General features: G+C 37.0%; 2 protein-coding genes across 6 annotated transcripts; one reads left to right on the top strand and one right to left on the bottom strand.

The window, feature by feature from the left end:
- Positions 1–16,882: 16,882 nt before the first annotated feature.
- Msh6 (mutS homolog 6) lies at positions 16,883–36,928 on the top strand. 3 transcript variants are annotated; one of them, XM_013358255.4, is made up of 10 exons: positions 16,883–17,311; positions 25,637–25,836; positions 28,992–29,161; positions 30,739–33,280; positions 34,417–34,685; positions 35,457–35,574; positions 35,821–35,910; positions 36,181–36,335; positions 36,442–36,641; positions 36,765–36,928. In XM_013358255.4, the coding sequence occupies exons 1-10, from the start codon at positions 17,076–17,078 to the stop codon at positions 36,844–36,846; spliced, it is 4,062 nt and encodes a 1,353-aa protein (XP_013213709.1). In that variant the 5' UTR covers positions 16,883–17,075; the 3' UTR covers positions 36,847–36,928. The 3 variants fall into 3 exon arrangements, with proteins under 3 accessions (XP_013213709.1, XP_077885367.1, XP_005324537.1); XM_078029241.1 differs by having other exon boundaries at positions 16,883–17,327; XM_005324480.5 differs by having other exon boundaries at positions 16,883–17,338.
- On the bottom strand, positions 36,895–124,016 carry Fbxo11 (F-box protein 11). Of its 3 annotated transcripts, none has more exons than XM_078029243.1 (23): positions 122,979–124,016; positions 59,673–59,800; positions 59,454–59,535; positions 58,431–58,572; positions 55,198–55,327; positions 54,116–54,199; positions 53,905–54,037; positions 52,667–52,773; positions 52,468–52,579; positions 52,278–52,384; positions 52,055–52,192; positions 46,647–46,864; positions 45,620–45,705; positions 44,551–44,645; positions 43,389–43,511; positions 43,216–43,301; positions 42,021–42,097; positions 41,790–41,933; positions 40,039–40,149; positions 39,244–39,351; positions 38,873–38,981; positions 38,315–38,413; positions 36,895–38,234 (listed from the first exon to the last, which is right to left on the bottom strand). In XM_078029243.1, the coding sequence occupies exons 1-23, from the start codon at positions 123,205–123,207 to the stop codon at positions 38,105–38,107; spliced, it is 2,778 nt and encodes a 925-aa protein (XP_077885369.1). In that variant the 5' UTR covers positions 123,208–124,016; the 3' UTR covers positions 36,895–38,104. The 3 variants fall into 3 exon arrangements, with proteins under 3 accessions (XP_077885369.1, XP_077885368.1, XP_005324541.1); XM_078029242.1 differs by having other exon boundaries at positions 58,431–58,575; positions 122,979–124,015; XM_005324484.4 differs by lacking the exon at positions 122,979–124,016 and adding an exon at positions 122,584–122,714 and having other exon boundaries at positions 58,431–58,575.
- Between the last annotated feature and the right edge of the window lie 1,042 nt (positions 124,017–125,058).

Genomic DNA, 125,058 nt, shown 5'->3' with positions numbered 1-125,058 from the left:
TGAATGCTCACAATAGTTGAAAAGTTCCCTGATAATTTTGGAATATAGAGTGCCATTAAGTGGCCATTTAGAGTCGTTATCCAAAGGATTTTGAGGCCAGATCTGATTGAACAAGTGGATAAGTTTTGAGGGGTTTAGGTCCAGGGTGAGAGACAGAGTCCCATTAGATTAGCCAGGAGGCAGCCTAGGGGACTATGGGAGGGAATGGATAAGGAGATGTAGGAGATGAGTGTAGAGGTGGGGTGTGTAAGGTCCTTGCTTAGCATCTGAAGTGACAGCTGCCAGTTTCCCACCAGAGGACCTTTCCAGTGGAAGGCTCACCACTCCCTTATACCAACCTCACCTTTAAACCACATTAGGATCTGATCCCTGAGCTGGGCCCATAAAAGCCCCCAAATCCAAGCCTGTTCTGCCTCTCTCTCCTATAGAGAGCTGTGCCTTTATTTGTCAGCTCTGACAAATAAACGCTCTTGTGTATCTCTGCCTGGTCTCTGTCTTTCATTTCTCGCTTTCTCACTTTCCTTTCAGGGTATCCCCCAGTCTCTAGTATCACCCAGTGGCCATAGAGGCCAGAGGATGGTTATGCTCATGGGATTTGTCACCCTGCTAGATAAGCATCGGGGGAGGAGCCTGTAAAGGCACTTGGGTTCCCAGGGCTCCATAGGGGTGGAAGCCATAGAGATTAACCCAAGACCAAGGTCTCACCAGGAACAACTCCCAATCATCCTCGGTGGTTTTTCTCAAAACCCAGGACCCAAACAAAAGACCACCTATAGACCCAGTTGACAGTAGGGTTCATTCGTAGCTATGAAAACTGTGGCTGGGGATGCCCGACAACACAGTAACCCTGGGAGTGCTAGACGACCAATGGTCACTCCCTGGGACCCATAGGTCATTTAGGTCAACAAAAGATAGGGGTCTTACCTGAAATGTACTGTGGTGGGTGCAGAGAGGGCAATCGACAGAATGGAGGGCCTGGTTCCATGATGGAATTTGGATTGGGGCCCTGGGGATGCTCAGTGACCCTTAAAGAGGGGAATGAGCACACTGGGGAACCTGATCCCGGGTTTCGGCACCAATGAAAGGAAATTGAGGAACCAGAAGATGGGCAAGCAAGAAACAAAAGACTGAGACCAGGCAGAGATACACACGAAAATTCATTTGTCACAGCTGACACATAAAGGCCATCTCTTCATAGATGGAGAGAGGCAAAACAGGCTTGGGGTTTGGGACTTTTATGGGGCAGGCTCAGGGAGCTGGTCGGGTCCTAATGCAGGCAATTAAGGATGGAGTTGGTTTGAGGGAGTAGTGACCCTTTCTCAGAAAGGTCCTTGGGCAGGAAAGTGAAATTTTTCTTAAGATGGCCATTCAAATGCTAAGCAAGGACCTTACAATATCCCCTGCTGGAAGCCCAAGAATGGACAGATCTCACTTAGGCCACCTGCCCTCTTTTTTTTTTTTTTTTTTTTAACTCCTGACCTGATGGAATCCCACTGCAACCACACAGAGAAGCTTTGAAAGGGAAAGAGAAGCCAGGGAGAGAATGGAGAGCAGTGAGAGAGACTTAGCTCCATTCTTTTGCCCTCTTGTTAGGGGCAGTGTGGTAGGAAGAATTCTAAAATATCCCACATTTTGTGTCTTCTCTTCAATAGGTAGAACCTGTCAAGGCGAGAGATTATCCCTCCTCCTGTACTCCTGTAATTTGGTGTGTAACAGGAGTTCATTTGATGCTTTGACTATATCCCTTTGTAAAGGTAAAATTTCTAAGCTGATTCTGAACTGCAAAGCTTGAGTTAAAGTGTAAAAGACCGGGCATTGTAAAGTTTCCAAGCTGCAGGGCCTGAGTTAAAAAGTGAAAGACTAGGTATTGTTAAAATTCCTCTGCTACCCCCAGAACCTGTAATCCCTGTAGCTGTAAGGACAATACTGGAACTGCCCAGTAAATATTTCCACTGTTTCCACTGGTTGTTTAATAACCTGGGATTCTGTGTAGTATGTCACATAGTCCTTTAGGCCCTAAAACCAATCAGTTTGAATGTGTACCCTGTTTAGAAGTGATCAATCACCCCTGCCCAGATTGTTCCCACCAATGAACGTACTAATCATGTCTCAGAGTTGTTGTTCAATTTTCCTGCGCCTCATGATGATTTGTTCTGACATATGCAAAGCACCCCCCACCCTCTCCAAAAAGTGTACTTAAGCTCTGCTTGACCTTTGCTCTGGGCTCTGGGCTGCTCTATCTTCCTGAGTGAGCCTGGAACCTCAGCATGCTGAATCAATAAATCCCCTTTGCCAATTGCATGAAGCCAGTCTCTTGTGTGGTCTCTTCCTCCGACGCTTCGCCAGACCCTTACACCTTGTTACTTTGAAAATTACATGTTTTTTTTCTTTTTTCCCAAACTTCTTCTCCCTGACCTTTTCCTTCCTGATCTCCTTCCAGATCTCTCTTCTTATCTCATTTTCTCTAAATCACCTCTTTAAAAACTCCCCATTCCTGCTGATGGCCAGAATGGCAGCCTTTAGGACAGGAGTTCTCTGTGTTTCTCCTTTGCTAGCAAAGCAATACACATTCTTTTACTCAAAACTATCCTCATCATTGGATTGGCATCGGGGACAAGGACAGAGCTTTTGGCAACATGTGAGTTGACTTTTTTTTTTTTTTTACTTTTGACTGAGGATTGAACCAAGGGGCACCTTATCACTGAACAACATCCCCAGCACTTTTTAATTTTTATTCTGAAACAGAGTCCCACTACGTTGCCCAGGTTAACCTTGAATTTGTGATTTTCCCTGACTTATCCTCCCAAGTCCCTGGGATTACAGGCATGCACTACTGTGCCTGGCCAGAAATACTATTGTCTAGGATCAAATTTTAGAGAAAGTTTACTGTTAATATCAGCCTGAATGGAACATCTAGTAACAGAGGTTTACCTTATTCTTTGAATACAAATAGCCCTTGAAGAATGGAAAATAAGTCCAAGGATATTTCCCCTAAGCTTCGTCATTTAAAATCCCAGGCCTCAACCAGAGCAAGGAACACAAAAGGCACCTGACTAGTGGCCACCCTCCTCCCCCTACTCTAATGGGTCAGCTGACCCAAATACCATAAGCCCCAGGAAATTCCCTGTTCACATTCCTGTCCCACCCTAGTGGATCCACAGGACCCCAATACAATGAACTCTCAAAACTACTCTCCTGTCCCACCCTAAACAAAGCCTATATAACCCAGTACCTGGGATTGAACTTGGGGTTACTCAGCCACTGAGACACATCTACAGCCCTATTTTGTATTTTATTTAGAGTCAAGGTCTCTCTGTCGTTGCTGAGGCTGGCTTTGAACTCAAAATCCTCCTGCCTCAACCTCCCAAGCTGCTGGGATTACAGGTTTGTGCCACCACTCTCAGTTGTCTCCACAGTTTTGATGTTCTGATCAGCAAAGATTTGGCAGTCTGCAGGATCTTTAATACAGATTCAGCTTCTTTAGAGAACTTCAGTTAACATACATATAAATTAAAAGGAAAAAATTGGGCCCACACCTGCTGAGGGCCATTGCCAAGTAGGTATGACGCATCTAAATCCTTGCCAGCATACCCCATGTTAAATGGACTTGCCTTGGAAATCCGCTGTGACCTTGCATGTGTGTTTGAGAAAGGTGACCCTGCTCAATGACCAGGGTGGATCCAGGATTAGGGTGTATCCTGCAGGTTTGAGGAAGTATCCCAGTCCTTGGGTTTAGGGCGTGCCTGGTTTAAGACAATAGGAGTTTTAGGGAAGTTGGAGGTTGAAGATTATTGCTGCTGGGAGTAGGGCGTGTCTGCTGCCTGAGTTCCCGCTGAGTTCTCGTGGAGAGAAAGTATTTAGGATGTGAATTGTGCGGGAGATTTTAGATTGCCCCTGAACCTGTGTGGAGGCGGTGTGAGTTCGGGAATAAAGAATTGCTGTTTGAATCTACAAGTGTGTGGTGACTCGTGATTCTGTGCCAAGCCGAGACCTTGGCATTTGGTGGTCTGTACGCGGAACGTCTGAAACTTGGAGGTGAGTAAATTGCTCGCCCCTGAGGGAAGGTGAGAGAATGGGTGACCATTTCAAAAAACAATGTGTTCTTGTTTTGACTTATTTCGTTTTTGTTTCAAGTTGCCTGTCCCTAGAAATTTCTCAGGCAAACTGGGGAAAAATGGTTGGCTCAAGGTTTGAAGTTTGTTAGTCCCGAGAAAGAGAAAATTGATACAGCGAATTTTTATTCAGTTTTTGTTTCATTCAGTTGCGGTTTTGTTTTGTGTTATCTTATTGGGTTGCGTTATCTTTATAGAAGATTAGAAATTAGTAAAAAAGAAACCGAAAAGGTGTTAAGTAAATTGTTAGAGATTCAGACCATGGAGAAAGACATTTTAGATCAAGCAAAAGAGAAGGTCTCTCGAGCTAGTCAGAGAGAGGAAGAAAATTTAAAGGAAAAAGGGTTATTAGGAAAAAGGCCACAACAAGAGGCTGTTACTAACTCCGTTTTATTACCAGAGGGCGTAATTCAACCAACAGCCCCACCGATGGAGACAGCTGAGTGGCCCTCAAACCCCGTAGTTGATAAGTAGGATCCTGAGACAGGACCTCAAAGATTAGCATGCCCTGTATTTGAACAGGTAGGAGGGCAGCGAATTCACCATGCTTTAGAATTTAAAACAGTGAAGCAGTTAAAGGAGACTGTAACAACCTATGGTCCTCAAGCCCCCTTCACGGTAAGCATGGTCGAGTCCATTACTAACTTGGACATGACGCCAGCAGATTGGGCTAGCATGTGTAAATCTGTGCTAAATGGAGGACAATATTTGTTATGGAAGGTTTCCAATGAGGAATTTTGCATGGAGACAGCTAGGTGAAATGCAGCAGCCGGTTACCTCAAAGAAATCTAGATGTGTTGTTAGGAAAGGGATCTTATGAGGGTCAGCGGCAACAAATGGAATATGATCCTGCTGTATATGCAAAGATTGCTGCAGACGCAGTTAGGGCATGGAAGACTTTACAAGGAGATGGAGATTTACAAGGTCAGCTATCTAAGGTAACACAGAGACCTAATGAACCTTACGCTGACTTTTTAGATAGGCTTATTCAAACGGCTGCCAAAATTTTTGGTGACACAGAGCAAGCAATGCCATTAATAAAACAACTGGCTTATGACCAAGCAAATCGTTGCTGCAGAGAGGTTATTAGACCATGGAGACATGAAGATTTAAACACATATATTAAATTATGTAGAGATGTTAATGAACAAGGGCAAGTCTAGGCAGCTGCAGTACAACAGGCTTTAGATGCCAGGCCAGAAACATGCTATAATTGTGAACAAACAGGACATTTTAAAAGGAGTTGCCCCATAGAGGAGGGTTTAACAAAACTAGAAATCAAAGGAATAGAATACCGAGTATTTGCCCACGATGCCGTAGAGGGAGACATTGGGCTAATGAATGCCGTTCTCAAACCACCATAGAAGGTACTCCCTTATCAAAAAACGGACAAGGATCAGGTATTTACCCACGATATCGTGGAGAAAGGCATCAGGCTTCATTGCCAAAAAACGGACTGGGGGGCCCAAGGCTCCGGGGCCCACAACCACAAATATACGGTGCAGTGGAGGAACCCAGCAATACCATCAGGGTGGTGCCCAGGACACATTGTCCATTAAATCCCTCATCAGACAAACCTGAGGGAGCGCAGGGTTGGACATCTGCGCCTCTGCCAGAGCAGTATTAACTCCAGAGATGGGAGTTCAAATCATTCCTACAGGAGTAAAAGGACCTCTTCCCCAAGGAACAGTAGGCTTATTATTGGGACGTAGTTCATCTACATTAAAAGGACTTATGATAAGTCCTGGGGTAATTGATCCCGATTATGTAGGTGAAATAAAAATTATAGCTAGTTCTCCAGGAGGTATATCAGTAATTTCACCTGGAGATAGAATAGCACAGTTGTTAATAATACCCAGCCTACATAATAAGTTCTCTAGTTGTAATGTAGAAAGAGGTTCCAGGGGATTAGGCTCCACAGGTGTAGATTGGGCTATGTTGTCTTTAAATTTAGATTCTCGCCCAATGCTAAAACTAAATATTCAGGGTCATGAGTTTAATGGACTGCTGGACACAGGTGATGATCTTAGCATCATATCTCTTCAAGAATGGCCAAAACATTGGCCATTGCAACAAGCCACTCAAATGCTTCGAGGCCTAGGAGTGGCGACTAATCCCCATAGAAGTGCTATGGTATTAGATTGGAAGGATCCTGAAGGATGTGAAGGAACTATACAGCCATATGTTTTGGATCACCTTCCTATTAATTTATGGGGATGAGATGTCCTAGATCAACTAGGTTTGATGTTAACAAATAACATCAATCCTAATGCGCCCACTACTAGGGCTAGACAAGGTATCAGGAAAGAAAAAAGATTAGGAAAACAAGAACAAGGTATAGCAGCGCCAATTCAAATAGATCAAGGAACAGACAGACATGGGTTGGATTTTCAGAAAGGGCCACTGAGACAATCAAAATTACTTGGAAATCAGAAAGACCAGTGTGGGTTTCTCAGTGGCCCCTGACTAAAGAAAAGATAAAAGTAGCCCATGATCTAGTCAAACAACAGTTAGCGGAAGGACATTTACAACCTTCCGTATCTCCCCATAATACTCCCATTTTTGTCATCAAAAAGAAATCCGGTAAATGGAGATTATTGCAAGATTTAAGAGCCATTAATAATGAGATAGTTATTATGGGACCTGCTCAATCAGGGATTCCTCAATTGTCTGCTTTACCAAAAACGTGGCATGTTTTAGCTATAGACATTAAAGATTGCTTTTTTTCGATTCCAATTCATCCCGAGGATAGTCCACGTTTTGCATTTATTATCCCTGCATTAAATCATAAAGGTCCTGATGAGAGATATGAATGGAAAGTACTCCCTCAAGGAATGGCTAACAGTCCAACTATGTGTCAAATATATGTTAATAAAGCAATCCAGCCACTTAGAAATCAAAATCCTGAACTAAAAATATTTCACTATATGGATGATGTATTATTAGCACATAAAGATAAAAACACATTGCTGGAATGTTATGCCACACTTACAAACTTGTTAAAAAATTATAATCTAGGGATAGGAATAGACAAAGTACAATTAAATTTTCCAATTAATTATTTAGGAGTTCTATTATCCTCAACCATGGTCCGTCCACCTAAAATTCAAATATGAGTAGATCAACTCAAATCACTTAATGACTTTCAAAAGTTGTTGGGAGATATAAATTGGATAAGGCCTTATCTAGGCATACCAACAGGAGAGTTGGGACCTTTATTTGATATTCTAAAAGGTCCATCAGATCCAAATTCACCCCGAATGTTAACTCCTAAAGCTAGAAAGGCATTAAAAATTATTGAAACATATATGGAAAATATGCATCTCGATAAAATTGATATAAGTTTGCCTTTATTATTTATTGTACTACCAACAAAAAATATTCCTACAGGAGTATTTTGGCAAGAAGGTCCATTATTGTGGATACATTTATCTTATTCCCCTAATACTATTCTTACTAGGTATCCTGAGGCTGTAGGACAATTAATACTCAAAGGAATAAGAGCAGCAAAGGGAGTGTTTGGAATTTCTCCCAATAAAATTATTACTCCATATACTATGGAGCAAATTGATGAGTTAGCTAATGAGTTAAATACTTGGGCAATAATCATGTGTAAATCGAATGTTTCATTTGATAATCATTTACCATCTAATCCTTTGTTGTCTTTTTGGTCTAAGCATCCTGTTTTTTAGTTTTTTTAGTTTTTCCTAAAATGACAAGAAAAACACCTATCATGAATGCTCCAAATATATTCACTGATGGGTCTAATAATGGTACAGCAGCAGTAGTTACCCCTGATCAAACTTTTACATTCTTAGTACCCAAACAATCAGCTCAAAAGGTAGAGCTTAATGCAGTTTTACAAGACTTTTTGATGTTCAAAGATTCTGTATTTAATTTATTTTCTGATAGTCAGTATATAGTTAATGCTATAATATCCCTTGAAGATGCTGGTAGGATTTCCCCTTCCTCTACTCTACTGTTTTCTCTTTGTTTTCCACTATACAAAGTCTAATCTGGGATAGAAAAGATCCATTCTTTATAGGACATATTAGGGCACATACAGGATTGCCTGGAGCCCTTAGTTTGGGCAATGATTTAGCAGATAAAACTACACATGACGTACATATTTTCTCTACACTAGAAGAAGCTACAAATTTTCATAAAAGGTTTCATGTTAATGCTAATACTTTACAAAAGCGTTTTAAAATAACTAAGGAACAAGTCAGGCATATAATAAAACAATGTCAAAATTGTGTGACCTTTTTACCACAAGTTAATCTTGGAGTCAATCCTAGAGGACTGATACTTAACCATATTTGGCAGATGGACATCACACACTTGCCAGAATTTGGAAAATTAAAATATTTACATGTTACAGTTGATACTTCTTCCGGATTTTTGATGGGCTCCCTTCATGCCGGAGAAAAAACTAAAGATGTTATAGCTCATTGCTTACAAAATTTTGCCACTGTGGGTGTTCCTAAACAGTTAAAAACTGATAATGGTCCTGGTTACACTTCTAACTCTTTTAAACAATTTTGCTCATCATTTGGTATTACTCATATAACAGGAATCCCATACAATCCACAGGGACAAGGCATAGTTGAAAGAGCTCATCAAACTATTAAAATGTACTTATTAATGCAAAAAGAGGGAATTGGAAAGGGGTATATATCCTCCAAAGATAAACTTAAAATAACCCTTTTTACTCTTAAACTTTCTAAATTTGGATTCATCAGGACTTAGTGCTGCGGAAAGACATATGTATCCAAAAAATGTACATAAGCCTAAGGTACTTTGGAAAGATATTCTAACAGGACAATGGAAAGGTCCTGATCCAGTTATTGTCTGGAGTCGGGGTTCCATTTGTGTGTTCCCACATGGAGAACAGCAGCCTATTTGGATTCCAGAGAGGTTAACCAAAAAAATTTCTACAGAAAAAGAAGATGATTTGACTGAAATCCATAACAGCTGATATCCAGAGCTCCAGCTTGGCTATTCTTACATCTGCGACAGTGATTAACCACGGTGCTTTTTTTCAATATCTATTTTATTATTGCATTTTTCCCACATCATAAAGTTCTATTTTATTTTTTGAGCTCATACAAACCTAGGTTAATGTTTTTCTGATCAGTTTTATTTTTTGACTGTGTTTTATTTTTTGACTGTGGAGTTTTTAAACATTGCAATGGAGATTTTACCTAGGTAAAGCTACAAGGCCGTTATTATTGTCTTATGTGTTGTATGTTATGTGTGCACTGTTTTGTGTTGTATGTCTGTATGTGTGTATGTCCATATTTCATATATGAGGAGCGCTCATGAAAAAATGGATCCGAATTTTTTTTTATTCACGTGATTTAAGTGGTTTAATTTAAATTAGGTAAACAGCTGTTAATGATTGTTTTCAAAGGTGGTTAACAGATCTGTTTGCTTACTAATTTAAATTAGGTAAACAGCTGTTAAGGATTGTTTTTAAAGGTGATTAACAGATCTGTTTGTTTACTTTCACCTTTCCTTTTCATTACATTTAATAATTCTGTTCAGGATAATGTCTCTTTAGCATCATTGCCAGAATTCCCATCTCCATCCCAGTGCCGGTGAAGACTAAGAAAACCAAACTACAGCTTCTATGATAGCTATCACAGTAAACTATATAAACTGATGCATCAATGAATATAACTCAACAAGTAATGCTCAATCAAGGACTTGATTTACTTTGGGCGGAAATGGACATATTGATAGACTCCTCCGATTTGAACTGCTTGCAGAACTTGCCTGGACTATATATCAGTTGCATGCATTGTGAACTATCGTCTGGTGCAGCGAATTGTGGTACTGCTGGCATATCCTTGCTGATGGTGTCACCAGTGATGCAATTTCCTTGCCAGCGCACCCCATGTTAATTGTGGTAATGCTGGCATCGTTGCTGATGGTGTCACCAGTGACGCAATTTTTCCAAAGGAGCTGTCAATTGGCTTGGTGTCGTGGCATTTCTGTATCCTCCTCCCTTCTACTAGTGATGGTCTAAAATTTGGGGGCCAACAGAGGTGAGGCAAAGAACCTCACCCCCCCACTGGCACCAAGGCTAAATTTGGGGGCCAACAGAGGTGAGGCAAGAACCTCACCCCCCCCACTGGTGCATAGGCCTATCCACAAGCATGGCTGAATGCTGGACCGGTAGTCAGCGACGGGTTGATCTGGTTGCAGTGGATTCAACCTAAGACAGGAAACTAGTGCCTAAAGGTCAGTTCTCCCATGACGGGTAAGAACCATATGTTGAATTGGACAACCTACCAGACACAGTCCTAAGCCACATTGCTTGTTGTTTAATTAATCAGAAGGGAGGAGATGCTGAGGGCCATTGCCAAGTAGGTATGACGCATCTAAATCCTTGCCAGCATACCCCATGTTAAATGGACTTGCCTTGGAAATCCGCTGTGACCTTGCATGTGTGTTTGAGAAAGGTGACCCTGCTCAATGACCAGGGTGGATCCAGGATTAGGGTGTATCCTGCAGGTTTGAGGAAGTATCCCAGTCCTTGGGTTTAGGGCGTGCCTGGTTTAAGACAATAGGAGTTTTAGGGAAGTTGGAGGTTGAAGATTATTGCTGCTGGGAGTAGGGCGTGCCTGCTGAGTTCTCGTGGAGAGAAAGTATTTAGGATGTGAATTGTGCGGGAGATTTTAGATTGCCCCTGAACCTGTGTGGAGGCGGTGTGAGTTCGGGAATAAAGAATTGCTGTTTGAATCTACAAGTGTGTGGTGACTCGTGATTCTGTGCCAAGCCGAGACCTTGGCACACACCTATAGTCCCAGCACTTAGGAGGTAAAGGTAGGAGTAGCTGAGGAGCTTGAGACCACCCTGGGCAACATAGCAAGACCCTTCCTCAAAACAAAAGAGCAAAAACCCAAATTCCTTTATTCCATTCTTTTTCAAAAAATTTCATTCTTTCAAAATTTTTATTTTGTGGTACTAGGGAGTTCTTATGGCCTCAATTCCAGAAGTTTCTAAAATCTAGTCAGATATTGGAAGCTTTTAAAAGGTTTAATTCTGTATCTGTTGAATCTCAAATGTCATTCTATTTAAAATAACCTTTATACCAGCATTGGTGGATATGTGATTTATTGTGTGGAGAGCAGGTTGTACCCTGCTCTAACTCCATGATGAACAGAATAGTAATTTTAAATATTTTAACATGTCTAACCCCAAGTTACTTCATAAAGCAGTGTTTGCCTTTTTTTTTTTCTGTTCTCCCAGTACTTGGGACCAAACCCAGGGTTGCTCTACTCACTGAGCAACACCTCCAGCTCTTTAAAAAAAAATTTTTTTTGAGACAGTTTTTATAAGTTGCTGAGGCTGGCCTTGAACTTGTGATTTTCCTGTCTTAGCCTTTCATGAATTTATTGTTATTCAATAAACTTTTTTTTTAAGCACCAGGGATTGAACCCAAGAGCCCTTATCCATTGAGCCACATCCCCAATCCTTTTTAAAAATATTTTATTTAGAGAGAGCGTCTCACTAAGTTGCTTAGGGCCTTGCTAAATTGCTGAGGCTGGCTTTGAATTCTAGGTCCTCCTGCCTCAGCCTCCCAAGATAGCTGGGATTATAGGCATGTACCACTGTGCCCAGCTTATTATTCAATAAATTCTGACATTGTGGTAAGACATAAATGTGTTTGGTCTATGTTAATGGCATAGCTTGCACATGACCTACTGGCTTAGGTCTAATTCTTGGAGAAGTTTGTGGGAAGCATCTAAATCCTCCAACTTCCAAAATTTGACCCAATGTATTATCTTCCAAGATATTATTAAATAATAATTGAGAAGTAAAATTGCCCAAATTTGGTGAGCTGGGTTCAGAGCTCAGGTCTCCATTCACACTTAAATACAGGCTCTTGCCGGGTTTCTGTTCTCGAGACTAAAAGGCTCAGGGGTCACTCTAGTTAAACTGGGCTAACTGGGCTGCACAAAATAACCACACAAGAGACACAAATACCTTTTTCTTTGGGGTTGCTGTGCCGGCTCCTCTGACCTTATGGGTCCGCAGAAAGAGAGAGAGCTGACCCCTTTTATTGAGGAGAAGCTATTCAAATGAGACAAGGGGTCAGGTTTCAGGGGCTGAGTCTATCTTCATGATGGCCACTGTCAGCAGGCTGACTAACACCTGGGTAGGCCACACCCAAGGGCACAGTAAGAGGAGGGGACACACACAAGGCACTTCCATGGAAGATTCTATCCTAAACAGGGCAAGGGGTTATATTACAAAGGAACAGGTGAGCATAGCTTCACCCATGGAGCTGTAGCAAGACACACCCATTTCTGTGACTGAGCGCCTCAGCACCCAGCTGGGGAGTGTAACTCAGTCACCCATAAGGTTGGCCTCCCACAGGCTCTGAAATGGTCCTACAATCAGCTCGTCCCCTCTAAGCCTATAGTCCTCTATTAACACAAAAGAAATAATATTCTGGGCTGGGGTTGTGGTTTAGTGGTAGAGAACTCACCTAGCATGTGCAAGGCCCTGGGTTTGATCCTCAGCACCACATAAAAATAAATAAATAAAATAAAGGTATTGTGTCCAACTACAATTAAAAAATAAATAAAAAATAAAAAATGAAATAATATTCTAAGTTGAACCAAAAGTGATTAAAATGTTGTGCTTTATAAAAAATATCAAGTTTTGGTGGCTATGTTGACACATGCTTATAATCCCAATTACTTAGGAAGCTGAGGCAGGAGTGTCATGGGGATCTGCCTCAGAAAACACTCTAAGTCTGAATTTAAACTAGAGAGCTTTATTTATCTGGTCAGGGACTGTACCCCACCCATAGAGACTGAGGCTCTGTGGGAGAACAGCAATTTCCTGGCTGTGTCTTGGGAATTTAAGGATGAAAACCATAGCTCAGGGGCTTTTCTCAGCGTCATGCAAGCAAGCAAGTTACAGAAGCTTAAAAAAAGCAGTTAGCTTACAATTTAGTTAACCGCATCTGGGGTCTGAGCAAGTGTTAGACAACCGGATCCTGAGTTTCAGCTGAGTGGGGGTGATAATCTATTTCAAAGTCATGTAGACCCATAAATGTACTCAAACCCAGGATACAGCTCATCACGACCACCACCATATCTTGAGGTGGGTACATTCTGTGAGGTACAAAATTCAGAAAAACAATTTTTATAAAAAGTTTTTGTTTCTGTTTTGCAGAAATGGGTCATGCAGTTCCCTCTTTCACAGAAGCAGTCACAGAAAAACTAAGATGGAGTCTAGAACAACTAAGAGAAAGTCCCTATGGCCACACTTTTTGGTTCGTATAGCCACAGTGACTCTATTCTCACCACTCCAGTACTAATAACTTATTTGGTGCTTGCAGTTATCTCGTTTACTTATTTTATTACTGATATCTATAAGCCTTATCTACATGATCAAGCTACTACAATTGTTCACAATTATATTGATTTAACCTTGTCTAAATCTATATTAGCTTATCAGCCTTTATTTATCTATAACTATACTGGCATATTGACATCACCTTTCACTGTTCCATACCTTTTTCCTGTGACTTAAGTCCTATGTCTTACAGTTACATGATTTTATTACTATTACTTAGGCTTACTCCTGATGAATTTATCTATGAACTTATGTCTTACTATTGCTTATCTATGTTATCTTACCTTATTCCTATAATCTATAACCTATGTCTATGACTTATTGATTATATTGATCAGTTCAAACCACAACAGGAGGATCACAAGTTGGAGGCCAACATCAGCAATTTAGCAAGATCCTGTCTAGGAAAAAAAGAGAGAGAAAGAGAGAGAGAGAGAGAGAGAGAGAGAGAGAGAGAGAGAGAGAGAGAGAGAGAGCGCCAAATCAAGAGAAAGAGAGATAAAGGGCTGGGATGTAGCTCAGTGCAAGAGTGCTTGCCCAGCATGTGTGATGCCTAGGATTTAATCCTCAGCATGGAGAAGAAAAAAAAAAAATCCCCTCCTTTGTCTTGGACAAATTATTTGACCTATCTACTCATGCCTAAGTTCCTTTATACATAAAATACAACTATTATATGTAGGTCAGCAATCTCTTAAGTGCTATTCTAAAATCCAACAGTTCTTTTTTTTTTTTTTTTGTAGTTGTTTTTCATTTTTATTGACCCAGTTGTGTTTTACCACTGAGCCTTATCCCAGCTCTTTTTACTTTGAGACTATTTATTTTGATTTCTTAGGGTCTAGCTAAGTTGCTGAGGCTGATGAACTTGTGATCCTGATCCTCCTGTCTCAGCTTCCTGAGTTGCTGGGATTAGGTCAGTCCACCACATCTGGCTACCATCTTTTTTTCTTGAATTTGAATAGAAACCTTCCTACTGTTCTAAAATCTGAAAAATCCTGCTAAGACACACCTCGATAAAAGGGCTCAGAAGTATCTACCTCATGGGTTGAGAGGACGAAATTAGTTATTAGATTAAAATTCTTGACTCTGTGATAGACAAAGGAAAGCTTTGTTTAAGGAAGTTTTTAACATGAACATGTAAAGGGCCTATCAGCGTTCATTGAGCATTTACCAAGCGCCTAACGTGTGCAAAGCCTTGAGAATACGAGCAGAAGCTGGATGAAACCTTGACTAAATTCTGTCCTCCCCCCAAACCCAGTTGCTTGGTGGAAGTATTCTCTGGCAGGAATCCGAGTTCTCTTCAAAGAAGAGAATGGTACCTCAACTCGATTTGGGTGGGTTCTTGACTTTTCCCATAGAAAAGAATTCCAGGACACAGAAAATGCAAGGAAGCAAATATTTATTTAAATAATGGTACATATACCCCAAAGGCGGAGTGTGGGCACTCCTCACTTCTCTGAGTGACTGGGTTAGGCTCTGATTATATATGAGTTTCCTGGGACTGCTGTGGTGTGAACTAATCAATAAAATCAATAAGAGTGTAAGTTATAGGTTATAGATTAGTAAAAAATACAGACTGTAGATATAAAATTTTGATAAGTGAGATAAGAAAATTATAAAGCAAGAACTGTTATAGGCAGGCCTAAGACTCCATTTTGCTGCCTTCTATGAAAACGGTTATAAGAGCTGTTTCTGAGAAACTAAAATGAAAGTTTTCTGCTAAATTCAAAGGATATATTGTCTTCTGTACTTTGTACTCCATAAAATGTACTCAACCCAGGATATGGTGGTCTAATAATTTGAAGTAGATTCTCACCCCTGCTAACTACTTGCTCTAACCCAAGATACAATTGTCTAAAACCTATTTAAACTCAAGATGTGGTTGTCTTGAGTAGCTCTGCTAATTGCTGTTTTAGCTTCTATGATTGGCTTACTTATGTGAGGCTAAGGAAAGTCCCTGAGCTGTGGTTTCTGTCCTTAAGACCCAGGCCAAGAAATTGCTCTTCTCCCACAGAGTTTCAGTCTCTATAGGAAAGTGTCTCTGGCCAGGTAATAAAGCTCTTTAATTTGTTTCAAATTCAGCCTTCGTGTGTTTTCTGAGCCATCTCCTCACAACAGGAAGAAATGTGCAGGTTTTCAGGGAAGCTTCTTTGAAAAATCAAATCCCATGATAATTACTTGATATTTGTGTTCAGACTGCTTTTTGATTATGCAGTCTAGTCATAAGTCATTTGTGGGCACATTGTATTGTCTTTAAATTTGGTGATGTTTAAATTGTTTGGGGGGCTGGGGTTGTAGCACTGTGTTACAGCACCTGCTTGGCATGCGTGAGGCCTTGGGTTCAATTCTCAGCACCAAATACGACCATTCTAGCTGATATGTTACAAACACAGGCTGGAGGTTTTGTTCATAAAACTAAAGGCACAAGCATGACTGGTTATTCCCAAAGATCCTGACTTCCATCCATTTCCATCTTTATTTCTCCTCTTCCTGACAGTGATGAACCGGGCCTAAATCCATTTTAAGATTGGGAACCATCTCATCATAGTCATAAAAAGTTAATTTCTATTTTACTATAAACTACTGAGACTTCTAAACTTGTTTAGAATTCCTGCCCATGTCTGGCTTTCCCTGACCAGATAACAACCCTCTCTAAAACCTTACTGGCATCTCATAAATCCTGGCTCCCCCACAACCCCTTCACCAGATAACAACCCTCTCTGAAACCTCAGCAGCACCTCATAAATTCTAATGTTGGGATCTGAATTTACTCCCTACCTTGAAATACCATGCAATGTAGATCATTAGCCTACTATCTGCCTTTGTATTATGCTTATCAAAATCCTGTTAACTGTAGGTTCTCAAGACACCCCCCTTTGCAACTTTTTGTGCTATAAAACCGTTTTCCTGGAGAGCTGGGGGGCTGGTCTCCAGCCCATATTAGGAGAGAGAGCTTCTGATCAGCTTTCTTTGTGTTCACAAATGCAAGCTTGCTTTAATTTGATCTAAAATTGGAGCCGGTCTTTTCTTTGCGTCAGGGTTCAACAGACAGCCCGCCTAATCTTAGTCCCACCGGCAGGTTTTCTTGCTAGCTAGCGCCGGAAGGCGGTTCGCTCCAGCGCCCCTTCCTGCCGCCTGGCTTAGCTTTGAGTCCCAAGCCGATCAGGCAACCCTGGTGCACGCTACTGCACCGACCGAGCTCGCCCATTTCCGTTCCAGAAAAAGATGTCTCTCGGAAAGCGCCATCCCACAGCGACAGCTGACTTTGGGCCGGAGAGATCCAGTCTGCGCCAGCCCCGAGGCGCGTGGGCGGGGCTAGCAGGGACCCCCTGCTCACGTCAGAGCCCGCGCTCCTCTGCGGGGCGTGCCTCTCCCTCCCCGTCTCGCGTTGCCGCGCGCCCGGGGGCGGCTCCTGGCGCTCACGCCTTCCGCGCACGCCGGCGCGCCTGCCGATTGGCCCCCCGGGCCAGGGTCCCTGAGGCTGAACGCGCCTCCCCCCGAGATTTCCCGCCAGCCGGAGCCGCGCGGTGGATGCGGAGTCTTTAAGCGATCCGCCCGTAGAACGGTTGGGCCTCGCCTACCGTCGCTATGTCGCGACAAAGCACCTTATACAGCTTCTTCCCCAAGTCTCCAGCGTTGAATAATGCCAACAAGGCTTCTACCAGGGCCTCACGCGAAAGCGGCGGTGCTGCTGCGGCGGCTACCCGGGCCTCCCCTTCCCCTGGCGGGGATGTGGCCCGGAGCGAGGCTGGGCCTGGGCACAGGCCCTTGGGGTCCTCCGCGTCGCCTCCTGAGGCGAAGAACCTCAACGGAAGGCTGCGGAGGTCGGCAGCACCCGCAGTCCCGGCCAGGTAGCGGGGCGGAGGTGGGGCCCTGAGCTCTTGGGAGGCTGGTCGCTGGGGCTCGGGGGTAGGGCGGCTGTGTGGCCTGGTCCGGGACTCGGAGGAGCTGGGCCTACGGAATCTAGAATTCAGGGGTTGCGTTTGTAGCACTTAGGGAGGGTGTAGTTTGTAAACAGCACAGGAGGAGATAAGTCTGCAGGAGGAAAGGTTGGTGGGGAGGCGCGCAGAGTTAAGACTTTGGAGGAAGACTTTGGACCCTTTTCACTAGGCTGGGGGCCGGGGGAGGAAGAGCAGCTGCACGAAGCTCGGGGTTGGGACGAGATGTGGTAGATGGGAGGACGGGGGTGGGGCCGGAGGAGAAAGGCGCTTTGCTCGCCTGGTGCGCGGCGCGGGGGAGGGGAGGAGGGATGCCTGCCAGGAGGTCGGACGCCCGCAGCTGTGAGGCTAGGGCTGCAAAGTATGTAGCGCGAGAAGTTTTCTAGTTCAGAGCGGGAACAGAGACTTGGCGATCCTGGAGATGGTCGAAGTACACCGTTAGGTGTAGATAAGAGCCCCCAACACCTAGACGCCCTAGGGTCTGCTGGCCCTCAGCCGGGAGAGGCGGGGAGTGAGGGGTGGAAGCTGGCTGAGCGCCGGGGGCGTGTCCTGCAGCCCGAGGGGCCTGATTGGGTAGAGTGAGGTTGGGAGGGCGGGGCAGGGTGTGAAGCGCTTCCAGGGCTGGGATCCCGCAGGGTCCTCTCGTAGGTGGACAGCTTATGCACAGACACAAATAAAAATGGCAAGAAGCTGTTCTGGAGCACGTGGAAGTTCGTGTCGAGTGAAAAAGATGTTACTTTAAAAAATAATTAGTTTTGAAGCCCGATTCCATGGGAGGGTAGAGCACCTAATTTCGGAGTTGATGGTGGGCCTTGCTTGGCAAGAATGTGTGGACGCGGCTGTGGGGGAGTCCGCCCGGAGGTGGCCTCTTTGCTTTCTGGGTAGTTCGGTGCTGTACCAGTGCTTGGCTGGTCCTTTATTGGGACGGCGGGCGACATTTTGAAAAGCTCGCTTTTGCTGTATTACAGAGATTGTTAGCCACAAAGTGTAATGGTAGACGCTTGAACGGATGAAGAAATGAAGGCTTAGAAACAATTGAGGATCAGAGAGCTAGTTAGTGGTTCTGCGTATTGATTTCAAATGTTCTGTTTAAGGTGTCCTACAGGAATTCTCAGGTTTTTCAAAGTCTAATACAGCAATATTCTTTTGTGTGGTGGTGGGAGTCGATTCCAGGGCCTCAGTTACCCTCTTTATTTTCGGTACTGGGGATTAAACCCAGGGGCGCTTTACAGCTGAGCTTCATTCCGGTCCTGTTTTAATTAAAAAAAATTTTTTTTTTTGAGACAGAATCTCGCCAATTTGCTGAGGCTGGCCTCCTGCTCTTGCCTCTGAGTCGCCAGGATTACAGGCGTGACCACCAAAAAAAAAGTTTACCCTTTTATTCATTTTTTTAAATATTTGAGCTCTTTAATTTTTATTTATGTATTTGCGGTGCTGGGGCTTGAACTTGGGGTCTTATGCATGCTAGGCAAGCGCTTAAGTGCTCTACCACTTGATCTACAATACCAGCCCAGGATTATCCTCCTAAGTGACCCTTTCCAGCTGTTTAAATATAAGTTGTGGACTGGGGTGTAGGTCAGTGGTAGAGCACTTGCCTAGAGTGCAAGACCTTTGGTGTCATCCCCAGCACCTCAAAAGCAAACCAACCTTATAGTTTGTTAGTAGAATCTACTTGTGGGAAACAGTATCATCCACCATGGCTCTTCATGGGAAAAATGCATGATGTGTTGATTATTCGAGCATGAGTTGATTCCTCTGGCATCCAAACTAAAAGATTACATTTATTGGTTTGTGATTTTTTTTGTGTGTGTGTGCGCCTGCGCTAGGGATTGAACCCACGGGTGCTTGAGCAGTATCCCCAGCCTTTTTAAAAAATTTTGAGACAGGGTCTAGCTTAGTTGCTTAGGGCCATACTAAGTCGCTGAGACTGGCTTTGAACTGCTTCAGCCTTCAGCCTTCCAAGTCACCAGGATTTCAGGCATGCATATCTGCGCTTGGTCATTTATTGTAAATTGTAAATTATTGTAAATTTTACTTTATATACGTGTTGCACAGAATTTATTTATTTTTTGAGGTCTACATTCAAGATTGTATATACTTGATCTCCCATGCTGGAGACAGACTCCAGGAGATGGGTATTTAAAGATTTGCCCTTTATTTCAACAATTATTCATGTACCTACTCTGCCAAGCAAAATATTAGGCATTGTGGATCCTGTATGAAACGGTGAACAGAACAGCGAAGAAACTGACCTGGAACTCAAACAGAGCTCTGTAAAATGAAACCAGAAGGGCAAACAGGGCCAGCCAGATTATGTCTTGGACCAGATGGGAATCTGGCTGTGAAAGAAAACCTTCAAATTATGGGTGGAATGAAGGAAGGAGAACAGAGCTTGGAGAAGATATCAGGGGTCCAATCAATAGGCTGATGAGGTCTGCAAAGACATTTCTATTTGTTCTGAGACTTAGTTGAAAGCTTTAAAATGTTGGGCATCTTTTAATGTTTGTCAAAGTCTTTTTCCATTCTTCCCTCTACCACCTTATCAGTTATGTGTTATGCAGATATCTTCCATCCTGAATGGTCCCTTTAATTTGTGGCATCTTTTGGTGAACTGAAATTGTGGAATATAACGTTGAGTCTTTCCCAGTCTATTTTGTATTTTATTTAGAGACAGGGTCTCACTGAGTTGCTTAGTACCTTGCCTTTGCTGAGGCTGGCTTTGAATTCACTATTCTCCTGTCTCAACCTCCTGAGCCCCTGGGATTATAGGCGTGTGTCACCTGTGCCCATCTGGGCCTGTTTCTTAATACTTTGTTTTTCTGTAGTTTAGCAAGGTCATAATAGCAATATGCAAGCCTTCTGACCCCTTAAATCTGGCTTCTGAGCAAATCTTAGCTAGTTTATTTCTCAGGATCTCAATTCAGTGACAACTATTATGGCTGATGAATGCAAAAAAATCTTTTTTGGAGGGTGGGGTACTGCCACTTGAACCCAGAGGCACTTTACCCACTGAACCATATCCCTAGCCCTTTTAATTCTGAGACAGTCTCACTGAGTTGCTTAGGGCCTCCCGAGTTGCTGAGGCTGGCCTTGAACTTGAGATTTTCCTGTCTCAGCCTCCTGTGTTCTTGGGGTTACAGGTGGATGCCACTGTGCCTGGCACACACAAAAAATCTTTTTGTATGCCTCTGTTCCCATCATAGATCAGATGGGGTATGTCAGAACTGACAAATCTTTTTATTTTAAAGAGTTTTTACAGTAAACTGTCTGTACCAGTTGTAGGTATTTTTCCTGAGAATTTACATAGTTAAAATATTTATAGCAATATATTCCAAATAATATCACACTTATTATATAATGAGAGTAAACTTTAAACCTTTTACAGAAATATTTGGATTTGGACTCAAGATTTAGCAACTTTTTAAAAATTGATTTTAATTATTTTATCTGAAAGTTTACTTGGGCTGGGGATTATAGCTCAGTTGGTTGAGTGCTTGCCTTGTATGAACAAGGCCCTGGGTTTGATCCCCAGCACCACACACACACAAAAAAAAAAAAAAGAAAGAAAGAAAAAAAAAATGAAAGCTTACTCTTTTGGGGGACATGGCATTTTACTTATTTAAGATTGGTTTGGATATATGAAAGCTTTTTTTTGTTGTTGTTATTTGTGTGTGTGTGTGTGTGTGTGTGTGTGTGTGTGTTTACCAGGAGTTGGACCCAGGGGCTCTTAACCACTGAGCTACATCCCCAGCCCTTTTAAAATATTTTATTTAGAGACAGGATCTCACAGAGTTGCTTGGGCCCTTGCTATGTTGCTGGGGCTGGCTGCAAACTATCCTCCTGTCTCAGCCTCCCAAGCCACTAGGATCACAGTGTACACCATCATGCTGGAATATGAAAGCTTAAAAGCTTTTAAAAAATTTTTTTGAGCTGTTAGCTTTTCCCCTTTCCTATCTTTAAAATCCCACGCATACCAAAAACTTTTTAAGATAAATATGACTCTAAAAAAACACTTGTAAAATCACAATGTAATCCTATTTATGTCATAAGATAATTTTAATGTTTTGCATTTCATCTTGGGCTTCGGGATGAATCAAGGTATTTTATAATTACTTGGGGGTTGTGAGTTGACTTTGGCTTTGATATTTTCCACTTGTTTACTTTGCATAGGACTAAGAAGATCCATATTAATACATTCTAGTTAAATGAAAAGAGAAAGATATTAGGATTGGCTGAAAAGGTAGACAGATATTAAACTACAGTAAAATTAACAGAAAACTGATAAAGAGAAAGTTTTAAGAGAGCCAGTTTTATAGTTCTCTGACTTGATAAGATTGTTTGGGCTCTTACAAGTGAGTATATATAGCAGATTTCACTTCCTAGCAAATGCCAACTCTGATCCTATTTTATATTATATTTACATATATCCGTATGCAGTGTTGATAGAAAAATCCAAATATTAGTGGGGAAGCACACACCTGTAATCCCAGCAGCTCAGGAGACTTAGTCAGGAGGCATACCACCCCCACACCCCCACCCCAGAAAGAAGAAAAATCCCAATACTTGCAAATATTAAAATATGTTCCATTTATTTTGGCCTTTTGAAAATCGCACAATAGAGGCTGGGGATGTTGCTGAGGGATAGAGTGTTTGCCTACTATGCTCAAGGCCCTGGGCTTGATCCCCAGCAGAATATACACAGGTATGCACACAGATACATACACACATGTTGATTAAAGAAAAATTTTGAGACATGTTTGAATCTTTAGTTTTATTAAGTTGCTTGATTTCTCTTTTTGGCTTATAACCCACTGTTTCCTAGGCTGGTTTTTTTTTTTTTTTTTGGTACTGGGGCTTCATTAAGTTCCTGAACCTCTGGAGCTGTGGAATTACAGGTGTGTGCCACTTTGCCTGGCCTGAGTCAACTCTTTCGGGAGGTACCGGGAATTAAACTCAGGGGCACTCGGCCCCTTAGCCACATCTCCAGCCCTATTTTGTATTTTATTTAGAGATGGTGTTTCACCAAGTTGCTTTAGTTCCTGGCTTTTGCTAAGGCTGGCTTCGAACTCTTGCTCTTCCTACCTCAGCCTTCTGGGCTGTTGGGATTATAAGTGTGTGCCACTGTGTCAAGCTCTCAGTCACTCTTTTTTATTTTTTAGTCTTGGGTGGACACAATATCTTCATTTTATTTTTATGTGGTGCTGAAGATCCAACTCAGTACTTGTGCATGCTAGGCAAACGTTCTATCTCTGAGCCACAACCCCAGCCCTGAGTCACTCTTAATTGAGGATACAAAGGAATTTTATGAGGAAGGTTTGTCAATCTCACATTTTTGCTCAGGTCATTTAATTTTTTTCAGAAGCTGCTGTGACAATCTTTTTTGCCTTTCATAATAGGCAAAATAGAATTTAAATAGAATTTCACCAGGTTTAGGGCAAACTTGAAGTAAACCAAGATGTACATTCTTGCCAGGTCTGGTGGTCCTATCTCAAAATAAAATAAAAAAGGCTAGGGATGTAGTTCACTGGTAGGGTACATGTGGGTTCAGTCCTCAGTACTGCAAAGAAAAGTATGGTTTTTTGGGGGGGGAGCATGGTAGTCTCAACTCTGGAACTGAGGCTGAGGTGGGAGGCCGATGAGCTGGGAAGGACTTCTAGCCACTAGCCAGGGCAACACAGCAACAACCAAAAATGCAGTTCTTTTATGGTGCTGGGGATCAAACCCAGGGCTCTGTGCTTATCTACCACTGAGGTATCCAGCCCTAAGAAGTGCATTTTTGTCAATCTCTGATGCATTAACTCCATTTCTAACCCTGTAGATATGTGCAAAATGAAATAGCTACTGTCCAGTTGGGTCCCTCTTTGGTCCTTAGTTTACATAAGTAAGTTCAGACAGGGAGGAGGGAGAGAAAGGCTCGTACACATAATCATTTTCAGTTTTAGGGACCAAGAACACTTTGTAAACCTCAGTCCATATTTGGTCTCAGTGCCTAACTCTTAGGTATTTTAAAATTTCAACACACCAAGGGGAGAACTGCCTCCTCCTGGCCTGTGATCAGGTTAAAGCTGCACTGTATACACACCAAAACCTTACTGTAGTTTCCATTTCTAAAGGAATTTAGTTGCCATTAAGTTATGCAGACAGGCTTGAACTAATGACTGTATTTTTTTTTTTTTTTTGCAGGATTGGGGGTACCAGGGATTGAACTTGGGGGCACTCAACCACTTAGCCACATCCCCAGCCCCATTTTGTATTTTATTTTGAGACAAGGTCTTCCTGAGTTGCTTAGGGCCTTGCTAAATTGTTGAGGCTGGCTTTGAACTCATGATCCTCCTGCCTTAGCCTCTTTAGCCCCTAGGATTACAGGCGTGCTTCACTGCTCCCAGCTCCAGTGACTAAACCCTTCCTTCCTTCAGAAAAATATGGCTTCATCAATACACGTTTGAAGCCTGAAATATGCTTCATGTGTTCATTGCCATTTATTTGCTCTGTCTGGCTAATGTTTCAGAAGTTAACTGGCAGGCTTCAGATTCTTTAGCAGTAGAATAAAGTGGTATAGCTTAGGGAAAAAAATTATTTTATAAAACTGCACAAAGAAGCTTGGGAACATAGTATTCCATGTGGCGATAGTAGGTTTTGTTTTTGTTTTCCTTGTTAACTGATATGTTAGGAGGAAACAGAGCTATCGTAGAGTTTTGAATTGTGAAGGCAAAGCTTTCTGTTGAAGATACCCTAAGTGTTGAGACCGGCAATATTCATAAACTTGCACAGGCTCCTGAGAAGGATATAAGCTGAAATCATATATCTGGTCTTATGTCTCTTCTAATTATTCTAGCCTGAAGTTTTCTGTTTCTGTATTTATGTGGCCCCTCCCCCCTTTTTTTCTACTTTGTTTTCTTTGAACTGGGAATTGAGTCCAGAGCTTGGAATGTACTTTCACTGAGTTATACATAATCCCAGCCCTACACTCAAATTTTTGGAGAAATAAATATTGTTTTCATATTTGGGTCTAAATCATGTTGTGTCAACTGTCTGCTTTTCAGAAGTGTGAAAAATTTTGTTTGTAATGTGCTTATTTTAATTTCATAGTTCTTCAATAAAGACCTCCAAGCAGGTCCAGAAAATCTTGATGTTTAATACACTTAGTGATTATCAGCTGTTTGTGGCCTTTCCATTACTGTGGGTCTCTTTTATAAAGTTTCTTACCTAGATTCTTTGCTTTTTTCCTGTTCCTTCCTCTCAAAGAAGAGCCTTCATGGCTAAATCATTGTCATGCCTTACTTACCCCCACCAGCCATCCTGGGGATTGAACCCAGGGCCTCAAACATGATAGGCAAGTGCTCTATCACTGAGGTATATTCCGAACCCACTTCCCCTTTTTTAATTTTGAGACAGGTCTCACCATGTTGTCTGGATTGACCTCTGAACCTCAGCCTCTGATGTAGCTAGGATTATAGGTGTATGCATTATGTCTGGCTGTAAGTTGGCTGTTATGAAGAATGTATGTTTTCTAATTTTGTAGGCTTATATACTCACTGTTTTTGGCACATTGGGCATTTATTGACTTCAGTTTTTCCATAGAACTAGGAGATAGAGGATGGTAGAATGCTAGGTAGCTTCTGGAGTGTTTGGAATACATAGGTGCTTAACTGGAAACAGATTCTAAGCAAAGTCTAATGTTACATAATTAATTAGCTAAAGGTATGTTTTATATTAATGAAGTCTGTCTTTATCCTGCCAATATCATTTTATCAGAACTCTTCTGTAGTTTGCTTTTTTCAGCCAGAGATTGAACACAGGGGTGCATAACCATTGAGAAACATATTCAGATATTTATTTATTTAGTGACAAGATCTCGCTAAGTTGCTGAAGCTGGTTTTGAACTTGTGATCCTCCTGCCTTAGCCTTATTGAGCTGCTGGGATTTTAGGCTTGCACCACTGGGCCTGGCTCTTTCATGGTTTTTGAACTTTGATTCTGAGAAATGGTTTTTCACTTTAATACCAGAATTTTTTGTGTTTGTGTTTGCCTAGAGTTTTGAAACTTTGATTCTGAGAAGTAGTTTCTTACTTCAATACCAGAATTTTTTGTATTTGTCTGTCTTAAAACTTAAAAAAAGCATCATATTAGTTTATTTTACTTTTTATTTGTAGGTAATTGCCTTTGAAGTAATTCAATATTAACTAACTCATGTATTTTCTTTTGGCAACAGTTCTTGTGACTTCTCACCAGGTGATTTGGTTTGGGCCAAGATGGAGGGTTATCCCTGGTGGCCTTGCCTGGTTTACAACCACCCCTTTGATGGAACATTCATCCGCGAGAAAGGGAAATCAGTCCGTGTTCATGTACAGTTTTTTGATGATAGCCCAACAAGGGGCTGGGTTAGCAAAAGGCTATTAAAGCCATATACAGGTAAGAGTCATTGTGGGGATGTGTGCGTGCACATGAGAGAGTTTGTGTTTAGCCAAGATTTTGTTTTGTTTTGACAGTATTTGGGATTAAACCCTGGGTTTTATGCATGCCAGGCAAGCACTCTATCACGGCCTATATTTTTATTTTATTTTGAGACAGGGTATCACTAACTTGCTTTGGCTGGTTTTGAATTTGTAATCCTCCTGCCTCAGCCTCCTAAGTCGCTGGGATTATAGAATGTGCCATCACACCTGGTTTGGGATTTTTATTTCTGTACTTGGATGAGTTACAGCAGTTAAAAGCTTTTAAAGGGAAAATAATCTCATTGAAATTAGTAACCAAAATAGGAAATTCAAACACGAGAAAGGTAAGCTGCACCATCTTGAAGGAACCTATTAAAACAGATAATGTGAACAGGATGTAAGGCATAGATCAGTGACATTTTTTATGACAGAGATGCACACTAGCCTTCAAAATTGTCACCCACGAGCACATCTAGAACCATAACTTTTTCCCAAGGCCAAGCTTTATCGCACGTAAGCAGTCCTGCATAGTTAGCCTTACTTGGTGTACCCTTGGTATATACTGTGCATACAAAATATGATTTCAGAATATTGCCCACTATACAGTAGGGCATGAACAAATCCTTGTCTTTGATCTTCAGACAATTTAATATGTTGTTTAGCTCCATTCTGTAGAATCAGAATGAGGGTAGATTTCCCAGAGATACCTAGGAAACAAAACCTTTGTTCATGTGCTCATCCTACAGAAGGTGGAGGAGACTGAAGATAGCTAAAGATATATACAGAATGGGTGGAGAATAAGGAAATTTTGATTCTTTCTGTCTTCTCTAATTTGTTCTATAAACTTGGCCAGCTGACCAAAGTAAATTATTTCCTGATACTTTACTCATAATTAAATGAGGTTTCTTTAGGAATAGTTTTGAGCTTTTAAAAAAGCCTGTGCTGAATGACTTAAAGAGAGATCAAGAAAATGTTAATATTTATGTTGTCATTATTTTATAAAATTATTCCTGTACATAGTGTTCTTTGCCCTGTGTGTGATGCATGTGATATGTTGTGGCTTGCATGTGATATGTTAGGGATTGAACCCAATATTTTATGTATGGAAGGCAAGCACAGTACCACTGAGTATACCACCAGCCCTGCTCTTTGCCTTTTAAAATTCTCAATTGCTGAGCTGGGGATGTAGCTTGGTTTACCTAGCATGCACAAGGTTCCAGGTCCAAAACCCTAACCCTAGTTTTTTAAAAAAAGATAGCATTGTTTCAGTACATGCATATTAATCACTTGAGAGGCATGGGTGAAAAATAGTTTGCCTTTTTTTGTTGAATTTTTGTCTTAGATTTGTAGAAATTGTATCAAGTGTTCTCTGGAACAATTTTATCTCTAGATAGGTTGGGGGGACTGGAGGGGGTGGTACATGGAGTGCAGCTGCATTAAGCATTTTGGGAAAAGTTAAGATTCACTATCCAGTTTATCTTGCTCATACCTTTAGTGCACCTCTTCTGAAAATTGGGGAAATGAGCTGGGCACAGTAGTGCATGCCTATCATTCCAGCAATTCTAGAGGCTGAGGGAGGAGGACCACAAGTTTGTGGCAAGCCTCAGCAAATTTTGCTATCTCAAAATAAGAAGGGCTAGGGATATAGCTTAGTGGTAAAGTGCCCCTGGGTTCAATTCCTAGTACCAAATAGAAAAAAAAGAGGGCTGGAATTGTGACTCAATGGTATAGCGCTTGCCTAGCATGAGGGTTTGATTCTTGGCATAACATACAAATCAATAAAATTAAAAACTCATCAGCAACTAATAAAAATGAAAAAGGGAGAGAGAGAGATGGAAAATTATAGCTTTAATTTGTTGTAGGTAACACGTAAAAGTTGTTTTGTTCTGTTGAAATACTATGTTTTGGATATGTTTGATTCAGACATTTGAGTTTTTTTTTTTTTTCTTCCCAATAATGATTATAAGAACAGAGACATTTCCATTTCTAGCTGTGTCCCTTGGGAAAGAAATATAATATTATATTTGTGATCCTCTGTACCTAACCTTTTGCTGAGTGGATAGAAGTGTCATTTAATATTACAATGAAACTGGTTTTTGGTGGCACTAGGGATTGAACTCTGGGCCTCATATAAGGCTAGACAAGTGTTCTACCACTGAACCACACCCCAAGCCCTGTGAAATGAATTTTACATGAGAGAAAAACAATTCCTGTTTAGGTGCTGTTTTGGCCACGTGGAAAGATTTTACATTAAAACAGATTTTTTTGGGAGTACCAAGGATTGAACTCAGGGGCATGGGATAAAGTTATCCCAGCCCCCTTTTAAAATTTTTTTTTAGAGACAGGGTCTCACTAAGTTGCTGAGGCTGGCTTTGAACTTGTGGTTTTTGTGCCCGAGTCTCCCGAGCCACTGGAATTAATGCTAAAATATAACTTTGAAAGGTGCATTTTGATATTCTTGTGGGGGAAAATTTTTTTAAATATATTCATAGTGTGAACCGGATTACAGTCCCAAAATGGTAGGCCCTTTACAGTTAATTTGATTATTCATTTATTTTATTTAAATATGTGGGATCTGACTATCTCTGGCTCTCAGACCACATGTACAGGTCTTGCTTTACATAAAGAGGTGTCCCATGCCTATTTAGGGCCTTGGTCTGGTCTTAAAAACATTAGAAGATTGACTTTTAAATGAAAGGTCCTTAGTAACTCAACAGGGTGACTTTAAGGAGGTAAAGTTTGGGATTTCAATTTCATTGGTAGTTTTCTCCTGAAAATTTTCTTCCTGTGAATAATGGGACATTAAAAATTATACTGGATTGTTACCATTCTTTTTTTCTTTTTTAATAGTACTTGGGATTGAACCCAGGGTCTTGTGTATGCTAAGGCAAATGCTTAATCACTAAATCACATCTCAGCCCTTCTTTTGAGACATGGTCTTGCTAATTATACATTTTCCCTGCTGGCCCAGAACTACAGGCCAATTAACTAGGATTAGGGGAGCACGCCACCACACCTAGCTGATTGTTGTCATTCTTGTTCATTTGGGCAAATGTTGTAATTGAGCCAACTGTCCAGTAAATTCTTATTTATAAATACATTTCTTTCTTTTTTTTAATAAATCCATTTTAGGTTCAAAATCAAAGGAGGCCCAGAAGGGAGGCCATTTTTACAGTTCAAAGCCTGAAATACTTAGAGCAATGCAACGTGCAGATGAAGCCTTAAATAAAGACAAGGCTGAGAGGCTTGAATTGGCAGTTTGTGATGAGCCCTCAGAGCCAGAAGAGGAGGAAGAGATGGAGGTAGGATATTACATTTAATTGTTATTTCTGTTAAAAGGGTGATGGGGAAAATGGTAGGGGGAGGGATATATTAATGTGTGATAATTCCTTCTTTGGTACTGGGGATTGATGAACCCAGGGGCCCTTTACCACTGAGCTATCTCTTGGCCTTTTTTTTTTTTTTTTTTTTTTTTTACTTTGAAACAGTTTTGCCAAGTTGCTGAGGCTGGCCTTGAATTTGCCATCCTCTTTCCTCAGCCTCCTAGTTGCTGGGATTATAGGCATGTGATATCATACCCAGTATAGAAGTTACACACATGCATATGCGTGCAGTGTGCACACATAAATACACACATTTCTGTACTTTCTTGGAAAGTTAGATTTTTTAGAATTTCAACTACTAGTGTCCTTTTTTAAAGTCTGCTAGCAGGACAAGGCATATGTTATAAGAGGTAGTATGTTTTGTTAAGTAGAAAGGAACAGTAAGGACATGTTCATAAAATTGGTCATGGAGTCTAGTAGGCTTCTATATGAGGGTGTAGTCATGCCATGGTAATTAAAATTCTCTAGATTTATGCTTTTAGTTCTAATACTTTTTTTGGGGTGGGTACTTTACCACTGAAGTCACATCCCCAACCATGTTTATTTTTTGAGACAGAGTCTCACTAAGTTGCTTAGGGCCTCACTAAGTTTCGGAGGTTGGTTGCAAACTTGAGATCCTCCAGCTTTATTTTATTATTATCATTATTATTTGTATCTTGCATTGGTAAAAGTAGATTTCAAATAACCTTGGAATACAACATTTGTTTCAACTGAATTAAAACTGTTAAAAGAAATGAACAAAGAGAGCAAAAAAAAAAAAAACAAGATCAACATTCCATAGGAAATTAATGAGCTGCATCTCAAAGGAGATTCTAAGTTCAATTTTGTTCTGTTCCTTTTTCTTGTAGTTGAGAAAGGGAATAAGCAAGTTTACATAGTATTTTAATTTTAAGATTGAGCTTAAGGATTACAACATTAATTAGGTTTAGAAATGGATAGTAATTAGAACAGTTAACCCTAATACTACTCTATATATATATAGTGTAAGAGATCTATGGTAGGACAGTGTGCCATGACCAAGTTGATATAGCTGGTTTGTGGAAGAGCAAGCATTAGAACCAGTATAGATTACTAATTGTTTCCTAGCTAGAGAATGCATAAAGTGGTTTTATAAAATGTCTATTTATTAGGAGGAGAGGTGATCCTGAAATAAAGCTGTCAGATAAGAGGAAATTAAAATTATTTTTACAGTCTTGACTATTAATAAGGATATAACTTACTAGTCTGTGGTACATGTTCATGCTAAAGCTTAATTTTTGTTGTATAGGATAGAACTTTCATGACAGCAATCAATCCTGTAGTGTGACACTTGTTTTAATGTTAGGTAAAACTGACATCGATATTCCTTGAGGAAGAAAACAGCTTCTCATTTCTAGAGGTGTATAAAAGTTGCAGCATAATGAGAGATTTCAATGGAACTCAGGCCTTATGTATGCACTCTCCTACTGAGCTACATCCCAGTTCTTTGTTTTTAAATACCTTTCCTTGTTTTGCAGGTAGGTGCAACTTATGCATCAGATAAGAGTGAAGAAGATAATGAAATTGAGAGTGAAGAGGAAGTGAAGCCTAAGATGGAAGGATCTAGGCGAAGTAGCCGTCAAGTAAAAAAAAGGAGGGTCATATCAGACTCTGAGAGTGACATTGGTGGCTCTGATGTGGAATTCAAACCAGATGCTAAGGAGGAAGGAAGCAGTGATGAAATAAGCAGTGGAGTGGGGGATAGCGAGAGTGAAGGCCTGGACAGCCCTGTCAAAGTTGCTCCAAAACGTAAGAGAATGGTGACAGGAAGTAGTGCTTTTAAAAGGAAAAGTTCAAGAAAAGAAATGCCCTCAACCACCAAAAGAGCAGCTGGCATTTTATCAGAAACCAAAAATACTTTGAGTGCTTTCTCTGCTCCTCAAAATTCTGATTCTCAAGCCCATGTTAGTGGAGGGGGTGATAATAGTAGTCGCCCCACTACCTGGTATCATGAAACTTTAGAATGGCTTAAGAAGGAAAAGAGAAGAGATGAGCATAGGAGGCGGCCTGATCACCCCGATTTTGATGCATCCACACTCTATGTGCCCGAAGATTTCCTTAATTCCTGTACTCCTGGTATGAGGAAGTGGTGGCAGATTAAGTCTCAGAACTTTGATCTTGTTATCTTTTATAAGGTGGGGAAGTTTTACGAACTGTATCACATGGATGCTCTTATTGGAGTCAATGAATTGGGACTGGTATTCATGAAAGGCAACTGGGCCCATTCTGGTTTTCCTGAAATTGCATTTGGCCGGTACTCAGATTCCCTGGTACAGAAGGGCTATAAAGTAGCACGGGTGGAACAGACTGAAACTCCTGAGATGATGGAGGCACGATGCCGAAAGATGGCACATATATCTAAGCATGATAGAGTGGTGAAGAGAGAAATTTGTAGGATCATTACTAAGGGTACACAGACCTATAGTGTGCTGGAAGGTGATCCCTCTGAGAACTACAGTAAATATCTTCTTAGCCTCAAAGAAAAAGAGGAAGATTCTTCTGGCCACACTCGCATGTATGGTGTGTGCTTTGTTGATACTTCCCTGGGAAAGTTTTTCATAGGTCAGTTTTCAGATGATCGTCATTGTTCCAGATTTAGGACTCTAGTAGCACACTATCCTCCAGTACAAGTCTTGTTTGAAAAAGGAAATCTCTCAGTGGAGACGAAGACAATTCTAAAGAGTTCATTATCCTCCTCTCTTCAGGAAGGTCTGACACCAGGGTCCCAATTTTGGGATGCAGCTAAAACTTTGAGAACTCTCCTTGAAGAGGGCTATTTTACTGAAAAACTAAATGAGGACAGTGGGGTGATGTTGCCCCAGGTACTTAAAGATATGACCTCAGAGTCTGATTCCATTGGGCTGACACCAGGAGAAAAAAGTGAATTGGCCCTCTCTGCTCTAGGTGGTTGTGTCTTCTACCTCAAAAAATGCCTTATTGATCAGGAGCTTTTATCCATGGCTAATTTCGAAGAATATATTCCCTTGGATTCTGACATGGTCAATACAAGATCTGGTGCTAAATTTACTAAAGCTAATCAACGAATGGTGCTAGATGCAGTGACGTTAAACAACTTGGAGATTTTTGTAAATGGGACAAATGGTTCTACTGAAGGGACCCTGCTAGAAAGAATTGATACTTGCCATACTATTTTTGGTAAACGGCTTCTAAAACAGTGGCTTTGTGCTCCGCTGTGTAGCCCTTTTGCTATCAATGACCGTCTAAATGCCATAGAAGACCTCATCGTCGTGCCTGACAAAATCTCTGAAGTTACAGAGCTTCTAAAGAAGCTGCCAGATCTTGAGAGGCTACTGAGTAAAATTCATAATGTTGGTTCTCCCCTAAAGAGCCAGAACCACCCTGATAGCAGGGCTATAATGTATGAAGAAACTACATATAGCAAAAAAAAGATCATTGATTTTCTTTCTGCACTTGAAGGATTCAAAGTAATGTGTAAAATTATAGGAATTATGGAAGAAGTTGTTGATGATTTTAAGTCCAAAATCCTTAAGCAGGTCGTTACTCTACAGACAAAAAATCCTGAAGGCTGCTTCCCTGATTTGACTTCAGAACTGAATCGATGGGATACAGCCTTTGACCACGAAAAAGCTCGAAAGACTGGACTGATTACTCCCAAAGCAGGATTTGACTCTGATTATGACCAAGCGCTTGCCGACATACGAGAAAATGAGCAGAGCCTCTTAGAATACTTAGAGAAACAGCGCAATCGAATAGGCTGTAGGACCATAGTATATTGGGGGATTGGTAGGAACCGTTACCAGTTGGAAATTCCAGAGAATTTTACCACCCATAATTTGCCAGAAGAATATGAGCTGAAATCTACCAAGAAGGGCTGTAAACGATACTGGACCAAAACTATTGAGAAGAAGTTGGCCAATCTGATAAATGCTGAAGAACGCAGAGATATATCGTTGAAGGACTGCATGCGGCGACTGTTCTATAATTTTGATAAAAATTACAAGGACTGGCAGTCTGCTGTAGAGTGCATTGCAGTATTGGGTAAGACTTTGAATAAGTTTGTTGCTCAGACTTGGTTAGTAATGCTGTGTCCTAGTTGTGTATCCCACAGTCTAATTAACAAGGTATGTATGTATCCACATGCGTATTTTTGCCTCACTAGGCAACGTGACAAGGTTGCCCACAGCGATTTAACCCAAAGCTTCCCCTTTTCTCTTTAACCAATTACCTTGCTTTCTTTACTGCATTTTTATGAGTTCTGGGGATGACCAGAGCCTTATATATGCATTCTACCCAGATTTTTAAAAGCCGTGTTTTGGGTGGGCGTGGTGGTACCTGCTTGCTGTAATCCCGTGTGACTCTGTGAAGCTGAGGCAGGATGATTTCAAGTTTAAGACCAGCCTCAGCAATTTAGTGGAACCCTGTCTCAAAAAATAAAAAAATTAATTAGAACGGTGCAGGATGGTAAAGGACTCCTGGGTTCAATCCCCAGTACAAAAAAAAGCCCTGATTTGTGTACTTTCATGAGCAATGAATGTGTCTAGAGATTTTTTTTCCTCATATTTTAGGTTTATAGTTTTCTTTTTTAAAAAAATTTGCTTAAAAACAGCAACCATAGTTTTCCCAGATTGTGTGTGTGTTATGTACGTATGATGTATGTATGTATGTATGTATGGGGTGGGGTGGAAAGCTCCATCCCAGGACCTTAAGCATGCACTCTGTTACTGAACTACATCCCACACAACACACAAAACTGTTGTATCCAATGGTACAGAATAAGTAGCATCCTTCTGTTGTAGTATACTGCACTTGGTAATCAGGTAATTTAAAAATCGTTAGTACAGGTGTTTAAAATTGGTCAATTGATCTAGCTACCAAGATTGAATATCTAATATACCAACTTTCAGAACATTGTGCTTCCCCAAAAAATGTTAGCCCCAGGATTACATCGCCTCTTCACAGTCTTCTGGTATAGATGTTAGAGCTTAACTCTCTTGAAGGGAAAAATTAGAAATATTCATTAAAGTGTTATAAAACATTACCATTTCCACTCAGTGAAATGCATTTCTGATGACTTTTCAAAGAAGCTGGGTTTGTGCTATCCAGTGGAGGTCTGAGTTTACCTGTCAAGATCTTCACTCCCCCTAAATGAAGTCTCACTTTTATTTCTTTGACAGATGTCTTAATATGTCTGGCTAACTATAGTCAAGGTGGTGATGGTCCTATGTGTCGCCCAGTGATTCTGTTACCAGGAGAAGACACTCTCCCTTTCTTAGAGCTTAAAGGTTCACGACATCCCTGCATTACGAAGACTTTTTTTGGAGATGATTTTATTCCTAATGACATTCTAATAGGCTGTGAGGAAGAAGAGAAAGAAAATGGCAAAGCTTATTGTGTGCTTGTTACTGGACCGAATATGGGGGGCAAGTCTACACTCATAAGACAGGTAACTTATTCTTATATATCAGAAAGTGCCTGGGGTTGTAACTCAGTTGTGTGTTTCCTGGGTTCAACCTTAAGCACCAAATAAGACCGAGGTAGGTTTCAGGTCATGAGGCTCTTTGACTTGGTTGAATAGGATTATGAACGCTTGAAATACTGCAGGTTACATTCCTCTATTTGTTCTTGGTGCTGGTGATTGAACCCAAGGTCTTGTACACACTTAAGTGCATGCATTGCCAGTGCCCACCTTTTGGTAGGAATCCTTGTAAAAGACCCATGACTACTGGGAACTGCTTTTTAGGGAAGGCATGATGGCCTTTTTGATTCTCTAGATGTCAGGGGTTGGCCAGCAACCAAGCATTGTTTTTACATTTTAAAAGGTTGTAAAGGAAAAATAGTTTGCTGACTGTCAGAGGCTTAACAGTATGTAGTTTTCAGCTTTTTGAAAAAAATCCTGAGAACCCCAAAAAATGGCTACAGAAAATATAGGGGTTGCATTTGACTGAAGGAGATTCTTTTGATCCAGGATTGGTTCAGCTGGTTCAGCATCAGTGGTCTTGAGGAGCTCCTAGAAGGTTGGGATTCACTAGTGTAGTGGGATTAGTATGTAGGCCAGAGGTCCTCAGCATGTTGACACTCCCTAATCCTCAATTATCATAAATGGAGGTATTATAGGATTGTGAAGCTAGACTCAGATTCTTAATAAAGGTAATGTATAGGTTCTTGTTAATATTAATTATTGAAACTTCAACACCTTTACCTTCCATGTTCACAGGCTGGCCTGTTAGCTGTAATGGCCCAGATGGGTTGTTATGTACCTGCTGAAGTTTGTAGGCTCACACCAGTTGACAGAGTGTTTACTAGACTTGGTGCCTCAGATAGAATAATGTCAGGTGAGTTGGTTCCCTTTAGCCCCCACAAGCTTTAAAAGAAATGTTTTTCTTTTTTGTGTTATACAAAGCAGATTGCTTCAGACATTAACATTACTTAGGTTCTAAGGATTTCATAGTTTCTTAGGATGTAATCTTTTAAATCATTAAATAGCTTGTGGTAGGTTTGGATACGCTATACAGAGTGAATCTGCTATTAATAAGATTCTTAAAATAATTATCCCTTTGTGATACGATTCTTTTTTCTAGGTGAAAGTACATTTTTTGTTGAATTAAGTGAAACTGCCAGCATACTTACACATGCAACAGCCCATTCCCTTGTGCTTATGGATGAATTAGGTAAGATGTAAAAAAAAGAAGTTTGCATTCAAAATAACTACTTCTCTAGATTATATGAAGGACATCCCTTACATTGCAAGAGATTTTTGATTCCCTGTTAATAAAGGCTTTAGATTTCTCAGCTTTATTAAAATTATGAGAATACTTTTCACTAATAGGAAGTACTCTTAAATTCTATTCCCCAAGGGCTGTTCTTACTGGGCCTCTCCCCTGTAGTATTCCTTTGTAATTAAAAAGGCAGTTTATAACATGTAGTTTATATCTTCACAGGAAGAGGTACTGCAACATTTGATGGGACAGCAATAGCAAATGCAGTTGTTAAAGAACTTGCTGAGACGATAAAGTGTCGTACATTGTTTTCTACCCACTATCATTCATTGGTAGAAGAATATTCTAAAAATGTTGCTGTGCGCCTAGGACATATGGTATGTGCAAACTGTTTTATTAAAAAATTATTCACTTTTTTGAGGATATCAACTGACATTTCAATTGCTAACACATAACATAGCTGATAAAATATTTTTCTTTAAGGCATGCATGGTAGAAAATGAGTGTGAAGACCCAAGCCAGGAGACTATTACCTTCCTCTATAAATTCATTAAGGGAGCTTGTCCTAAGAGCTATGGCTTTAATGCAGCAAGGCTTGCTAATCTTCCAGAGGAAGTCATTCAAAAGGGACATAGAAAAGCAAGAGAATTTGAGAGGATGAATCAGTCACTACGACTATTTCGGTAATTATATTTAGATCCACAACTAGCCTTTTCTTTTAAAAATGGTAAAGAGGGAGGGATGATGCACTGTGACAAAGTAAAAAAAAAACAAAAACAAAAAACCTCTCTTATTTTTATTTTAAGGGAAGTTTGCCTGGCTAGTGAAAGGTCGACTCTAGATGCTGAAGCTGTCCATAAGTTGCTGAGTTTGATTAAAGAGTTATAGACTACATTGGAAGCTTTGACTTGACAAAGGTGGTAAATTCAGACAACATTATGATCTAATAAACTTTATTTTTTAAAAATGACCATTTTTCCATTTTCTTTCTAGGAAATTAAACCCTTTTAATTCTTACCTACCTTCTACATAATGGTTATTGAATACTCCACAATATATTAAGTCTAGATGTTATGGTACATGCATACACTTTCAGGCTGTTTATACCCACTGTCACCAATACACATAAATGGGGGAGGGGGAGCTATGAAACTGTATAGGGCTGTATATATATATATACTGGTCTCAGCTTAATGCAGGAAATTGTTTTAATTTCCAGCAGTTTTGTCTAAACTGTTCAAAAAAAAACTATGAACAGAGTTCAAATACAGGACTGTTTTGAAGAGACTTTCTAAAGTGTACTTTAAAACATAGTAGTTTTTACCTTTCACAAAACTGAGTTACAAGAATACTTTTTGTTTTACAGTGCATCCCTTCCTAGGAAGTCTCAATAAAACACTCACTTTTTCTAGGGGTGATTTTGAATGCTGCACAGGGAAGGGAAGGAAATAATAGTCTTAACTTTTCTTAAAGGATACCAGAAACATTGCTGGATATAATTTAAGATTAGTGTTTTCTCTTTCATAGAAAGAACGTACATACTGGGACATGAGTACAGTTTACAGCAAGTCTAGGTGTGCTAACAAAACAGGGCACATTCAAGTACAATAAGATTTTGCTTGAAATTAAAAACAAACTACATGAGATTAAAGCATTAAAATCATATTTCTCAATCTGAATACATGTTAAAAAAAATCAAAAGAAACGCAGAAGTGCTAGCTCACATTTTTACCATATTACAAAAGCAATTGGTACCCATGTCCATAAAGGCAGCAACAAAGCTGCTTGTCTATTGAAGATTACTACTGCAAATTGGACTGCATTCAATGCTAGTTGTAAAAACACCAGCTTTTCAGAAGTTGGTATCTGTACAAAATTGCAGCTTATTTTCTTCACTTCTGTCCCTTCAAAAGTCTTTTACACAGTAATGCTAAAACACCCAGCTTTGAGATCCTGAGTCAATATATTGCCACTTTCTTTTTGGTAGCTTGAGCTTCATAGTGTCAACTGACCTTGTGTATCCATTTTTAATACAGTCTCTTCCTGTAGCATGGGCAAATATTTTAAATCTTCTTCCAAAACAAAACAAAAAAAGTTTTTAAGTTATGGTGTTAGAATGGCAGGACTTTTTCTTTAGGGAAGGAATTCAGTTGTGCTGCAATGTATTAGATTCTATAGGTGGAGCAGAGTCATATAATGTATCTGTATCGTGTGTAGGTTCACCAGCTAATGTACAAGGATTAGACAGTGTTCCAGCACCACAGTCACAGAAAAACCTAAAGCAAAATGAAAACCCAAAAATTAGGAAAGTGAGGGTAAAATAATCGGGTAACATAGCAATAAGTGTGCTACGTACCTATCATGTCTAATAAACTCTACATCATGTCCCTGATGGCACTTCTTAATGCAGTTCACACATATGGCATTTCGATCTGTGGTGTTACAAGTGTGACATCTAAAAAGCAAAACCTTACGTTATTCTTCTTGAACATGGCATTAATACAAAACATTGCATGTGCGGGGTGGGGTGTCACCATTCATCTTTGGATTGATTCTAAGAGGGCCAAATCAAGATTTTATGGTTATAAGTCAGACTGAAGTTTTATTTTTTTTAAACTTCAGTGGAATTGGTGATTCTAAAACAAGTCTTTCTGGGCTGAATCAATTTTGGGAAAAGGTACTTCAACTTGTTACTGGGATCTATCACTTAATGATATTTTAAAGAAAAATGCTATAATACTGCATTTTTCCTGTTATAGTCTTTGATTATAGAATTCAATGTGGACAACAAAAGCTTTTTTAAGTTATATCCTCTTTCCATTGGCAAGTAGCCAAAAATGCTAGGCACTGCCAATTTTGAAATGGAAATTGCTATCTTCCCTTTTTCTGATTCACAAATAACTTAGAAATATACCTGTAGAAATCATGCATGGGATAGCTGGTATAACTTGATATTTTATATAAACACTGGCCTCTACTAACAGCCTTTTCTATGGCGTCTTGATTGTTCATTATTTTGTTATCTGTAATAAAAGAAAAAAGGAGTAAAAAATCTAGAGGATTAAGATGATTTTAAACAAAGCTAGCCATGATGTAATTAGAAATCTGCTTATAAATGGATTTTCCATGTGTAAGATATTCCAACCCAGGAATAAAGAACTATTTTGTTTCAAATTGTTCTCTTTTAAATTTTTGCTAAATTGGGAGAGTGACAAAAGAAAGTTAAATAAAGGCTTCTGATCATCTTTATATGGCATATCATAGGCATAATAGACTCCAACATACCTTTCATTGTCACATTTACACCAGATGCTAAAAATAAGCCTCCAAATCGGTTGTTAAAAATCTGATTGCCTTCTAATGTTGCAGTTGCATGGTTTGTAATTTCAATACCTAAAGTAAAATTTATAAACAAGTGGATACATAATCACTTTTTTCGTCTAAAGGATAAAATGCAAACATTTTAACTTGAATCACTGACAGTAACATTCACTTTACTGCTGACAGTCAACTAACTATCCAGCATTTGTTTGTGTGTGGTAGAGGGGGAACTGAACCTCAGGCCTTGCACATGCTAGGTGAGTGCTCTGAGCTACATCCTCCAAAAGAGCACTCTCAAACTTAATTAAACTGCTAGGAGGGAATAGGGCCCATAAGTGTGTTTAGGTAGGTAGTTTACATATTGAAGAGAAAATAGCTACATGGTTATTTTAAATAATTAAAGTAACTTTCACTGGCAACTTGTAGGTCTACTCCAAGCATATTTCATATATATTTTTAAGAGTGTTTGATGTGAGAGACCTTAAATTTTTGTATTCCTAATAACAGTATGCGCCATTATTAGGAATACAAAATAATAATAGTCTATTATGAAATTAATATTTCATTATTACTATGCAACAGTGAGTGCATAGAGTTGAAGAATTCAGAACTTGGACTAGATTCCTAAGTTATTCACAAGCATTCAGGTACTTGAGTGCATACATTGCACATTATTTGATAATAACAGAACATACCAAAAAAATTTAAGACACTATATAATTATAAAGAAGCTACAGGTTAACAAAAGAGAATACAAACCTGCAGCAAATCCATCAAATATTCTGTTTTTCCTTAAGACTGGATGACTATTAGTGCTGATGAGAACACCTGCTTGAGCATTCCTGAAAATATCATTTTCTTCAAGGAGACCTATAATAAAATATTTCCTCAGATTAAGGCTAATGCATATAACATTTTAACTAGCCTCTCTGGTGGTATTTAGGGTTTCTTTTTTTCAGTCAAAATATTTTTTGTAACTCAGGTATGTAAGGTAAAACTTAAACCAAAATTTGCTTAAAATAACATGTAATGTCAGAACTTTCAGTTTTGACAATAGGGGTTATACTTAAGTTTATTCACTACTTCATCCCCAGTGTCTGGTATGTAAGTTGATTTCCAGTACTGCTGAATAAATTAATTTGAAATATTTCTAGAAACTGTGCTGTTTTTATATTTTAATTATCAAGACCTCACTTCTGTTCTTTATTACTATATTCATCCCCTGGTGAGTTTCCTTTAATTCTATTGTCATCTGTTGCAGTTTGCAGTCACTCTTATAGCTCTTCCAACTTATAAAACTACCTATCAGTTTAGTTCAGGTTCTCATTATTTCTTGCCTAGGATATTCTAATTCTCTGCTTCTAATCTTGCATATTTGTGTTACGGCCTTCTCAAGTACTATTACTAAGATGAAGTCCAAACTTCACATAGAAAACCTCTCATGATGTGGGCTTTGTCTCTTCAGCCTCAACTTTGAGTACCTCTAGATTTAACTAAACCATTTGTTTCCTTTAGACTTTGTTTACAATGTGCCACTCTAATTTTTATGGATGCTGTTGTCCTCTCTGTGGTCACCATTTCTATCACAGTGGTTGGTACAGAAATGTTCAATCATTATTTGCAGAAAAAGTGCAATAATTACACTGGAATGACCAACCCTGTCTGCCCCCTCCCCCCTCCCCAATTTCCTGAGACAGCTCAAGTGATTTTACTATACAAAGATTTTCTCAACACCTTGCAACCAACCAACCTTTCTGCATTTTGTGTCCTCACTATAATCTCGTAAAGAAAGACTCCTATTAAAGATATGTCACTTTATTTAACTATTGGATTTGAAAGTCCATGAGAATTTACGTCAACGGGATCATCACTGCTTGCCTATACCAAATTTTGGTCACTTAAGTCTTGGTATGTTTGCCTATTCTTCCATAAAAAATAATGTACATTTTTGAGTTACTGACATTTCAGTAACAGCAATAGATTTGCATTCAGCATTCTCCAATGTCCAAGAAGAGCGTGTATTTGCAAGGGGCAGGCATTGCGGAACTTCTGCTTCAATGCAAAGTGAGCCAAACTTTCTGGATATCAAATCAGACATGCTTTCACTTTGTTAATTTCATTCTCCAAATAAAAGTTATAAAAGCAATACCTATGTAGACATTTTCATATCAATTTTCCTCACACCTATTGCTGTAACTTTACTATATCATTCACTATTCTGAATAATAAAAGATTCAGACTGATATCAAATTTGTCTATTTAAAAAAAGTCTTCCTGACAACTGGCAGAGTTAAGGTGGATACAAAATAAAGTACTGTAAAGATTTATCTCCTTTAACTCTAGGCTCTATCTGAATCATCTCAATCTGGTATTGATGAGGATAAAGACTTAATCATTCAATTATATTAGCTGGATTCAATTATATTAGTTGGCAATGTCACTGATCATTACAGATATGGAAGAATAAGGGAAAACTGGGTTTTTCACTAGTGCAAAATTAACAATAATACCTCGACCCCCATTAAATATACAGATGCCACCATCTCTTCCATCATGGATTTTATTTCTTCTTAGTGTAGGGTTACTATCTGTCTTAATCCAGACTCCAGCCATTGCATTGTCAAATATTTCATTGTCTTCTATACAGCCTAGACCTATAAATGCAAAAATTTAGGTATATTATTTAGAAGGTATACCTGAAGTCTGTTAATATAAAAAGATGATGGATGGGTCAAACATACCAGAATTATAAACTAGAATTCCACCATTCTGTCCTCCCCAAATTTTGTTACGTCTAATTTTGGGGTTGCTTCCAGTCCTATGGATAAGATAGAAATACCATCATCAGTTGCTGCTACTCCTATATGCCATGTTACACGAGGTATCACTGGAGAAAGTCACACATTAATCGGGTACGAATAGCCCGGGGGGTGGGCGGGGTGCATGCCTAAAATCCCAGCAGTTCAGGAGGCTGAAGCAGGAGACGTGAAGTTCAATGCTGTAGCAACTCAGTGAGACCCTGTTTCTAATAACTTCTAAGAAAGGGCTGGCGATGTGGCTCAGTGGTTAAGCACCAGTTGTTTCAATCCTTGGTATCAAAATAAATAAATATGCACTGGAGTTCTTGAAGATCCTCAGAGAAGTCTATCAGTAAAGAAAATGGTTAATTTAATTTGCTTATCCCGTTACAACACTTTGCTAATAGATTATATCACTACGGAGCCTTCAAATATGTAAAATACACTGAGAGGGTTATATTAAATGACTTTTTCAATTTTGTTATTGTATTCTCCCCTCAGATAAAATGAAGGGTCAAATTATGTGAACATTAAGAGTTCCAGAAACATACAAGAGGGATATAAAAAACTTTATTATTTTGTTGGAATTGGGGATTGAACCCAGAGATGCTTTACCACCAAACTGTCTCTAGCCCCTTTCATTTTATATTGAGCCTCAATCTTGCTAAGTTGCTTAATTAGCCTCAAGCCTCCTGAGTAGCTGGAATTACAGGTGTGAACAACTGTTCCTGGCTATAAAACAATTTTACATAAATAGTATAAAAACAATTCCCATTATACTGAGTACCAACAACATGCTATTTGGGGCGCAATATATAGTAGCTGATGTGATTCACAATGGATGGCACAACAGTGGAAAAGTTCTTACTACATATGTCACTGGTTCATGTCATCACCTAGACTAACTACATTCTGGTAATTCAAATTGAAAGTGTGTGTGTGTGTGTGTGTGTGTGTGTGTGTGTGTGAGAGAGAGAGAGAGAGAGAGAGAGAGAGAGAGAGAGAATGTGTGTATTACAAATAATATAGGGATATACACTTAGGTGAAAAGATGGGACACTAAACAAGAAATTCCTTCTACATAGTCCACTTACTCCCAACTTTCTCTCAAAAGAAAGCCAAATGTAAAAACATTTACCTTATTTGAACCCCTGAATACATATGATTATAGATATCATTGTCCTCTAGCACTCCATGTCCATTGTCGTAAAAATAAACACCAACCTAAAATTAAAAATATAATATATTTTTTTTCAAGTTACAAGGGTTACAAATCAACATTTCTCACCCAAGAGTCTAAGCTCATCCTACCTGCTTGCCACTGTGTATCCGATTTCTTCTCAATACTGGAGTGCTGCCAGTTGTCACCCAGACTCCAGCCAGAGTATTACTATAAACTTCATTTTCTTCTATTACACCTTGTCCTTTTTCATGCTAAATAAAAGTCACACCGGTTACAATATACATCTCTTATATAAGCAAGTAGTAGTATATAATACAGTTTTTACTTAAAGACAGATAGGAATAAAATTTCAATTTTTGTTTTTACAGTGGGATAATGGCTTTTTTTTTTTTTTTCCTTTTTGATGCTGGGAATTGAACCCAGGGCCTCATGCATACCAAAAATGCACTCTACCACTAAGCGACTATTCCATCTTCAAAACAGTCTTTTGATGTAGCTTCTACCTGAGTTTTAAGCTTTCAAGATTTTTATATTATTATGTGTTTTTATACCTTTAAAATCTATCACAGCAAGAGTGGAAACATTCAATTTTCTTTAGCAAAAGAACTTATTTCATTCTGACATTTGTAACCAACTAGACCTTTCATTTTAGTATTTAGTTATTCCAAACTTCTACCAGTGAAATCACTTCAAAATAAGGTCTTTATATTATCTAAATTTGAGAAATGAGCCTAGAATCATAAATAAAAATTAAAAGTCATACCTGGTCTATCAAAAACCTTTATGATGTTGCCTGTATTACTTGAATTAGTTAACAGTTTCAGATAATCATAATGATGGAAGAAATGCAACTGATACACAGCTTTCAAATTTTTGAAAGATAATTATGTTTCAAAAGATTCAAATTCAAATTAAAAATTGTTTTTTTCATAATATATTCAATTCTAAATGCTTTTGTAGAATTTCAGAGACTCACAAAATAACACTACCAAAATTCCAATGTAACCAATCTTAAAGATTGCCAATCAGTGGTGAAGAGTTTAGTACACACTGCCAATAATTAACACTAAAAAAAAAAGCCCAAATTTAGCTTATTAAATTTTATAGAACTCTACATATAGTATAAAATAAGTCATTCATATACTGACAGTTTTATATCCTGCCTAAATACTAAAGAGTTAGAAATTCATACTTCAAATATTAAATAGCTACATGTAGCCTTCACTTCCCCCTTTTTTTTGTCCCATGATTTTTGTGCAAGCGTTTATGTAACGGTATTTGTTAACTTACCACATAAATTCCACCATGTTGGCCATCGTGAATTTTATTATGTCGAACAATTGGACAACTGTTTGTCCTAATCTGAATTCCTGCTAATGCATTGCCTATTTAAAAATAAAGGTTACAATGTCAATATTCAAGAGCCTAGTGGGATACATTAAGTGTTTTATGAAAGGTAGTAGCAAATGCTTTTTTTTTCTTCTCCTTTTTGGTACAAGGAATTGAATCCAGGAACATTTAATCACTGAGCTACATTCCCAGTCCTTTTTATTTTTTTACTGAGACAGGGTCTCACTAAGTTGTTAGGGCATTGTTAAATTGCTGAGAATTTGTGATCCTCCTGCCTCAGCCTCCCAAAATCGCTGGGATTACAGGCATGTGCCTCTGCACCTGGCCAAAAATTCTTATATTAGAATTTTAGTGGGCATTAGAAGAAAAACTAAGGGAACTATAGTGTAAACACAAATAAGGATTGCAGACAGTATAGTACAGTGGTTAGAGCCAGGCTGCCAAGCATAGGAAGTAATACAATTCCTGAGATTCTATGTGACATTAGGAAAATTATTTAACTTCTTTGTGCATCTGTGTCCTGATCAGTAAGTGGGGATATTTAATAATATCTACCTCACAGGGTTGATGTGAATATTGTTGACTTTATTCAGGTAAGGTCCTCAAAACAGTTATCCAGGTAAGTTACCAGAACAGAAAGCCTAGAAACATGAATGAAGCTTCTAAAGCTATAATGAGGAATATTTTCCTTCTCTACATAGTTGAAAGTGTATTAAACTACCACAGAATTAATTTATTGTTAAGTAATGGAGTGAATCCAAGGAAACCATAGATAATTCTTGAGACTAGGGCTTATTTATATTTCACCCAGCTATCTGCATAGTGCATAGTATATAGTAGATACCCAGGGAATATTTGTTAAATAAGTAGGTACTGCAGAATAATCTTTACTGGGAATTTAAAGAAACTAGATCAGTTCTCCACTCACATGATTTCAAAATAGCCTATTTTGCTAATATCAAGAAGACAGGCTATTCTATAAGTTTTCTAAAACAAACCATATGCTTACCATAAATGTCATTTCCTTCAATAAGGCCTCGTCCATCACCAAAGATGTAAACTCCTCCTTGATTTCCATTAAATATAGAATTTCCCCTATAATTATGTAAACAATAATAGTACCTATTTTAACAAAGCTTGTTTTATGCAACTATTAAGACTACTTATAGTTATGTGATAAATTATTTAACTTCTATGGACTCTGTTTACTTGCAAAGTTGAGACACTAGATGATTTCTAAATTCTTTTAGTTCTATCTAATCCTAAGACTTGGGAAATGTCACCTATTATTTGAGACAAAAATAGCATTCATTTTTTTTTTTTTTTGCAGTGCTAGGGATCAAACCAAGAACATTGCACATGCTAGGCATAGGCAAGTGCTGTTAGATAACACTAAGCTACAGCCCGACACCAAATAGCATTCTTAAAAATTCCCCTCAAAAAATTCAATTTCTTTTAGCTGATCTACAAACATTTGTGTAAGAGGACACAACATCCATTTTCCTACAGCAAGTGGAAAAGAAAATTTGATAATTAAAAAAATAATCCATGCTCTCTGTTTTACCCAGTCTTGGACAATGGCTAGATTTATTTTAAGACTAGATTTATTTCACTTCTTATTGTGACTTTAAGGGGTACGAACTATAAGGGAAAGTAGCAGTCTACAGTTTTGACTTTTTGATATTCCTAGTTTCTCTGTCCAAGAATATTTCAGATAAATAGTTTCTTAAATTACTCTAACTTTTGACTTTTAGAGAAAGACAAAAGTAATTTAGATTCCAAGAGAAGGTCTCAGCTCTACTTAGTCATCAATAATGTGGTTTGATGAATTTTAAATAAAAATTGCAGCATTTGCAATTGTTTATAAAATAATTTTGTGTATGGCATAAGTCACTAATAAAAGTAAACAGAAGACAGAAAACCAAATGATAAATAACTATTCTCAATTGGATGCAAATACTTTAAGAGTCAAACTTTTCTTATATGACAAACCCTGAAGCTAAATGTAATTTCTGTTCATAATTATAGGTAAATACCTTATTGTTGGGTCACTATTTGAGGTAATCCATACACCTGCAAAGTTGTTTGCATAGATTTTATTCTCTATAAATTGTCCTCTTCCTTTTTCATGGACATATATTCCTCCAGTCTGCCCATGGTGAATTTCACATCGAACCACTGTGGGGTTAGCATAGGCTTTTACTTCAAAGCCTGCTATCCTGTTTCTGTGTATGTTGCAACTTTCAAAGTAACCCTGAAAAAATCAGAAATTAAATCTGATGGTAAATGCTATTTTCCAAAAAGAAATAAAACTTTAAAAACTTCTGAATGCACACCTCAAAATAAAGCATTAAAATGTTCCATATAAGGATGAAAAATAAACACTAACCTTCAAATGATAAATATGAAAAGAAACAGATTTAAATGTTTTAGTAAAACAACTATGAACTTCTACTTATTATAAATGCATTCAAAGACAGGAAAAAAAACAAGGAAAGATCTATTATAAAGTGCAATTAAATACCATTATCTAATACATATATGTATGAGAGAGAGAGACAAAGAGTGTGTTTGTTTGTGTGCGTGTGCGTCCTTCAACAAAAGGCTGAAGACATAAAGAAAATAAACTTTGGTTGCCTTAAAAGTGTTGGGTAGGGATGTAGCTCAGTGGCAGAATCCCTGCCTAGCATGACAAGGCTGGGTTGCACACACATACACCCATACCCACATCCACAATAAACTCCCAACAAATCAACTTCTAGAAGTTGACCTGAAGCCAGGTACAGTGGTATACACCTGTAGTCCCAACCTCCAACTACTCAGAAGGCTGAGAGGTATGAGGATTGCCTGAGTCCAGGAGTTTGAAGCTAGCCTAGGCAACAGCAAGACCCAAAGGAAAGAGAGGAGTGGGTGAAGGGTGACCTAAAAACATATTCAGAATATGTTTAATTGAAATATTCAATTAAAAAAAAAAGTTTTCCTAAAGCTGTGTGCAATGGCACATGCCTGTAACCCCAGCAGCCTGGGAGGCTGAGGCAAGAGGATTACAAGTTCAAAGCCAGCTCAGCAATAGCAAGGTGCTAAGTAACTCAGTGAGACCCTGTTTCTAAATAAAATACTAAATAGGGCTGGGGATGTGGCTCAGTAGTCAAGTATTGCGGAGTTTAATCCCTGGTAATCCTCCTTGCACGGCCCCCAAAAAAGTTCTCCTAATATGCATGAGGCTCTGGATTCAATTCCCAACACCACAAAAAATCATACTAGGGGCTGGGGTTGTGGCTCAGTGGTACAGTGCCTGCCTAGCATGTGTGAGGCACTTGGTTTGATTCTCAGAACTACATATATAAAAAAATAAAGTTCATTGACAACTACAAAAAATTTTTAAAAAAGAAAATCATACTAACTCAATAATAGGGAACTGGCTGCATTTTCCTTTCAAATATTTTAAGGCAATTTATTCATTTTGTTAAAGAGGGATCTCCAATGTAAAATGCTCCAGTAATAAGAATTATAAGTTACAATTATAAGAACACTGCCTTGTAATGCAAATCACAAAAGCTCCAAGGTGTGTGTGTATATAATATATGTATTTTTTAAAGTGAAATAATCTTTATTATATACCACAAAATAAAAAGGTCTTTATGAGTTTCACAAAACACAGCCAAGCATAGTGGTGTAGTATACATGTAATTCCAGCTACTTAGGAGGCTAATGCAGGAAGATAACAAGACCAGCCTCAGCAACTTAGTGAGACCCTGTCTCAAAATAAAAAGGACTGGGGATGTGGCTCATTGGTTAAGTGCTCCTGAGGTGTATCTGAAGGGCAGGATACATGGCATGTGCAAGGCCTTAATTCCGAGCATAACAAACAAACCAAAATAAAATATATAAACAACAAAGATAACAGGGTATAAAAACTTAATTCAATCATAGTGTTTAGAAATGGAGCACTCATGATTGAATACTTGTGGCTTTATAAAAGAGAGAACAAAGGGGACACATCCATGGTGTCAATTTATTTCCATGTGATGCCTTGGGCCAATTTTATGATTTGGTGGAAAAGGAAGTTGTCATTATAATTTAGCTGCTCAACCCTGGACCAGAAATCTATCCCTAAGTCAAAATATACCTCCTGTCTTTATAACTTATACAGTCTGCAATAATGGGTTATTAGCAAGAGAAAACCGACTAATACAGATGGCAATGAAAGAGGCCACAGGAAAGGAAGGTAATTCCTCCGCCACAGTAATATTTTCATAGAAATAACTTTAGGCAGAAAAGGCAAATCTAAAGAAAGGAAACTAACATGCAATTTTTCTCATCTAAAACTTTATTTCTGGTAGCTGAGGGTGCAGCTTAAGGGCACTTGTTTACCAAGTGCAAGACCCTGAGTTTGACCTCCAACATCACAAAAATAACAAATAAATAAAAAAGAACCAAATTAAAAAAAAATAAGTTTAAATTCATCATCTAAGGAAGACTATCCAAAGTCAGATGAAGTGAAAGAAGAACAGAGAGAACAGGCAGATCTCAACACAAAGAACACAGAAAATGTATTACTAGTCATATGAAAAATTCAGAAATTTAGAACACTTCAAATATTTTATAGCAATCTGAAACTGTTATGATATTTTAATCATTTTACAAAAGTAACACTACAATGGACTAAATATTAAACAAACATAAGTGGGTAACTGAATATTGCAAAGAAAATTTGATTATACCAAGCAATTATTCCTAATTACTTTTTCTGATATTGTGTTATATGAAATCTCCTCCCTTTATTTAAAGGTGCTAGGTATTGAACCTCGGAACCTCACACATGCTGTCATGTGCTTTATTACTGGGCTATAACCCTCCTAGAACTTCCCCTTTTACTGGTACTGGGAATTGAATCCAGAGGCACTTGATCACTGAGCTGCATTTCCAGTCTTTTTTGTTTTTTATTTTGGGACAGGGTTTAGCTAAGGAGGGTATTGCTAAATTTCTGAGGCTGGCCTTGAACTTGTGACTTTCCTGCCTCAGCTTCCCAAAGTTTCTGGAATTATATAGGCTCATGTGCCACTGCACCTGGCTTAGAATTATTATTTTTTTGTACTGAGGTTTGACCCCAGGGGTGCTTTACCATTGAGCTACATCCTCAGCTCTTTTTCTTTTAAAATTTTATTATTATTACCGAGACAGGATCTCACTAAGTTGCTGAAGGTGGTCTCCAATTTGCAAAAACTCCTACATCCAGAGTGCTAGGATTAGAGGCATGCATCACTGTGCCTAGCTAAAACTGTCATTTTTTACAAGAAACATGCTAAAATATTTAGTGATGACATGATGCTATATTTGATTGAAAATAATGTAAACTATAAGGAAGGGAATAAAAAGTGAATGGGGAGGTAGAGATGTAACAAAATTGGCCATGAGTATTGATGAATACATGGAGATATATTATACCATTTCTCTACTACTTTTTTTTTTTTTTTTTTTTTTTTTTTTACCATGGATTGAACCCAGGGGCACTTAACCACTGAGCCACATCCCCATCCTTTTAAATATTTTATTTATAGGGAGGATTGCACTAAGTTGCTGAGGCTGGCTTTGAACTTGTGATCCTCCTGCCTTAGCCTCCTGGGCTGTTGGGATTATAAGTGTATGCCATCGTGCCTGGCTCATTCTCTCTTCTTCTGTGTATATTAGAAAGATTTCATTTAAATTTTTTTTTTTAAAATTAAAAGACAAACCCCACAGAAACAAAACAGACACTAGAACTATGGAAATGAAACAAAAGAATTAGATACAAGGAAATCACATAATACTGAAAGGAAAAGAACACAGGAATACAAAAAATACAAAGAGAGCCAACTTTCTAAAAAAAAGCACACATGGAACAGAAAAATCACAAAACAACAAACCAACATATGAATACTGAGAAAAGTAAATCACTCCCAGAAAGAAAAGAAATAAAACAAAACCAAACCCAAGGTAATCTCAGAGTTCTAAAAAACACTCAATGCTACAACAGAAAAATGTTAACAGAATTCAGAAGGAAAGAAGGTATAATCTAACTCAATTAAGTAACAGGCATTCTCAAGTGGCAAGAATTCAAGCTACAATGCCCACAACACTCCTAATACACATTTTTTTAGTGGTGCATTATAGCTGTACATAATGGTAGGATCTGTTGTTACATATTAGAATATGCACACAACATAACTATATAATTTGGCCCATATCCTCTTTAAAAAACAATCAAAAAAGTTATGATGATAATACCCAGTCACACACCAAAAGAATCAAAAATTTTAAAATTCAGGTGGTTGGGGCTAAGGTTGTGGCTCAGTGGTAGATTGCTCACTTAGCATGCATGAGGCACTGGGATCGATCCTTAGCACCACTTAAAAATAAAGATACTATGTCCACCTAAAGCTAAAAATAAATATTTTAAAAAAAATTCAGGTGGGTTGGTGATATAGCTTAGAATCAGGGTGCTTGCCTCACTGAGTTCAATTCCCAGCACTGACAAAAAAATCAAAACATTAATGGACAAAATGTGAAAAAAGAACTGCTGAATAAATGTAAAGTAAATAGAAACCAATAACTGTAGGAAAGTAAATGTTTTACACCTTCACAAAAGAAAAATAATAATATAAATGATGAAATGAAGCTAGGTTGAAATATAAAGTATATCTATTTTCTTGTCTCAAAATACAGAGTAAAAAAGGACTGAGATATAGCTCAGTGGTAGGAACATCGTTCAGTTCAATCTATAGGAACATAAAGAAAAAAACCTCTTGCCTGTTAAAAAATTTAAGCAAGATGAGGTGGGTCATGCCTGAAATTTCAGCAACTTGGGGAGACTGAGGCAGGAGGATCCAAGTTCCAGGCCAGCCACAGCACATTAGAAGGCCCTAAACAACTTCATGAGACCATTGTGTCAACACAAAAAATAAAAAAAGCCCTGGGTACGAGTGGTTAAGTGCCCTGGGGTTCAAACCCCAGTACCTTCCACCCCACCCCAAAAAAATAAGAGGCATAAAATAGAAATCAAACTAACAAGACCTTTAATTCTAAAAGTGTACCCTCTATAGACAACCTGTGTTCAACTTACTCATGGTGCTTTTTAGAAATGCATCTCTTTGGCCTCAACCTTGAAAATTTGACTTATTATACCTGGGGTAGAAATGGGAATTTTCATTAAAAAATAAAGATTCTGGGTGATTTTTATGTACAATTACATTTGAGAATCAACACTATTAGATTAGACTCTCCTTAAAGATCATATCAATTCCATAAGGACTCTTCTCATCACTATGCTTATCTGGATGTAATGTCTGACATTATAGAATAAATATTACATGTTGATTTTAAATATAATGCTGAATTGCTTCAATTCAGACAGTCTGATGGTGAAAAATAATGTTGAAACTTATTTAAGAATAAATGGTCTTACCATGCCATGATCAAATGTGAACACACCAACGTCACGTCCATGATGAATATGATTCCGCCTAATAATTGGGTTTCCATGATTTTTAACCCAAATTCCAGCTAAAGCATTATTGGAAATTTCATTATCTTCATATATTCCCTATAACATTTAATCAGAAACAAACTTTAGGATAGCTTTAAAGAAATTAAGAAAGAAAGAAAAAAAAAACAAAACTTAAAAATACCTGTGCATGATCTGTTATATAAAGTCCAACATTTTCACAGTCACTGATGTTACAGTGCTTGATAGTGGGACATGCTCCTTGACCACTAACACATACTGCAGAACCAACTATAAGAAAAAAGTGTTTATTAAAAGTAACCTGGGCAACACAGTGATTCAATTTTACTGTAAAAGATAAAGGAAACACTAACCTGTACATGTACTTCGGATGATACAGTGATCAATAATAGGGCTACAATTTACTGTAATTTCTAAGCAGTGGTGTGCATTGTGGTGCTGAGCAGATTTGTCATCAGGATTAAACTGGAAATGTAGAAATTTCATTTGAAATAAACCACCACTGCTTTAATGATTTCAACATTTATTTTTTAAATCTTAAAAATTTCTTACCCTTATTGTCATATATCCAACATAAGCATCTTCAGAACCTTCCATAAAAACAAAGGTTGAATCTCTAGTGTTTTCAATAATAACTTTGTCTGCTACTTTCCCAGGTGCTGTGGAGAAGATATTTTAAGGCATATTACTTTATTCCATTCCAACTAGGTACTTTTATGGAGAGGGGACTTCTTTAAAAATCACCAGTATTGGGGCTGAGGTTGTGGCTCAGCGGTGGAATGCTTGCCTAGCGCTTGAGGGGCCTGGGTTCAATCCTCAGCACCACATAAAAATAAATAAAGGTATTGTGTCCAACTACAACTAAAAAAATAAATAAATATTTTTTAAAAACACCAGTATTAAGCAGTAGGACTAATACTTTATTAGGTAACTATCAGCCTTTATGATATTTAAAGAAGATATTATTTTACCATTATCCTCAAATCCATGTATAGTAAGTAATACACTAGGAAAAACCAGCTCAGGCAGAGAAGAGACAAAGAGAAGAGACCTCTTTAAATTTGTTGCAACAGTACCCTCAACTTGGAAAGTAATAAAATCAGCATGCAAAAGTCTTCTATATTCTACCCCAGTTTTTAAAATTATTTTTAAATTTTTTGGTGCTAGGGATTGAAACCCAGAGGCTCACATGCTAGGTAAGTGCTCTACACTGAGCTACACACCCAGCCCTTTCTTCCTCTATAATGGAGAAAGGGGAGGGAAGCAGAAAGGCAGTAAATGCAAATTCCATTAGCAAATAATAATTGCTTGCCATCTTAAATTGATCTATGTACTGTATTCCCAAAAACTCAGAGACAACACAATCCTTCCAATCACTCATCAGTGTTCAACAAATATTTCACTGTATTTATTCTTACAAATTTGACCATAATGTATCTTTGAAACAGTATACGATGTATTTTAAAATTACATTTTAATTCCTTTAAAATACAGCATTAAAAACATTAATGTCTTTATTTTTATTTTTGTATTTTTTCCTCCATCTTTATTTTTAAAATAAATATAGAGCTAACAAACTTTTTTCTTTCTTTAATGAGGAAAGGCACCTGGAAAAAGGACTGACATCAAGAAATACATACATTTATAATTTGTGAACTCTCATATTTTCATTTTCTCCACAAAGTATGAGATATCTTCATTCCTATTCTCTCCTACTATTAAGGTATTAAACAAAGCTCAACCAGCTTTTAAGTTACTATCAATTCTAATAACAATGTATTTCAAAATACCTGCACCAATCATGGTGATTGGAGATTCAATATATATCCATTCATCAGTATATATTCCAGAATGAACAAAGATAAGTCCATCAAAATGAGCTTCTTGTACCCCACCAAGGGCATCTTCAATAGTATCATAATACTAAAAAAAGGATAAAAGTGTCAGTACAGAACTGAAAGATTATTATTTTAAATTCATAAAAAAACAAATCAAACATACCAACATATTTTCTCTTCCTTTATATCTTGCAGGGTTACTGTAGAAATGTTCAGCAAATCCTGGCTTTACATGTGCACCTTTATACTGAAACGTCAAAAACAAAGCAAAACCAAATATTGACTACTAATATAAATATTATATTCTAAATGTACCACAGTATGACTCCCCCGCCAAGGGGATTGAATCCAAGGCCTTGTGCTTACAAGGCAAGTACTCTACCAACTGAGCTATATATAGCCACTGCCTCACAGTATAACTTTTAAATATAAAAAATCCAGCTACTCAAACTAATTTTCTGTCATATAGTACAAAATAAAATCTATGATAAGTTATGACTCAGTAATATCTAGTAAGAAAGGCAAAGTTTTTCAATCTCACCACTACTATTATTTGGGGCCAAATGATTCTTTGTTGTGGAGGCTGTCTTATTCATTGGCAGATATTTAGAAGCATCATTGGTCTCTACCCAATTTGATACCTCTAGCACCATCTTCTTTCAATTTCTCAAGTATAAAGACATTGCCAAATGTTTCCTGGCCTCTGAGAGACCAAATCACTTCCAACTAAAAGCCATTATAAAGGACCATAATAAGTTTGTGTGTACAGCTGTGATCCCAACATTTCAGGAAGTTGAGGCAGGAGATCTATTGTTTGAAGCCAGCCTCAGCAACTTAGATCCTGTCTCAAAAAACTAAAATAAATGAAAAGGATAGGGATATAACTCAGCAGCAGAACACCCATGGATTCAATGCCTAGTGCCAAAAAGGGGATTAGGGGGACCACATAAAGTGGAATAAACTAAATGTGGAAGTTTAAAATGGCTACTGAAAACTATTTAAATATGAGTTCAAACACACCACCTGAAATCATTAAGTGTTCTCTCACTATTGATGCTTATTACCACTAGATAAATTATTAATAAACATGTCAGTAGAAGAAAGAATTGTTAAATATTTTGATGGTTGATAAAAGATCAGTGGCTGATCTTCAAAACCTATTCTTGACTTTAAATTTATTTTTTAAAGAAACTTTTATTTACATATGCATAATGTAAATTAATATTTTTTGCTTATATTTCATACCAACTGCTGGAAACTCTCTTTCCAAGGATTTGGATGCTCATACTCTTCCGGATTAATCTGGTAGAATTTACCAGGTTCAGGATGCATCATAGGACGGGTATATTCAAATACTTCCATGTATAATCGTTTCCTAAAGGGAATTAAAGATCTCATTATAAAATATCCTTTAGAGTAAATAAAACTTTAAACAAATACCTGAGGCCTCAAAAACTAGGTCTCAACTTCCTTAATATTAAATACTCCTGTGGCACAAGAATTGAAATCAAGAATCAATAAATGTGATGGACTCAAACTAAAAAGTTTCTTCTCAGCAAAAGAAACAATCTGTGAGGTGAACAGAGAGCCTATATCTTAGGAGCAAATTTTTACCCCTCACATATCAGATAGAGCACTCTCACTAGGGTATATAAAGAACTCAAAAACTAGACACCAAAAAAACAAATAAGCCAATCAATAAATGGGCCAAGGACCTGAAGAGATCCTTCTCAGAAGATGATGTACAATCGATCAACAAATACATGTTCATCATCACTAGTAATTAGAGAAAGGCAAATCAAAACCACTCTAAGATTTCATCTCACTCCAGTCAGAATGTCAACTATTATGCATACAAACAATATGTGTTGGCGAGGATGTGGGGGAAATGGTATACTCATACACTGCTGGTGGGACTGCAAACTGGTGCAGCCAATATGGAAAATAGTATGGAGATTTTTGGAAAATTGAGAATGGAACCACCATTTGACTCAGCTATCCCTTTCCTCGGTCTATACCCAAAGGACTTAAAAACAATACTACAGGGACACAGCCACATCAATGTTTATAGCTGCACAATTCACAATAGCTAAACTGTGGAGCCAACCTTGATGCCCTTCAATAGATGAATGGATAAAAAAAAAAAAGTGGCATATATACACAATGGAATATTACTCAGCAATAAAAGAGAATAAAATCATGGCATTTGCAGGTAAATGAATGGAGTTAGCCAATCCCAAAAAACCAGATGCCGAATGTTTTCTTTGATATAAGGAGGCTTATTCATAGTGGGATAAGGAGAAGGAGCATGGGAGGAATAGACAAACTCTAGATAGGGCAAAGGGGTTGGAGGGGAAGGAAGTGGGTATGTGGTAATTAATGATGATGGAATGTGATGATCATTATTATCCAAAGTACAGGTATGAAGACACAAATTGGTGTTAATATTCTATGTATACAACCAGAGATAAGAAAAATTGTGCTTTATGTATGTAATAAGGATTATAATGCATTCCGCTGTCTCATATAAATAAAAAAATGAAAATAACAGACAAAAATTAATGTAAAAATACAGAATTTTATTTCACTTTTTTGAGCCAGGGTCTCACTTTCGTTGTTAAGGTTGGTATCCAACAATCCTACCACCTTAAGCCTCTCCAGCGGCTAGCACTGTTAACCATGTGCCACCACACAAGGCAACATATAGAATTTTAAATGTGAAAATAGTTTTTGGCTAGAACAATATAACTATATATGAAAATTAGCCTACCTAAAGAAACGAACCATCAATTTCTTTAAAAATTGTTCACTGGGGAGGGGAAGGGGGGAATAGGCCACACCTACTATAAATGCTTCATGCCACTTTATTTTAAAAGACAACTTTCAATAAAACACTTAATTCTGCCTGTATCTTCAGTCTATTTACATCCTATTAAGTACCATAAGATCTTAGAACTGAAGTAATAACTTTTAATTTCTTATACAATGCAAAGTGCTTTTTCTTCTACTTTTCATTTTCAATTTTCATTTCTAATGTAAATACACCTTTACAATAAGGCACAGCTTAGTATATTCTCCTCCAATATTTTTATCTACAGATATTTTATTTATTACAGTTGTAATTAAACAGAATATTATATATTCTGTTCTTTTCACTTATTATATAACATAGCATTTTTTCCCATTTTATTAAAAACTTATATAGTGGGCTGGGGTTGTGGCTCAGTGGTAGAGCGCTTGCCTAGCATGTGTGAGGCTCTGGGTTCGATCCTCAGTACCACATAAAAATAAACAAATAAAAATAAAGGCTGTCCACATATAAAAGCTGCTCTACAAAGATCCTGTTCCAGCAAATAAGAGAAGATTTTTAGTACCACAACAACTCCAAAAACAAATTTAAAAAAATAAATAAAATAAACTTATGTAGGGCTGGGTATAGTTCAGGGGTAGAGTGCTTGCCATAAACCATGCCCCACACTTCCCAAAAGCAGAAAACAATTTTTTGTAAAGATCACAATTAGGCCGGGCTCAGGGGCACATGCCTGTAATCCCAGCAGCTCAGGAGGCTGAGGAAGGAGGATTATGAGTTCAAAGCCAGCCTCAGCAAATTTGCAAGGCCCTAAGCAACTCAGTGAGATCCTGTCTCTAAATAAAATATAAAAAAGGGCTCGGGATGGGGTTGTGGCTTAGTGTTAGAGCGCTCTCTTAGCACGTGCGAAGCGCTGTGTTTGATCCTCAGCACCACATAAAAATAAATAAATAAAATAAAGGTATTGTGTCCAACTACAAATAAAAAAGAAAAAATATTTTTTTTTTAAAAAAAGGGCTGGGGATGTGCCTCAATGGTTGAGTACTTTGGATTCATTGCCAATACCAAAAATAAATAAATAAATAAATAAATAAAACAATTAGCAGATATATCTCAACCCCCCAATTAGAAGTCATATAGTTTTCTTAGTTCATTCTCCCATTGCTGGACATTTATATTATCTCTAATTTTTCCTTATTATTATCTATGCTGTTATAAAAAATTTAATGAAATACTTCATAAATATAAAAATTGTCAGAATAATTTCTGAGGAATGAACAAAAGGGAATGAACATTTTAAGTTTCATGGAAAAAATATTGTTTCAAAATTGATTGTCAAAATACACACTTTCATTAAACTATCAGATTTAACTCTCATTAACTATTTTAAATTATACTTAGCTGTGTTTCTACAAAGCAATTAAATGAAAAACACTTCCCTTGATCTTTCAATTGCTATTACTTGAAAAACAGCAGAGAAAGTATTTCATTTACTGTATCTTAAATACTGCTTGGATTGACAATCCACATTTATGATAAACAGGTAACTTGGACTTCATAATTCTGTTCTGACTACTTAATTGTAATTACCAACTCATACTTTCCTACTATGTTTAGCATTTGAAGCAGCAAATAATACATCAAGATAAAGAATAGGTTTTCCACTTACCACAAAATTGGATCATTAGCAAGTTCACTGAAGCGTTTACATACACAAGCTGCTCTACAAAGATCCTGTTCCAGCAAATAAGAGAAGATTTTTAGTACTACTTCATCTGGCAGTTTCTCCTGAAGATACTGTTCAGCAGGTGCTGCTAAAAAAAAAAAAAAAAAAAAAAAGAATAAACAATATAAAACAATCTATCATACTAACAATGCCTTTCTCATTAAAGAATACAATTTTCATTTTATAGAATGAATAACTTGCTTTTGCTAATGGTCATTTTACTTCAGAGATAAGACATTTATCTCTACTTATCTTGACTTAACAAGTATTCGTTTAAGTATATTTAATGTGCCATTTAAGAAATCACTTAGAATAAATATATAAAGAATTTTTTTTTTCCCCTGGAGGACGCAACATCTTTGTTTGTATGTGGTGTTGAGGATCGAACCCTGGCTGCACGCATGCCAGGTGAGGGCACTACAGCTTGAGCCACATCCCCAGCCCCTATGAAGAATTTTTAAGAAGAATAAAAGCTCAAGATATAGAGGTAAGCATTCAAATGTTATTTAATACTCTAAAATGTAATAACAAATATATATTTCCAATTTTTGGAATGAAGCAAAAAAAAAAAATTTTTTTTGTTTTGTTTTTTGTTACCAGGAATTGAACCCAGGGGTGCTTGACCACTGAACCCCAGCCCCACCCAACTTTTTAAAATATTTATTTTTTAGTTGCAGGTGGACACAACACCTTTATTTTATTTTTATGTGGTGCTGCGGATCAAACCCAGTGCCTCATGTATGCCAGGCACTCTACTTCTGAGCTATAACCCCAGCCCCCCCCCTTTTTTTTATATTTTGAGACAGAGTCTTGCTAAATTGCTGAGGCTGGCTTTGAACTTGTGATCCTCCTGTTTCAGCCTTCTGAGTCACTGAGATGATAGGTGTGCACGGCTTTGCCTGGCTTGAAGCAAAAAGGTTTTAAAAATTATTTTACCCTATGCCTTAGTATCCCCGTGGGAAATACCTGATAGATCTTGTGACTTTCCAGATACTCTTGCACGTTTTGCTCGATGACCAAAGTTTTCTGTAGCTGAAGTTGAGGCACCCTTCAAAATAAATAAATAAAATAAAATAAAGTAATGTTTCTACCATACATATTTATTACTTCTAAAACAGATAACATTCCCTTTGTTTCCTAAAAAGTATTTCATTACAGAAACGAAAGAAATTATAATTAACATACCTCCATACTGCTCTTTGTAGGACACGCTGTTCTTTTCGGCAAAAGAGTTTTTCTACGAAGTTGGTATGGGCTATTCTGTGCACCAGGACCTGATTCTTCTGCAACCATATCTGCAGGTACATCATCATCTGTTATAAACAAAAGCAATAAGAAAAATAACCACTTAAAAAATGTCTATAGATGCAGTAAATTTTTTAAGATTTCAAATTTGGAGGGACAGAGGAAGAGATACAAATTTTACATAAAATTCCAGCCAACTAGATAACAATCCAAAGGAGAAATTAAAGTTCTATAAAACTCAGGACATTAAAAACGAAAACAAATACAGGACAAGGATATCTGCTTGATTAAAGGAGAGAGAAGGGAACTGGTATTACATGGTTAGAGCCTAAATGGGGAGGTGAGGTAAGGTGGACAGATTGGCAAAGGGCACCATAATCAAAGCAGAGTGAAGAAAGTATCAATGAGGAGGGTCAGTTCAGTCTCTAGTTTCTGATGCTAGTAGGGTAAAAAGGATGTCAACACAGAGCATAGTCTGGTATGTGGGCTGGAACTTAAGAGGGGTAGGAAATAAGTCTGCATGGGGGAGGAGGAGTGGCCTGGAATGGGGAGTCAGAGAAGACAGAGGAGGGAATTACACAGGAGAGGGGGTAGCAGAGGTGTATGATGTATCAAATAAGTCAATAGGATAATGGAAGCCAGATAACCTCACTGTCAGAGAAGATAGTTGTAAATATAAAAAGCAAGCAAGAATAAACCCTTTGAATAAGAAATTTCAAGTGTGAACTTATGGTTTCCAAGCACAATCACATAGATGTAAATGTTCCTAGCTCTATTCACTAAAAGAGCATGAGAGCACTGATCTTCCAAAAGCAATGAGCATAACTAACAACTGAATCTTGGCTTCTGAATATTATTTTCTCTAAAAGGAATAAAGACTCCTTGGAAAAATGGCTGATTTCAGAGTTGGGCAGAAATGGACAAAATGAGTCTGGAATATCTGTGGCAAAAAAACTAAAATGTGCTCAAAAAATGATAAGGACATGTTAAAAGGTCATAAAAGCCAACCTGAAAAGGCTCCACTTGGCAAAAGTATGTTGAAGGGTAAAGATTAATAATAAAAGTAAAAGGATAACCCACAGAATGGATATCAACTCACAAACCTGTATTGACAAAAATAAATATGCTAGAAGTCTGAGAATGCATAAGATAAAACTACATTCCCACAAAATACTTAAGTAGAAAGGGGAAAAATAATAATTCCATAATAGTGATGTCAACCAGACAATGTTTTAATCAAGTGCTCAGTAAACATCAACAGGACAAACTGGAAAAAAAAAATCATAACACTTCTATGATGTTTCTAACAAAGATCATAACCTGAGCTGAATTATAAGGAAACATCGAATAAAGTTGTTTTAATGTGTTCTATAACACAAATGATCTACAGTTGTCAAACTGTCAAAGTCATGAAAATCAGGAAAAGTTTGAGAAACTGCTCCAGATTAAAGGCTGTTTGGAATTGAAGATTGAAGAGATAAAGCAGATTTAAGACTGAAAAGTCTTAAATCTATTGCATCAATTAGTGAACCTAAAGTCTAAAGTTTAGAAGCTAGTAATGAATCAATTTTTACATACTGATTTTAATAGTTCTATGTGGTAGTTTGAGAGAATATCCTTGTTGTAGAAAATATACACTAAAGCACTGGAATGTGACAGGGAAATATGTCGACAAGTCTTAAATGGCTCCAAAGTAAAAACTGTTGTACCTCTAACTCTTCTTCTCTAAATTCGATTTTTCTTAAAGCCTAGCCAATTTCAGTAACATAGAAAATTTAACTTCTAGAAAATAAATAACACAAATGTAATCAAAAGAAGAAACATGATTAGGAATAAATATGTGCACCCATAATCACCAAAGGATAATTTCTTTGTATCTACTGCTCACAAATCAATATGGAAAAGATTTAAGAATTCAATATAAAATTGAGCCAATTAAGGAAACACAAAGACTACAACAAGGTTTGTTTTCTTTTTTTTTTTGAATCCAGCATACGAGTATTATCAGAGGATAATAAGGAATTTTTTAAAAGTAGTTTTTCATTGCTTTTTGAGGATAATTTGGCAATAACTATTACTTAGCCATTCCATTTCTGGGAACTGATCCTGCAGCTATCCTTCCATGTGTTGGCAAAGTAGTACATATCAAGATATACACTGCAGTACTGTTTACAATACTGCAGGGTAACAATCAAAATGCTCATAAGTGTAATCACTGCGGCTCAGGAGGCTGAGGCAGGAGGAAGGGGACCGCAAATCAAGTCAAAATGGCGCCTGGCAGTTTGCCAGGAGGAGTGGTTTGTGAAGCAACGCCACCAGAGCCATTAAGATGGTGGGGACTCCTTACTGGCTGACTGCTGTATCTAGATGATGCTAATGGAGTCAAGCTGTGTGTAATCAGTTAGGTATATACACCTCTGCTGTCCTGCAAAAAGAGGCTCCTGCTACCTTGGGTGCCCTTTACCTTTAGTTCCCGCTGAGTTCCCTCGCAATAAAGGAGTTCCCACTTAACCTTCAAGTTGCTTGTCACCTCCTGGTTATTTTGCCCAGGCGGACTGCGACAGAAGCCAACTTCAATGCCAGCCTCAGCAACTGTGAGGTGCTAAGCAACTCAGTGAGACCCTGTCTCTAAATAAAATACAAAATAGGGCTGAAGATGTGGCTTAGTGACCAAATGCTCCTGACTGCAATCCCTGGAACTCCCCACTCAAAAAAAATTAAAATGTTCATCAGCCAGGATCTGTTAAATAAGCTCTTGTATAGCTATATAAGAGACCATTATGTGGCTATATAAAATAAAGCAGTTCTATATAGTTTAATGTGGAATTACCTTAAATATATACTGAGTATAAAAACCAGGGTTGAGGTTTAGCTCAATGGTAGAGCACTTGCTTAAGTGAGGCACTGGGATCAATTCTCAACATGGGAAAAAGTTACATATATGGAACATGTTTAGTATAAAAGCTACATATACACACGCACACAGGCACACACATACAAATATAAACACCACAGGACAGGGATCTAACATGAAGAGATTCCTGTTGGCCAAAGAAAATAAGGAACGATGGGACAATTTGAACATCAGTAAGGATAACTGGAATGAATAGAAAGAAATGTAATCATGGGTTTATGAAGATACTTATAAAGAAAAAAATGGCTTACTTTGAAAGATGTAGTAAAAACCCCCATCATTTCCCAAACTGGTAAAAAATGAAAAATAAACATTTATTTTTAGTTTTCTTGCTGTACTAAGGATTAAATCCTGGGACAGACAAGAGGTCTATCACTAAACCATATTCCTAAACCTTTTTTTTTTTTTGTACTAGAGAGTGAATATTCTGATTCTTAACACTGAGCTACAACCCTAGGCCTTTTTACTTTGAGACAGGGCCTAAATTGCTGAGTCTAACCTCAAACTTGCAACCCCCCTTTAAACCTCCAGAGTCACTAAGATTCCAGGAACACATCACAGTACTCAACTTCCCCAGACCTTTTAAAAATTTTGTCTTGAGATAGGTTCTTGCTAAACTTCCCAGGCTGACCTGGAATATGTGATTCTTCTACCTCAGCTCCCAGCGTAGCTAGGAAAGCAGGCATGCACCACAGTATGCCTAGCTATATATTCTTCCATATATAAACTGAACCAGCAGATAACCACACATTAGAGAAGGGAAAGATTCTCTATAGAGGATAACATTTTAACAATACGTGAATAAGAAATAATAAAAATGGAGAATCATTACTTTCTGAATCTGCAGTGAACTGATTTAACTACTGAATATCAATAGTCACATCACTAAAAGGAAAAAAAAAAAACAAGGCTTTATAATTCTTGATGAAACAAGAGCCCATAATCTACAAAGTCTTATCAAAAACACTAAGTCTGAACCAATGTGATTCTGCAATCTGTATTTGAGGTAAAAATGGGAGTTCATAACCCACTTGAATCTAATGTATGAAGTATGATATGTCAAGAGCTTTGTAATGCATTTGGTGTCCTGTAAGCCTCTTGTATTTGATAGTCCAATTCATTCTTCATGTTTGGGAAATTTTTGGATATTATTTCATTGAAGAGATTGTGCATTCAAAAAAAAAAAAAGAGCTTTGTAATGTTTTGAACAACCAATAAAAAAACAAAACAAAAAACACTAAGTCTGAATCTGATCAAACTTATAATAGAGATTCCACAGGTCAAACTGTAGTGGGGGTGGATGGGGAGTAGGGAAAAAACAAAAGAGAACATATACTGTCATATTATTTTTAAAAAGGCAGAAAATGATTATCATGAAATTGCCTTTTAGGAGATCAAAGATTGCAGATTAGAGAAAGGCTGAGCTAAGCCAGTGGCAGAAGTGGTGCCAGTTCACTGCAGAATGAAGGTGAGATACAAACACAGAGAGAGAAACAGCAGGCTAATATGGCATGGGAAAACCTATAGAACAGAAAAAGCAGTCTAAACTTAGCTGAATCAGAGGCTGTATAGTGAGATGGTATTTGAAAAGTGCTCCAATTTCTCAACTAGCAAGTAAAGAGCTGAGGCTGGGAACCATCTTGAAGAGGCCAGGTTGAACCTGCAGCTACAGGAGCCCAGGAGATCATACAAAATACTGCCATCCTGTCTCAGCAAGTACATACCATCAGGCCTAGGATGTGCTTAGTGGAATGTGATTGAAAATTCAGGTTTAGGGCTAGCAAGAGGAATGCGGTTTGTTTTCCCTTTGAGCCTAACAGCTCACAAGATCATCTGAAGGAGGTCTATAAATTGCATAGGTGGGTGCAACTGCACTCTGGAACTGAGCCTGGGAAGGCCAAGTTATGAGTGGTGCAGTGTGCAAGACCTGTGCAAGGTTGGTTATTCTGCCCTACAAGTAGAATTCTTAGAAGGACACGAACATCCAGATGCCCAGCAGAGCCTGGCATTTGCCTGGCCCTAGGATATGTTAATCTAATCTCTCCAAAGCAGATACCACAGGATAAGGTTCAGATTAGAGCTAAACCCTAGCTAGCTGCTGGAACTTCCCATTTAGAACTCTGCATCTGCCCCACCCTGGGAGTGCACTGATCTAGTATGTCCCAACAAACTCAAACTTTCCAGTCCACCCTACATTTTAATGGTGAGAAGGGAAGCTGAGAACTATTTCAGCCAGCTTTGTTCCAGGCCACTCTGGATGACAGCTAGGTGCCAACATAAAAAGAGAAAGGGCTTGGGCTGGGCTTGTGGCTCAGCGGTAAATCACTCGCAAGACCCTGGGTTTGATCCTCAGCACCACAAAAATAAAATAAAAATATTGTGTCCATCTACAAGGAGGGAGGGAGGGAGGGAGGGAGGGAGGGAGGGAGGGAGAGAGAGAGAGAGAGAGAGAGAGAGAGAGAGAGAGAGAGAGAGAGAGAGAGAGAGAGATCTTGAGCGCTTAACAATCCCCAACTCTTTCTAAGAGGTACATAGCACAAGAAGAAATGGAAAGAAAGGCAGTCTGGCATAGGCAGTAGACATTCATCCTTGTTGAGTTTTGACCAACTCAGCAAAGACAATCCTTTGTTTCTCTTTAATAATTTCCTTCCTTCTCTTGGTTTGTGGATACATGTACATTATACATACACACACACATATCTCTCCCCTGCCCCCCATACTGAGGATTGAACCCAGAGGTGCTCAACCATTGAGGCATATGCTCAGCTCTATTTTGTATTTTATTTAGAGACAGGGTCTCACTAAGTTGCTTAGCAGCCTGCTTTTGCTGAGGCTGGCTTTGAACTCGAGATCCTCCTGTCTCAGGTTCTTTGGAGCTGCTGGGATTACAGGCATGTGCCACTTGTGCCCAGCTGAGGCTGGCTTTAAAGTCACACCATCTTCCTGTCTCAGCCTCCAGAGCTGCTGAGATTACAGATGGGCGCCACCATGCCCAGCCTCTTTTCTTTTCAGCAACCATTTGTTAATTCATTTTGTCTTCAGGGTTAGGGATTTTTCTTGTTTTGGTTTGATAGTATTTTGTTTCTCATTACTCTTTCCTTTTTTCTTCCTCTAGTAGCCAAATTCTCTTCTGTTTATTTTTTTCTTCCTTCTTACAGCTGCTATCACGTGCTCGCTCTCTTCTGCTTTGTTTCTTCACGTTCCAGATATTCTGATTTTTTTTTCCTGCTTTCCTACCTCATTTTCTTTTAACTGTATTTTTACCACCTTTCAGTACTGTTTGGTTTATATAATTCTTGTCCCCACCATTCAAATTGTTGCATTTATTAGTATTGTGGGATATGGTTGATATCTACTGTTTAAGGCTAGATCTAGCTCATGGCTAGTTACTGTTACTGACCCTGCCATTTCTGTACTGTGGTAACTGGTGTTGTAGTTGTCATAGTAGATACCATGCATTTATTTTAATGCTGTATACTGTTTGCTGCTATTGTTTGTTCCTCCCTTTTCTGAGAGATGCTGGAAATCTACAGGATAGTAGTGTCTATTGTTGAGCTACACCCACAATCCAGCCAAGAGATGGACACCTTGCTTCATACACAAATTAATCCTACTCAAATTTTTTTGTTTGTTTTAATATTTTTTTAGTTGTCGATGGAGCTTTAATTAATTAATTTATATGTGGTGCTGAGAATCAAACCCAGTGCCTTACACATGCCAGGTGAGCGCTCTACCATTGAGCCACAACCCCAGCCCCTCCTGCTCAAATTTTAACAATACTTTCACATTTAAACAGGGGAGAAAAAAATCCCAAACCGATGACCAGGCCCCAAGGAGAACAATTAGGTGAGGCCTTCAAGTCCCACTCACAAACATCTGTTCCTATAGCAAAACACCAGAAAGGTTCCAAGATGGAGGCTGAAAGGAATCCACAGTGGTGAAGGAGCTAAGAATGAATCAAATCAACAGCTCTGCACACTGAAAAGCATTTGAGGTTGAAACTAACCCTTGGATTATCCTGAGCCTATGTGTCGGAACTAAAATATACAGACAGAAGAGGTCTTATAACAAAAGAGACAACTGCTCACCAGAGGATCTCCTCATAAAAGAGAAATCCATCAACAAATCTATGATATGCAAATTTAAGACCCCTGAAAACATTAAGAAAACAGGCATATACACCCCCCCCCCATTTATAATTACTCAACAAAGGAACCCACAGATATTGAAGGGGATAAAATTCCAGAGGAAGACCATGAATTAAGAGAGCTGAGTGCAGTGGCACACAACTGTAATCCAGCAACTTGGGAGGCTGAGGCAAGAGAGTCTAGTTTGAAGCTAGCCTCAATTACTCAGTGAGATCATATGCAATTTTGTGAGGCCCCCATCTCAAAAATAAAATATAAGAAGAGACGGAGTTGTAGCTCAGTGATAAAGTGCCCCTGGGCTCAATTCCTGGAAACCCCCTTCCACTACCAACAAAAAAAGAAAGAGTAAACATAGGAGGTAAAAGACCATTTCAAAAAAAAAGAGATTCTGAAAACAAGCCAATCAGAACTCCTGGAAATAAAAGACACAATAAAGTAAATGAGAAATTCCCTTGAAAATATTACCAACAGATTAAACAAAAAATAGGACTTTGATCTCAAAGACAGGGTATATGAACCTGAATACTCAGTAAGTTGCAAAGAAAAAATAAAAAACATGATCACAATATACAAGATCTCTGAGCAAGGAACTGGCACATACCTATAATCCCAGCAGCTCAGGAGGCTGGGGCAGGAGGATCATAGGTTCACAGCCAGCCTCAGCATATTAGTGAGACTATAAGCAACCTAATGAGATCCTGTCTCAAAATACAAAGTAAAAAGGGTATGTGGCTCAGTGGTTAATTGCCCTTGAATTCAAGATTCAATAACAAAAAACAGAACAAAACAAAAAAACAACCCAACTCTGGACAACATTAAAAGACTAAATTAAAGAGTTATTGGGATTGAAGAGGGAATGGATGTTACAGGCTAATGATATTAAGAACCTTTTCAGTTCTTTCCAAACCTTAGAAATGAAACGGACATCCACACACAGAATGCATACACAGTCCTAATTAGACAAGATCAAAAAAGAACCTCTCCAAGATACATCATAATCAAAGAGTAAGGATAGAATATTAAGATGCAAGAGAAAAACATCAAGTCACATTTATAGGTAAATCAATAAGGATTACTTCTGACTTATTAGTAAGACTCTCAAAATCCAAGGGGACATAGAATGAGACAACCTAAACTCTGAAAGAAAATAATTGCTAACCAAGATTGCTATATCCAGCAAGGTATCATTCAGAATCAAAGAAGAAATAAAATATTTTCAAGATAAGGATAAACTAAAAGAATTCATGACAACTAAGTCATCACTACAGAAAATACTAAAAGAAAAAAAATTGTGGCTGAGATTGTGGCTTATAGTGAGCAGTAGAGTGCTCGCCTAGCATGTGGGAGGCCCTGGGTTCAATACTCAGCATCACATAAAAATAAATAAAGATGTTGTGTTGAGTTACAACCAAAAAATAAATATTAAAAAAAAATTTTAAAAAAGGATGGAAGATATTCCATGCATATGAAGTTCAAAAGTAAGCAGGAGTAGTTATTCTCATATCTAACAAAGCAGGCACCAAGCAGAAATTAATCAGAAGACAAGGAAGATCACTATATACTGGTAAAAGGAACAATTCAATAAGAAGATACTACCCCAAATGTCTATACACCTAATTATGTAAAATAAACACTTCTTAATAAAATCTCAGACCCAAGGGGTGTGAGGGGAGGGGTAGGGCTGTAGGGATGGGAAGGACCACAGAATGAGACAAACATTATTTCTCTATATACATGTATGACTACACTACTAGAGTGACTCTGCACCATATACAGCCAGAAGAAGTTCTGCTCCATTTGTGTACAATATGTCAAAATGCATTCTACTGTCATATAATTAGAACAAATAAAAAATTATATATTAAAAAGTTTCAGACACCAATCCAATAATACTGCATGATTTCAATATACCCTCTCACCAACAGACACATTTTCCAGACATAAAATCAACAGACGCTTCTGACTTAATATTATAAATCAAATGAACCTTACAGACATTTTTAGAACACTTCCATCTAACAACAGTGGAATTCAATTCCTTCTCAGCAGTTTATGAAACCTTCCTCTAAAATAGACCACATTTTATATCACAAAGCAAGTTTTGGCAAGTACAAAAAAAGAAAAAAAATCTATATAGCCACTTGCATCTTACCATATCATAATGGAATGAAATTATAAAATCAATAGCAAAAATTAAATGCACAAAACACATGGATACTGAACAATACTCTTGAATGACAAATGGACAGAGAAATTAAAAAAAAAAAATTCCTAAACTGGAAGGAGAATAGTGACACAATGTATCAACATTCCTGGAACATTATGAAGGCAGTTCTGAGAGGAAAGTGCCTAAATTAATGAAAGAACCCACAGAAATAATTTAATGCTACATCTCAAGGTCCTAGCAAATCAAGAACAAACTGATTCCCAAATCAATAAGACAGGAAAATTAAGATCTGAGCCAAAACTAATGAAATGGAGATTTAAAAAATTTCAGCAACATAGAGGATCATTAGATGACTTAGAAAACATATTCTAATAAATTGGAAAGTCTATAAGATACTGACAAATTTCTAAAAACATTATGATCTACCCTAATTGAACCAAGAAGATACAGAAACCCTAAACAGACCAATAGCAAGCAACAAGACTGATGCAATAAAAAGCCTTCTAACAAAGAAAAGCCCAGGACCAGATGGATTCTCAGCTGAGTTCTACCAAATCTTTAAAGAAGAACTAATGTCAATCCTCCTCAAATTATTTCATGAAACAAAAAAGGAGGGAACATTTGCAACTCATTCCATGAAGTCAGTATCACACCCTGATACCAAAACTGAATAAAGACACACCAAGGAAAGAAAACTATAGATCAATATCCCTGATGAATACAAATGCAAAAGTCCTTAATCAAATATGAGCAATCCATACCAGAAACACATTAAGTTGTATTCATATTAGGGATACAAAGTTGGTTCAACATACACAATCATTACATAAACAGAATCAAGGACAAAAATAACATAATCATCTCAATAGTGGCAAAAAGTATTCAATAAGATTCAGTACTCATTCACATTAAAAACACTGAAGCAGTTAAGAACAGAAGGAACTTGCCTCAACATCATAAAGGCTACATACAATCAAACCAAAGCTAACAACATACTGAACAGAAAAAAACTGAAAGCACTTCCTTTAAAATCAGGGACAAGACAAATGTTCATTTGTACCACTCCTATTCAATATATTTGTTGAAACTCTAGACAGAGCAATCAATCAGCAAGAGAAAGAGAGTAAAGGGTTACAAATAAGAAAGAAAGAAGTCAAACTATCTGTGGATGACATCACCTTATACTCGGAAAACCCCAAAACTCCACCAAAAGAATTCTAGAGCTAATAATTTTTTGGACACAAAATTAACATACAAACAAGAAAGAAAGAAAAGAAAGAAACACAAACACACACAACCCAAGAAACCCAATAACTCTCCTATACTCCAAGAATGAATCTGCTGAGAAAGAAATCCAGAAAATAATTCCATTCTCAATAGCCTCAAAAATATTTTTTAAACACTTAGGAATAGGGCTGGGGATGTGGCTCAAGTGATAGCACGCTCGCCTGGCATGCGTGCGGCCCAGGTTCGATCCTCAGCACCACATACAAACAAAGATGTTGTGTCCACCAAAAACTGAAAAATAAATATTAAAAAATTCTCTCTCTCTCTCTCAACAATTAAAAAAATGAAAAAAATAAATACTTAGGAATAAATCTAACAAAGGTGGTGAAAATTTCTATAATGAAAATTATAAAACACTGAAGAAAGAAACTGAAGCAGACCTTAGAAGGTAAGATGGAAAGACTTTCCGTATTATCAGACAGGCAGAATTTAGTATCATCAAAATGGTCATATCATTAAAAAGCAATCTACAGAGTCAATGTGATCCCAATCAAAACACCAATGACATTCTTCATAGAACTAGAAAAAACAAGCCTAAAATTCAGTTGGAAGGGGCTGGGGTTGTGGCTCAGTGGTAGAGTGCTTGCCTAGCATGAGTGAGGCACTGGGTTTGACAAGGGCACCACATAAAAATTAAAGTATTGTGTCTATCCACAACTTTAAAAAAAAAAAAATCAGTTGGAAGAACAGAACACCCAGAATAGCCAAAAAAATAAGAGCAATGCTGGAAGCATTGTGATAACCAATCTCAAATTATACTATAAAGCTATAGTAATTCAAAACAGCATGGCATTGTCATAAAAACAGACACAAGGACCTACGAAACACAGAGACAAATCCACCTAGATAAGTCATCTGATCCTTGACACAGGTACCAAAAACATACATTGAAGAAAAGATAGGCTTTTTAACAAATAGTGCTAGGAAAACCAGATATACCTGTGTAGAAGAATGAAACTAGACCCCGATTTCTCACCTGTACAAACATCAACTCAAAGTGGATCAAAGACCTAGGAATCAGCCTAGAAAAACTGCAATTGCTAGAAGAACATACAGTGTCAAAACTCCAATATCTTGGCACAGACACAGACATACTTTTTTAGTTAGATTCCTAAAGCTCATGAAATAAAACCAAGAATCAATAACTGGAACAGCATCAAATTAAAGAGGTTTTGCAGAGCAGAAGAAAGAGCCTACAATGAGAGAAAATCCTCTCCCAACAGGGGATTAATACTAGAATGTCTTTTAAAAGTAAAAAAACTTAGCACCAAAACCAAACATATAACCCAATTAATAAATGAGGAAATGAACTAAACAGACATTTCTCAAAAGAAATATAAATAGCCAACACGTTTATGAAAGAAATGCTCAACATCCTTAGCAATTACAGAAATACAAATTGAAACTACACTGCGATTTTATCTCACTTCAGTTAGAATGACAATAGTTAAGAACACAAATACCAATAAATGCTACTGAGGATGTGGGCAAAAGGTACATTTACACACTGTTGGTGGGACTGCAAATTAGTAAAACCACTTTGGAAGATTGGAGATTCCTCAAAAGAATTGGAATGAAACTACTGTATGACCCAGTTATCCCACTCTTTGTTATTTATCCAAAAGAACAAAAATCAGCATACTACAATGGTATGTATATACCAATGTTTATAGCAACACAATTTTCAATAGTCAAGTTATGGAACCAGCCTAGGTGCGTGTTGACAGATATTCTGAATGAATAAAGAAAATGAGGTGTGTGTGTGTGTACACACACAGGCAATGGAGTTTTACTCGGACATAAATAATAATGAAATTATGTAATTTGCTGGTAAATGAGGAATTTGAGAAAATCATGTTAAGTGAAATATGCCAGCCTCAGAAAGTCAAGGTTCAAATGTTTTCTATGCAAAAGAGAGAGGGAGAGCCAGGCCCCAGTGACTTGAGGAAGGAGAATCACCAGTTCAAAGCTGGCCTAGGTAACTTAGTGAGACCCTGTCTCTAAATACAATATAAAACAAGGTCTGGGGATGTGGCTCGTGGTTAAGTGCCCCTGGGTTTAATCTCAGGTACAAAAATAGAAATAAAAAATATAAAAATAAAAGAGAGGAGAGGAGGAGAGAGAATTAAATAGGGGGAATGGGACTCAAAAAATTAGAAGGGAAACCAAAAGAGTAGAAGAAGGGGATTAAGAAAGAGAGAGGAAGCGAGTGCATGGGGAAGTACAAGGGAAGGAAATCTACCAAATTATGCTACACCTATGTACAAATATACCATATTGAATCCTGCATATATAATGATAATGAACTAAAATAATAGTACGAATAATAGAAGGGAGATCAGGAGAGTAGAGCAAATTAATGAGGAAGGAGGGGAGAGGAAAGGGAAGGCGCTGGGGAAGGAGACTGAACAAATTATGTGGATGTATAAAATGACATAATGAACCCCACATTATGTATAATTATAATGTACCAATAAACACCACCACCAATGAAACAAATGCTTTTAATGGTGAGAGGGGGATAAAATTAGAAAGGGGCACACAAAAACCTTTTCTCTTGAGTTGTTTATACTACAAAGGTAATAAATAATACCTTTATAATAACTCACACTTTTTTTTCTCTCCAAGATGACTTTATTGTTTGACTTTCAAAGAATTCCAAAACAAGCAACACTTAAAAACTGCATTATCAATATTAAAGGGAAAAAGTCCAATATCTTTTGGTGGATATTTATTGAATAGTGTATATGCACTAGTTACTGTACTGGCACAGTTGCTATTTTGGATTAATTCAGTATAGTTCAAAATGTGATATATCTCTTCCACAGTCTATAAAACTTTGATTAATATCCTGAATTAATGATATTGTGGTGGGGATGGAATATGTAAAAATGACATGACATAATTCTGAGGGCAAGTTCTATCATAACCAGGAAAAGATCATCTTAGCTTTCCAAAATGCTTCTTCTGTGCATGGGGGGGGGGTGGAGTTGGAAGGATAAAGGTAAGCCCTCAAACTCTTATTTGCTTTTTTTTTTTTTGGGGGGGGGGTGAGGACTGAATCCAAAAGTACTTTACCACAGAGCTAAATCACCATCCTTTCTACACTTTTAAATGTTGAGACAGAGTCTAAGTTGTTGAGGTTGATCTTCAACTTGCTAACCTCCTGCCTCCATCTCTAGTGCTGGAATTACAGGTGAGCACTACCACATTCGGCTTCTACTTTTTTATGAGTTTCTCTACCTGGCCTATATTTTGTAATAATCAATGTACAAAGAAGGGGGGGGTATTGAAAAGTAGAGCTTTTTCAATCAATTGACTTTGGGTAAATTTATATTTTAAGCCTAAATTTCCTCACCTGTGAAAGATAATTAGTGGCTCCCCCTTAATCACAGGGAGTATGTTTCGAAGACCTATAGCCATGAGTATAGTACCAAACCCTATAATGCCTTTTCAGTTTTAACTAAGACTTATGCACTGTGGCCAACAGCTTCTGCAGTTTTAAGGTGCAAGAATAGAACAGTGGGAATCTCTTATTTTTCTTCACAATTTCAGGAACAGAAAATTCATTCCTAGTGTAGATTTTAGCAACTTCAGCAGGATTTTTTCCTTTCCTTGGTATGTTGAGAACTTTACCTTTTCACTAAAAGGAAGTACTTTACAGCTTCTCTTTGGTTTTCGGAAGGAAATGTGTTAAAATTTCCCACTATCCTTCTTGGCACTCTATTTATTTTTAGCCTATAAAATCTTTGATTTATATGCTTCTTGATGTTACCTGGCCACACAGATTTAAGATCACTATTTCTATGTGGTGAATTATTCCAGTCATCATTATGTAATGGCTTTGTCCTTTTTGCCTTAAAAATCTATTTTTGCCTAATAACATTTTCTTATCAGCTTTTTGTTTTTAATCAACCTAGTATTTTTTTCAGCCCTATATTTTCAATTTCCTACTTCTGTGTGATTACATTTTAGATTTGTTTCTTAACCATTTATTATTTGATTTTCTTTCTCTTTTGGCCAAACCATATCTACCTAATTTGAAATTGAACCCATCTAAAGTTGACTTTCATGATTATATTTTTAATTTCTAGAAGCTGATTTGGTTTCTTCATATTGGCTTGTTATTTTTATCATGTTTAGTTTCCTTCTTTTATCTCTTCAATTATTTTACACACATTTTATATTCTCTTTTGGACTTTGCTATCATTGAATTTCTTCTTGAGTATTCAACTAGTGGTCACTTTTTCTAATTTCTAATCTAATACAATTAGATAAATTATTTCAAGTTTTAAAAGCTGTGTACCAGGTCTATTTGGAAAGTTCTAAGATCACATTTCCTATGGTCCCAAATATACACACTACAATTCCATCCCCACAGAATACATATACAGGACCAAAAGGCCGCTGTGAAGCCATATAACAACACAAGATCCCACTATTCCTTTGATTCTATTTCTCTCATTTCTGGTATCTTCCTCTTCTCTCCTTGCTTCAAGTTTAATTGTGCATTTATAATTTTTGTTCTTGTCATGAATTTATTTAGATGTTTGCGTGTATGCACAGGTAAGTGTGATATTAGCTTGGTTTGCCAGGCTGCCAGTAGTCAGTTCCTTTAATACTAAAAAATACACTCTAAAACTTTTTATCATATACAATCCCTTCTCTTCAGCAACCTTTACCTGTTTATTACTATAGATACCCACCCATCCCATTCTGGAATCCCTTCTTTGTCACCATCAACACAGCAAACATTAAAGACTTAAAAGTAAATTAACAGGCTGGGTGGGGTGACGCATGCCTATGATCCCAGCAGCTCAGAAGGCTGAGGTAGGAGGATCCCAAAGCCAGCCTCAGCAAAACCAAGGTGCTAAGCAACTTGGTGAGACCCTGTCTCTAAATAAAAAAATACAAAATAGGGCTCGGGATGTGGCTTGGTGATTGAGTGCCCCTAAATTCAATCCCTGGTACCCGCCCCCTTGTAAAGTAATCAGAAAGGGAAGGTATTATGGCTAACCCTGGGGCAACCTGAATGAAGTTAACAGTAAATAAACTTAAGATGTCACATGATTTGAGTCATGTATATCACAAAATCCTCAACTTTATATTCATAAACACTGTTCTGTTCTAAAGCACTCAAAGCTCTATTCTAAAAATACATCATTAAACTCTGTGCCAAGTTAAAGAATATGTGTTACATTTCTATATCATTCTCATAATAAATTACCATTGACTGTTCTGAGATTGGTAGTGCCAGATAGTACTTTACACAAGAGAATGATCACCTGGCTACCACTGTGGTAAGAAGCAAAAGAAAAGAGCTAAAAAACAAAAACACCCCAGACAAGATCCACCTCAGCTTCTTTCTGCCTCCAAATCCACAAACTCATTTTACTTTCTCTCTCCCTCACTCCCCCCAATTTTTTTCTGGAGATGTATTTCCCAAAACCAACCTGACACACAATAAACAACCAAAAAATATTTGTTACCTAAATAAATAAAACAACAAATAAAATGAATGATCCATTGTTAGCTGCCAAACTGGCTCAAATGCAAGAACCATGAAATCATGAAGGATTATAGTTTCATGCTAACAAGAAGTTTAAAAACAAGACCTAGAAATAGATATCAAGTTGTAATCTAAGACTACTAAAAATAACTCTTTAATACAAAAAAATGCTCAAGCTGTAACTTACAAAGGACTCAATTTTCTGTTAAAAAAAAAAACGTTCTAAACCAGAAAGTTCCAACAGAAAGAGAATGTGATCCATATATACAGTTTTTAATTTCAGATACTCAGGAGGCTGAGGCAGGAAGATCACAAATTTGAGGCCAGCCTCAGCAACTTAATGATAAATGCCCTTGGGTTCAATTCCCAGTACCAAATTTCAATGCATTTACTTAACCCATCATACCTAAAATATTACTTTAGCATGTACTCAATATGAATTTACTGAGATTTTAATTTTTATACCATATCTTTGAAATCAATATGTATTTTTACATATTTTATAGCATGCCTCAATTCATACAAATCATAATTCAAGTGTTCAATGTCCATATATAGCTACTGGCTACCCTAATTAGACAGTATAATCATATTTATGTCTACATCTGTATTATTTACATATATCACACATATACATATATCTTTTAATTGAACTTTTATCAGCTCCTTTATATATATATACACACACATACACACACACACACACACACACACACACACACACACATACACCAGGGATGAACCCAGGGTGCTTACCACTAGGCCACATCCCCAGCTCTTTTAATTTTTTATTTTGAGACAGGGTCTCACTAAATTGTTGAGGCTGGCTTTGAACTTTGCAGCTTCCCACCTCAGACTCCTGAGCAGCTGGGATTCAGGTGCCCAGGTTAACAGTCCCTTTGAAGGGAAAAAGTTAATAGCATACAATTTAAAAGAATACTATACACATACACATCTATAATAGTAAAATTTATTTTATAATTTCTATATTTTACTTCAAATCCTATAAATATACTAAAATCTTCACTATTAGTAGGAACCACAGGGATAAGTAAAGTCTTTTGGAAAATAAACATACTTTTTACCTAAATAATTACCTTTGAGATCTTGAGTATTAAATAGCATTGAAAATTTCTATTAGAATTCAATTAAGAACTCTATGACTTCATTTTCAGGCAAGCAGAATGTCCTCATTTTAAAATACAATTATCTTAAAGATGTGCAAAAAACTATGCTACTAATTGGCTGGGACTTAAAAGTCTAAATACTTCAGGTTGTAAACTAACTTAAAGTTCGAGATCAATTTATAGAACTTAATATATGGAAGTTTTTTTCTATAAGTATTATACATATTCCAAATTACTTACCCAAAGACACAGATCAGATTGGAAACTTAGGCAAATCTGTGCTACTAACAACTGTATGTTTAGAAACAGCTCCCAGTCTCACAGTGCAAAGAACCACACTTGACAACTGTTTCTAACACAGTTGGAAACTACCACAGCTCTTCTTCAATTAAAAAAAAAAAAATCACCAATAAACTGAAATCAAGAGAAAATTTATTTAAAATTTTAATTTGAATATTTTACTCAAAGCTTTACTAATTTGAATATTTTACTCAAATATTTTACTCAAAAAATATTTAATTTGAATATTTTACTCAAAGCTTAAATATTAAAAGGGAGGGAGACCAAAAGTAAAGCCAGTATTTAAAAACTGCTAATTAAAAGTCTGACTTGCTGTAATCAGATGCTTCTGATATTTTACAGTTACCAATTTTTAAAATTTATTCAGGATAATGCTATAAAATACTTGTGTATTCAGTGTATTCAGTTATTAAATAATATTTTAGGTATGATGGGTTAAATAAATTTTTCTTTTCTTTTATGGTACTAGGGAATTGAACCCAGGGTGCATTCTTTAATCACTGAGCTACATCCCCAGCCCTGATTTTTATTTTGAGAAAGGGTCTGGGTAAATTGTCCCAGTTGGTCTTGAATTTATCCTCCTGTTCCAGCCTCCAGAATTGCTGGGATTACAGGCATACATCACTGTTCCCAGGAAAACATACACATAAGCTATAGTGATTACTTAAGCCTACTTTGAAGAAAATACACATACACTTTGACTACTTCAGAAACCAAATCTTTGATATTATAAATAACTACTACAAATTCATGAGGCTTCATTTCAACAGAAGAAATTTAGACCTATTCATTCTAAACTGCCAGACACAGAGCATGCTCAACAAATATTTGCTGAATGAGTAAAAATAAATGACTATTCCCTTCATGGTATTAGGTATTGGTGAAACAGATCAACTAGAGTACTGCATATGCCCTCGAAAAGCTTAAGACAGACAACTAAACAGGCAGCGTACGCATAAAGTCCAAGGTGAGAATTACATGACAACTGGGAATTAGTCAAGAGAAGGAATAATGTGTATGAAGACCTGAAGGTGCTTACCTTGAGTATAAAAAAAAAGAACTACCAGATGTAGTTGAGTGCCCCTGAGTTCAATCCCCAGCACCAAAGAAAGAAAGAAAGAAAGAAAGATGATATACACTGACTTGTGTGTTAGGAAGATGAACCAAACATAAAAACCATGCTATTGGAAATAGCAAATAAGATGAAGATAGCTTTAACTCTGGTAATAAAAATGGAAGAAATGAATATATTTAAGATATATTTATAAGGGAAAATTCATAAAATTTGAATAACTGATGAGATATGAATAAGTATGGAAAAGAGATGAAGCCAGGAATAATACTGATTTGGGCAACTCAGTGGATGGTGGTGTCATCTAGTAAGGCAAGGATTTTCAGAAAATGAGAGAGGGAGGGAGGGAAGGAAAAAGATGAATTAAGGGTTTGGATTTGGGGTTTTGAGGTCCTGTGACAGATTCAAGTGGAGGTGCCCAACATAAAACTAAATATTTGGATCCCAAGTTCCAGTGAGTCATATGGGTTGGAGAGTTAGGAATTTTGTCACTCTGAAAACACACTCCAGGAGTAGAAGGTCAGAAAGCAAAGATAAACTATCATATACATATAGTACAATACTGATGGTTTCATGCTATATATGTAATCCAACTCCTGAGAAAGTCTTATAAGATAAAGTTGATTAGTGTCTGTTGATGTCAAAATTGTTAATACCATGTCTGTGGATCCCAGAATTTACAAAATGTCATAGCTTTAGTTTGTGAAAAATAAAAGAAAATCTCCAAACTTTTGACAACTTAGGGATAAATGTCTCATGTACAACTTAGCTTTATTTTGATTCTTTTCTGTTCTATATGACATTCGGTTCTCCTAATACATTTTCTCCCACTGTTTTCAGGAAAATGAGTTTAAAATAATTGTCTCCTAAAATGGAACATTTAAAAATCCTCTCTTCTCTTTTCATACTTGTTCATCCAGTTTCACATTTTCAGTATTTATTAAGTATCAAAGTTCAACATAAATACAACTTTTATTTTAACGAGCATGAAAATTTAAAGTCAGTAGTTTTCACCAATTTTAAGTATTTTCCAAGTTGAATCTAAGTTCAACTGGAAAACAACAATTCAACAGTGTTAAACCTAAATAGAAGCTATGTGACCAGAGTATGAAATTTATCATTAATTTAGTATCAGAATAACCGCAGCTCCAAATTGATTCAAACTGAAATTTTAGAATAAAATAGAATTCACACAAGTCAATTAACCACTGTTAATTTTCACCTATTTGCAGACACTGTGAACATAAGGATCCACCACAGAAGAACTTGTTCTACTATGAGAATGGGACATAAATGAATAACAGAAGCAACATAGTAAATGCCATACTAAAACCATATGAAAGGTATTATAGGAGTATAATAAAGAACCCACAAGTCATTATACATACACAGCTTAAAAGAAAACAATTAAGCCAGTCCATAATTTTATTTTCATATGAAATTTAGACATTCCTGGAAATGCTTTTTATTGGTTTAGTTTATGGGGGGACGAACCACCAAGATCAGGAAAATAAAGTATAAAGAGCAAAATGGGAACAAGGCTATCATTCTTATAAGCATTAAGTGCTTAACCTTTCTGTTGTGAATTTCCACAGAAGAAACAACTATTTTATTGAAGAAGGAAAAGAGACTGTGGGCAGGGGAGTACAAGACATCATCAGTTATTAGTAATATTTTTACAGATCAAGAAATCACCTAAAAGCAAAGATTCATATGGCCTATTTTATTGATGAGAACTTGAGGGTCATTAAGGTTAAATGAACCACTGAGGGGTTAGAAAGCCAGGAAGTGCTTGTAAAGTGTCAACTAACTAATGGTTTTGTTTTGTTTTTGTGGCCTTGGCAATCAAAGCTAGGGCCCTGTGCATGCTCGTTAACTGCTGTACCACTGAGCCACATTCCAGTCCCTAAGTACAATGTTTTTATTTTTCACTTTGGATATACTTTGGATATCATTTTAAAAGTTTACTATAAGCTGGGTGTGTGTGTGTGTATACATGTCTGTAACAGCTACTCAGGAGGCCAGGCTCAGAAATTCAGCAAGACTAAAAACTAAAAAAATAAAGTATCTGGGTTGTGGTTCAGTGACAAAGCATCCCTGGGTTCAATCTCCAGTATAAAATAAAAACAAAACAAAAAATAAAAACACTATGAGGCAGAAATGACTCTAATTACAAACTTCTACTCATGGTTTTAGAGTGATCTTGAAGAGCAAAAAATATGGTGTTCAATCCATAAACTCCAATGGCTGATTACAGGTAAAAAATGAACAATGTTCCCTTTAAAGTATTAGCAGTCATTTTGGGTAACAACAATCCTGCCAGTTTCAAAGATTTTTTTTTTTAATAATAAAAGTACTTTAACCTAAAAAAAAATTGATCAATAAATAAAAAATACACAAAAAGGAAGGTTATTAAAAGTTTCATCAAATTTTATACTATTAATATTTAGAAATATTTTAGCTATTTTCCCGTATACAAATTCTAACTGGAAGACCATGTACTGCTTTGTATTCTGCAATTTCATTTCTATTGCATCATGAATATGAATTATGTTCAATTTTATATGTCATAAAATTTTTGGTTTTGTTTGACCTCGAACTTCTGGGATCAAGTGATTCTGCTACTTACCTTATCGCCAAGTAGCTGGAAATATAGGCACAACTACTGCACCCAACTCATGTAGTGAAATTTATTTTACCAGTTTCCCATTATTTTGTTTTGTTTTGTTTTGTTTTTTAACCTTAGCTGTATTTATAAGCTCATTTAAAAACAGACATGATTTTAAAGGGGGAATTCATGAACTGAAACAGATTCCCATGCATGTACTGAATTTGTCGGGATGAACCCAACTACTATGTATAACCATAAAGCTCTGATTAAAAAAAAAAGGATACGATTTTTGACATTAGCCTATTAAGTCATTCAGCATCATATGTTAACTTATTAAGTTAGGGCATTTATTAAAGTACTTATCAAATAGGCATGGTTATCAACATCCACTTTTCTCTCTTAATCCTTACTACCAACCTATGCGATTGATACTTTTAGTACCATTTTATAAATGTGGATACTAAGCTTTAGGAGAGATTAACTTTTTAGAAATTAACAGCAACTGACACTGCTTGGGATCTGACTCAGGAATCCACATTTCTAACTTCTGTTCTACTTTGCTTTCCTAACAACAAAATCAACAATACAATCAATAACACTCGCCAACAAAATTTGCAGGGCACATTTTACCAATGTATCAGGAACTATAAAAATTATTTTACATGAATTATCTCTGTACTGTTATAAAAGATCTAGTTTTTTAAGTTCAACTTGTCTATTCTGTTGCCAAGACATGTTTATTTATATATATTTTATATATGTATATGTGTGTATATATCTGTATATTTATTCACTGTGGGCTTCCTGCTTAGAACATCCATCTCTCCCTGTACTTACATAATGATATCACTTAATGTTTAGTCAAACCCTCATTCTCTTTAAGGCTTTTTACAAGTAAAATCAAATGTGAAGATTGAAAAGAAAGTGAAAGTAAACTCTTTAAGTTGTATGACTTTGAACTAGTTAGTTAAACTCTCTAGACCTCAAATTCTTTACCTACAAAATGAAGGGGAGACTAGACCAGCAGTCCTCAAAGCATGCATCCTCAGAACTGGGTGGTGGTCCTATAAAACGGATTGCTTAACTCTTCCCCCATAATTTCAGATTCAGAAAGTTGGGGAAGAGTGAGCCTTGGTAATAAGTTCTCAGGATCTGCTGGGCCAGAACCATACTTTGAGAACCACTTGGGGCTGAATAAAGAAAAAAAAAATTTTTGAATGCCAAGGTAAATGAATTTGACTTTATTCTACTTTTTAAAAAAAGTAACATTTTTGGTTAGTATTATAACATTTATCAAGGTTTTTTTTATTAGAAGACTTAGATAGCCATGTGTACATAAGAAACTAGAATGCAACAATTAAGACTTTGTCAATAATGGCAGTAAACAAAAAGGCCTGGAGTAGGGTAATGAGAAAGGGGAAGAGAGGAGAGGACTAAACAAAAACCCAAACACACACAACTATTATCTATAAAACAGAACATGAAACCAGGAATCATTTTCTAGTATAGTGAAATCACTAAAATATCGCTAGGGATCTAATGTTTAGGTTACTTAGTACACTTTCACTTTCAAACTTTGAAAAATAAAAATTTGGGGGAAAATGACAGATTATATATACCAATTTTATCACCAAAACTTTTATGTTATTAAAAAAGAAATTTTAAAATTTAAATTACTACAAAGAAAATAGTATGTGGACCATCAGGGCGTTACAGAATTTAACAGATTTCTGAAAGATACAAAAATAAAGAAATGTTGGCTGGTGAAACGAAGTTGAAGCAGCTATGCCTAATAAAGTATGAATGAGCTCACAGCAAAACAGAGAGTTGTCAAATACCCTCAAAACTTTAAATAAATCTTTCAACTCTGAAAATCCAAGTACAACAAAGGACAACAGTGATACATGGATCTCAAAACACTCTAAGTCAACAAAAGGAAGTTAAATCTCCCCTTTTAAAACTATTAAACAAGAAGAAATGTAGAATAAGAAAACTTCCAGATGAGCAGAGACTTATAAAGTTACTCTCTTAAATTACCTTTATTTGGAAGTTACTTAAACACAAATTTTAGCTAAACACAGAAAGGGAAGACATGGTATCCAGCAATTAATGGAATCTTCTCAGAAAAGCAACAAAAAGAAATCATCCCAAGATACAGTATGAATGAAGCAGGTCCAAAGAAACCAGTACACATTGAAAAAGGAATCCAGAAATGAAATTTTGAGGGTGTGGAGAAAGTAGATTAGATAGTAGTAAATCTTAGGATAACTTTAGAACATGACAAAAACCACAGTAGTATTTTTAACATAATTCATCTGGCCAGCTGAGAAGGCTTATACTTGTAATCCCAGCTATCTGGGAAGCTGAGGCAGAAAAATCACAAGTTGGAGGCTAGCTTGGGTAACTTAGTGAGACCTGTCTCAAAAAAAAAAAAAAAAAGTGTAAAATGGTCTGTGATGTAGGTCAGTGATAGTGTGCTTGACCTGCATTACAAGGTCCTGGGTTCACTCTCCAGTACTATCAAAATCTCTCACACACACACACACACCAGTTCAGCTACCAATGATCTCTTCTGAATGATCCAAAGAGGATAATATCAACTAGAGGAGAAACAGAATTCTAGCACATATTCATCCATGTTCATAACGTGAACACTATTACTATATTCTCAACTTATATAATCATACAAATGACAGAAGAAAATTCAACAATGGAATATATACACTGTCAACCTTAATAATGAAAATGTAGTACTTAGGCAGCACAGTGGTAAAAGGCAAGAACCATGAATGTCTTTGTTATACAAGAGGGTGCCTACAGACATTATTCAATTTGAGGAAATACAAAATTTAGTATGTGAAAAAAAAAATTCAAACATTCATAAAAAATTAAGGACAAATTAAAGTTATATTGGGATGAGATGAGTACAAAACTGCCGCAAGTAGACCATCACAGCAAAAAATCAATAAAAAATGCTGAAATGTCATAGAGAAACAGTAAGATAAGCGTTGAGTAGCCCAAATAGACATTATTACTCTATGTACAGAAATTTATCCATTTTACTAAATATTCACTGCTCAGCATTCATCTATCTTTACTGTGCACATAATTTTTAAAATTAGAGCAAGAGATTTCTAAGTCTGCATTTCTAATAGCGCATAATTTGTTTTCCAAGATTACAAAATCAGTACATAAACTGTATAAGTTAACAAACATGCCACTTATTTGGGAAAAAAGACATAGGTGATAATTAATCAGTAATACAGTAATTTTATATTCCATACATACAAATATATATTGCTCTACTATACAGAGCACCAGATCATGTGATACAATTAAAGATTATAAATATAAAGCAAGATGCTATATTTGCAGGGCAAATGATTTACATAAAAGCAGCTATAGAAATAAGATTTAAAAAGTAAATATAGTTTAGAATCATAGGGTGAAATTTCATAGTACCAACAGAAGCAGGGCTTCAGGGCTAAGATATGACAGACTATGAAAGATGAAAAGCCACGTATTCTGAAAAAAGGGACATAAACATTAGCAAAGGTAAGTAAGGAGGTTCAGTGAATTTGTCTTTCTCAGAAGCCTCTATCATAAGAGACACAGAAAGCTAGAGAAGGAAATCTTCACCAACTCAAAGGCATGGAATGAACACGCAAAATTGCTGAGAGGCGGGGCTGAGGATGTGGCTCAAGCGGTAGCGTGCTCGCCTGGCATGCGTGCGGCCCGGGTTCGATCATCAGCACCACATACCAACAAAGATGTTGTGTCCGCAGAGAACTAAAAAAATAAATATTAAAAATTCTCTCTCTCTCTCTCTCTCTCTCTCTTCTCTCTCACTCTCTCTTTAAAAAAAAATTGCTGAGAGGCAAGAGTACAGAAAGTTTTTTTGTCTATTTCTTTTTCTTTTCCATACTGGGGATTGAATCCAGGGCTTTGTGCACACTAGGCAAGTGCTCTACCACTGAGCTACAACCAGCCCATACAAGTCTATTTCCTACCACTAAAATGACAAAAGATAACCTTGATAGCTGGGAACATAGGAATCATAAGGCAGATGTTAACCTATGGGTTTTTAAAAAAATTCTATTTTTGTGTTTATATGGGCAAAAAGAAGAAATAATATATATTTGAATCTTTTACCTACAAGTTTTACCAATATAATGAAGTATCATATTAAAAAACAGCAGATGGCGCCAAAATGCCATTTAAAAAAACATTATTGCCTTAGAGTGACAAAGATACACTGAAGCTAATGGAAAATAACAACAAAAACCCTTCATGTTATAACCAAAATTGTACACTGGAAAAAAAAATTATAAATTATCCAAGTTTTAGTGTGGCACTCTCAACAACTGAAGTCAGTAACAATATTCTACAGCGTAAATACTTAATAAATTTTTTTTAATTAAAATGTACAAAACTCAACTGACTAGTAAGTACTTCTGGTTTTACTAAAAAATTTACACCTTAGAAAGGAATTACTAGTCTAGAAGTGCTAGTATCTACAAAGTTAAAGGGATTCATATTAACATTACTTAATAAACTATTTTTTAATTTGTTCTAATTAGTTATACATGACAGTAAATGTGTTTTGACACATTGTACACAAAGCACAACTTCTCCTCCCTCTAGCTGAACATGGTGCAGAGTCACACAGGCAGTGTAACCATATGTGAATATAGGGTAATAATGTCCATCTCATTCCATCGCCCTTCTTCCCTTTCTCCTCAATAAACTCTTAAAGGCAAGAACAGAACTGATCAGCAATATGGGTAATTTTAAGCTACTATTCACAAAAATGCATCTTTTCTTGATTCTAAGAAAGGAAGAACCTTATCACAATAAACTGTATCTACTCATCCTAAATTCAAAAAATTATTTTATTTTTTTGGTATTGATGATTGAACCCAGAGGCACTTTACTATTGCCTCGGCTCTCTTATTTATTTTTCAGTTTGAGACAAGTCTTGCTAAATGCTAGGCTGGCCTGGAACTTACAATCCTCCTGCCTCAGTCTTCCAAGTTGTTGGAATTACAGGCATGTGTCACTATGACCAGTCTCAAAATATTAAAATGTAAAAATTTGAAGATTGGGGAATGATTTGTATCAGTCAATGGTTTGCTTTTATGATGATATATGCATTAGATTAAGATTAAATTAATTTGTACTAATTGGGAGTGAAGGCTGGGGGAGGAAAATTTGGCAAGATTTAAAAGCAATAGGCTCTGGATGATTTACACAGAGGAAAAAAATATGTTTTCACAAATTCTTATGTTGAGACTAAGATTCTGTTCCAATTCATCATATAGAAATGCTTAAAGCTTTATTCTTTCTTATTTGTAGTTCTCAAAAGTGTTTTCACAGTTATGTTTTCAAGAGAGCTGAGGGTTTATACTCTTCAAGCACTAAAATAGAATTTTAATCATTTTGACTTAAAATATTTCCGAAGTAAATTATTTTGTCTTTTTATATGACACCCATTAGGATCATGAAATAACCTATTAATGAGACCCAAGTCTCTACATTTACTGGTACAAAACTATTTTCCAGAGTAAGCTGTCCTAAACTGGGGTTTCTTAAGATATTTCTGCATTTTATAGATATTTCCTCTTTTGTCATGTTTGTCATTTTTTTTGTCTATGAGACTATAGAATCCTCTCTTCTTTGATAAACCAATGAAATAAACTTGCTAGTCCTTTCTATTTTCAAAGAGAAAGGCACTAAAACCTTACAAGATTTTTCCAAGAATAAAGTACATAGTAATTTAGCACTATGTTATGCTGCTCAGAAGTCTTAATTGCTTCTGTTTCTTAGTGCTATTTAAGATAATTAAGATTGATGGGCACTTTACCCCAAATAGTTAAAAGTATTTCTCTTTTAATTTTTGCAATGCTGGGGATTGAACCCAGGATAGGATAACCAAGTACTGAGTTGCATCTATAGCCCTAAAACAATTCCTTTTCTCATTATGCCCTGAGTGGTTAACTCATCTGCCTGAAGGTACAAAACCAAAGAATCTCCAATAAGCAGGACATCAGAAAATGCTCGTGTCACACGGATGACTAATAAATTTAAATGGAAATTTTTTGTTACACTAGAGTCTTAACATAATTAAAACTTTATTCTCTTCAGCAGAAATGAAGATAAGTTAAACCAAACTTATCTTTATCCAAAAAGGAACCTTATTCCACTGGAAAATTAGAGGGAAAAAAACCAGTTTTTTTCTTATCTTCCTATTAAAAAAAGTTTTATTTTTAGTTGTAGATGGACACAATACCTTTATTTATTTAGTTTTATGTGGTGCTGAGGATCAAACTCAGTGTCTTACACATGCTAGGCAAATGCTTTACCACTGAGCCACAACCCCAGCCCCTTCCTTTCCTACTTTTAAGTCTTAAATTGAGAAGTATAGCCTTTCTCAAACTTAGTTGTACAGCAAATCACCTGCAGACTTTGTAAAAACATACATCCATACTTCCTATGGAGCAGACATTGTAAATGGCTTCACATATTCATTCCACTCAACATGAACAGTGTGGCCATTTATGGTCATTTCATAGCCCTCAAGGGTAGTCAGGCCAAAGCCAATGTGGCCTTCCTTGTGTGTCTGTATATGGGAAAGAGGTAATCCTTTCTTTTCTCTTGGTAGAATCAAACAAGGGTAAATGTTGCATTATTTATGGTAGGCAGTCATCCTGGGTCCTTGAGGAGAACTAACCTAAGGTTCATGTTGACACAATGAGAAGGACAGAACTAAAACAACTACAGAAAATCAGAGACAAAACTTCTTATCATGTGAGATTTATTTCCTTATGTTTAAGCCAGTATGAGTCAGACTTAAGTTACTCACATCCAAAAGCAATTCTGAAAAAGTTCCACTGCTCGTGATATACAACTGGGGCTACAAGATGATGGACTAGAGAATAAAATGAAACTCAAAAGTAGTGAAACAAAGCAGAATGATGTGAATAACTAGGAAGGAAAAGTGAAACCAAAAATCAAAACCTAATCTACAGGCGAATTCTTAATCACAAAGATTTAAGTGCAAATCTCAAAAAATGAAAAAAATGTAATTCTTTCTTTGGATTTTCCTCACTCCCATTCCACAACTCTTGTCAGAGGTAGGTAGGATTCACAGAAAGTGCCAGATGAATGAGAACCAAAAAATATTTAGTAAGCAGCATACATATTACTAACCCAAATGCCTAATCAATATGTCAGTGACAAATATGAAAGCTGTTATAAGTGTTTTTAGTGATACAGATTTGAGAAATTATTGATTTTATTTGTCACATCATTACTTTATAAAATTAGGTCCTTAAACTTAACTGAATTCACATTCTTCTTATAGAAACTACAAGACTGCAGGATAATCACTTAAAAATGCACAGAATAAGTAGATAAAGAACTGATATACAACCAGCTTAGTAGGATATGCTTGTAATAAAAGCTACTTGGGAGGCTGAGGCAGAAGAATCTAAGTTTGAGGTCAGCCTGGGAAACTTCGAGGACCCTGCTTCAAAATAAAAATTTAAAAGGGCTAGGAATGTGACTCAATGGTACAGTGTTTGCCTAGCAAGTACAAAGCTCTTGAGTTTAACAAAACTAAACCTTAAAATCAACAATTAAACAACTGATATACACATCTATATATTTGTTATCTATTTAGACATGAATACATACAAATATACATAAACAAATTCTCCTAAAGACATAATACATTTCCAAGGAAACAGAGATGGCAATGCTGGTTCAAATTTGAGACTTTAAAAAAACAAAACAAAAACCCTTAGCTAGGCACAGTGGTAAATGCCTGTAGTCACAACTACCTGGGACGCTGAGGTGGGAGGATGGTTTGAGCTCAGGAGTTCAAGACTAGCATGAGCAACATGGCAAAGACTCCATCTCAAAAACAAAAACCGTGTTAACTTACCCCCTGGTATTGTTAGTTTCCCATCCCACAATCGGGGGCAACAAACTTTTAAAAAAGGCTCTTAATTGAATCTGAGCCCCAAAGTTAGCAAGAGTCACAGGTAAAGAAAATGAATGAAGTGAAGCATAAAGAAATGGTGAAGGGACCTGGGTATGGTGGTGCACAACTTTAGTCTCAGTGACTCAAAAGTCTGAGGCAGGAAGATCACAGGTTCAGGGCCAGCCTAGGAAGGGAGGGAGGGAGGGAGGAAGAAATGGCAGAGGATGCAGAGAACTGGAGAGTTTATGGTCCACACAAACCCGTAGGTAGTGCTAACCCCTAACCAACTTTTGTCAGGCTGGAATTCAAGCCAGTGTTATTAGATAGTCCAAAATGTTCAGAGGATAAGAAAAAAAGGGGGCGGTGGTGAAACTTTTAGGTTCTTCTCTTTATTCCTGGATATATTACAATTTCACTGTAACATACACAATGTGTGCCTTTTAACATTCACTGTGTGCTTGATATAGGTCAATTTGCAAAGTCATGTCCTTTATTTTTGAGAAATTTTCTTAAAACAGTTGTTTGAATTACTTCTTCTAATTTTTGTTTCTGGAACTCCTAATATTTGAGAATTGGACCTCTCAGATTGGTAGTGTTTTACTTGTCTTGTCCATATTCCACATTTCAATTCCTCTAGTTTCTGGAAGATTTCTTTAGCTTTACTACCTAACAATTTTATTTGTATTTTAAATTCTTTATTTTATCTTGATTTCCCATTTTCATTCTTCTCTGCACACAAATGCAACTATTCTAAAACATTTAGTGTTAATCTTTGTTTATTACAAAACAAGCATTAGTTTGTACACAAGGTGTGATGAGGCATCTAAAGTGTATGAAGAGGGCTGGGTCTGTTGCTCAGTGGTAGAGCGCTTGCCTCATACGCGTGAGGTCCTGGGTTCAATCCTCAGCGCCACATAAAAGTAAATAAATAAAAATATATTATGTCCATCTACAATTAAAAAAATGTTTTAAAAAAAATAAAGTGTATGAAGATTACCAGGGATTGAGCCCAGGGGTGTTTCACTAAATCCCAGCCATTTTTGAGACTATTTTGAGATAGTCTCACTGGCCTCAAACTTGTTATTCTCCTGCCTTAACCACCAAGTATCTGGGATTACAGGTGGGTGCCACCACACCTGGCTGTGATGAGGATTTTGATTGCCTTTTTCTATCCCTAAATAATTTACAGGTCCATTTCGCTGATGATGTTGACTGGACCCAGAGAGCAAGAACTAGCAATTACTCTAAACTTACTGATAAGACATTTACATGCCAGTGGTGGGAAATAAATGTGACAAAAACTCAGGGGATCAGTGAAATTTCTAGGGGTTCAGTGGCATGGAGCATGTTGAGATACTGTAGATCTGCAATAGGTCTAAGCTTCCATGCAAGCTGTTCTGCCACTTAGGCCAAATGATCCACCAGTTTCAATGGTGCTTGAAGTGGCAGTGACAGGTAGGGATGTTTTTTGGAGCCTTTGGTAGGTCCCTATAGTTGAACTGTGACACAGGCCTTTAGGTTTATGCCACTCACTTGAGAAAATTACTCTCCTATTGAGAAACAGCTCTTGCCTTGCTACTAGGCCTTAGTAGAGATGAAACACTCAACCACAGGCCATCATGCTACCAGGCAACCTGAGCTGCCCATCATAAACTGGGTGCCATCTGACCAACCAAGCTATAAAGTTGGACATGAAAATAGTATTGTATCATCAAATAGAAGTGGTATATACAAGATGTAGGGCAGGGGGAGAAAGAAGGAAGAAAAAAAGGTCCTGAAAGTATAAGTAACTTAGATGAAGATGTGCCCCAAATACCCATGGTCCTTGCCCTTGTGACACATTGTCTTTTTCCTCCCAGCCTGCACAAAAGGTCCCATGGAAAATTGTCTGCATACTACACAGGAACCATCTAAAAGTTGGCAGCTGCAGCACCACAGTCCCATTCTGGGACATGCTGAAGGACAGTGGTGAAAAAAACATTCTTCTAGTGGGCGTAACTTTAGGAAGTGTACCTGCTCATTTTGCCTGGGAGGAAAAATGGCTATATACATGATTATCTATCAATCCCTGGGCTGTGGTTAATGGTTTGGCTAGAGGATCAGGATGTGGGAGAAACACGGCTGAAAACCGGTCACAAAATCTGAGTTAGCAAAACAAGATGTTTTTCTTTTTTTTTAAATCTTGGTGTTCACCAAAGGATGACATCAGAAGGGGAGGATTTTTAATATTCGAGTGATAAGAAGGATCCACTTTGTGGAAACCAGTCAGCCTTCTTCCCTAGCCACTAGTCATCACCCAAAGGGCACATGAATAAACTACCCACAAAGGCAGGAATGAAGGTTATACTCAAGATCAGCAACATGACCTTCCACTTGTCAAGGCTAATTTGGCTCTCGCTGCAACTGAGCGCCCAACATGGAAGCAGAAGAAACCAACACTTACTAGTCCCTGATATGACATTTTGCCTGGGGGTGACCTCTCTGATGGAAGGCTGATCACACTGGACCACTTCCACCACGAAAATAACAGCATTTGTTTTTACTGTTAAGATACTATACATCAAAGGAGGGATAGCAATGGACCTAAATTCATGGAATTCACTGATCATACCACATTCCCCATCATCCTAAAGCAGTTGGCTTTGCAGAACAGTGGAATGTTTGCTTTTTGTTTTTTTGTAGTACTTAAGATCAAACTCACTAGGTAAGCACTCTATCACTGAGCTACATTCTTAGCTCCTAGAATGGTCTTTTGAAGATTATTAGGTGATAACAGCTTATATGGCTGGGGAAAGGGGCTCGGAGATTACATATTCTCTAAATCAATGTTCAGCATCAGGTACTGTTTCTCCCATAGCCAGGATTTCCCAGACCTAGGAATCAAGAGGTAGAAATGGGAATGACATCTCTTATTATTCCTGCTAATGACCCACTAACAAAATTTTAATTCTGGTTCATGTGAGCTTATGCTCTTCTGACTTACAGCTCTTAGGTCCAAAAGAAGGAATGTTTAAACCAGAAGACATAATAATTTCACTGAGTTCTAAGTTAACAATGCCACCTGGTCATTTTGAATTCTTCATGTTTTTGAACCAAAAACCAAAGAGGGAAGTTATTATGGAGTGTCTGATCTTACCAAGAGAAATTTGGACTCCATAATGGAGGAAGGAAGAACATGCCTGGAATACAGGAAATCCCCCAGGGCACCTCTTAGTAGAGGTGCCTGTGATTCTGCTTGTGATGAAAGTGAATAGAATACTACAACCCAATTCAGACAGCACTAATAGCCCAGACTCTTCAGGAATGAAGGTTTGGATTACTCAACCAGGTGATGGTGAGGTGCTTGCTGAAGGCAAAGGGAACATAGAATGGGTTGGAGAGGAAGGTGGTTATGAAGAGCAGCTATTACTAAACAAGCAGTTACAGAAACCAGGACTATTACTGTCTTGAGTATTTACTCATTTTGTTCTATGTGTGTACACTTACAGTATAAATGGCAAAATCTTTTTCATTTCTTACCTGCTTATGTAATACAAGACCCATTAGCTTTTTATTCATTGTATTTAAATACTATTAACTTTATATCACAGTATTTTAAATTATGAGATATCAAGAATAATAAATCCCATTCAAAGGCTTTTCGAGGAAAGGGTAATTCACTTTCAGTTGTGAGCAGGATAAATGTTACAAGTTAGGCAGAAGTATGACCCTGTTATCTTTTGGGGGTGAAATGAATCCATGGCCTCACACATGCTAAGAATGTACTCCACCACAGAAATACATTCCTAGCCCCTTTGTTATTGTTAAAGTGTAGGTAGGAGATAAATATGGATGCCAAATTTAGACTGGATAGACTGGTGATGCTTAATTTTCCATCAATTTAGTTTCATGATGAGATTAAAATTTAAATCAATCAGCAAGTGAGTCTCATCCAGTGAGTTGGAACGCATGATGGGAGAAGAAAGACTGGCCTTCCCAAGCAGTAAGATATTCTCTAGTCAACTGACTTCTGAATGCATCTGCACCATCAGCTTTCCTGGGTCTCAAGGCTTCCATCTCACACTGTAGATTTTAGAGACCACAGGCTTCATAATTGTGTGAGCCAATTCCATATCTCCTATTGGTTCTGTCTCTCTGAAGCACTTTAATACATATGAATTTTTAATTTATGTTACTGTCTTCTCATTCGGTTTCACATATATATTTTTTGCTCTGTACTATATGCACATCTAATTAGTTGCTTCTGACTAGAACAGAACAGTCCATGTGCCTGAGTCAAATAATGTTCCTTAAAAATGTATTGAAGGGACTGAGGTTGTGGGCTCAGTGGTAGAGCACTTGTCTAGCACCTGTGAGGCACTGGGTTCAATCCTCAGCACCACATAAAATAAACAAAGGTATTATGTTCATGTATAACTAAAAATATATTAAATAAATAAATTTTTAAAAAATGTATGTTGAAGTGGGAAGGTCACTTCAGGCTAAGAGTTCAAGTCCAGCCTAACTGACAGTGAGACCTCATCTCAAAAAAAGGTACATTGAAGTCTTTTAACCTCTGGTACCTGTGAATGGGACGATATTTGGAAAATAGGGTATTTGTAGATGCAATCAAATTAAAATGAGGCCATTAGTCCTAGTCCAATAGGACCGGTGTCCTTAGAAGAAACATGCCATGTAAAGACAAAGACACACATGAAAGATGCCACATGGACAAGAGATTGGAGTGATTCTGCTATAAGACAAGGAATGCCAAAAATTAATAGCCATCACACCAAAATCTAGGAATAGGCAAGGAAGGATTCTGGTTAGATTTTTGGAAGAAGCATGGAGTTGCTGCTACCTTGATTTTGGACAGAAGTGAAAGAGCTCAATTACTTTCAGGAAGTGAGAATAAATTTGTTGTTTTAAGCTCCTGGTTTGTGGTACTTTGTTAATGTAGCCCTAGGAAAATAATACAATGTGCATTCCAAATTTTACCTATCTATACTCAAATTTATATATGGAACTAGACTGCCTTCAGCTTTCTGCCACTAAAAATAATGCCAATGAATATCCATGTAAATATTCCTTTATGAAACTTTTTTGCAGTACTGGGTATTGAATGCCCCCAGGACCTCACAAATGTAAGAAGTGATCTAGCAGTGAACTACATCTTTCCGCTTGAATTATTTTTGGACACAGGATCTCATTAACTTGCCCAGGTTGGCCTCAGCAATCTTCCTGCCTCAGCCTCTCAAGCAGCTGAGATTATAGACATGCACAAACATGCCCAGTCCCCTTGTTGTTTTCACATTTTGTTAAGTATCTTCTCCCATTTTATCATGATGCCACTTCAATGCACAGAACTCTTTAATTCTGATGTAAACAAATTCATTCCACTTTTTGACATAAGCAACATGCTTTTGAAGTTTGTGTAGACAATGCTCTTCCAAGTTCTATATTATGAAAATAATGTCAACATTTCCTTATATCACTTTAGTAGAATCTGCTACATTTAATATCTACTTCTACATGTTTACTTACCAGAAGCTCATTTTTGTTCTCTGTTGTCCCTAGTTTATATTCTGGTTCTGGCTTCAGGAATATATATCTTCATTTAGCTCTCTGAATCTGACTTTCTTACAAGTTTTTTTCCCCCCTGTGCAGATTCTGTCTCTTTCAAGTTATTTTTTTTCCATATTGCTGTCTTGGTATCCACCATTCATGTTATAGGTTTTCCCTTCAACTGCCTGGTAATCTCCAGCTGTCCCTTCATATATTAGAGTTAAGACAATGAATACTGTTTAGAAATTCTATGATGGGTTATGACTGGTAGGCTTTAATGCAGAGCAGCTGTTATCAATGCACGGTCTGGAATCCTTGGAAGTCATCAAGGGATGATGTTCATAGAGTATTAAGATCAAAACTATTAATTATTAATAGACATTAAGATATGATATGCCTTTTTCACTCTTATTTTCACAGTAGTCTTTTCCAGAGGCTACATATATGATGTAGGATTATCATAATAGATCAAATGCAGAATATTAAAATTTAGTCAATTTAAGTTGAACATTAAATTCACAAAAATTTTAAATGCTATTATAAATTTTGTTTTAAAAGTTAATTTTCATATAAAGTATATTTTGTTAATGTATTTAAGTATTTTTACTGTTATTTCAAGAAGAATAACTTTTTTTGTTCTTATACAATAATACTATAATGTATTCAAAACATTAGTGATACTTCAGCAACTTTTACACAGTTAAAGGGGTCCTGAAGTTAAAAAAAAACCCACAAAACTTGCTACTATAGAGTAATAAAGTAGTGACAAATTAAATTTCAGTGTGAATACTGGCAAATCTACAGCTTTATTTTAGATAGGTTAGTTTTCCCAGAGAGTTTTCTAAAGTCATCCTTGGAAGGCATTAAGTCTAGAAGCTAGCATTCAAAGAGGCAAAGTAGGTTCAGGCACTGGGATTCTCAATTTTTGATATGAAGACTTTCCATTTAATCACCATGTTAGGTTTGAAGGCCCAATTATATCTGGTGCATTCTCTCCCATTATAAACCTCCAACTTTCTGCTTGACAGTAAAAAAACAAATGTCTGACTGCATAGGATGCAGGAAGGGAGCTGGAAATCTAATTGTTTTCTCAGTCTTACAACCATTACTGTAAATTGTTTCCTAACTCTACACCCAGACTTCAAAGGTACTTGTATCCCCTGATTCCTTAATCTTCTAGAGCTCTTTGGCATGATTTGGCTTGTTTCTTGTAGCCTCCATGCCTGCAGGCTTAGTTTCAACTTTATTGGGTATGCTACGTTGGTTACTACTCTTTTATTACTACTCTTTTATTTACTTCTCAGTTTTTAAAATGTTGATTTCTTTTGTCCTTCCACCATCCTCTATTATTTCTGTGTCTTAAAAATTAGTCAAGAAGAAAAAAGATACACACATATTTGATTCATCACATTTTTATCTCCTTATTTTTATTCTGTGTTCCTTTGCTTTGATTACACCTATTGGAAAAAACAGTTAACTTGATTTTTTTTAAAAAAACATAATTTAAGTACATATATTTAACTCATTGTTATTAATTATATTTCTACTATTTTGCTTTGTTACATCTATCCTGCTTTTTTACTTCCTACTCTCCCTTTTCCTGATCTTAAAAGGGGTCTGACACCTTTAAGAAAAGTATTTTGCCATCTTAAAAATAATGTACAGAATAATAAAGGGATGATGCAAGACAAACATGCTGTGTGTACATGTTATTTACATATATAAATAATATATATTATTATATAAATAAGAATTTAAAACACAGCAAACCTCTTTGTAACAAGTTTTTACATATAAACTTCATAAAAGATCAAAGAACATTGTCATAGGAAATTTTGTGGCAAAAGAGATGGTTCAACTTCATGATGTAAAATATTCCTATTCAATGACTAACTGGATCAGAATTGCATATTTTCCTTTTACCCTTAGAAACACATCATACATTCATCAGAAATATCTTGGACATTCATCATTTTTTAAGAAAACTCATAAAGAATGTTATTATCTCAAGAACTGTAGTCTCAGATCTCACTTATATAATCAATTTTATTTCCAATGAGAGTCTAGAGTAGTGATATTCAACAGAACTTTCTACAAAGATGAAAATGTTCTTTATGTGTGTAGTGCAACACAGTGGCCATAGTGAAATGAGAATTGAAGGATAGGAACAATAAACCCCAGGGAGAAAGAAGGCTAGCAATAGGCTCTGGGCTTTCATCCTTTCCCACTAACAATGAGTCCTGGGTGGAGAAGGCAAACCATGGGGTCTACCCGGTTTGGGCTCTGGAATTTCATCCCAGTAACAATGGAATTCAAACTTTTACAACTGTTTTCCTGATTTAGCTTTTGAACCTGCAAAACTAGTTTCCTGACTAACCAAGTCTGTAACCATTAAGTCACATTAAACATTCTGCCATGATTAACACTCATTGAAACCTACAGAAAACAGCCCCCTCTTCAAGCAGTTGCCATTTTCTTCCCTGAAAATGTGCCATTCTGCCACTGCTTAATAAAGACAGCTTGCTGATCTGCTGAGGTCTAGTTTAGTTATTTTTGCTTATAAGAATAATCAACAATTACATTCCCTCTACATGACCACTTGAAATGTGGTTAGTGTAAGGAACAAAATTTTAAATTTTATTAACTTAAATTAAATATAAATAGTCACAAGTGGCAAGCATGACTTGTTCCTTTAGACAATTAAGGTGTATAGTGCTATTTCTCTCTCTGCATTTATCTGTGTCTCCTCCGAACACTTTTAAACCTTTTTGGAGGAGGACACGGTATTTGGGCAATGTAATAAGAAAACTGAAAAATGATTATTTCACTACTGCATCTTCCTTCTAAGACATTTTATCATTTTCATTACTTATTTTAGTCATTTTTAGCACAGTTTTATCCTTTTATACACATTTTTATACAGTTTATGTATAACTGTATATTAAACATAGTATAAAACAAAATTCCTAAAATCAAATAACAATACTTCAATCTATAGGAACTAAAGTAAGATCATCAAGATTCCATAATTTACTTGAGTTGTTAAGTCTAAAGGGTCTGTATGGTAATTGCCAAGACAGAATGATTTTTAAAAACTAAGTAAATTTTCTTTGTTCTTTGGAAGATCTCTAAGAAAAAACAACAACAAATCAGTCCTTATAAGTAATTGGAACTACTAAAAGAAATTTTTCTTTTATATATACCAGTTGAGCTGGGCACTGTGGCACACGCCTGTAATCCCAGCAGCTCCAGAGGCTGAGACAGGAGGATCCCAGGTTCAAAGTTAGCCTTGCAAAAAGCAAGGCACTAAGCAACTCAGTGAGACCCTGTTTCTAAATAAAACACAAAATAAGGCTGGGGATGTGGCTCAGGGGTCAAGTGTCCCTTAGTCCAATCCCCAGTGTCCCCCACCAAAAAAAAAAAAAAAAAAAAATTTACCTTGTGTTAAATGGTGTACTAAAGGGTCAAGCTTTATTCATTCCCTTATTTTAAATTTCTGCTGGCCAAGAATATATTTTATTATTTCTAGTTACTCTTCTAAAAAAAAAAAAAAAGCAGCAACAGACACAGATTGAGTCCTTACATAAACTAAGTAGTGTTCTAATGATTTTATATTTGTTTTACTTAACCTTTCCCATGATAAAGTATTATCATCATCCTATTCATAGATAAGGAAATTTAGGAACAGGAAGGTGAAATAACTCATTAATTTCATATAGCTAGTAAGGGATAAGCCTGGACTTCATCCAGGTAGTTCTGGATATTGTATCACAAAAATAGCTATTTATTTTTCTAAGATGCACTGAAGTTGGCAGTTATATTTATTTACTGTGAAAAAGAAAAAAGCAGTATTGACTAAATGAATACCCTGCCCAGCATCTCTGAGTTTGTTATTGTCTAGAATTTTAGTTCTACTTGATTTATCAACCTATTTTAATGATTCTTTGCTTGCCACTGTATTCTTTTAATTAATTCCTCCTTCTCTTTTTTTTATTAGTGGTTCAAAATATTACAAAGCTCTTGACACATCATATTTTCATACATTTGATTCAAGTGGGTTCCTCCTTTTCTTTAGTTTACTTTTTTATCAGCTGAAATACATCATTGTTCTTACATCAAGATTTTATAATTGATGATTTCTTCATTTTGTGTATATTCCTCATTTTGGACCTCATAATTACGGAAGGCTAATAGTGTTAAGTGGGTACAGAAGTCAAGGTAAACAGTTAAATTCCCTCTACATTTTCATGAAAGAGGATCCCATTAGCTTCTGAGAAGTTATTATTCTGGTAAATATGTTGTCAGTTTAACTAATGCTTTGGTGTAGATACTACAGTATTTTCCCCATCTTTTAAAATAACTTTCGTTATTGAGTATCTGGAAGTAGACTCTTTAAAATTCATTTTGCTAAGTAATTGTTCAGTGAAGTGCAATTTCAAAACGAAATCAATTCAATATTAAACTTGGTTCAGCATGAAACTTCAATTCTGAAAAACTTTTATTTATGTCTTTACTTATTTACTAGTACTGGAGATTGAACCCAGAGCCTCACACATACAAGGCAAGTGCTTTAACAGTGAATTGCTTCAAAGTCCTTTATAAATTTTCTTATGAGATAGGGTCTCACACTAAGTTCCTCAGGCTGTCCTGAAATCTCAGGGTCCTCTTGCCTCAGCCTCCCAAGTAGTTGAGATTACAGGCATGTATAACTACACCAGGCCTGAAGACCTTTTAATCATTATTTCATTGAATATTGTTTCTCTACTATAATCTCCTTCTTAAATTTCTTTTGGACATGGTACTCATGTTTGAACCTCTGAATGTAACTCTTAATAATTTTTTCATGCTTTATTGTAATTTGAACAAGCCATATCAGTTTATTCCTGACTCAGAACTCCAGTTTCTTGGGTGGTAATGAAAAATTCTGCATATCTCTTCCCTAACTATCCACCAAAATACAGTAGTTTTGGTAATTATCCTGCAGGAGATGAACTCTTGGGGAACATGCCCATTTTCAAACCATATTCTGTTACACCCATGTTTATTTAGTACCTACTTAACACCTTCCCTTTTGTTCTTTTAAGTCCAGAAATGTTTATCCTTATATTGGTATGTTCTTTTAGTTTTGAGTAGGTTAAAAAAAAAAATTTTTTTTGAGGGAAGTCTCCCTCTCAATCTTTTTATTGCTTTAGTTCCTCTTCCCTTTCCCCAAGTAACTCCTATTGTTTCCTGTGCATCCATCCATTTCAAGTTTATGAATATGCAAACAAATTAAAAATATACAAACATAAATTACTTAATCCTAGATATTTTCTCTTGCTTTCCTTATAATTTTGTAATATTCCATTCTATGGTTTTCCATCATATCTTTGACTAATCCCCTATTGATAGAGACACTGTGTTTAACTTCTGTTGTTACAAACTATTCTACAAAATAATCTGGCTGCACATGTCATTGTGTACAGTGGAAATATAACCTGCTAGGTCAAACAGTAAATACATTTTTACTCTGGTACTGTCCAACTGACTTCCACAGGGATGATCTCAACAGCAATATATGAGTGCCTTTCCGTACCCAGAGGCCCACAACTGAGTATGTTGCTCAACTTTCATACTTTTGCCTAACAGGTGAACTGTATCATTAGTTTTTTCATTCTGTGAATGAGGTTGGCAGTTTCTCACATGCTTAAAGACCACTTGAATTATCTATTCATACCTTTGCCCACTTACTTTTAGGTTGCAAAGACTTTTTCTTACTCAGTTTTCAGGAGTTCTTCATATGTGCATTAGGAAGATTACCCTTTGTAACATGATTTGCATGTAAGTTTTGCTAGTTTTTAATTGCAACTGAAGTTTTAGGTTGCCCATACACTTTGCTGAAATTTCATACCCACTGAACAACCTCCCTTTCCCTCTTCCCTCAGCCCTGACAACCACGGTTCTATCTGTTTGACTACTTTAGATGCCTCATATAAGCGAAATCATGCAATACTTGTCTTGTTTTTGCAGTGCTGGGATCAAATTCAGGGCCAGATGCAAGTGCCTGACCACTGCTTTGGTTTATCTGAGTTATATCACATAAGTTTTCTTTACCCATCCAATGTTTTTTTCTTTTTAATATTAAAATTTATCAATTACTTTATTATGACTTCTGGACTAAGAGGATTTTTTGTTTGTTGTGTGTGTTTTCTGGTGGGACTGGGGATCGAACCCAGGGTCTTGTGAATGCTCAGCAGGCACTTTACCACTGAGCTACATTTCCAGCCCAAGACAAGTTTTAAATGCCTTCCCTACACCAAAATTACAAAAAGACATTTGTTTTTGTTTGTTTCCCCGTACCAGGGACTTAACCTGGGGTCTTTACCAGTAAGCTACATCCACATCCCCTTTTATTTTGAGAGGGTCTCACTAAGTTGCTGAGGCTGGCCTTAAACTTGTACTCCTCCTGCCTCAGCCTCAAGCTGCTAAAGTTACAGGTATGTGCCACAACACCCAGCTGTTTTTAGTATTTTGATAAGTACTTTTACACTGACACATTTGATATAGGTTTGAAAAAACATTCAATTTCTTTCTTTTCAGTTTTCTTATCTACCTGTTTTTCCTTAAGAACTTTGGCAACAGTATACCTAAGATTTAAAATTAATTTATGAAAAACTTAGTGAGAAATGTTTATTATTTTTGTGGTGCTACAGATTAAACCCATGCCTTGTACACAGTAGGCAAGTGCTATACTACTGAGCTACATCTCCATCCCAGAACTGTTATCTTTATGTTGTTCTTCCAAAAACATGTTTTTTCATTTATTCAAGGCTTGTTTTATGTCTTTCAATTAAATATTTTCTGCCATGGATGTTTCCATTTCTTCTTGTATGTTCAATAATTTTTGCTTAACCAAGGTTGTTGCTATATTATTTTTCACACAAATTCACAGCTGTAAAACATTCTTTACTGCTTTTTAGTATTAACTCTACCCCGTTTGTTAAAATTACAACACTCCTATTTTTTCCATTTTGTGTTTGTTATCTTACACCTTTGTCTACCTTCTTTTAACCCATTATTTCTTCTTCTTCTTCTTCTTCTTCTTTTTGTACTGGGGAATTAATACACAGGCACTTAACCACTGAGCCACATCCACAGCCTTTTTTATACTTTATATTTAGAGAAAGGGTCTTGATGAGTTGCTTAGGGCCTCATTAATTTGCTGAGGCTGGCTTTGAACTCACTATCCTCCTGTTTCAACCTCCTAAATTATTGGGATTACAGGCATCACCACTGTGCCCAGCCCAAGTTTTCAATTTTGCAAATATTTCAACAAAATTGATACAGGTGCCATTAAAATAGACTGGAAATAATAATCTAGAGTTTATGTATCCTTTATATGTATACTCACATATACTGCAAGACATATTCAAATGCTATAATCATAGACCTCTTCTTTTCTCAAAAGAAAAGGCCTCTAAAAACACAGTAATTATTTCAAAGTTACCATTTAGCAGCATATTCGTTGCTCAATTTAAGTTTTTATTTGTTCCATAGCTGGGATGATGGGATAAAATGTCAATCAATCTTTCGGGCTAGGGTTATGATTCAGTGGTAGAGCATTCGCTTAGCAAGTGAGAGGCCCTGGGTTCAATTCTCAGCACCATATAAGAAAAAACATAAAGGTATTATGTCCAACTACGACTAAAAATTAAATATTTAAAAACATAAAAATAAATAAATAAAATAAAGGTAATGAGTTAAACTACAACTAAGAAATGTTTTTTTTTTAAAGTCGATCTTTCATTGCTGTAAGTGTATATACCTTGTATAAGTCACAAAGTTGGTTTTGACTTGAGTCTAATCTGAAGATATTTTTCTTCTAGAGGTGAATTAGGTCTATTAGTTTGCTGTGGTTTGTGGTGCTAGGGATCAAACACAAGGCTCATGTATGCTAGGCAAGTATTCTACCACTGAGCTATATCCCCAGCATGAGCCCATTAGGGGTTTTTGTTGTTGTTTTCATAAGAAACGCATGTTTGGTCCTCAAATTGCCATGTTTTGTTACATGTGGGTTGTATGTAGTTGATACCTATGATGAGTTTTCAGTTTTTTTCAATATTTAGGAAGGTTTATATTTTGTTATAGTGGTTACCTTTACGTTGCTTAACAACTAGAACATGTTCTAAGAAATGTGTAATTAGGAGATTCTGTTGTATGAACATCAATACAGTGCACGTACACAAACTAAGATGGCTATGACATCACTAGAGAACATAATCACTTGTATATGCATTCTATTATTGACTGAAATTTTGTTGGGCAGCACATAACTAATTATAATTTGGCAAAATTCTCCTAGATTTCTCTCTTTGGAAAACATACATCAATTCCTTAAAATGAACAATGTTAAAATCAGGGAGTTGCCTCTTCATTCCACTGCTTAATAGTATTTAGTTGTGCTATCTTTAATGTGTCCTTTTTGGGGATAAGGGGTGCTGGGAATCAAGGGGCCTTACACATGGTAAGTAATGCTCTACCACTGAGCTATAGCATTAAAATGAGGCAATCAATAAACTTACCCTACAGCCTTCCTCTCTCAGATTTTATTAGTTTTTATCATTTATACATCATTGGTGTACATAACATTAACACTGTGTGACCATCATGATTTCTTTATTTCAGTGAAGTCTTTAAATGTTACTCTACTGGTGTTTAATGCTGTGGAGAAATTTGAGGTCAGCCTGAGTTTAACATCTTACAAATTCCTTGGGGGTTGGGAATAAGACAGGTAGTGTCTCCACCTGACCATTCTGTTAGGATTCCCCCAGCCCAACTTCATCACAGAATTTTTCTGAACCAGCTATTTACATAGATTCCTGAGGATAGGAAGAAAAGGACATTTCACAATCCAAAGACTCTCTTCCTTTGATGTCATAACTAATACAGACAAAAGGTGGTTCCTGCACAGATGACTCTGTGTACATGTATGTGGTTTTGTATAGCTCTTTTTCTCCTTTCCTAAATCAAACCAGGTACTTCTGCCACCAACCCTGTCATTACAAATGAGATTTAGCTTTGATACTTCAAGGCGAACCCCTCAACTTCAGTGAGTATATTTAATCTCATAGTTTCTGCCCAACTCGGATGCTTTCGGTAGCCCTTAATATCATTTTTCAGTTCACTGAAAACAAAAGCATTTTTTTCCTCATTCTTTTCTTTCTCATAATTGATAGAAGGGAAAGACAAAGACCTACCTATGCACATATATTCACTGCAAAAGACTGATTATTAATTGTGTATATTTAATCTATCATAGCTGTCTTTGGAGAGATGGAAAAGCTCAATGCTAAAATCCACAGCACCATTCTGATGGTTTGTACTCACCAGTGCAACTTAAAGAAAAATAAGAGGTAACCTATAATGACTGCCAATAGTAAATAAATTCCATTATATATGTAAAATATATCATGCACTCATTGAGAACCATTTTCAATGAGTATACATATATTTACAGTAGAAAAGTAATATATTAAATAAGGGAACATTATAAAGTATGCACATAGCCTCTACTATATGTAATTTTACATAGTTTCTATTATAGACATTTACACCAAATGAAAGAAATATTTTTCTATAGTTTGTTCAACTGTTCTAATCTTCAGGGGTTTTTTGTTTTGGGGGTATTGAATTGAATTCAGTGGCACTCAATCACTAAGCTACATCACCAACCCTATTTTGTATTTTATTTATTTAGAGATAGGGTCTCATTGAGTTGCTTAGCACCTCGCTTTTTCGAACTCGCAATCTTCCTGCCTCCAGCCTCCTGAGCTGCTGAGATTACATTGCACGCAGATGCATTTCTAAATTTTTAAAATCTTCTTCATAAGCATATAACTCATGACTCATCACTCCTCTCTTCTCCTAAAAGCAGATAAATGCAGTGCAATTAATGATCATTTTCATGTAACAAAAGCCTATATTCTTTCTAGAAATATTTTTAAAAACTTTTATATTAGATAATGATTACTGGTACAATATAATACAGGAATTAAAACTTCACTCAGGCTGTTTAATCAGAAAGACATGGATTCTAATACCTAAACTATATCCCTTAACCTTCAATTTCCTCATATGTAAAATACTTTCTATCTGATGGGGCTGTTTGTTATAAGAATAAAACAAATATCTGAAAGTGATTATTATTACAGCTAATACTAAACAGTAATTATAACATAAAAATTCTATGTTCTTCAGGTATCAAAGTATGTACATACATGCTTTAAATATTTTATTATGCTTTATAAATTATACATCATTTCTAAGTCCACACACTAATATCAGACATCTATTAACAAGGAAAATATACTCCAGCGAGTTATTTAGAAATTCCACTGCCAAACAGTATTATAGGTGGAATGTCCCTGATCTGAATTGCTTGGGATTTTGGAGTTTTTGTACAGGTTTGTGTACACAGTTGAGCAACACTAATCTGAAAATCCAAAATCTGAAAAAATTTAAATGGCAATGTAATGCTCAAAATTTCAGAGTTTGAAGCATTTTGGATTTTTGGATTAGGGATGTTCAATCTGTATAAAGAAAACATTCAGAGCAGTGAACAATGAGATTACTATACAAAATATTAACTAAATATTTACTAATAATTCTTCACCTATTAAGCACAAATGGGCCTTACACTAACTAGAAACGACAGCAAGCACCCAAGATTGGGATATGGGTACATATCAAGAAGACATGAGGCACATAAAAGGAAATGATTAGGGCTGGGGATGTGGCTCAAGCGGTAGCGCGCTCGCCTGGCATGCGTGCGGCCCGGGTTCGATCCTCAGCACCACATACAAACAAAGATGTTGTATCTGCCGAGAACTAAAAAAATAAGTGTTAAAAATTCTCTCTCTCTCCCTCCCTCCCTCCCTCCCTCCTCTCTCTCACTCTCTTTAAAAAAATAAAATGGAGTCAGCACTGGCAACAATAGAGTATTTGAGAAAATTAAGCAATTTCATTCAATAAAATATTAAAAAAGGAAATGATTAAATACTGAAGTGAAACTGAATTTACAATTTTACAACAGTTTTTTTTTTTTTTTAAAGGCAGTAGTTGTGGTGTTTGTTTGATGGTCTATCCAAGAGTCATGTAAAAGAAAAATAGGCCATAAAAGTGAGTAAGACTTCAAATTAGACTATTCCATATTGGTAAAACCTTAAGTGCCCAATTCCACTTAATTTCCATTTTTGCAAAAGTAATAGCCAACATAAAGTTAACTGTGTGATGAAAAGAGTATGATGACAGAGCAAAAAATTTTGTCCTGATAATAACTCTTCCATGACCTTTGCCTGACATTTCTTCTAAGACTCCTACCTCCACTCCCCATTCCTCTATCTATGACATATTCATTCTTTAAGCTCTAATTTAAATACCACTTTCTCTGGTCAGTCTTCCCAATGATTTGAGCCCCAAGACTAGTTAGTTGTCCCTCTATTTTTAAGAATTTGTATATTTATTAATTCATTCATTCACATTTAATTTTTTAAAATTTTTTGTTTTAGTTGCAGTTGGACACAATACCTTTATTTTACTGTTTATTTTTTATATGGTGCTGAGGATCAAACCCAGGACCTCGCACATGCTAGGTAAGTGCTCTACCGCTAAGCACAACCCCAGCCCCATTCACATATAATTTTTAATACACTAAAATGTACTTTTTTCATGAAAAAAGTATGTGTATTTATTTATTGGTAATGGAGACTGAGCACAAGGGATCTCTGCCACTTAACTACATCCCCTGTCCCTTTTAACTTTTATTTTGAAACAAGAGTCTAAGTTGCTGAGGGTCTTGCTAAGTTGGTAAGGATGGCCTCCAACTTGGTATCCTCCTGCCTCAGCCTCACTGGAATTTACAGGTATATAAATAATAAATTTTAAAAAAGTGGTTTTTTTGCAAGGTGTGGTTATAAAAAACACATGCATCTTAAAAATTAAAAAATAAACATAACAGTTAAGTTACCTCCAGAGAGTAAGGAACAACAAAAAACTGACTTTCTCCTTTACAATTTTATGCCTCTATATTCTTTAATGTATATATAATTTAATAGTTATATAAGGATTCCTAGGGTGCTAGACATTCACGATCTATGCTACTCACTTGGCACTTCTCATCTACACCTCAGAAACAAATATCTTGAAGACATGGTCTTTGTTTCTCATAGCAACCACCACATGATTTTATGTAAACTAAGTATTTACAAATACATATTTATATATAGAAGTATTAAAAAATAGAATGAACAGATTTGTATCAAAGTCTTAATTTTGGTTGCTTCTAAAGAGGGTAAAGTAAAGAAAGACATGACAAGGAAGAAGATTTTTAAAGAGCTCAGTTCCATAAATAATATTTCATGTTTAAAGAAAAAATATCTTTTTCTATGGTACTAGGGATTGAACCTAGGAGCACTCTACCAGTGAGCTACAATTCCCAGCATTTTTTATTTTGAGACAGAATATTGCTAAATTATTGCCCAGGCTGACCTAGAACTTGAGCTCCTCGTGCCTCCATCTCCAAGTAGCTGCAATTAAGGGCCACCAGGGCAGCACATTTAAAACATTTTAAAATAAAAATTCATATATTCATCATTTATATGTTAAATAAGCTGATCTTTTTTCCTTCAGCCTCTCATTGCCTTAACTTTGTTTCTAGCACTTTTCACTGCATAAAACTTTCTATTTTATGCACATACATGCTAGGCTATAGCTCTACTACTGGGCTACAGCCCCACCCCCTGTAGTCAATTTCTTAATATTTCCTTAAGGCCTTTGTATTTTTTTGACCCTGTTAAGGAAAAGGTAGTTCTAGTTCTTTTATAACCTTTTTGAAAATATGAAGCCTTTAATCACTTGGAATGAATTTTCTGGTACTAAATAAAGGAGGAAATTAACTAAATGTTTTTTTCCAAATTAATAATCAATAGCATCAATATCATTTATTGAATGGTAAATCCTTTTGTCATTGATCTGAATTATCAAAAATGGCCACTTGAACTCACAGTGAAAAGAACTCTGATTTCCTTCTTCAAAAGCATTAACTAGTTTTTAAATCAGTTCCATTGGGAAGAATCACATTAATCTATCAATATGTTTCACCTTATACTGATTAACATACTTTTTTTCCCTAACAAGTCACCACTAAAACAAAACAACAGGAGCCAGAGATGTAGCTCAGTGGTAGAGCACTTGCCTAGCCTGATGATTCCCAGCACTGCACAAGAAAAACCGAAAACCAAATAAGAAACAAAATAATAATTTTACTTGCATACTTCTATAAGCAGTTAAACAAGACAAGCATTCCCAACTGAGAAATTACAGAAACATTTATCAGATCAATAGGTTCCAAAAACTTACTAAAAATGAAAAATGAATAGAAATAAAGTTCTATTAACAAGAAAAGATAACACTACTATCACTGACTCAGAGTTAGGAGACTTGGGTTCTAATTTCTTACCCCACTTTGAATAACTGAATAAACCTTAAGAATTAGGACTATGGTTCCTTCTATTTTAAACATTCTATAATTCTAACTAATTCATCATCTCTAAGATAAAATATCTAGAACCAATAGCTGCTACTAAAAGGGAAAATTGTATAATCGTTAGCTCTCCATTTCAAATTTACTATGTTACTTACACCACTCCAAATCAATCTAACAATTCAATTCTTTTTCTCCAGCTTTCTTTTAATCATATACAAAATAACTTGAGCAACACTTTTAAGAATTACTTTCAACCATGTGAAAGATTAAGTTACCCTGAGGCTTGTCACTAAGAGTAATATTTAATAATTTCTAAGAGATATAATTGTTAAACCTTTCAAAATTTTTACAAATCTTATTGCTATATATATATATATATATATATATTTACTATCATAACCTGATGCAAAAAGAATTCTAGGGAAAGACAGAATCATGGCTCAAAGTCCCAAATACTAAATTTTGGTTTTACTCTGAACTTTCTGATGATCAGTTATACTTACTTCCTAAAAAAATTATCTAAGCCAATTATAATCCTAAAGTTACTGTGACTACATATACTGAAAATATTTATAAATTAATAAGCAGTTAAAACCTACAGCATTGAAAAACATATAAGTTTAAGTTTTCAAATTTAAAATGATAGAACTGTCATCAACCAAGAAGTATGAATTCCCATAATCAAAACTATTAAATTATAACTTTTAAATTAATTTGTATTTTGTTAAGAACACTTAGCATGAGATTTAGTTTTTTGTTTTTTTCGGTACAATACTAGAGATTGAACCCAAGGCCTCAAGCCAGGGCTTTACCACTGAGCTACATTCCCAGTGCTACACTCTTAAAATTTTAAGTGTATAATACTGTATTGTTTATTATATGTACAAAGTGCTATAGCAGATCTCTAGAAATTATTTACTGTGCTTAATTGAAACATTATGCTTTTTAATTAACTCCTCAATGCCCCCTCCTTCCAGCTGCTGGAAATCTCATTCCACGTGCAGTACTTATCTTTCTGTGACTGGTTTATTTTACTTTACTTATTTTACATAATGTCCTCAAGATACGTCAATGTCATTGCATATTACAAAATTTCCTTCTTTTAAAAGGCTAAATAATATTCCACTGTATGTTTTTACATCTGCTTCACCCATTCTTATGTCAATAAACATGTGGGTTGTCTTCACATCTTTGCTATTATTAGTAGTACGGCTATAACATGGACCTGCCAGTATCTCCTCCAGATCCTGATTTCAATTCTTTTGGATAAATACTCATAAGTGGAACTAATGAATAATAAGTCTAATACACCCAGCTCTCTAACCCAGGGCTGGAGATTAAACCCAGGACATCATGCATACTTGCATACTAGGCAAGTGCTGTTATCACTGTATCACGGAGCCACATTCTCAACAATATTTCTATTTTTAATTTTTTAAGGAATCTCCATATTGTTTTCTATAACAGCTACACCAATTTGCATTTCCATCAACAGAGTACAAGGGTTTCAATTCTCCATATCCTAACACATGTCTTTACACCCCCCCCCCTTTTCCAAGGGTGGGATGATGTTCTGGATTGAACCCAGGCTTTGCATGTGCTCTACTACTGAGTCACACCCCTAGCCCTCCCAATCTTTTGCTTGTTTTGAAAACAACCATCCTAACAGAGATGAGGAAATATCTCATTGTGGTTTGGATTTGCATTTCCCTGATAAGTGACATCAATTTTTTTTTTCAGACTTGTGTCTTCCTCAGAGAAATATCTATTCAAGTTCTTAGCCTATTTTTTTAATAGGGCCACTAGTTTTTCTGCTACTGGGTTGTAGGAGTTCCTTAAATATTTTGGTGATTAACACTGAGTCAGAAATAAGGTTTGTATATTTTCTCCCATTTCATAGGTTGTTTTTTCACTGTTGGTTATATCCTTTTGCTGTGCAGAAGCTTTTTACTTTGATGTAATCCCACTTGTCTATTTTTGCTCCTGTTGTCATATTCATGAAATTACTGCCAAGACCAATGTCATGAAGCTTCTTCCCCCTTCTAATTCCATATACAGTATTGGAAAAACAAGCAGATCTAAGAGTAACAAAAATTATCTTACCTGTACATCCCAAGATACTACTACCTAATATCTTGCCAAAATTTTTTTGACATTTTACCAAATCAAGAGTATATATTCCTAGTTTCATTTTGTATGTTAACATATATCTTACTTTACATTTTTCTAGACCCACGAAAGATGTAACTTTACATATCCTGGTCAAGCTCCCTATATCCAGATCTCCCATCCGTTTTTCAACCAACAGAAATTTCAGGTAAGAGGTTCTCAAATCAAGTGACACAATGACACAAAAATACATTATAGGTTTCCTGTAAAATGTCACAATGGAAACATTAAAATGAATTAGTAAGATTCATAAAGTTACCCTGGGAATTAGTTATTTGGTATATAAGATTATAGATGCTTTGAGAAACCTTAAGTGTTATTTTTTAACTACAATCAAAGTGCTTAGAATATAGCAACATATAATTTAATATAAACCTATCCTCCTACCTCCAATTTCTAGATGTAAGGGCAAAACAATGAGCATAAAGAAGGGCACTACATCAATGACCCTGACTTTGCAAGTATTTCTTTAGTTGGGCACATGTTTCTTTTCAAATCATGTACATAAAAATTTGAAAACTTAGCTTAATTGTTGGGCTAAAACTCTGCTTCAATCACTTGAAGTATGACAAAAAAGTAATCAAAAAATGATTAAAAGAGAGTATACGGGGTCATTACAAATCATCTTAATAAAATTTCACAGAAAGCTCTTAACAAATTTTAGTTTTCAAAATAGTCTAGGATCAAGGGAACAAATGCAAGTCCAGTTCTTTAAACATACCTGGAGATACACAAATTTAGATACAGACTAATAAAATATATGTGTATCTGACACAGGCAGAAAAATATAGGCTGGCTCAGGAGATACACTATTGATTGATCAATGGAAATGTTAACTTCTACTTGTTACAAGAAAAGAGCATGAGGGAAAAAATGAGAGGACAATAAAATCAGTACCATAAAGCTTATTTGTAATTCATCCTGATTTCAATTTTATTTAAACTCAGCTTTAAGTTCTATAAAGACAAGAACTATGTTTATATAATAACTAACAAATTCAAATCATGCTGATTTAAACTAACTTAAATAATGCAGAAAGAATCTTAGAGCATGTCAGAAGTCATCTTATTCAAAAAGCCCCTAATTAAGAAATCCCTTTGAAAAAACAAGAAGTGGGGCCAGGTGTGAGAGGATGAAGCAGGAGGAGGATCACAAGTTCAAAGCTAGCCTCAGCAAGACCCTGTCTCAAAATCAAAAATAAAAAGGGCCTGAGGATGTAGTTTGATCCCCAGTACCATATACACAAAAATAAATAAATTAAAAGCAACAAACAAACCAACCAGAGGAAGAGCCACTCTAAAACCAGTTCAGGTTCCTTACCCATGAATGTAAGGGCAACATTTACTGAATGGAACTGTGTAAATTAATAAAAATAATAGTCTTCTCTACACTGCTTTTTCTGGACAAAGAGCAACTGTTAGCAATGCACTGCCAAGTGCTGAAGGAGCAGATGGAAATTAAAACATCTTCCTCCTTTTGTACATAAGTATACCATATCATCAATTTCAAGCAAGTAGTTCCTTAAGAACAGCCCCATCTGATATTCTCAAGGAATCATAGAGACTAAAAGTTCATATGCCGTGAGCACTTTAGCACCAAGCTTTCACTTGAAGAACAATTTATCAAGGATGCTAGCAGAGGCACTTTTTCATCTTTCTCCTACACATCAGAAATGGATAGATCTGGTTAAATACTAGGAAAACATCTTTGAAAGCAAACTGTGCCTCAAATTGTTTGTGAAATTTTTAAATAAGATAATAAAAGGCAATCAAAGATAAGCAGAAAACCCAAAATGAAATGAAATAATTGATCAAATAATTAGTACATATTTTTAAATGAGTTTGAAAGGGTAAGCTTAAAAAGAATAAGAAAGTTTCCAAATTTAAACGAACAAAAATACTTATAACCATTTTGGTAGCAAAAGTAATAGATTTTGAATGAAGGTTCAGAATTACATGCTAAAGTCCATTTTTTTTTAATGCCTAAACATAAAAAAGATATCCTCCTGCCTCAAAACAACATAACTTGCAATCTCTGGGGAAAACTAAAGTGTACAAGGTTGATAGGTAAACTTTCTGACCACTGGGGAAAACGTTCCTCAGGTTTTAAAACTGTATTCTTACAAAAACAATTAAAATTAAAGAAACCTACTAAAACTTTTCCCAAAGTTTAAAAGATTAAAATTTGTACATAAATTATTAGCAGATGAGCCAAACGCAGTAGTGCACACCTGTTGACCCAGCTACTCAGGAGGCTCAGGTTAGAGGATCACTTGAGCCCAAGAGTTCAAGGCTAGTGAGATCCTACCTCTTAAACACACACACACACACACACACACACACACACACACACACACACACACAAGTGTTTAGGATAACTTAGTATATTTTAATATCAAAAGTAGCTATCTGCCAAAAGAAGAGAAAAGAAAAGAACATGGTTGTCCACACCGTTTTATGTGGATTAACTGTTAACTCCAAGACTGAACTGTTGTTATACAAGAGCAAACATATCAAGAAATTAAAAAACAAAATCAAACAAGTACTGATTTTTTGAACAGAATCATCCTTTCTAGTCAACGGTTTTAGCAACATAATTATGAAAGGCCATATTCATATGTCTTAAAGCCAAGCAAAAACAACTCTAAGATCTCTATGCCCATAAGTTGTAAAATGGATAAATTGTAGTGTATTCATACAATGTAATATTAAACAGCAACAAAAAATGAATAAACTAAAGCTACCAGCAACAACATGTATATAGCTCACAAATATTAAGGGCAAGAACCAGACACATGGGAGTACACACTGGGCAGTTGGATTTACATAAAGTTCAAAAACAGGTACAACTAATCCAAGCAATTAGAAAGATGGGGCTGGGAACAGTAACTGGGAAGGCCCTTAAAGGGAACTTCTAGGATTCTGGTCTACATATCACTGGTTACACAGCTATGTATACTTTGTGAAGTCATCAAACTGTATACCAATGACTTGTGCACTTCAATTTAAAAAATATTAATAAAATTTCTATAATTTAACTATAAAATTACATCTATAGCCCATATACACATAAAACGCAGATTTTCTAATTCAAATGACCACTGCTTATTCAAATGACCTGTATGTATATACTACCACACCTACTGCTCCAACTCTACTTTTCTCCCACTTAAAAAAAAAAAAAGAAAAAAAGTAAAATGGTGCATGCCTGTAATCCCAGAGGTTTGGGAAACTAAGGCAGGAGAATCACAAGTTCAAAGCTAGCCTCAGCAACTTAGTGAGGCCCTGTCTCAAAACAAAAATAAAAAGGGCTAGGGATGGGCTGGGGTTGTAGCTCAGCATTAGAGCGCTTGCCTGGCATATATGCGGCATTGGGTTCAATCCTCAGCACCACATAAAAATAAATAAATAAAAGGGCTGGGGACGTGGCTCAGTGATTGAGTACCCGCCTCAAAAACCCTTGGCAGCAAATAAATAAGAAAAAGAAAAAAGAAAAAAACTTGAAGAAAACAAATGAAGTCACAGCTTATCTCTTTAACTGGGCCTAATATACTAACATTTGAGAAGTAATCATAATCAGACTCTTAAAAATGCACATGTCTTTCTGAGGATTATGAGGTTACCAGTCATAAGCAAATGTGAATAGTTCAATGGCTACTTTTAACATACACCCGACCTTAATATTAAAAAAAGAAAACAAGTGATTTCACTATTTCCTTTACTATAAGATCACTTTATGAAAAATACTGTATTTCAAAATATAGTGCCATACCTCTCTTCCTATTTCTTTCAAACAAGTTATCTTTGATCTTTCCTTGCTGCCATGATATAACTTGGAAAGACTCCTACTTTTCAATTTGAAACTTCATTCACTTTTAATTCTCCTGAAAGCCTACTTTTTTCAAAAAAAAAAAAGATATATTAATTGTGTAAGAAACAATTACGACTGACATATATACACCAATCCTGCCTGTTTCAAAATATAACAAATGAATAAAAAAGCTCTATGCTCTTCCTTTACACCCTAAACACTTCCTCTTCAGTGTTATATAAAACCAAGTATTCATATGTATTTGTGTATACACACAATGTTATAAAACTATGGATACAAGATACAAAAACCAATGGTTGTGTATAGAAAAAGAATTCTCACTCAAAACTAGAATACTTGCAAGAAAGCACCTACACCCAAGTAAAACTGGCAAATCAGCAAAGACTAATCTGATTCAAGTCAGATGGCTATATTATGGTACTAAAGAAACCAGTGCTAATAGTTGAGCCTACATAGTAGCCAGTTAATTCCACATTAAAGAAAAATTTTCAACAATGATTTTGCCATGACTCAACTCAGCCATTTGGAAAATGAATTTTCTTGTTCATTATAGAGGTATATAGCTAAACTGAGATTATCATCATTACCAGAATAGTAATTTGAAGTACAGATTCTTAATCCATATCCAACCTTCAAATAATTTCTAAACTTGAGAAAACAAAAACCTCTTTACAAAATTGGTGAGTGCCACTTTTCTCTGATGAGACAAGGAAGTATTATTCCTTAATAGTTTTTAATGTTTAGTCACCACATAGGAAAATTGCTTTTAATAATTTATCCCTTTTTTGAACACAATTCCACAATGTTCTATTTGTTAAAAGAGCAAAACTCTTTAACAGTTAGATTTCTAGAAATTGGGAGAATAAGCAATAAACATATAGAACTTACACTTGCTTTAACATACTCTTACTTGAAATGTTTTAAAATAAAATTAATGTTTTTCAAAGTAAAGTTAATAATTTTGATATTTGCTTAAAGCCAAAATAAATTAACATAAAGGAAGTTAGTTGGTTTCATTTCTTTACTTTCTAAGGATTAAATTTAATCATACATCTTATGTTAACCAAACATATAAAAACTCTAAGCTACACATACAATACGCTAAACTCTGGTAAAGGAAGGATATTTAGTCCACAAACCAGTCAAAATTACTAATAAAATCTATCACTATCATTTAACTTACATTTTCCCTTCCTCAAATAGTCCATCTGTAGCCATGAGCTAAAATGACTTAACACCCTTTATTCATAACTTATGAGTAATTCAGGGGAAATCAACCCTTCTTTGTACAATAAGTGCTTAGTGATATCATCAAGGCACTGGAAGAAAAAGCATGCTGATCAATCAGTGTAGGCTCTTGAGACAAATTTACATGAGAGGCAAAACTATGATAAGAAGGTTACTTGGAAAATGTGAACTCAGATGATTCAACAATTAATGGCATCAAACTAATGTTACCTTTCTCTAAGTGATAGATGGGATAGGACAGAAGACAGACATGCTGTAAGGGCAAGGTACTCCCTCCTCTTAAAGTGGTGGAAACAGATTACCAAATGTGTTTTGCTAGCTCACCTTGTTTATGGAGTGACTGGGTGATCAAAATCAAATTTGGAAAAATTTTCCAGCTACCTCCTAAGGATCTTACTGCTAGGTAACTAGGATACTCAGTTTCCTAATTTGTTAAAAAACAAACAAACAAAACAAAAACAATGAGCTGGGGCTGGAACTATAGCATGTAACAGAGTGCTTGCTAGTATATATGAGGCACTAAGTTAGATCCCCAGCACCACATTAAAAATAAATATATAAAATAAACGCATTCTGTCCATACACAACTACATTAAAAGAAAAATGAGCTGGGCACAGTGTTACACACCTGTAATCCCACTGGCTCAGGAGACTGAGGCCAAGAGAATGGCAAAATCAAAGCCAGTCTCTGCAACTTAGCCAGACACTAAGCAACTTAGTAAGACCTTGTCTCAAAATAAAAAAGTAAAACAGGTTGGGGATGTTGTTCAGTGGTTAAGCACCTTTGGGTTCAATCCCCAGTACCCCCCCCCCAAAAAAAGGAATGACAACATCTACTTTACAGACTTGCTGAAAGGGTTAAATGATAAAACTGTGACTACCTGGAATAGACTCTAGCACAGAGCAGAAACAGTTAAATGTTTATTATCCCAAATACCTATTTTTGTTTTCTTATTTTTCCATGAAAGAATATTTTAATTCATTAGATATAAGACTACTTATTTACAATTACAAATCAGTCTAAGTTTATACCAAATCATCCAGATATTACATTTCGGAATATACCAGAAACACACACATTTTGTCTCTTGGGTTTAATTTTATATACAGTTGATCCAAAACCTCATTATTTCAAGAGCTGTCATTTTCTGAATAATTATCATGTGCCAGGTGGTTTACTATCTTTTATCTGTACAATTATTCTAAGGCAAGTCTTATCCCAATTTTAAAGATTAGAAACACAGAGAGGTTAAGATTGCCTACCCAATGTCAAGCAGGTAATTAGCTCAGATCTCTGTGTATCATACTACCCAATTGTCTCATTCCTTGTATTTTGTGTCTTCATAATTTATTTTCAGAGGGTAACAACTAAATTTGGAGGGAAACGGTACCTTGTCAAGAAACTCATATACTAACCAGAATTATTTGGAAAATAATAATGCAACTCAAATAGCAAATAAATTAATGAGATGGAAAGTCGAAAACAGAATAATTCTTCAGAGATAGGAGACAAGATAAACACACAATAAAGAGTAACTTGTTAGTTAAAAATAAATAGGGGGACTGGGGTTGTGGATCAGCAGAGCGATTGCCTAGCACATGCAAGGCACTGGGTTTGATCCTCAGCACCATATAAAAATAAATAATAAAGATATTGTGTCCAACTACAACTAAAAATTTTTTAAAAAAATAAATAGGGAGGCAAAAAGAGATCTCATATTAAAAATAACTCATTTGTATACCAGTTATTTTTAGAGTTAAAATAAAAATAAGAAAAATTAAAAGTTGAGAAAACATATCTGGTCCTGTTCTCTGTGTCCATGGGTTTCATTCATTAGAATTCAACCAATCATGGATTGGAAATATTGAGTAAAAAAAAGTTTATACTGAACATGTACAAAACTTTTTCCCTGTCATTATTCTCTAAACAATATATGTAGTAACAACTATTTACATAGCATTTACATAGTATTAGGTATTACAAGTAATCTAGAGATGATTTGCAGCATATGAGAAAATATGCAGAGGTTATATGCAAATTCTGTACCATGTCATTTTATGTAATGGACTTGCGTGTCTGCAGATTTTGGTGAGTATGTGTGTGTTCTACAATCAATCCCCCATGGATACTAATGATTATACTCACTATTTTGAATTCTGCCAAATCTAAGTGGGTTGATAAGAGGGGAAAAGGGAGGCCTAAGAAGTCAGGATATACTGCTGGTTGTTGCCTTACCTGATAGTTCTCTTAAGCTGGTTAGCCTTGCTGAGGGTTTGCCAGAATTTCAAGTAAAGAGAAAAGCAGTACTAGGACAGCCTTTAGGCCTGATCAGAGGAACTTCAACATTAACACTGATAGTACCCAATTTGTATCCTTCAAATTATTTCTATGCTCTGAAAAACAGGCTCTCTTTTGCTGAAAAAAATAAAAAAATTTAAATACACTTCTCTAGTAGGACACATTCTGAAGATTAAGCCACCAGATGGGAGAGTAGTGCCCCACAGAACTTAATTCCTAAACAGGGAAAATCATGTTTCTTGTCCAGAACTACTCTATTAAGGTTGCACAGGTTATTTTATGAGCAGTGTAAGAATCTAAAAGTATCATAAGCTAGTACAATTCCATGGAAGGTATTAACTAGGCTACCTGTTTAAAAGACCAACAAGTATACTAGCTATTCACAAATTATGAATATGTAGCTCCATCAGAAATATTTTATGCAATGCTATATGTTCTGAAAGAAATTCTAGAATTCCAAGGTCATAGGTGAGATTTTTTTATCCCAAAAATATAGGACATAGACTGATTTACTCTATAATTGTTTCAGACTACAACTTTATAGCCAAATCTGTCAATATATGACATTTGCCAAATTTCTCAAACTACATCACTAAATTTTCAGCACTTCAAACAGTCCTATGCTTTCCCAGTAATTAGAGAAAAAATTTTTACACCTATTTTCAAAATCTTCCATGCAAAGATTATTTTCAGAACTCAAATTTTATTTTTTATTAAAACATAAAGAATGAAAAACTAATAATAGTGATTGCTTCCAGGTAGAAGAATTTAATAGTTGGCTCAGCAACTCAGTGAGGACCTAAGCAACTCACTGAAACCCTGTCTTCATTTTTTTTTTTTTTTTTTGGTACTGGGGACTGAACCTAAGGGTGCTTAATCACTGAGCCACATCTCCAGCCCTTTTTATTTTGAGACAGGGTCTCACTAAATTGCTTATGTCCTCAATAAGTCACTGAGGTTGGTCTTGAACTCTTAATCCTCTTGCCTGAACTTCCTGAGTCACTGGGATCACAGGTGTATGCCACCATGCCAGGCACTATGAGACCCTGTCTTAAAAAAGGGCTTGGAATAAAATGTCTCTGGATTTAATCCCTAGTCCCCCATCCAAAAAAAAAAAAAAAAAAAGAATTTAATAACTGTAGGCAGATAAAAGAAAGGGACTTTCAAATTTTAAACTATATACATTTATAATCTATTCAAATAAATTAATTTTAACTAAAAACTACTGATTACTACATAGAAGGTCAGCACACTTTTAAGTTTGCCCATACTTCTAAGGAAAAAAATTTAAAAAACAGATTCCAAGGATAAAGAAATTAAACTGAGAACAGGTGGCAAAAGCTAAATCCTTCTAGATTTTTAAAACAAAACAAGGGTACATAAACAATCGTTGTTAAAAAGTCATCTATACTCCCATGTTTACTGAAGCACTATTCACAATAGCCAAGAAATGGAAACAATCTTAAGTGTCCATTAACTGATGAATCGATAGAGAATACGCTACACACACACACACACACACACACACACACACACACACACACACACACGAATACTATCCAGTCATTAAAAAGCACGAAATTCTGTCATTTCTTTAGCAACATGGATGGAACTGGACATCATTATGTTAAGTCAAATAGACAAGCACAGAAAGAAAAATACTACATGATCTCACTCATATGTGGAATCTACAAAGGTTGATCTCATAGAAGTTGAGAGTAGAATAGTAATTACTAGAAGCTGAGCAGATTTGAGGGAAGGAAAAGAGAAAAGGTTGGTTAATGGTACTAAGACACCGAAAAGAGAAATGAGTTCTGGTATTCTGCATAGTAGGGTGACTACAAATGACAATAATGCCTTACATACTCCAAAAAGGCTAGAAAAAAGGAGATTCAATGTTTTCACACCACAGAGAAATAATAAATATTCGAGAAGAAAGATAGCACTTACCCTAACTTGAACAATACATGATGTAAACATGTATTGAAAAAAAAATCACCTGGGATCCCATAAATATGTACAATTTTCATACCTGGCTTATCAAAAATACAAAATAAGCCAGGCATGGTGGCTAAGGCTGTGCCTGTAATCCCAGCAGCTTGGATGGCCCAGGCAGGAGGAACTCCAGTTCAAAGACAGTCTCAGCAACTTAGGGAGGCACTAAGCAACTCAGTGAGCCCTCCCCTCCACCAAAAAATAAAAATTTTTAAAGTGGGTGGAGCTTGGGATGTGGCTCAGTGGTTAAGCCCCCCTGAGTTAATCTCCAGTACCAAAAAAAAATATATATATATATATATATATATTATACAAATATTATAGACCCAATACCACACTACTTTCAGTTTCATTAACTGATGGAATATATTACCAAATTGTGACCATATGGAACACAAACTATTTTCTACTAGTTTAAAGTGGTGTGAAATCTGAAACTCAGAAACTTTTTTTTTTCTTGTGGTGCTGTCAACGATTGAACCCAGGGCCTCATGCATGATAGGCAAGTGGTTTACCACTGAGCTATATCTCCAGCCCCCCAAACTCAAGTCTAAGAAAGCTAGTGATCAGTATTCAGTCTTAGACAACAAACAGACCACTTAAGATAGCATGAGTGAAGACAACATTCCATGAAATACCAGGGCCAATATTTAGTTTCTTTCTCTTCAAACACTGGTATAACATGTAAGAGAAAGTCTGTGTGTGCGCAACACAAATATGTTATGTATATGTAAATATATTTAAAAGTGTTATTAAGTTTTTATTCCAGTTAACCTGTGGGTGAGAAAGCAGCTAAAAACTAGGGTGTTAAAATTTTTCTTTGAAAGCCTAAAGCACATGATTTTAAATATATTGAACTAACCTTAAAACAGTGAGTCTCATTTTGATTTCCTACCGGAAAGTTGGCTGTACCACTATTATGTAATTCTATCCAAGACTAACGCAAGAGTTACATACTCACCAAGAGTTAGTAAAAGGTTTGGGGGGGGGGGGGCACACACTTGTTTTAGTTTTAGTTCCTTAATAACCTTATCAAATTAAATCCAGCATATTCTTAAACAAATACCAACAACAAAATCTCTTTTCCAAACTAGAAGTAGTGATATTCTGTATGTTCCATAAAACTTAAGATAATGTTCTTCTTAGCTAACTTTTGAACATTATGTGACTTTCCTATTTTAAAAATGTAATCAAAATGCCAATTTTTCAAAAATGGTCTATTTTAACTAAGGAAGGTCTGCAAAACTTTGATTATTTTAGTTTTTTAATCTTTCTTAACGTTTAATTCATTTTAAGGCCATTTACTTGCTCTTTGAGAGACTATTTTCCCTGAAGGCTAATCAGGGAAAATAGTTCCCCTCAGTGCCAACACTGAACCTCCAGAACCTCCTGGCTGCAGCAAGGGAACAATCCTACAGTACAATTTCATTTACCACTTGGTTAGGTACATACTGAAATTCTGATTCATGAACATCATTTGTCAGTTTATGAATATCAATTAAAAAGAAAACTACCACTAGTTTGTTACTACCAACAACCAAATCACTTCCAATTTAAGTACAAAGAGTTCAGTAGCTAATAATTTTGAAGAAAACTGTCCAAAAATCACCTGAACCAGGTTTGAAATTGCACACAAACTGCAAAATGGAGATGCAGAATAAACATCTAAAAAATACACAACTGGAGTAAATTAAGTTTGGCTGAAATATTTTGATTCAGTGCTCATGTTATTAACATATCACATCTTGAAAAAGCTTACTGTAGTAGCAGAATCCTTAATATTAAATGCTAGCATTTCAATTTTGTCATTGTTTTCTCAAAAACACTTTAATATATGAGCATACATAATAGTAATTCTAGAAGGAGACTTGAAAATTTGAATGGAATACCAGAAGAACTCTGATATATGTGAAAGGAAATGATGAGACTCAAAATTTTTAAATATGCCAAGAAACTAGTAAACGCATCAAAGAATCATTAAAACATATTTACCAATTATGTTGCACAAGACTTCTAACTGGTTTGAAACATCTTTCAAGCAACATTTAGCAAACTGTTTTCTCAAAGACTATCTGTAACAGTGACTACAGTAAAACCTATAAACTATTTTTCAGATTAACATCTTCACTGGTTAAATATTTGGATCAAAACAATGAAACAGTTTTTAAGGAAAGAATGTATAATTTTAAAAATGCCTTTAATTCTCTTAACCAACGGGGATGTGACAACCAACGCAAGTGAAATTAACCTTAATCCGGCAACTAAAACAGGCAAAATGTCTCCTAACAATTCTCCTCCTTAAAACAACAACCATACACAAAAAATACAGTATTGACCTCCACCCCACTGCAAGCAGCTAATTAATAGAGAATAGTTGTGTTTAGAGATCCAGGTGCAGCACTTCTATTTCACAAACCTCCCAAAATAATCATATCATGCAAGTAAAGCTGAACATTATTTTTGCTAAAGCAGGAATCCAACCCCGGGGAGCCTCAGCCCTTAGACAATGGTGGTTACCAGACAGTGCTGCACAGTTGGGTCCAAATGACACATTTCACTAGGCCTTGGTCACAACACACACGCGAGCGCCCGCGCGCGCCCGCCCACACACACACACACACACACACACACACACACACACACTCACTCACTCCCAAGAGGCCGGTTCTATGGAAGGGGTGTTCAAACCCCACTAGGAGATGGAGGGGAGCACCGCGGCGTGGAAGGGTAGCGAGGGGACAAAAATCGAGGGGGTGCCGACAGAGCGGAAGGGTAACTGCACAGCACACGAGGGAGGGGGTGGAAATGGCCGATGGATTCTATATTTATTTATCTAAAGGACTCGATTTAACGGGTCTTTCCCAGAGGTTCTATAACTAAAGACAAACTACGCAGCAAACATCGTGGGGTTGGAAGAGGAGTCGCTGCTCCCCCTACCCCGTGACCGGGGGTGGGGGTGGGGGTGGGCCGGGAGAAACAAGTTCCCTGGCCAACACCACGGACCACTCGGATCCCCTCTCCCCCTCCTCCACAGGAAGGGGGAGGCGAAGAGAGAGAAAAGGGGAAAACAAGTTCCCCAGCCAACCCCACCGCCCCATCACTCCCAGCCATTCCCCCCACCTACCAACAGAAAGGGGGAGATCGGACCGTGGAAGGCGGCAGAAAAGGGGGAAATTCCACCCTTAGCCTTTCCTCCAGCCACCTACAGACTCCCACGGGGTCCGCAGGCGAGGCGAGAAGCCCCAGGGAAGGGTGGGGGTGGAGGGTGCCGAGCCCCCGAAACCAAACAAAGCGCGGCCTGAGCAAGAGCCCAGGAGAGACAGAAAGCCGCGGCTTTTCCTGACGGCCCGGCCGGGCCCGGGCTGACACTGCGGCACCACGGGACCCGCCTCCGCTCGGCCTCCGTCTCCCACCCCCGGAGCGCACAGGCCGCCCCCACCCGCCCAGGCTTCCCGTCCGCCGTGCCCGGCCGGCCAGGCGCCCGAACCTGCGGGCGGCGGGGAGAGAGAGCGGCCTTACCCCGCTCGCCGGCGTTGTTCCGCTCCTGAGGCAGCGGCGGAGGCGGCGGTGGTGGCGGCGGAGGCTGCTGCTGCGGCGGCGGCGGAGGCTGCTGCTGCTGCTGCGGCGGCGGCTGCTGCTGGGGCGGCTGCGGCGGCGGCTGCTGCGGTGGCTGCTGCTGCTGTTGCTGCACCGGGCGCGGCCGCGACACTCGCCTGGGTCTCCGGTTGGCGGCTCGGACGGAGTTCATTTGCCGGGCTGAGGTGGCGGCGTTGGCGGAGGGACACACACACTCACGCGCACACGCACAGCGAGCTCCGGGGCAGGAGAAGGGGGTGGGGAGGGGGAGGAAAGAGAGGGGCGAGGGGAAGGGGAGATGGTGTGGGCGGAGGGGGCGAGCGGGACCCCGAGTCCAGAGAAAGGCCGGGGAGACAGACTGAGCCCGAGCGAGGACGGCCGGGCGGGCCTGGCGCACGGGGAAGGCCGAGGCCGCCGGGCGGGGCGGCCGCGAGGGACAGAGACAGAAAGACGGGCAGAGAGAGAGAAAGAAAGAAAGGGCGTCCGCCCGCTTGGGGATCCCGAGACGAAGCGCGGCGGCGGCGGCGGCCGAGGAGACAGACCTGGGTCCCGCCGACTCCCGAGCGGCGTCTCCGGTGGCGGGGGGAGTGGGCGGGCGGGTGAGGAAGGGAGAAGGAGGAGAAGAGAGGGAGAACAGGGAGGGAGGGAGCGGGGGGCGCCCGGCTCTTTTTTTTCCCCTCTTCCTCCCCCCCACACCCCCTGAAAGAGATTTCTGCGAGGAATTTTTTTTTTCTTTCTTCGGCCTCTTCTCTCTCCTCCCCCCTTCTCTCCTCGGCGAAGGGGAAATGAGTGTAAAGGGAGGAGATTGGGGGAAAAAGAGGCGTCGTCGTTCCTCCTCCTTAAAGGAACCTTTCCTCCTCCTCCTCCTCAGCCCCGTTGCTGCTGCTTCTGCTGCTGCTCCGTGGCAGGAGGAGCCATTGACACCGCCGGAGCCTTCACTCTCGCCCAGTCGGTCCCTCCCCGCCGCGGGGCTGGCCAGGGGCGCGGGGGAGGGCCTCGGGGCGGGGGGGAGGGGTGAATGGGCGGGGAATGCTGGAGGCGGGGATTCCGGCCAGGCGACCAATGGGAAGCGGCTATACAACCTTCGGGCCAATGGAACCTCTGCTCTTATCGCAAAGTCCCTTCCTTCAACGCCCTGTTTCCTCTCTTGGGTTTCCTCCCTCCTCCGCCAAGGAGGGGAAAAGAGGGAAGGGGGAGTGTGTCGGGGCGGGTGATAATGGGGAGGTATCAGGGCATATAATAGAGCTGGGGGTAGGCGAAGGGAGCGCCAGTGCGTAGCGACTGTTTGAGGAGAGGAGGTACTCGGAGGAAAGGGCGGGGGCTGCTGATGTAATGGGGAGAAGTGATTAATCCTTCATTTCGCCGTTTCACCCCCCCACACCCCCGATTTTTTAAGCGGAAAAAAGTGGAGCGAGGGAGCCAATCTTTGATAACTCCGGTGTTCTGGGGCGGGTAGTTTTAAAATATTAGCTGTAGGGAGCGCTAGAGGTTCTGTGCCCTTTAGCCCAGCTGAGGGTACTTGCAAATCTTTTGAGATCTACTTAGCAGAGCTTTGAGGTTGGTAACCAAAGTTTGGAGTTGACTCTTAATCATAGTCATCTAAGCTATCAGAAGGTTTTGACCTTTGGTCAGTTTGCTTTGGTTTTTGAAAAAATGGTCTATATGTACTATTCGAGAAGATAATATATGAGAGAAGAAATAAAGTAAATGTGTTGAGACAGATTTTTTATGTGATTTGCTTTTTTCCTTTTTTATTATATATGAGAGAAAACAGGAGAAAAAATTAAAGGGTATTTTTATTTGGGGTAGGATTCTTTCAGAATTATTTCAGTAACACTTAGATTCCACACCCACAAACTCAGAAGAAAAGAAAAACCCCAAGAGGCTTTATCTTTAGTATTTGTATCTGGTCCCCTCAGCATAATCTCTCCCCAAGGAAGACAGGTTTTGATTCCTTAGCTGCTGTTCTCAATTCTCTTTGCTCTCTTTTGTTTATCTTTTTTTTTTCTTTTTAAAGATGTGG

Source organism: Ictidomys tridecemlineatus, chromosome 12, assembly GCF_052094955.1.
Source record: "Ictidomys tridecemlineatus isolate mIctTri1 chromosome 12, mIctTri1.hap1, whole genome shotgun sequence".
Lineage (NCBI taxonomy): Eukaryota > Metazoa > Chordata > Mammalia > Rodentia > Sciuridae > Ictidomys > Ictidomys tridecemlineatus.
This window is presented reverse-complemented; position numbering and strand designations above follow the sequence as displayed.

Coding starts and splice junctions, on each gene's coding strand:
- Msh6 (XM_005324480.5), top strand. CDS start 17,076: ATGTCGCGACAAAGCACCTTATACAGCTTCTTCCCCAAGTCTCCAGCG. Junction 34,686..35,456: donor AGTCTACACTCATAAGACAG/GTAACTTATTCT, acceptor CCATGTTCACAG/GCTGGCCTGTTAGCTGTAAT. Junction 36,336..36,441: donor CTGTGCGCCTAGGACATATG/GTATGTGCAAAC, acceptor TTTTTCTTTAAG/GCATGCATGGTAGAAAATGA.
- Fbxo11 (XM_078029242.1), bottom strand. CDS start 123,207: ATGAACTCCGTCCGAGCCGCCAACCGGAGACCCAGGCGAGTGTCGCGG. Junction 43,512..44,550: donor AACATGGTGGAATTTATGTG/GTAAGTTAACAA, acceptor ACTTTTATTTAG/CATGAAAAAGGACAAGGTGT. Junction 42,098..43,215: donor TATTCAGGGGTTCAAATAAG/GTAAATGTTTTT, acceptor TCTTATCCATAG/GACTGGAAGCAACCCCAAAA.